This window comes from Pan paniscus, chromosome 21 (assembly GCF_029289425.2).
Source record: "Pan paniscus chromosome 21, NHGRI_mPanPan1-v2.0_pri, whole genome shotgun sequence".
Classification (NCBI taxonomy): domain Eukaryota; kingdom Metazoa; phylum Chordata; class Mammalia; order Primates; family Hominidae; genus Pan; species Pan paniscus.
The window spans coordinates 39,914,561-40,036,456 of NC_073270.2; the positions used below are offsets into that span (position 1 = coordinate 39,914,561).

Here is a 121,896-nt window from a genome sequence, read left to right on the forward strand (position 1 = left end):
AACCCCCTCTCTGCTAAAAAGTTAGCTGGGTGTGGTGGCACGTGCCTGTAATCCCAGCTACTCAGGAGGCTGAGGCAGGAGAATTGTTGGAACCTGGGAGGTGGAGGTTGCAGTGAGCCGAGATTGTGCCACTGCACTCCAGCCTGGGCAACAGAGAGAGATTCCATCTCAAATAATAATAATAATAAAAGAATAAGTGTACGAAATAATACTCTGGTATGATTTGACATACACAGAAATAAAGAATTTTTTAAAAAATCAATCAGGTTGTGAGGCGAACTCAACATGGAAATAAAAAGGAACAAATGAACTTAACTTTATTACAAATGAATAATATTATCACACTGAGGTGGATGGAAAAGAAAAGAACTAACAGAAGAAATTTTGGAAAACAGTATTTTGACTATAATCTAGAAGGTTAAAGATGAAAAATTGTATGTAAATACTGTACTCATTAGTAAATTTATTCCTTACATTGGTACAGGTTAGCATTCTTAAATTACTTTTATGTACATATTAAGATTGAACAAATAACTAAATATATTCAATAAGGAGAACCAGGTTTATCATGTAGGAGAAAGAAGTTATAAAGACAAGGGGCAGGCCAGAATGAATTCTGTGGGGTTAGATTGGAACTGGAGGTATCGGTATGATGTCATGTTTTTAATATATACGTAAGTTGATAGATACAGAAGATAAATATAGATGTGTATATAGCTGTGTTTTAGTACACACAGACATATACACACATACACATACCCTGATATCAGGGTGTCATTGCTTTCAGTCATTTCAGAAGATTGAAGAGTGTGTGTTGTGTGTGCGCGCGCACGTGTGTGTGTTGTGTATAGTTTAAAAAACTACCAGAAAAAGATATCTCTACTCCTTGATGATTTCATAGTTCATAGAATGTATTATTCCACTTTTATGACATCTTCAAAAAGATAAAACTATAGTACAAAACCATAGTGATAGAGACAAAATGAGTGCTTGCCAGGGGTTAGTTAGGGATGAGGGTGAAGACATGGAATATGACTACAAAAGGATAGACAAGGCCAGGTACGGTGGCTCATGCCTGTAATCTCAGCACTTTGGGAGGCTAAGGCAGGTGGATCACCTGAGGTCAGGAGTTCAAGACCAGCCTGGCCAACATGATGAAACTCCATCTCTACTAAAAATACAAAACTTAGCGGGCATGGTGGCAGGTGCCTGTAGTCCCAGCTACCCAAGAGGCTGAGACAGGGGAATTGCTTGAACCCGGGAGGCGGAGGTTGCAGTGAGCCGAGATTGTGCTACTGCACTCCAGCCTGGATGACAAAGTGAGACTCCATCTCAAATGAATAAATAAACAAATAAAAAGACAAGATAACTTTTTGTGGGGATGGAACGGTTCTATATCCTGTTTGTGGTGGTGGTGGTGTGAATCTAGACCTGTATTAAAATGAGCTGTACACCGTAAAATTCCATTTTACTATATGTTTGCTTTTCTTTAATTTTTTTTATTTTTTATTTTTTGAGATGGAGTCTTGCTCTGTCACCCAGGCTGGAGTCCAGTTGCATGATCTTGGCTCACTGCAACCTCTGCCTCCCAGGTTCAAGTGATTCTCATGCCTCAACCTCCTGAGTAGCTGGGATTAAAGGCGTGCACCACCATGCCCAGCTAATTTTTGTAGAAACGGGGTTTCACCACGTTGGCCAGGCTGATCTTAAACTGACCTCAAGTGATCTGCCCACCTCGGCCTCCCAAAGTGCTGGGATTACAGGCATGAGCCACCGTGCCCGGCCTAAAAAATTATTCATGGAACCAGGACTCCTTAGAGAAATGGTTAACTCAATGAACTGATTGAACATCCCAAATCCAAAAGCCAAAATGCTCCAGTGAGCTTTTCCTTTGAGCTTCATGTCAGCACTTACAAAGCATCAGCTTTTGGAACATTTCAGATTTTCAGATTAGTGATTCTCAACTTGTATCAATCACTTGATCTTCCTAGTCCTTTGGTAAACAAGCCAAAGGTCCCATATAGGATGTCTCTGAATTTCGCCGAAAAACTGGGTTGCCAATGTTGATGGAAATGTGAAAAGTGAATGGGACTTTCCAACATATAGAAGTATATAATAGCCTGATATATTGGAAAGAGCACTGGGAAAGACATCAAAAGACACCCAACTATACTTCACAGTTCTGCCACTAACTAATCACTTAATTGCTTTAGGCTAAATTTGTTTTGGTTTTTTAAAAATATGTAAAATAAAAGTTATATACTGTATTATCTCCAAGAACTTTTTTTTTTTTTTAAACAAAGTCTGTCTCTGTCACCCAGGCTGGAGTGCAGTGGCATGATCATGGCTCACTGCAGCTTTGACTTACTGGGCTCAAGCAATTCTCCCCACCTCAGCCTCCAGACTAGCTGGGACCACAAGCATGTGCCACCACTTCTGGCTAATTTATTTATTAATTGTAGAGGCAGGTCTCATTATGTTGCCCAGGCTGGTCTCAAAGTCATGGCCTCAAGTAATTCTCCCACCTTGGCCTCCCAAAGTGCTCAAATTATAGGTGTGAGCCACTGAGCCCTATCAGAGCTCTTCTAATAATAAAGTTCTGTGAAGTAGAAATGGAGATAAAATTGGAAATGTTTTGCCTAGCCAAAGTCCCTATGCCCAACATGGTCATATGTGCTCAAGGATAGACAATAAAAAGTATTTAGAGTGCTTATCTATCTTATTTATCCATAGAGAGTGAACAAAGCCTCCCTGGCTTAGGAATATCTCCTCTGGTGTCTGGAGAGCTCCTGGAGCTATGAAGGAAATGGCACCAGGAGCTCCAGAAGACTCAGGAAAGCTTTCAAATCCAATGGGATGGCTATACAGGTCAGTAAAAGAAAAAGTACAGAGGAAAGAAAATTCTTTTGTGTGTATCACATTCTGTGCTAATTACTTTATATAACTATCTCATTTACTCTTTGCTTATGATGTAGGTTTACTGTTCCCATTTTAAAAACACTTTTTGCATCAATGAGAAACTGAGGCTCTCAGAGTTTAAATGATTTGGAAGTCTGTGCACTGTCCATATTCCATTCCATCTCTGTACAGAGAGTCAAATTCTTTCATGAAATATTTCTACCCCTTCTGCAGAACCTTCTCTGACCATTCTGGCCCACAATGACTTCTTCTTCTGAGCTTCTCTAGTGCTTATTACCTGTACCACCAATTTCACAGCTGTAACTCTTTGGAATGTTGCTTATATTTGACTTATATATCAATCAGTAAGCATTTATTGAACCACCACCATAGACCCCCTAGGCAGTGGGGATACACAGGTGAATAAGACACAGCCCTTGAACTCAGGAGTTAAAATCTAATAGAGGAAACAACACCACTGGTAGTGAATAAACACCCTGGGCTGGGCACAGTGGCTCACGCCTGTAATCCCAGCACTTTGGGAGGCCAAGGCAGGCAGATCACCTGAGGTCAGCAGTTGGAGAGCAGCCTCGCCAATATGGTGAAACCCCGTTTCTACTAAAAATAAAAAAATTAGCCAGATGTGGTGGCGGGTGCCTGGAATCCCAGCTACTTGGGGTGCTGAGGCATGAGAATCGCTTGAACCCGGGAGGCTGAGGTTGCAGTGAGCCGAGATCATGCTATTGTACTCCAGCCTAGGCGACAATAGCTAAACTCTGTCTCAAACAACAACAACAACAAAAAACAGTTTATAAACACCCCAATCCATTCTAAGAATAAATCACTTTCTCTACTTCTCTCTCCCCTAGTTTGGAACACTTACATTTCAGCTCTCATTATCATACCAATAAGCCTGAAAGTAGCAAAACCAAGCCTTCAGGGAAAAGGAAAAGGAGAATTTTAACTAATGAACTACTGCAGCAAATACCCCATAAGCCCCAAGGACAAAACACAGCAGAGGTAACAACTGACTTAAAACTTAAATTCTCCTAAGGGATAGTGCTTTTCCCAGGCAGAGCAGGCAGACGGGTTTCCGCCAAAGTCTCAGCCCTGTGGCAATATACAATGGCGGGTGGGGCCAGGCATGGTTGGGGGACAGAGGCAGGAAGAGGATTACTTGAGGCCAGAAGTTCAAAGACCAGTCTGGGCAACAAAGTGAGACCCCATCTCTACTAAAAAAATGAAGAGAAAAAGAAAATAATGGCTGGTGGCACACTGTTGTCTTAACCCACTCCATGGAGGGAATCAGTGAGGAAGAGTCTCACTTTCTGGTAACTAGGGATGGCTTTAGGAATAAAACTATCTATTCCAGCCCTTATTCTAACCAGCTATCCTACTAACAACACATTCCTAAGCTAGTCTTCCAATGCAATGATAACTTTCTAAAAGATAATGAAAGTCCATAGATAAAAGTTATATGAACAAAGCCCGGTATATAGAAAAGATAGTGCTCAGCTTTGGTTTCTTCTCGGTTCTTTTGGTCAGTCTGGATCTTGCTCATCAACAATTTTAAGTTCCATTTTTTCCTTCAGTTTCATGTCCTTTGATACTGAATCAATTCAATTTGATTTAATGAACAACTTCAACATGCAAAGCAATATGTACTTAAGAGAATAAACGTGAAGAAGAGACGATTCCTGCTTCAAAAGTTGATAGTCACGTAAATTATTATCCATAATATAGATCTGGAAATGTCATGTTCTTGTGACAACTACTTATGCTCTTAAGAGCCATATATAAAAGCCATGTATATATGTGGCTGAGCTTATTCCACCCCATACTGTAAGATTAAAATCATTGCCATCTTCAAGGTTCTGGGCTGGGCTATGTTAACAAGGAGTTCTGGTCGTGCCTACTGAGAAACTTGTCCCAGAAATGAACATTGCAAGCATTCTTGAAGTCAAAGAATCACTTGGTCTTATCATTACAACCTAGGATTTGAGGAAGAGAAACACCAATCCCTGTGACTATCTACAGTATCCACCCCACGTCCTTTCTAGACTTGCCCGAGTAATATATTCTTCAACCCAAGCCTCATCCTGTCTACTAAGCAAGAGGTAAGGCAGGTAAACAGATTTCCTCTAAAATGTAGAGGGTAGAATTAAGGGAAGTGAAATTCATTGAGCATCTACCATGTACTATACATATCGTAGCTTGTTTAAAGCTCACATTAGCACTGTAGAGTAAGTCTCATTGCCCGCATTTTACATCTTAGGAAAGTGAGGCCAAAAGAGGTTAAATAACTTGTCTGAGGTCACGGCTAGTAAGTGGCAAAGCCATGATTCAGGCTTGGAGAATGGTAGCAGATGGAGTTCTAGTTCAGAAAATTTGTTGGATGCTGGCTCTACCAGAGCTTTAATATGGCTAAAAGACATTTCAGATTATCAAAGTGCTCCAAAGCCATGGGCAGGAGGCCCCCACACAGCAAGCTCTACTCCAGGGAACTTCAGACTCTGCCTGAAATTCAGTTGCACCAAATGCCTTTAGTCTCCACAATTTAATTTTTGCACCGTAATTTCAGGCTGCTCCTGATTAGAAATGTGATAGCTCAGGTGCCATAAGCAAAAGAACTCACACCAAGGAAACCCTTGCTGAGTTGTCAGCACCCTGGGTGGTAGGAGTCCTGAGACAGAGAAGGTCATGGAGCAGGAAAATATAGAGTCCTCTTAGACATGAAAGCACTGAAGATCTGGGAGGCCAGGCAGAGTGGTCAGAGGGATCGCCCCACAGCTGGAAGTCATTAATAGTCCGGGGTTGCATAAAAAGCAATGCGAAGGGAGTGAACAGCTTTGGTCAGGCTACCAAAGTCACTGAACAAAAGCCTGGACCCTGAGTTCACCGATCCTTCCTACTCAGTAATATCTACAGGTAAGTCCAAAGGGAAATTGCTTTGGGAATCTGACAATTTAACTCTGCTCTGCTGATACAAGGATGTCATCACCAAAGCTGGAAAGAAAATGGGCCACTGATGGTGACATGATTTAATAATGAGGCCAGTTCTCATTTTTCTATTGGGAGTTTGGTAAGAATTCTCTAGACAGTAGACAATCCACAATTCACTTATATTTGACTTTGGAATTTGGGGTAGCTTTGGCAGCAGTAGGTTGTTTTTGTTTTGTTTTGTTTTGTTTTTGTTTTTGAGATGGAGTCTCGCTCTGTTGCCAGGCTGGAGTGCAGTGGTGCGATCTTGGCTCACTGCAACCTTCACCTCCTGGGTTCAAGCGATTCTCCTGCCTCAGCCTCCTGAGTAGCTGGGATTACAGGCACCCACCACCACACCCGGCTAATTTTTGTATTTTTAGTAGAGACGGGGTTTCACCATGTTACCCAGGATGGTCTCGATCTCCTGACCTCATGATCCGAAGCAGTAGGATTTAACTTCCTGATTATGTTTAACTTGGGTTGAAAACTGAAATAATTAGTAGTCTTTGGGAATGCCCTGATTGATCAATGAGGTACAAAGGAGAACCAATCAATCAGTCACTTAGAACTTGCCATCAGTGATCCACAAAGGGGTGTGAGAGTCATAAATAAATAATTCTGGTGGTAGTCCTAAATTGGTTCTTTTTTCTGTATTTGGTCATAGCACTAAACTAGGCTGGGAAGAAAGATTCTCGGGCCAGAATTCTGAAATCTTTGCCTTAGCTGTGTAACTGTTCAGAGAGGAATTTCTTTTCAACTTGTCTTTTCCTTTGGCCTCTAAAGTTCTTCTCAGAGAAAAAATCAATCCCCTGCTCCAGGCTAGGGCCAAGTGTGTAAGGTTTGTCAGTTTAATCTCTGTCCACAAGCCCAATCACTTTAAGCTGGCCTGTCCTGGGGCTGAGAATCTACTGATGGTGTTTTCGTCTTTCTCTTAGGAGGATCCTGAATTTCCTAAACTGCCTTTGAGAGACTCAGATATTTTATTTTATAAATGGCAGTGACAGATGTTATGTATCCATTGCTAATGTTATCTGTACAAAATCAAGAAGATATATTACAGTGGATACAAACCTAGAGTGCCTTTTGGATATGGCAGGTGAGGAGTGTTCCTTGATGGTTTGTTTTCAGTTCAGTGCAAGACACTCCTGAAGCACATCACTTACTGTAAATGACCTTTAAGAGGGAAAGATACTTTGGAGTTACTCTATCACTTGAAAATGGGGCAGGACCATTACAAGAGTAAATATAGTTATTTATGAAAAGCCAGATCTCCAAGTCCAAAAGGAGAGAAATAACTATTATTCATATAGTTCAGTCCTTAGAACCAATTCTCCTCTGCTGTGTATGGCATTTCCACATCTTGTTTAGACTTCAGGCTGAGCCTGTTATTGTTTGGCTGTGGGAGATGAGGGAGTGTATTTCAGAAAACCCATCTTCCCCTCGCACTTCCAGGGTCCTATTCGGATCGACTTGTTCTGCTACCATTTTACCCATACCCAGCATCCCGATATTTATTGAGCATATTTATGTGTGCCATTCTATCCTAGTTCCCAAAGGGGATACAAAGACGAAATTATACACAAGATGGTAGAGCATTTACACAAAATCGTAAAGGAGGTGAAGTTGGCCAGTTTAGTTTTTTCAGTTTACTTGGGGAACTCATTAGCCTGCTTTCAGCCCTTTTGTCTCCGAAAGCTTAGAACATGTACTGCTGGTGGTATGTGAGATGGTTTAAGTTAAACAGAAGATGACTTTAGGCGGTAGATGGACAAGCATAAGATTATCACATCATGGAAAAGTAATTTCCTTTTTAATTTGCCTTCAAGCCTGGATTCATCTAGAAGAAAGTCTCAGTGGGGGTTGATGTGTCATTAACGTATTCCAAAACTTATTCCCTTTTAACATATTCCTTTTTAATCAAGAAAATAGACCTCAGGCCTGGAGTGTTCTCCTGGTAACAGTAGTTATTTAGAATTTATTGACATTGTATTATTAATTTTTTCTAGGATTATATTCTGTTTATGAAAAATGACAGTAACATGCTATAAATTTTCCAATTTACACGAATGTATTTAAGCTTTGAAAAAGTTATTAGTTGATTTAAAGAAAAATATTGAGTAAATAATAATATAGCTGGGTTGGGGATATGGTTGAAATCCTGACGTTGCTATTCAAATGACTGAAGTTTGGGAGACACTTCTTTCCCCCACCCGGAGCCCAAACAAAATTACTATTTGTGACCCATTCCTGCCCTCTACTTTACCTAAACCAATTCAGGATCATGATAATGACCAATAATATAATAAGAACCATACTTCTCCCTATAAGCATTATGATAGGGCTCTGAGATCTTTAACCTAAAGAGTCATTTTAATGGTGGAAATTTCTAAAAAGACAGGATAATATATTTGTAGTAGATGAAACTGTCACAATAATGACGCTATCGAGTGCTGTCATTTAGACTTTTTGAGTATTCTCTAATTCTCACAACGACCATGAGGCATTTTTCAGATGAGAAAACTGAGGTTCAGGGAGGTTAAACAAAACCTCAAGCAATAAGGAGCAGAGCCACGGTCCGGTGCCTAGAACCTCTGGCCATGTGGGTAGCTTAACTGCTCCCCCTAAGGTTTGTTTTCTTTTTTTTGAGATGGAGTTTTGCTCTTGTTGCCCAGGCTGGAGTGCAGTGGTGCGATCTTGGCTCACCGCAACCTCTGCCTCCCGGGTTCAAGTGATTCTCCTGCCTCAGCCTCCTGAGTAGCTGGGATTATAGGCATGCACCACCACGCCCGGCTAATTTTGTATTTTTAGTAGAGACGGGGTTTCTCCATGTCGGTCAGGCTGGTCTCAAACTCCCGACCTCAGGAGATCCGCCCACCTCGGCCGCCCAAAGTGCTGGGATTACAGGCATGAGCCACCACATCTGGCCCTGCTCCCCCTAAGTATTAGGCAAACCCTGGAGAAGCCACACGGATGAACAGCCTGAGGAACTCAAGGGAGCATGTGAATAGGTGCACAATAACACATTATAACACAGGGAAACTCTGAAATACTATGGGAGGAAGTACGTTCAGAGTAGGTGAGACCAATTGAAGGAAGTGGGGACTCTACCAAAGGAGTCACCTCATTGCATTTATCTCTGCCTTGCATTCTACCCCTCTGCCTTACAGACCTCCTTGTAGGGTCAGGTCAGCCTTCATGTCTCCCACCAACCCCAGTCACTCAGAAAGGAGCAAGTACTCTGGCTGCCATATTTCTGTCTCTGAAAAGGATGCCTGTCTTCCCAGTTGGGAAGACCATTCCTCAGCTCGGTCCGGTGGACTGCTGCCTGTAGGACACGCAGAGGCAGGCAGGCTGCATCTGCTTCTGGAGATAAGCTCCCGCTGCAGAGCTTTTGTCAGGTCGGCCACTGTCCCGCAACAGCCTTTCTAACCCAGCGCCATGGACCAGCTATGCTCTTCACCAATAGCCTAGGCAAGAGCTTCAAGTGCTCTTAGGAGTCATTCTGTGTGATGCTAACCTGGGGCTTCAAGCCTACCATTGGGAATCACTATCCCTTGTGACACTGTGTCCAGGCCCCACCTCCTGCCTGTCCGATAGATTGGATTTCTTGCAGTGTTGGCATCATCCCAGTCACACCTCGTTTTACCAGGTATTTTACAGAACCTCCCAGATGAGAATTAAGATAATGAGTATGAAAGATAATGAGTATGATAATGAGTTGAGAAATTCCAAAGCCCCAGAAAAATACATAAGATGATATCACCAAACCTTTCCGCCCACTCTAGAGTGTAGTCCTTGGAACTCAGCCCTTGTCTCTATTCCCATTTTCCCTGGGTGATCTCATCTGTTCCCCTGGTTTTAATTACTACGTATATGATAATAACACTCCTATCTGCGTGTCTAGTTTAGATCTCTCTCCTGACCTTTAGATTTTTATTTTGACAGATTCCTAGATATCTATATTTCAGTGTATTCCACAGATACTTCAGAGTAAACAGAACTCACCCCCTTCCTCACTAAGGCTTCCTCTTCCTTCGGAATTCTGTATCTCATCAAGGTTTCTAATGAGTCTCCAAAGAGCTCCAGCTGGAAGAAACACACACATCCCATGCAGTCTTTTCTCCATACCAAGTGCAGAGCTGAGCTCTGGTGTGGCCACCGGGAGGCAGCGCAGACTTGAGGATGTGTTTCGCAGCAAGGCTTCGGGAGCCCCAATCCTGATCAATCCCAGTCCTGCATGCAACTTCTGCCCAGCTTCCTTTCCTCTCTTTTTCAGGGAATGTCTTTGTCTGAGTCCACCATTGACTCAGGCTCCTATTGAATTGGTAAGGGAGGGACTGGAATGGGGCCCAAGTGCAAAGCTCCTTCACAGAGCAGCATGCACCCCCATATGCACATATCCTGGAACACTGCCTGCCTTCAGCTCCTGAGAGGCACAGTTCAACAAATCAAGCTGGAGGCTTCTTTGAGCCAGGAAACCTAAAAGACTTTAAAGGAAAGTGTGGAGCCTGGTGTTAAACAGGTATTACTTTGTTCCCTGACATACAGGTGGTGGAAATGTCACATTTCTTTAATTTTCTAAATTAAATACCCTTGGCTTCCATCCAACAATGAGTAGCAAATCCAATCTTGGTCCTTTATCAGGAGCTTACACATATTGGGGGGAAGATGTCTCTTAGTTGAGGGTGCCTGTCACCCCTGGCGCTCTTTGCCCAAAACAATTCTACGACCCTTTCTCCAGGTGTCTCTATGGCATGAAGACCTCTGCTGAGGCTCGGGATCAGCAGTGCCTTTGCTTACCTCCCTGAGCACACTGTCATCCCCATTGAAGGCCCTCTGGTCCCAGCGGTCTGTGGGAGGCCTGGAGCAGGACCTGGCCACAAAAGGAGGCTGCAGTGCTCCTCAGCACCATGCCTCAAAGCCAGGCTCAGGAAATTCTCCTCTGCCCTCTTCTAATCCTACAAATCCTTCCTCCTCTCAGACAAAACAGTTTTATTGCCTCTAAGACTGGGTTAATTTTTTAAAACAAAAGCTTGTTGATTTCTTTCTTCGCTTTCTTTCCTTCCCTCCCTTCCTTCCCTCCCTCTTTCTTTCCTTCCTTCCTCTCTCTTTTTTTTTTTTTTTTTTTTTTTTGACAGAGTTTCACTCTTGCTATCCAGGCTGGAGAGCAATGGCACAATCTCAGCTCACTGCAACCTCTGCCTCCCAGGTTCAAGCGATTCTCCTGCTTCAGCCTCCTGAGTAGCTGGGATTACAGGTGCCCACCACCATGCCCAGCTAATTTTTTCTATTTTTAGTAGAGACGGGGTTTCACCATGTTGGCCAGGCTGGTCTCAAATCCCTGACCTCAGGTAATCCACCTGCCTCGGCCTCCCAGAGTGTTGGGATTACAGGCGTGAGCCACTGTGCCTGGCCTGATTTCTTTCTTTTTTTTTCTTTTTTGGAGATGGAGTTTCGCTCTTGTTGCCCATGGTGCAATGGCCCGATCTCGGCTCACCACAACCTCTGCCTCCCAGATTCAAGTGATTCTTCTGCCTCAGCCTCCCAAGTTGCTGGGATTACAGGCATGAGCCACCAAGCCCAGGTAATTTTGTATTTTTAGTAGAGACGGAGTTTCTCCATGTTGGCTGGTCTCAAGCCCCCGACCTTAGGTGATCCACCCACCTTGGCCTCCCAAAGTGCTGGGATTACAGGCATGAGCCACTGCTCCTGGCCTCTTTCTTTTTTGAAACAGCGTCTCGCTCTCTTGCCGAAGCTGGAGTGCAGTGGTGTGATCATAGCTCACTCCTAGGCTCAAGTGCTCCTCCTGCCTCAATCTCCTGAGATTATAGACATGAGCCACCACACGCAGCTCAATTTCTTTTCTTTGTTTCTTTCTCTTTTTCCTTTCCTTTTTTTTTCTTCTTCTTTTTTTTTTTTTTTTTTCCTGAGATGAGAGAAAGCCTGATCTCCAGAACAAAAAGCCCTGGTTACCCTTTGGGATTGGGAGTGTGGAGGAAGATAGGAATGGTCTATTCTTTTGTGAAGAACAGAAATGGCAGACACTACAGAAAATCAGCCAATTTCTCAACCAGGTTACCCTCCCTGCACTAAAGTGGTGCTTACCTCATACCTTGTTGCCAAAGTTTGGGGCCTGCCTCAGATTGGTGATGCATCAGGTTGGAAGTAAGCAGCAAACTTGGATCCCCCAAGCTTTAAAACATTAAAAAAAATTTTATGGATACATAATAGTTGTACATTTTATAAGGTGCATGTGATATTTTGATACATGCATAAAATATATAATGATCAACTCAGGGTAATTGGGATATCCATCACCTCAAGCGTTTATCATTGTGTTAGGAATACTCCAATTCTACGCTTTTATTTTGAAATATGTAATAAATTATTGTTAACTATAGTTGCCCTTTTGTGCTACCCAACACTAGATCTTATTCCTTGTATCTAACTGTATTTTTGTACCCATTAACCAACCCCTGTCTTTATCTGTCTGTATAGTCGACAACTTCCAGCTTCTCCAGAAGTGGCAAATAACTTTCCAACTGGGTATCCACACAGAAATATGTGAGCATGCTTACATGGCATGTGCTGCCCCACCTCCCCCTATGAGGAGCTTGGTTACAGCTACAGCATTTCTACAACCTCTTTAAACCAACTTTGTAGTATCCGGCAGCAAAGTATCATTCCCTGACATTCGAGTCATTGAGTCTCTGAAGTCTTGGAAAAGGGATAATAAGCCAAATCATTCAGGAACCAGGGGGTCCCAGAGAGGTATATAATAAATTTCATCCAGATGTTGGAATTGGCCTTTTTTTCTTCCATCTTTTTTTTTTTCCAGTTACATTAAAAACCAAACACATTGTTGTTATCTTATCAAGCAAGGTGGGAAGAACATTTTTTCCTTTATTTCTAGGTAAGCCTGCACAAAGAATTGAAAGGGCTAACAGCATATGGGTAATACAGGATCTGCATTATTGGACATCTGAATTATTGGAGAGTACTTTGTACATGACAGAATTATCCAGATAGGTAAATGGTGTTGCAAACACTTCACCAAAATCCAACTAGAGACCTCTAAGTTCATTTTAATGTACAGCTTCCAAACTGTTTATCTGCAGTGTAGGCAGCCCAGTCTGTTTTAAAATCCTTCTAGGAAACTATGGCCGTGCAAATCAGTCCAACAAATAGCCAAATGTGCATGTTACTCTGTTAGAAAGGGAAAAGTAGATGCAGGCATAAGTGCAAATTTTTATCTCATGGCAACCGAGGAACCTAAATGTCTGGACAGTTTTGTTGTGCCATGTGGCCGACAACCAGGTTATTAGATAACTCACAAAACTCTTCTCCAGCAGCCCAGAGTTTCCTGAGGTTAACTCTTCCCATGGGACTAGAATGAAGAAAAAAGAAAAACAGATCTCCCCAAGCTGCAGCCACATTTAATGTCCCCTTTACCCCACAATTGAACTCCTGCTCCCTGGAGGAAAACCCTAAATAAATATACCAGTGGCAGCAGAGAGGGATTATTTTTGATAGTGGCTGCTCCTGACTCCAAGCTGTGGGCACTGAACTAGAAAGCAGTGCTGAGAGAGAGAACCAGGAATAAATGACACTGGGAAATGGGAAACCCAGAGAAGAAAAAAATCTTACTTTCTTCCCCTGAAAAAGATGCACTTTGCAAGGTTCATCTTTTCATCTTTTAATCTGGTGAGTCTCGAAATTTTTAGTCTTTAGACTACTTAAGCAGAACAAGAGTCTCACCTATTTACTAGATTAAATAAACAAGCAAGCAAACAAAAAACACCTTTGAGGTGTTTTTGCTGAATCCCTTGTGATTATTTATAGCTCCTTTCAAAAATATTTGCTTTGGTGCATTTAAATTTTACTTCAAATCTGCAGTGGAAAATATGTTTCAAAGGAAAAAAAAAAAAAAAGGAAAGAACCACCCAACACGCTTGCATTTCGACTCAGCCCACTGAACGACTGGAAGGAATTTTGCAGACCCACCAGAGACCCCCAGATTCCACTTGTAAAACCATTGATCTAAAAACTACGTCTTGACTTCAGAACACTTCTTTTGATCTAGAATTATCTATTATTGACCACAGAGGGCAGCCACTGATGATTTCCTGGAACAGGGCCCTGTATAGAGAGAGGTGAGCTCCAGGGAGGGAAGAAGAAATTTCTTTCACTTTCTGAGCGGGTGCTTTGGTACAGTACAATATCTATGCTACAGTGATATATCTATGGGCTTGACTTCTCCTTCTCCTCTTTTTCCTCTTTCTCCATCCCCCTCCTTCCTCATCTCCTTATTTTTTTTGTTTATTTGCTTCTTCTATAGTAAAACTTTCTGAAAGCCAATGTGCCTGGATGATTTTTGCCTGGTACATTCTGCTAATTGGAGTTTCAGAATCACAGTTTCTTGCTTGGGTGCAGAATTTTCAAAAGTGTTTAAGTGCCTAAATTATTGTTGTAGTTGCTGGCCACTGCCCATGCCTTGTAGACAGGCAGCTGAGAAGGTACCAGAAAAAAAAAAAAAAAGGCTGCAGGTCTGTACCCTTCACTGTGCCAGAATGCAGAGCCCTACTGAGCTGTAGGAATGCAGAACCCTACAGAGCTGCTCCTCATGGAAGGAGCAGCCATGTTGTACTGAGCTGACAACACGGGCAATGGAAAGAGCAAACCCAGGGCGTAAATGGAACCAGGCCCTGGAAGCGTTTGGCTGGGAGTCTCCCAACTGAGCTGAGCCCTGAGAATAAGATGGTTCCTTTGGCCAAGTGGCTCTGTGAAAATGAGGAAGAATCTGATCCACGATGAAGGTAAGGAGTGCATCTGTGTCTCCTCTCCTCAAGCCACAGGGATCTCATTAAGGATCAGGGCACTTACGCTGATGGCTTCACTTTAGGCACAACCCTCAGCAGGATGGCCCCATGCAAAGATAATTACCAGGAATGGTGGGCCCATTACAGCCCTTTGATTTGGTCACTCCAACATACTGTTAGACAGATGTAAGAAAGCTGACCGACATTTACCTAAAAGTGACAAATTGCAGGTTGAAGGATTTGGTTTCAGCCTCTGTCAGGTTGGGGCTTTGAAAAAACAGAATATACCAGACTCTGTTGCTTTGGAGCTCTTGCAAATTCAAGTACATAAGGACAGGTATAGCCAAAATTGAGACAATTACCTTTTTTTGTTGTTTTTTTGTTTTTTTTGCTGGAGTAGCTCGAGTGAGGAACAATTACTTTTAATAGTCTATTTTACTGTCCAGCGCAGTAACCCCCATAACCCCCATATATTGTAACTGGCTCTGGGTTGGAAGGCAGTCTGGGAAAGGGCCTGTTTCTGCTTCTTTGAGACAGCCTGCAGGAAACTTCAAAGTTAAAATAACATAAAACTTGCCATATCTTGGTTCCACTATGAGTGTTTCTCTTCCAAGCACTTCTGCCTATGGGTAAGCATTCTAGCAAAGATGCCATTACAGTCCGGCACGGAGAAATAAAAGGAGCCAAGAGTTGGGCAAAAGAGATAAGGAACCAGAGCCAGAACTCTCATTGAAAAGGGAGATTTCTCTTTTCCGCGCTACCTGCAAAGGGGTCCATACGGCGTTGTTCTGGATTCCCGTCGTAACTTAAAGGGAAACTTTCACAATGTCCGGAGCCCTTGATGTCCTGCAAATGAAGGAGGAGGATGTCCTTAAGTTCCTTGCAGCAGGAACCCACTTAGGTGGCACCAATCTTGACTTCCAGATGGAACAGTACATCTATAAAAGGAAAAGTGATGGCATCTATATCATAAATCTGAAGAGGACCTGGGAAAAGCTTCTGCTGGCAGCTCGTGCTATTGTTGCCATTGAAAACCCTGCTGATGTCAGTGTTATATCCTCCAGGAATACTGGCCAGAGGGCTGTGCTGAAGTTTGCTGCTGCCACTGGAGCCACTCCAATTGCTGGCCGCTTCACTCCTGGAACCTTCACTAACCAGATCCAGGCAGCCTTCTGGGAGCCACGGCTTCTTGTGGTTACCGACCCCAGGGCTGACCACCAGCCTCTCACGGAGGCATCTTATGTTAACCTACCTACCATTGCGCTGTGTAACACAGATTCTCCTCTGCGCTATGTGGACATTGCCATCCCATGCAACAACAAGGGAGCTCACTCAGTGGGTTTGATGTGGTGGATGCTGGCTCGGGAAGTTCTGCGCATGCGTGGCACCATTTCCCGTGAACACCCATGGGAGGTCATGCCTGATCTGTACTTCTACAGAGATCCTGAAGAGATTGAGAAAGAAGAGCAGGCTGCTGCTGAGAAGGCAGTGACCAAGGAGGAATTTCAGGGTGAATGGACTGCTCCAGCTCCTGAGTTCACTGCTACTCAGCCTGAGGTTGCAGACTGGTCTGAAGGTGTACAGGTGCCCTCTGTGCCTATTCAGCAATTCCCTACTGAAGACTGGAGCGCTCAGCCTGCCACGGAAGACTGGTCTGCAGCTCCCACTGCTCAGGCCACTGAATGGGTAGGAGCAACCACTGACTGGTCTTAAGCTGTTCTTGCATAGGCTCTTAAGCAGCATGGAAAAATGGTTGATGGAAAATAAACATCAGTTTCTAAAAAAAAAAAAAAAAAAAAAAAAAGAAAAGGGAGATTTCTTTCTTTTTTTTTTTTTTTTTTTTTTTTGAGACGGAATCCCGCTGTGTCGCCCAGGCTGGAGTGCAGTGACGTGATCTCGGCTCACTGCAAGCTCCGCCCCCCGGGTTCACGCCATTCTCCTGCCTCAGCCTCCCGAGTAGCTACAGGCGCCCACCACCACGCCCAGCTAATTTTTTGTATTTTTAGTAGAGAAGGGGTTTCACTGTGTTAGCCAGGATGGTCTCGATCTCCTGACCTCATGATCCACCCTCCTCGGCCTCCCAAAGTGCTGGGATTACAGGCGTGAGCCACCGCGCCCGGCTGAAAAGGAAGATTTCTTATAGAAAATAGGAAACAAATAGTTCAGATGTCTGGGAGGAGATGCGGGCGGGACGTCATCTTTGAAATAAAAAAGAGTACGATTCATAGGGGAAATGTACACAAAGAGACTGTGAGTTGAGAGAAACCTGACTTTGGTTGTGTTGGGGAGATTTATTCAGATTTTGGGAAGAAATTGGAAAGAACTATAAAGCTAGAGTCTGTAATTAGTTCCCATACCTGCGTAGCCGGTTCTGAGGGGTGAAGTACTCCCTAGAGCCCTTAGAGGTCTGCATTTTGCTCACAGGGCAGCTGTCTTGAGGAAAAAGATGAAGAATGGGAGTGTTATGGAGGGCATACGCCCCTCTGATCATCACCACAAAGGTAGGATCCAGCTATAAATTGCCTGCTAGAGAGTCACCAGTTCCGTCTCCATCTGTTCCCCAAACTTGTGCTTATGGATTTGACATTCAGGTATTTTTCAGAAGAATCAGCTTGAAGCAAAAATACTGAACTTAAACATTCTTTTTTTTTTTTTTTTAATTCAAACCCACAATTTGAATCTTGTTTAAAAGATGGAAGGATGAGAAGTGTGATTCTCTTGGCTTGTTTAGAAATAGCCATAGCAGGTCAGGTGCAGTGGCTCACGCCTATAATCCCAACACTTTGGGGGGCTAAGGCAGGTGGATCACGAGGTCAAGAGTTTGAGACCAGCCTGGCCAACATGGTGAAACCCTGTCTCTACTAAAAATACAAAACTTAGCCAGGTGTGATGGCGGGTGCCTACTCTAGAGGCTGAGGCAGGAGAATTGCTGGAACTCAGGAGGTGGGGGTTGCGGTGAGCAGAGATCGTGCCACTGCACTCTAGCCTGGGCAGCAGAGCAAGACTCCGTCTCAAAAATAGAAAAAAAGAAGTAGCTGTACTAGACGGGATCCCAGGTGTTACGCATTTTCACTCTTCCTTCGGGTTAGCCTCCTCTCAAGTGCCTTCAGGACTTGTTCAATACAGTCAGTAATTGGGCTTTTAGAAAGAGGAAAAGTATTTATGTAAAATTGCCTCCTTATGTCCTGTAGCAACACCCCGTGTGCATCCAGGGAAGTGTACGCAGTGACCACTGAGTGGGTATCTGCTTATTTCATGGTAGAACTGACTTAAAGCAGATACCTAGTCCTTGGCATTTCTATAAGTTAGGGACAAATTTCTCATCCTCAGCATTATTATAAATTAGGGACACAGAGAAAAACTTGCTGGCTCCTAGTGAAGGCATTCATTGCTTGGAACCCAGACTCCGCAAGGTCATGCAGCCTGACAACTGGCTGTAGTGCACCAAGCTCATAATCAGGAATTAAGAGACCAGAGTCAGGCTTGCATCTGCGTATAACTACCTGTGAGACTTTAATCTACATATTGACCGCCTCAGGGGTTCCATCTTCCTATGAATCAAATGGGAAAACAAAGACTCGCCTCCTCTACTAGCAAGAATTCTTGTAGATACCATGACAGGTTAAAAGTATTTGCCATAGCTGGGGAAGAGAGAATGGGGTCAGACCCTTGATGTTGTGGTAGCTAACTTTTTTACTTGATTGCTTAATTTTTTTTTTTTTTTTGAGACGGAGTCTCACTCTGCCACTCAGGCTGGAGTGCAGTGGCGTGATCTCAACTCACCGCAACCTCCGCCTCCAGGATCTGCTTCTGCATTTCCTCAATGGTAAATAAATTAAAGCGATTCTCATGCCTCAGTCTCCCAAGTAGCTGGGACTACAGCTACATGCCACCACACCCAGCTAATTTTTGTATTTTTAGTAGAGACGGGGTTTCACCATGTTGGCCAGGCTGGGCTTGAACTCCTGACCTCAGGTGATCTGCCGACATCGGGCTCCCAAACTGCTAGGATTACAGGCGTGAGCCACCGAGCCCGGTCATTGCTTAACGTTTTAAATCCTCATCTTCCATTTTCCTAGGCTCCTAAATGGCCTGGATACACTTTTATTTTCTTTTTTATGTATGTATGTATGTATGTATGTATGTATTTTTCAGAGACAGGATCTCCCTCTGTCACCTAGGCTGCAGTGCAGTGGTGTGATCATCGTTCACTGCAGCCTTGAACTCCTGGGCTCAAGTGATCCTCCCCCTCAGGTTCCCAAGTAGCTAGGATTACAGGCACACACCACCATGCCCAGCTAATTTTTAAATTTTTTGTAGAGATAGGGTCTTGCTGTGTTGCCCAGGCTGGTCTCTAACTTCAAGTGAACCTCCCACCTCAACCTCCCAAAGTGCTGGGATTACAGGTCTGAGCCACCATGCCTAGCCCCTTATTTTCTTGTAAGTTTTTATTGATTTAAAATACAGTTACAGAAAAGTGTTCATATCGATGAATTTTCACTATGTGAACACGCCCAGAAAACTAGAATCTAGATCTAGAAACAGAGCATTACCAGCACCCAGAAGCCTCCTCATTCCCCCTTCATGTCCCTTTTTCTTACCAAAGTTAGTCACTAACCTGACTTCTAACACCATACATTAAATTTTGCCTGTTTGGGGGCTTTATATGTGTGTGTAGGTGTTTTTATGTGTGGCTTCTTTCGCTTAATATTAAGTTTGTGAGATTCATTTATGTTGTATATGGTAATATTTTATTTGTTCTCATTATTGTGTGGTATTACATGAATTAATACAATTTGTTTATCTATTTGTTTATCCACAATTTATTTATCTACAATTTACATGGATAAATGCCACAGTTTATTTATCCATTGTCTTATTGATGGACACATGGAGTGTTTGCAGTTGGGGGCTATTACTGAACAGAAGCATTAGGAACATCTGTGAATACTTTTTTTTTTTAAAGAACATATGAGTGCATTTCTATCTAGAAGTAGAATTGCTGAATCATAGGACATGTGTGTTCCGCTTTTACAGATATTGTCAGTTTTCCAAAATGATTGTATCATTTTACACTCCCACCAGCAATGTCTGAGATTTGTTTTTTCTTACATCCTCATCAGTGGTTGGTATTGTCTGTCTTTTACATTTAGCCATTTTGATGGGTGTATAGTGGAATGCTTCTTTATTTTAATTTTTATTCCTTGAAGACTAATGACGTTTAGCATCTTTTTACATATTTATTGGCCTTTTGACTATCCTGTTTTGAGAAATATCTGTTCAGATTTTGAACCCATTTCTCTACTAGGTTGTCTGACATTTTTATTGACCTATAAGAGTTCTTTAAATATAGATATGAGCCCTTTGTTGTGTACATGTTGCAAATGTCATCTCCCACAAGGCTATGTCGAGTCACACTGGAGCTTCAGGCAAAAGAAAAAATAAAAATCCTGATTCCTGTCTTTATTTTAGATTTTGATATTTTGTTCACCATGGATTTTTTTGCATTAAATTTGATTTTTTAAAATATTGCATCAAATGTTTATTTCTCCTGATTACTGAGTTTTTTGTCACCCCCTTAAAGAACTGTATCCAAGGCAAGAGCCTCACTTGCCTCACCCCAATCCTGGCCCATCCCATTCTGTGTCTTGCATTGTCATGCTCTTTAATATATATTGTTATTTGTTGAAAAGCAGTTTCTAATCTAATGAAGTCCAAATGTTCAAGCTTTTAAGATTAGTGCCTTTTCATTTGGATCACATTTATACAGTTATAAAAATAAAGATTTGATTTTGGTTATTCTTCAGATGTTTGGCTCTGAATGACTTAAGCTGAAGTAACTGGTTCCTTTTTTTAAATGTTGTGCCATCATTTCACCTGATGAGCATTTCTTGGAGCCTGCTAGATAGTGTTAGGTCCTCAGGCTGTAAAGAGGTCTTCAACAGGATGTAAAGCAAACTTAATTGTAATTACTTTATTCTGCCGATTAAGAAATACAGTACTAAAGGTTTATCTCTAGTCCCTCAAATTGGCATCCCTCAAATTGGCATCTGGTAATGTACATTGTGGGGTAGACTGATAATCAAATGACAGTGCAACATCTTACCAAGAAGTAAATATGATCTGAGTGTCCTATAAATAATGTAAGAGCAGGTTTTGAAACTTGGAGAGCTGTTTTCTCATTTCATGTACACTTGCCCCAAATTGTAGTTTTTGAAGTCATGTACATTGCACGTTGGATAAGCCAGGGAAATTATTACATTAACAAGCATTTTGTGTGTATGTAGTAGTTACTTTGTACTGAGAGAACTTGCTTTGGGGTGCAATTAAACAATAAACTGATTTTATTTGGGAGAAACAGGGAAGGGTGCACTTACTAGCAACCTAAGAATAATTTTTCAGCTTTTGCCCTTAAGGTTTAAATTACAATTCCAAAATGTTAGACATACTGTATCTTTTCGTTCAGTGTGGCTTTAATTTCCCCCCCTGTGGTTTGTTCTTTAATGCCTTTTACATTTGGACACCTAGTTTATGCTTTTTAGATTTTGGTTGCTATCTTGCCAACATAAGTGTTAGCTGTGTTTCAAACTTGATTTTCTTTCTTTCTTTCTTTCTTTTTTCCTCCAGAATGTCTTATTTAAAAAGAAAGCTAAAAGTATACTTCTAAGTTAGAGCCTCTATTTTGGTATAACACTTGGGATATTTTTTACTTCACATTGAATATAGACAGGCACCCAAGAAGTCTGATGGCCACCGGAGTGCGGGTGACAAGGACCTGACAGAGCCCACGCAGGGCTTTAGATTTGGACATACAAGAGTTGATAACTTCCTTATGAACTCCTTGCCTGATCTAAACTCAATATGGATTCTGACTGTGTTTGAGTAAAGGTTAAACCTGTTGGCAGTTACGGCTTTTCACAAAGTGCACAGTGGAAATCGAGAATTGATAGGGTTAATTTTGGAGCAGTGGCTTATACCATTCACCTCGTTTTTTTGTGACTTATCTCACAGATAATGAGACCTTAATAACAAACAGGCATAAAAAAATTTCACATTGAAATGATACAAACATTTGACGTAATAAAACCTTGTTGGCTTGATATTTTAAGGAACTGAAATCTAGCAATCTTACTAGAGAGACAAGAATTGGTCTCCAGCTGCCTTTGATAGATTCGGGTGCGAGTGGAGCTGGAGCCATATACCTGGAGGGAATGTGGTTTGTCACACCAAAGAGGATTTTTTTTCTTCAAACCCGCATGTTGCCTAGGTTTCAAATTCTTTGCCTCAAGGCTGATTTGCTTTCACTAACTGGAATTTTATAGGAGATACTGGTGACCTAAGCTAAGTTGCATTCAACATACTCAGTGTCAAGCTAATGAGGTTCTGTTATAAAGCTTCTACTTTTAATCTGAGAGAAAACATGTTCAGGGCTTCTAGAACACTAAAAATTTTGACTTAGAACAGTGTTCAGTCTGGTGCCAAACTTCCAATGGAATTCAAATTCACATAATCTGAACTTGGTTCACAGGTTATCCTAATAGAGTAATTCTTCATTTTGTTCTATTGAACTGTCTTAAGGATTTGTTTCAAACAGCTAAGTTACTTGTTTAAAATAATGATAAAATTGTAAAAACAAAATAAATATTAGTGCCTTTTTAAAATCCCTTATAACAAATTTTGTTTTACCCAGTCTTAAAGATATTCTATCTTATATCTTCTAGAACAGCAAGCACTGTCCACTTGAACTTTCTGCAATAATGGAAATATTTGATACCTGCATTGTCCAACATGTAGCCACTGAATGGCTATTGAGCGCTTGAAATAGCACTAGCCACATATGGCTATTGAGCAATTGAAATACTACATATGGTCTACGGCCATACCACCCTGAAATATTTTACAGATATTGTCAGTTTTCCAAAATAATTGTGTCAATCTTGTCTGAAATAGTACATACGATGAAATGAATTTTAAATTTTATTTACTTTTAATTAATTTAGATGAATTGTGGTGAATGGCAATGTAGTTCTGGCAATGTTGTTCCACCTGGAATTGATTTTCAGGTATGATGTGAGGTCAAGTTTCCCTTTTTTTTCTGTATGGATATTCAATCAATCCAGCATCATGTACCGAAAACACTATTATGTTCCCACTTTTATTATTAATCCATTGTCTATCTAATATGTGTGTGTTGTTCTGGAATCTCCATTCTTTTCCATTTGTCCATTAGTCTGTCTTTCTGCCACTTGCACCCTGTTTCCATTTCCTGTAACTTTGCAATAAGTTTTGATATTTGGTAGAATAAGTCTTTCATGCCTCTCATCTTCCCCAAGATTGCCTTGGCTATTCTTTTTTTTTTTTTTTTTTTTTTTGAGATGGAGTCTTGCTCTGTCGCCCAGGCTGGAGTGCAGCGGTGTGATCTCGGCTCACTGCAAGCTCCGCCTCCCAGGTTCACGCCATTCTCCTGCCTCAGCCTCCCGAGTAGCTGGGACCACAGGCGCCCACCACTACACCCGGCTAATTTTTTGTATTTTTAGTAGCGACGGGGTTTCACCGCATTAGCCAGGATGGTCTCAATCTCCTGACCTCGTGATCTGCCTGCCTCGGCCTCCCAAAGTGCTGGGATTACAGGCGTGAGCCTTGGCTATTCTTGAACTTCTATATTTCCACATAAACTTTAGGATAACTTTATAAATTCCACCAAAAAAAACCCTGCTGGAATTTTTACTGGGATTACATTAAATCTGTCCATCAATTAATATGAAAGTCTTTATAATATTAAATTTTTTGGTCCATGAATATGGTATATCCCTTCACTAGTTGAAGTCTTATTAAAATTTTTTGATGTTTTATAGTTTTCTATGTAGAAACCTGGTATATCATTCATTGGATTTATTCCTAATTATTTTCTATTTATTTTATAAGTGGCATATATATGTATATTATATATATATTTTTTGAGACACCATTTCACTCTGTCACTCAGGCTGGAGTGCAGTGGCATGATTTTGGCACACTGCAACCTCTGCCTCCTGGGTTCAAGTGATTCTCATGCCTCAGCCTCCCAAGGAGCTGGGATTACAGGCACCTGCCACCACACGTGGCTAATCTTTGCATTATTGTAGAGACAGGGTTTCGCCATGTTGGCCCGGCTGGTCTCGAACGCCTAACTTCAAGTGATCCTCCCACCTCGGCCTCCCAAAGTGCTGGGATTACAGGCATGAGCCAATGCACCCAGCCTTATAAGTGGCGTATTTTAATTTTAATTTTTATTTATTTATTTATTTTTTGAGATGGAGTTTCGCTCTTTTTTGCCCAGGCTGGAGGGCAATGGCACGATCCTGCCTCACTGCAACCTCTGCCTCCTAGGTTCAAGCAATTTTCCTGCCTCAGCCTCCCAAGTAGCTGGGATTACAGGCACATGCCACCATACCCGGCTAATTTTGTATTTTTAGTAGAGACGGGGTTGTTTCACCATGTTGGCCAGGCTGGTCTCGACCTCCTGACCTCAGGTGATCCACCTGCCTTGGCCTCAAAGTTCTGGGATTACAGGCGTGAGCCACCACGCCCGGCTATAAATGGTATATTTTAATGTTCATTTTTAGTTGTTTGATGCTGGCATATTGACATAATAATTAACATTTTGTATTTATACTTGCATACAGCAACCCTGCTTAATTAACTTAATAATTCTTATAGTTTATTTATAGATTCACAATCATGTAGTATGTGTAGTGTGTGTAGTGATTTCTTTCAGATAGTTATTTTTTAAATTCTTTTTTTTTTTTTGAGACGGAGTTTTGCACTTGTTGTCCAGGCTGGAGTGCAATGGTGCAATCTCGGCTCGCCGCAACCTCCGCCTCCTGGGTTAAAGCGATTCTCCTGCCTCAGCCTTCCGAGTAGCTGGGATTATAGGCACACATCACCATGCCGGCTAATTTTGTATTTTTAGTAAAAATGGGGTTTCTCCATGTTGGTTAGGCTGATCTTGAACTCCTGACCTCAGGTGATCTACCCACTTTGGCCTCCCAAAGTGCTGGGATTACAGGTGTGAGCCACTGCTCCTGGCCCGTTTTTTAACTTCTTTTTCTTGAATTATTGGACTGGGTAAAACCTTAAGAACAATGCTGAATAAAAGTGAAAATAGCAGGCATCCTTATCTTAGTTCTGATAGAAAGAAAGCACTCAATAATTTCAGTTAAATATGATGGTTGCTGAAGTTTACTTTTTGTAGTTACTCTTTATCAGATTGAGGAATTTTTCTTCTAATTCTAGTTTGATATAATTTTTAAACATTAACAGATGGTGAATTTTATGAAATGTATTTTTCTCATCAGTTAAAATGAGCCTGTGATTTTTACACTTTATTCATTTTATTTATTTTCTATTTTTATGGATAGGTAATAGTTGTACAATATATGTGGTACATGTGATACTTTGATACAAGCATACAATGTGTAATGATCAAATCAGGATAATGGAATATCCATCACCTTAAGCATTTATCATTTATTTGTGTTGGGAACATTCTAAATCTACTCTTCTAGTTATTTTGAAAGGTACAATAAATTATACTTAATTATACTCACCCTATTGTGCTACCAAGTACAAGTGTGACTGGAATTGGTGGGTTCTTGGTCTCGCTGACTTCAAGAATGAAGCCATGGACCCTCACGGTGAGTGTTACAGTTCTTAAAGATGGTGTGTCCGGAGTTTGTTCCTTCAGATGTTCAGATGTGTCCGGAGTTTCTTCCTTCTGGTGGGTTCGTGGTCTTGCTGACTTCAGGAGTGAAGCTGCAGACCTTCACAGTGAGTGTTACAGCTCTTAAAGGCATCACGTCCAGAGCTGTTCATTCCTCCCAGTGGGTTTGTGGTCTCACTGGCTTCAGGAGTGAAGCTGCAGACCTTCGTGGTGAGTGTTACAGCTTATAAAGGTAGTGCAGACCCAAAGGGTGAGCAGCAGCAAGATTTATTGCGAAGAGCGAAAGAACAAAGCTTCCACAGCGTGGAAGGGGACCCAAACGGGTTGCCGCTACTGGCTCTGGTTGCCTGCTTTTATTCCCTTATTTGGCCCCACCCACATCCTGTTGCTTGGTCTATTTTACAGAGCGCTGATTTCTGCGTTTTACAGAGTGCTGATTGGTGCTTTTACAATCCTTTAGCTAGACACAGAGTGTTGATTGGTGCATTTACAATACTTTAGCTAGACAAAAAAGTTCTCTAAGTCCCCACCTCATTAGCTAGACACAGAGCACTGATTGGTGCATTTACAAACCTTTAGCTAGACACAGAGTGCTGATTGGTGCATTTACAATCCTTTAGCTAGACAGAAAAGTTCTCCAAGTCCCCACCCAACCCAGAAGCCCAGCCAGCTTCACCTCTCACAAGGTCTTATTTCTTCTATTCTAATTGTATTTTGTTTTGTTTTGATTTTTGAGACAGAGTCTTGCTCTGTCACGCAGGCTGGAGTGCAGTGGCACCATCTCGCCTCACTGCCACCTCTGCCTCCCAGGTTCAAGCAATTCTCCTGCCTCAGTCTCCCAAGTAGCTGGGACTACAGGTGCCCGCCTCTATACCAAGATAATTTTTTTTTTGTATTTTTAGTAGAGACGGGGTTTCACTATGTTGGCCGGACTGGTCTTGAACTCCTGGCCTCAAGTGATCTGCCTGCCTCAGCCTCCCAAAGTCTGGGATTGCAGGCATGAGCTTCCACGCCCGGCCTGGAATTGTATTTTTGTATTCAGTAACCAACCCTACTTTATATCTTCCTCCCTACTACCCTTCCCACCTTCTCAAAAACACCATTCCATTCACTACCTTTCTGATATCGATTTTTTTAACTCCACGTGAGTAAGAATATGTGACATTTATCTTTCTGTGTTTGCCTTATCTAACTTAACGATGACCTCCAGTTCCATCTATATTGTTGCAAATGACAGAATTTCATTCTTTTTTATGGCAGAATAATATTCCACTGTGTACATATACCACTTTTTTGTTTTTGTTTTTGTTTTTGTTTTTTTTCGAGACGACGTCTCGCTCTGTCACCTAGGCTGGAGTGCAGTGGTGCAATCTTGGCTCACTGCAATCTCCGCCTCCCGGGTTCAAGCAATTCTTTTGCCTCAGCCTCAAGAGTAGCTGGGACTACAGGCGCAAGCCACCACGCCTGGCTAATTTTTGTATCTTTAGTAAACACAGGATTTCACTACATTGGCCAGGCTGGTCTCAAACTTCTCCTGACCTCGTGATCCACCTGCCTCGACCTCACAAAGTGCTAGGATTAGCCACCATGCCTGGCCCATATACCACATTTTTTAAATCCATTCATTTGTTGATGGACAGTTGGGTTGATTTCATATCTTCGTTATTGTGAATAGGGCTGCAATAAACATGGGAGTGCAGATATTTTTTTGATACACTGAATTCCTTTCTTTTGGAAATATACCTATCAGTGAGATTGCCGGATCATATGGTAGTTTTATTTTTAGTTTTTTGAGGAATCTCTATATTGTTTTCCATAGTGACTGTATTAATTTATATTCCCATTAACGGAATACAAGCATCCCCCTTTCTCTGCATCCTTACCAGCATTTGTTATTTTTTTTAATTTCTTTTCCTTCTTCCCAAACATTACTGCTGATATTTTCTGTCTTTTTGATAATAGCCATTTTAACTGGAGATGAGATGAAATCTCACTGTGGTTTTGATTTGTATTTCCCTGATGATTAGTGATATTGACTATTTATTCATATGCCTGTTGGCCCTTTGTATGCCTTCTTTTGAGAAATGCCTGTTCATTTTTAAATTGGATTTTTTTTAACCAGTGAGTTGAGTTCCTTACATATTCTGGTTATTAATCCCTTGTCAGTTGACTAGTGTGTATTAATATTTTCCCATTCTGTAGGTTATCGCTTCACTTTATGGATTGTTTCCTTTGCTGTGCAGGTTTTTGCCTTGATATTATTGCATTTGTCCATTTTTGCTTTGGTTGCTTGTGCGTTTGAGGTCTTACTCAAGAAATCTTTGCCCAGACCAACATCCTCAAGCATTTCCACAATGTTTTCTTCTAGTGGTTTCATAGTTTCAGTTCTTACACTTAAGTCTTTAATCCATTTTGATTTGATTTTTGTATATGGTGAGAAATGGGGGTATAGTTTAATTCTTCTTCATATGGATATCCAGTTTTTCCAGCACCATTTATTTATTTATTTATTTATTTATTTATTTATTTGAGATGGAGTCTCACTCTGTCGCCCAGGCTGGAGTGCAGTGGCATGATCTGGGCTCACTGCAAGCTCCGCCTTCCAGGTTCATGCCATTCTCCTGCCTCAGCCTCCCGAGTAGCTGGGACTACAGGCACCCACCACCACGCCTGGCTGATTTTTTGTATTTTTAATAGAGACCGGGTTTCACCATGGTCTCGATCTCCTGACCTCGTGATCCACCCGCCTCGGCTTTCCAAAGTGCTGAGATTACAGGTGTGAGCCACCACACCCGGCCTCCAGCACCATTTATTAAAGAGTTGACTGTAAATGTATAGATTTGTTTCCGGGTTTTCTATTCTGTTCCATTGGTCTATGTATCTGTTTTTATGCTAGTGCCATGCTGTTTGGGTTACTATAGCTTTGTAGTATAATTTGAAATCAGGTTTGTGATGCCTATGGCTTTTTTCTGTTTGATCAGGATAGCTTTGGCTATTCTGGGTCTTTTGCTGTTCCATATAAATTTTAGGACTTTTAAAAATATTTTTGTGAAGAATGTCATTGGTATTTTTTTGTTTGTTTTGTTTTGTTTTTGAGACACAGTCTCCCTCTGTTACCCAGGCTGGAGTGCAGTGGTGTGATCTCGGCTCACTGAAGCCTCTACCTCCTGGGCCCAATTAATCCTTCTGCCTCAGCCTCCTGAGTAGCTGGGATTACAGGTGTGCACCACTACTCCTGGTTAATTTTTTTATTTTTTGAAGAGACAGGGTCTTACTGTGTGCCTCGGTTGACTCAAACTCCTGGGCTCAAGTGATCCTCCCACCTTGGCCTCTCAAAGTGCTAGGATTATACACATGAGCAATACACAGCACCTGGCCTTCACTGGTGTGTAGATAAGGACTGCATTGAATCTGTAAATCACTTTAAGTAGTATGGACATTTTAACAATATTGATTCTTCCAATCTATGAACATGAGATGGCTTTCCATTTTTTGGTGACCTCTTCAATTTCTTGAATCAATGTTTTATAGTTTTCATTGTAGAGATCTTTCACTTCTTTGGTCGTTTATGCCTAAGTATTTTTTTCTGTAGCTATCGTAAATGAGACTGCTTTGTGTTCTTTCTCAAATTGTTCACTGTTGAAATATAGAAATTCTATAATACTAATTTTTGTATGTTGATTGTGTATCCTGCTACTTAATTTGTTTATCAGTTCCAATAGGGTTTTGGTGGAGTCTTTAGCTTTTCTAAACATAAGATCATAGTGTCTGCAACCAAGGACAGTTTGGACAGTTTCCTTTCCAATTTGGATGCCCTTTGTTTCTTTCTTTTGTATAGTTGCTCTGGCTAGGACTTGTAGTACTGATGATAGCAGTGGTCCATCTGGAGCAGCTGCTGCCATCACTCCAGCTGCACATTGCACAGAGCTGGTGGGAGCTGGCAACAAGTGGGAGCCCTACCCCTTCCAAGTTGGTGGGGTGGGAGCTCTCCGGGTGCAGCTACAGCTGCCTAAGTCATGGCTGCAGACTCAGGCCTCCCACTCCACGGAGCAGGCAGGAGGCCTACCCTCACGGGTGCAGCTACAGCTGCCCAAGTTGTAGCTACTGACCTGGGCCTTCCTGTGCTCTTGGGTGGTCCAGGAGCAGGCAGGAGCCCCACCCTCCTGGATGCAGCTACAGCCACCCAAGCCACAGCTGCAGAGCCAGGCATCTCTGCACTCTTGGCAGCCTGGGAAGACCCCCCTGTACCCCCAACCAGGCTCAGAGAAGTCTGCTCCCACTGCCTGGCCTCTCCCTGCTCCCAGCACCCACTCCAGTCTTGGAGTAAGGTTGGGGCTGGGCCCAGGCACTGTCACAACCCAGCCGTGTGTGCATACACTTGGGGCAGTGTTGACATGACAGTCCCTTGCTGCCTTGGGCCCCTCTGGATTTGGGGCACCAACGAGAATGGGAGGGAAGCTAAGGAGGGGCCGAGGGAAGCTTGGCATTGGCCTGCAGGTGTCCCTTGGCATGATAACCTGGGTGCCATGGACAGCAGTGGGAGGCAGACAGGCTCCTGGGTGGAAGGGAGGGCCTGAAGGCTGGGAGCCTGGCTGCCAGTCCCACAGACCAGAATGGGAAATAGTGGTGCCTTTCCCAGCCCACCCATGGCTGCCCATGGACCAATCAGTGTGCACTTCCTCCCTTTTGAAGCCCATAAGAGCCCCCATTTCAGCCAGAGCTGAGCAGATTTTGGGACAACCAGCTGCAGAGAGATGCTGCCCACTCCAGGGCCTCCTCTGAGCCATTTTGTCACTCAGTAAAGCTTCTCTTCACCTTGCTCACCCTCCATTTTTCTGCACACCTCATTCTTCCTGGATGCAAGACAAGAACTCGGGACCTACCAAATGGTGGGACTAAAAGAGGTGTAACACAAACAGGGCTGAAACGCCCCTTGCTCACCATGTTGAGGATGAAGAGAAGGATAGAAGAGCTGTGGCCCTTTGGGGAGCCCAGACCTGGGAGCTCCCTGAGCCAGGGCTATGACTCCGTCTTTGGGGCCCTGTGACTCCTGGAGTCTCCAAGCTTCTGGGAGCCACCACATTCCCCAGTGGCAGGTGTGGAAGCTGCTTGCAGTGTGCCTGGTCCAGTTGCAGCCTCACAGAGAGTCAGCACCCACGTCAGCACCTGGAGCTGCCTGCCCCACAGCAGCTGACATGCTTGACTGTGCGCAGTGGCCAGACCCCCATGCTTGCTCACTCACACACCTGTTGCCACTCCATGCCAGGCTTGCCTTTGGCAGGCATGGGATCCAGGCCAGTAGTGTGGACCAAGCACAACCTGCCAGGCTGAGTGGGCAGAATAAAACCAGCGGGCCTGAGTAAAACTCAGGCAAAGGTGCCGCCAGCCACAGAGGTTTCCAGCCAGAAAAGTGACACCCCGAGGATCCTGCAACAGTACTAGGTTGAATAAAAGCGGTGAAAGCAGTCATCCTTATCTTGTTCCAGATGTTAGATGAAAGGCTTTCAGTTTTTCCCCATTTAGCATGCTGTTAGCTGTGGGGACCTTATTCATTTTATGATGAACCACAGTGACTGATTTTTTTGAATGATAACTTAATCTTGTATTCCTGGAATAAACCCAATTTGGTCATGGAGTATTAGTCCTTTTATATATTTCTAGTTTGGGTACACTAATATTTTGGTTAAGATTTTTACATGTATATTATTTTTAAAATTTGATACGTAATTTTTCTCTTGTAGTGTTCTCTCTCTTTTTTAAAGAGACAGGTCTTGCTCTGTCATCCAGGCTGGAGTATAGTAGCTTAGTGGCTTGATTATAGCTCACTGCAACCTTGAACTCCTGAACTTAAGCAATCCTGCTGCCTCTGCCTCCCAGGTACCTAGGACTGCAGGAGCATGCCACCATGCCTGGCTCGATTTTTATTTAATGTTTTATAGAGACAGGGTCTCACTGTTGTTGCCCAGGCTGATCTCAAACTCCTGATCTCAAATGATCCTCCCAGTTTGGCCTTCCTCAAATGATCCTTCCACTTCGGCCTCCCAAAGTGCCAGAATTATAGGCATGAGCCACCGTGCCCGGCCTCATTGCCATATATTTTAATTTTATATATACTTTAAATTCTACAAAATGTTGTTGTTATTGTTGTCAGTGCTGTTGTTTTATACAATTGGCATTTGTTAAGATTTACCCACTGTTGTTAACTTAATGTTGTTCTATATTTCTTCTTTCAGTTTTGTGCTTCCATTGAGATTACTTTCTTTCTGCCTGAAAAATACCATTTAGAATGTCTTTTAATATGGGTCTACGGGTGACAAATTTTTCTCAGGTATTATTTGTCTGAAATTGTCTTTATTTCCACCTTCATTTATGAAAAAATGTTTTTGCTGAATGTAGAATCCCAACTTAGTTATTTTCTTTCATTTTGAAGATATCATTCCATTGTTTTCTGAGTTATGTTGTTTCCTTTGAGAAATTAGCAGTCAGTCTTACTTTTTGATCTTTTGCAAGTAAACTGACTTTTTTCTTGTGCTACTTCTAAGATTTTTCTCTGGGTCGTTAGCTTTTTATAGATGTACAGTCACATGCCTAGGTGTACATTTATGCTGCTTGGGCTTTGTGGCATTTCTTGAATCTGTAACCAGATAAAGATATCAAGTATATAAAGCTTTGGTACATTCTCAGTAATTATCTTCTCAAATATTGCTTGTGTCCCATTTTCTCTCTCTTATCCTTCTAAGATTATAACTGCTTACTATGTCGTATATGACTTTTACATTCTTTTCTGTATTTTTCATCATTTTGTAACTCCATGTTTTAGTCTGTGTATTTTCTTCTGAATTTTCTTTCATTTCACCAATTCTGCTTTAAGCTGAGTCTAATTTATTATTAAACTCACCTAATAGATTATTCTTTAAACTTTTATTTGTAAATAATTTCATAAAGAAAAGTTACAAGACTAGTAAGAAAAATTGCAACAACTCCCATACACCCAATCTCTGATTGTTAATACTTTGTCTCATTTGCTTTATTATTTTGTGCCTGTGTGTTCACTCTCTTTCTTCAAATGTGCACACACATTCATGCACACACACATTTTTTTACACATAAAATTTGAGAGTAAATTTCATACATATACATTATGACCCTTTTCTACTAAATATTTCATTGTGAATTTCCAAAGAATAAGAATATTTTCTTAAGTAACCATGGTACAGTTATCACTTCTATAAACTTATTTAGTATATTTTAATATTGATGCAATACATTATCTACTGTCTATTTTACAATTTTAACAATTGACCCAATAATGTCTTATATAGTATCTATTTTCCTTCAGTACAATCTCCTTTAATCTGGAGCAGTTCCTCAGCCATTCTTTGTCTTTTATGACATTGACATTTTTGAGGAAAAAAAATTCTTCTTTTGTGTGATAGAATTATTTTAATTTTGAGTTTATCTGATGTTTTCCCACCTGCCCTTGTTAATTTTGATCACTCCATTGAGATATTTCCATTCTTTACCCTTATAACTAATAAGCAATCTGTAGGGGAAATACTTTAAGAACGTGCATATATCTTGCATCTATTGATGATTCTTACTTGAATCAATTCTTACTATGATGGTTGCAAAATTAAGATTTTCCAACTCCAGCACTGCTTTTGAGTGACTGTAGGACTTACCAGTCAGCACTTGACATACTACTATAAGCCAGAATCCTCCTAGAATGTTTATCCCTCCAAAAGTCACTTTAAACTTAGTTGCCATTGTAACAGTATCAACAGGTGAGACTTCTAAGAGGTGATTAGGCCATGAGGACTCCACGCTTGTGAATAGACCTAATGCTGCTATCATTATTGCAAGGGTGGGTTCACCCTTCTTGCTCCTTCTCCTCCATCCTTTCTTTATCCTTCTGCCATGTGATGCCTTCTACCATGTTATGACACAGCAAAAAAGGCCCTCACCAGATGCCAGCCCTTCTATCTCGGACTTGCCAGCCTCCAGAACTGTGAACCAATAACTTTCTTTTCGTTATAAATTACCCAGTCTGTGGTATGCTTTTATAGCAGCACAAAACAGTCTAAGACAGAAAGTTAATGCCAGAGAGTGGAGTGTTGCTATAACCAACACCTGAAAAATGTGAAAGTGGCTTTGGAGTTGAGTCATAGGTAGAGACTGGGACAGTTTTGAAGTGAACACTGAAAAAGTCTGTCTCTAAAGCAGCAGACTGGTCATTTTCTTCTGCGGGCCAGAGCAGCACTTCAAAAATTGCATGAAGCAGGGGCATGAACATCTGTTGTAAAAACGGGGATACTTGTACCTTGAATTTGGCCGTAATCTGGTTGATAAGAGGAATGAACTCCTGGAGGTCTTTTGCTTCACGATCTTTGAGTATATGTTCTGAAGCAGATGGGATGAACGGAAAAACTTCTTCCTGCAGGCAAATAATCATTCGATGAAGGAAAGTACAGACTCCACTTCTGAGAATACCCTTTTGTAAGGGACAACTGAGGGCCAGCAAGAATGTCTGTAAACAGTCCAGATAAACTTCGGAACAGCCACATTGTTTCACAGTCTGCTTGTTGCTGAAAGCTTTACTAGTTCGACTTGCAAATCCAACAGCATGGTTGAGACAGTCTGCTAGAGAGGCTTGCCTTTCTTCATCTGGTGCCAGCACCAAATTTTCTAACAGAATTTTAAACTTCTCCATTAGTGGAGTCAACAGATTCCTCATTAAGGCTTCTTTCCTTTCTGCCGCGTATTCACTATTAACAATCATCACTCCAACTGTCTCATAAATAAAATTTGATCATCGCTGCTCAGGAAGGACTGGTGGCCATTCTCAGGTGGAGAAAGCTTTAATAAATCTTGTATTCTATTCAAAATATCCTCAATGAAAGGATTCATTTGCTTATTGAGAGATTTGAGAAATCTAGAAAACAGGTAAGCCATCTTGCTCTGAACTTTTGCACTGGAATGACACAGACCTCTGTGATCTAAGAAAGCCATTAGTACACATGGAACGTGCTGAGGTTCAACTGTGAAAAACTTTTCATATCTAACAACAGTTTCGAAGAACTCCAACGTCACAGATGTATGCTCATAGGAACTGACTCCTGATGTTACCAGAGTTCGCATCATACCCTGCAAAGCACTAGCTTTTGAAACATCACCTGAGAAGTGAGCACCATGAGATAGATACTGGAAGAGCTTCTGCCAACATATACAGCAATCTTATTGCTACTTCAACTTCCATGAACCGTGTGGTCTGCCAATTCTGCAGTGTAGAACTAAAAACTCTGCGAACAGAGGCCAGTAGTAACTCTGGTGAAACTTAAGCAAGCCTGTCCAACACTAACTTCAGTTGTTTTCTATATTCTACAAACATGGCTTTATCTTGACCCTCATTTTCAAAGTTATATTCTTCATCATAAGTCAATTTTTCATAATGGCCAACATGATTGCCTCCACATTAGCTTTTTGCTGATCCGAGAGCACTGTAAGCTGTTTCAAAATATGAAGATAATCATAACAAAATCCAATATTAGAAGAAATATCATCATCCTCATGAATTAGTAGCTGCAACATCAGTGCCACTTTTGTTTCAATAGCTTGTAGTGCCTCTTGAGCATTCTTAATATTCCCATTCTTAATTAATTTACTCCAACTAACTATCCATGACTGTCCCATTCCGTTTACCGGCTTAGAAAACCTGGCCAACATCTTCTTCCTGGTCAATGCTGAAAAGAAGTCAACATCTTCTTCCTGGTCAATGCTGAAAAAGCCAGCAGACTGTAATACTTGACACAAAGATTCTACTAGTTTCATTTTATCAACAGGGTCCATTCCTTTATTTACAACTTCAAATAAACTGTCACATGCTTCTTCCCGTAGAACTTCTATTGACATATGACCTAGCAGCATATTTATAAACCTATCATTGGCTAAAAGGGATAAGTCAATCCAAGAGACATAAGCCCCAACTACTTCAAGGCACTGACACATCACTTCAGAATTAGTATACTGAAAATTTTGTGATATTTGGTACCATGATTCCACCAGATTTGGAATGCACTGTTCCCTCATGGTATCTTTTATGAGAGTATTCCTATGAGCCTCCTCTGATGTATGCACCACATCACGATCCACCAACTCTGAATTGATAGCCATGAGGATTCGCAGGTACAGATCTACTCCCCTTGGATTTAGGCCCACTACTGAGAGAATGTCAAAAAAAAAACTTGGGCCACTTAGTGAGATATTCTGCAACAAAAAGCAAGGCGAGGACTTGGGCGGCTTTATTTGGTATAAAGGTCTTCTCTGGTTGGGGATTCAGCATCTGAGCTTGCAGCCATGATATGAGCGTCTCCCTAATTAGTTGTTGTTGAACAGTGGTTAGTTCTGAATATTTGTATTTAACTTGATGTTCCAGTACTTGAAAGCAGAAAAACTTTACATGATCATCACTATATGTCCTCTGGGCTAGAGCTTCTGCACACACCTGCCAGGCATCTGGGGAAATCTTTAACTGCTCAAAATAGGCCAGGGCCCTTAGTCTAAAGTCTGAATCAGCATTTGGATTTAGCCCTAATAGAGCCTGTTTATCCATCCTTGCTTCTATACTTGGAGTTTTCTGGTTATAATAGGCGTGCCCTCTGATCCCACAGAAGAATTTATAAACATCTTCCCTATCACTCCAGCCCGCCTCCCAGCCTGCACTCCATGGTCAGCCAGCGGAACGGAGCCTAGCGGCGCAGCTCGCAGAGAGCTGGGACAGCGGCCCTCGTCCTTGTCGCCGTAGTCCTCTGCCACGACCGCAGCGCCAACGCCAGAGACGGAGTTGGCCGGGACTGCACGCCTCTCGTCGCTCCGCGTCCCCTGGCACCTTCTCTTGAGTGGCAGGCAAGCAAGCAAGCAAGCGGGCGGGGTCAGCGCCCCAAGAAGGGAAAGAGCGCGAGGGCCAGCTAATGCCGCCGCCGCCGCCGCCGCCGCCGAGTCAGCGCGAAGCGCCCTCTCCGCGCAGGTGCCGCGCGGGCGGGCGCTGGCGCCAGCAGTCTCATGGAGAGTGCGGGCGGCAGCCCGCGGGCTGGGGCCGTCTCCTGTCTATTTCTTATTTATTCCTTTCAAAATGGCGTCTTATGATAAGCAAAAAAATAAATTTTCTTGAAGTCCAATATAAGAGCTGGAGAAACTGAGGAGGTCTTCAAGCAGAATGTGGGACTTGAAGAATTTGTGGAATATAAAAAGAGGATGTTGAAAGGGAAACAAATGGCAGGGCCAGGCGCGATGGCTCACGCCTGTAATCCCAGCTTTTTGGGAGGCTGAGGCGGGTGGATCACGAGGTCAGGAGATCGAGACCATCCTGGCTAACACGGTGAAACCCCATCTCTACTAAAAATACAGAAAATTAGCCGGGCGTGGTGGCTGGTGCCTGTAGTCCCAGCTACTGGGGAGGCTGAGGCAGGAGAATGGCGTGAACCTGGGAGGCGGAGCTTACGGTGAGCCGAGATCGCGCCACTGCACTCCAGCCTGGGCGACAGAGCGAGACTCTGTCTCAAAAAAAGAAAAAAAAAGAAAAAGAAAGGGAAACAAATGGCAAATGTTGACTCAGTCAGCTTGCATTTATTGGGCCCTACCCTGCCTCTTTTTATCATGTTCCAGGGACACTGAGATGAATCTGATCCATGGGTTGAAATCAGCAGGATACGTATGTGGGCAATAAATGGAAAGCATATGTAGCATAGTTAGAAGTAAAGTCTAATAAGCAAAATGGGATAGGTTATAAAGGGCCTGGAAAACAGACACATTTAGACTTCATGTGGATGATACCAGGAGTCCTTTTAGGTTTTTGAGCAGAAAGTAGGTGGAAAAGATTTTAGAAAAAGAAAACTGGAACCATACAGACTAAGAAGGTGTGTGTGAGCCTAATTCTGGCAGTGAAGGTCTCTAGGGCATAGCGGAAGGAATAGAAAGAAAAGAGCAAAGGACACTGTAATGAAGAGATTAGGCCAGGCACAGTGGCTCACACCTGTAATCCCAGCACTTTGGGAGGCCGAGGTGGTGGACTGCTTGAGCTCAGGAGTTCAAGACCAGTCTGGGCAACACGGCAAAACCTTGTCCCTACAAATAATACAAAAATTAGCCAGGTGCGGTGGCATGTGCCTGTAGTCCCAGCCACTTGGGAGGCTGAAGTGGGAGGATTGCTTGATCCTGGGAGGTAGAGGCTGCAGTGAGCCATAATTGTGCCACTGCACTCCAGCCTGGGCAACAGAGTGAGACCCTATCTCAAAAATAAATAAATAAATAAATATAAAGAAAAGATTGACCAGGCATGTGGCTATAAAGAATCTTTAGCTGTAGGATACCAGTTTTTGCCATAGAAAATACCCAGTTACAGCTCATAGAACCTAAAAGAATTTGAGTTGGCAATGGTAGGCTACAGGGAGGAAGGATAATTTTTTAAAAAAGGCTACAGATGGAGGAGGATGAGGCTGTAACTGCTATGATCTACAGCAAATAAGTAGCCCAGGCCTTAGGTGTTTTCGTTTGTGGTTTAGGGCTCCAGAGCTTCTTTTGAATAACCAGTAAGGACCCATGACTCAGAATCATTGCTTCGAGGGCCGTATTGAGCAACTCTGAAACTAGATGCAGAACAGATGTCGTTGTAGAAGCCTAACATGCAGAGAAACTTGTAAAATATATATTTTTTTCAGGCCTTAGATTCTAAGATCCTGCTTTGCAGATCTGAAGTGGGACCCAGGAATCTTTAACAAGCTCTAAGGTAATGGTAATGCAAAAGTTACTCAGGAGACCCTTTTAGAAATACTTAGGGAAAGATAAGCTGTCTCCTTGGGATGACTGGGCTGGTGTCTGTGCATATGCCTTCTCTGGATCCAAGTGACTTTACCACACCAAGCCTTAAGACTGCCAGACTGTTCTCTCCATTGAAAGCCATTCTGCACCACTGGCCATACAGAAGGAATCTCATATTCCAGGAGACTGGCCCAAACAGGACTGTTGAGTGGCTCTAAGGCTTTTAGACGTCAAAAGGGTTTATAAGGATAATCATCATAATATAGTAATGAATCAGAAACATGCATACATTTTCTTAAATGACCCTGTGGGGACTGGAGTTAAAAAGGGAGGAGTACCCAGATTCAGGCGTCTAGCAGAATGGACTTGCTTGAGAATATCAAGCAAGACAGCCAAAGAGGACTCCTAGGATTGTCTCACCAGGACTTCTGAGGCGACTCTAATGAAATGACTTAAAAGTGTGGTGGAGTGGCTTCTGTGGCTCCCACACCTGCCTAATCCTGGTTGATATTGCACAACCAGGGTGCACTGACAATCTCTGGGAAAAAAGCAAGGTCTAATATTCAAAGCTTGGCAAACATGACCAAGACTTTTTCTCTTTCCTTTGAATTATTTTAGTTCCCTAATTTTTTGTCCCATATGCCACTTAATTCTTTTTATTTTGTATTAAAAGTTGTGCTCCTGTCTCAACCTTCTTTCTAGATTGGATCCTGCGTGTTTTTTTTATCATTATACTTTTGGCAGCCCTACCACTAGGCTTCCTGAAATATAGCACCTTTGTTTTTGTTTGTTTGTTTGTTTGTTTTGAGACCGAGTTTCGCTCTGTCACCCAGGCTGGAGTGCAATGGCACAATCTCAGCTCACTGCAACCTCTGCCTCCTGGGTTCAAGTGATTCTCCTGCCTCAGCTTCCTGAGTAGCTGGGATTACAGGTGCGTGCCACCACCCCCGGCTAATTTTTGTGTTTTTATTGAGACGGGGTTTCACCATGTTGGTCAGACTGGTCTCAAACTCCTGATCCCATGATCTGCCTGCCTAGGCCTCCCAAAATGCTGGGATTATAGGTGTGAGCCACTGCGCCCTGCCTGCACCTTTGTTATATAGAAAATTCTTATCAACATTATTGTCTACTTTTAGACTTTATTTTGTTCTATTGAACTATTCTGGTTCTAGTACCATACATTAAAATTATAGCTTTATAATACTTTTTAACATCTGACAGGATGTGCTCCCCTCATCATCCTTCTTTTTCAATATTTTATCATTCTCACAGTTTTTCTCAGATCAACTTCACATGTAATTTACAAAAGAAATTAAAATTACATTGGTATTTAGGTGGAAATTATGTTAAATTTATGTTCTAATCTGGAGAAGTCTTGTTTTGTAATAATAATTCTTACCATGAAGGAAAATAGCTTCTCTCTCCGCTGATTCATGTTTTTTCTCATGTCTCTCAGTAGAGTTTATAGCTTTTTTTGTATAAGTTCTCATAATTGCTTGAATATATTCCTAATTATTTTATTTTTGTTGTTTTGGGTGTGAACGAGATTTGTTTTTGTTCATTTTTAATGGGTTCTTGTTGGCATATACAAAAACCACTGATTTTAAAATACTTATGTAACAACTAGATGTGCACCTACTTTTTTTTTTTCTTTTTTTGAAACGGAGTCTTGCTGTGTCGCCCAGGCTGGAGTGTAGTGGCGCAGTCTTGGCTCACTGCAGCTTCCACCTCCCAGGTTCAAGCGATTCTCCTGCCTCAGCCTCCTGAGTAGCTGGGATCCCAGGCATGTGCCACCACACCCGGCTAATTTTTGTATTTTTAGTAGAGACGGGGTTTCACCATGTTGGGCAGGCTATTCTTGAACTCCTGACCTCAGGTAAGGAGGTCACCCACCTTGGCTTCCCAAAGTGCTGGAATTACAGGCGTGAGCCACACGCTCAGCTGACGTGTACCTCTTTAGAGGTGTCTCTTATGTCAGCTTACCATTATTGTCCATGTAATTTGCCATTTTAACAGACTAAAAAAGAAAAGCTATATGACATTTTCAATAAATACATTTAAAAAGTTGAGAAAATTCAACATTTATTCTGATTTTTTTTTTAACTTTTTTATTTTGAGATGGAGTCTCGCTGTGTCACCCAGGCTGGAGTGCAGTGGCACGACTTTGGCTCACTGCAACTTCTGCCTCCTGGGTTCAAGCGATTCTCCTGCCTCAGCCTCCCGGGTAGCTGGGACTACAGGTGCACACCACAAGGCCCGGCTAATTTTTATGTTTTTTAGTAGAGACAGGGTTTTGCCATGTTGGCCAGACTGGTCTCAAACTCCTGACCTCAGGTGATCCACCCGCCTCAGCCTCCTAAAGTGCTAGGATTACAGGAATGAGCCACTGCACTCAGCCTGATTTTTTAAAAAGTCTTAACAAACTAATAATAGAAAAGAACTTCCTCAGTCTGATAAAGCTCATCTACAAAAAATCTACAGCTAACTTACATACTTAATTTTTTTTTATGTTTTATAGAGATGGGGTCTTGCTATGTTGACCAGGCTGGTCTTGAACTCCTGGCCTCAAGTGATCCTCCCATCTTGGCCTCCCCAAAATGCTTGGATTGCAGGTGTGAGCCACCGCACCTGGCCCCATACTTGATTAAAGACCAAATGTTTTCTTCTACAATAAGGAACAAGGCAAGGATGTCTGCTCTCACATCTTCTATTGAACTCTCTACTGGACATTCCAGTTAATTCAGTAAGGCAAGAACAAGGAATAAAAAACAATAAGCTTGGAAATGAAACAGTAAAACTATTTATTTGCAAAAGACATGATTGTTTATGTAAAAAATCCAATGAAGTCCTTAAAAATTCTGCTAGAACTAATAAATGAGTTTAGCAAGTTTGAAGCATACAAGATTAATATACAGAAACTAGTTTATTTCTATATTGTAGCAAAGACAATACAAATTGACGTGTTAAAAAATGCCATTTATAATAGTACCAAAAATATTAAATTTTTAATGATAAATCTGTGCAAGACTCATATACTGAAACCATAAGACATTAATGAGAGAAATTAATACTTAAATAAGGGCCGGGCGCGGTGGCTCACGCCTGTAATCCCAGCACTTTGGGAGGCCGAGGCGGGCGGATCACGAGGTCAGGAGATCGAGACCATCCTGGCTAACACGGTGAAACCCCGTCTCTACTAAAAATACAAAAAATTAGCCGGGCGTGGTAGCGGGCGCCTGTAGTCCCAGCTACTCGGGAGGCTGAGGCAGGAGAATGGCGTGAACCCGGGAGGCGGAGCTTACAGTGAGCCGAGATCGCGCCACTGCACTCCAGCCTGGGTGACAGAGCGAGACTCCGTCTCAAAAAAAAAAAAAAAAAAAACTTAAATAAGTAAAGAGATATACCAGGCTGGGCACAGTGGCTCACACCTGTAATCCCAGTACTTAGGGAAGCCGAGTCAGGCGGATCACGAGGTCAAGAGATCGAGACCATCCTGGCCAACATGGTGAAACCCCATCTCTACTAAAAATACAAAAATTAGCTGGGCATGATGGTGCACACCTGCAGTCCCAGCTACTCGGGAGGCTAAGGCAGGAGAATCACTTGAACCCAGGAGGTGGAGGTTGCAGTGAGCCGAGATTGTGCCACTGCACTCCAGCGTGGTGACAGAGTGAGACTCCATCTCAAAAAAAAAAAAAAGAGATATACCATATTCGTGGATCAGAGGACTCAATATTGTTCTGATGTCAGTTCTCCCCATGTTTATCAATAGATTCAACACAACTCCAATCAAAATCCCAGTAGGTTTTAGTAGAAGTTGACAAGTTTATTCTAAAATTCATGTGGAAATACAAAGTACTTAGAGTAATCACAACTTCAAAAAAGAACAGTTTGAAGACTTCACTCTCCCTGACTTCCAGACTTGGAGAATAATCAACACAGTGTAGTATTGCTATAAAGATAGACAAGTCAGTAGTTCAGAATAGAGAGTCTAGGAATAGACTCACACATGTATGGTCAAGTGATTTCCCACAAGGTACAAAATATAATCTTTTCAACAAATGGTACTGGAACAGTTAGCCATATGCAATAAAATGAACTTCAATTCTTAACTTCACACCATATAAAAATTAATTCAAAATGGACTGTAGACATAAATGTAAAATCTAACACTACAGAACTTTTAAAAGAAAACATAGAAGAAATCTTTTGTGACTTTGAGTTAAGGAAAGATTTCTTAAATATGACAAGAAAAGCACAATCAATAACAGAAACATTAAATTGGGCTTTGTCAAAATTAATAACTTCTATCAAAGGACACTGTTAAGAACAATGAAAATTCAATCCTCTGACTGGGAGAAAATATATACAAATAACTTATCTGACAAAGAACTTGTATCCAGAATATAGTTTTAAAAATAAGAAACACTACCCAGTTTTTTTAATGAACAAAAGATTTGAACAGATACTCTACCAAAAAATATGCAAATTGAAATAAGCTCATACAGATGGAAATAAGCTCATTAGGGAAATACAAATTATCACTGCAATGAGATACTACTATGTACCTATTAGAATTTCTCAAATTAAAACGACTGACCATAACAAGTGTTGGCAAGGACATTGAGTAATGGAACTCTCATATATGTCAGGGGTAGGATTTGACTTTACCCTACTTATAAGCCAGTAAGTTAGCTTGTTGTTTCATGAATTCTAACAGAAGATATGAGACTCAGGTCAGAGACAATGAACTTTATTATTCACCATACAGCAAGCAGCATGAGCATTAACTTTTGCATCAGCTCTTGCTCCCTGAGTCCAACAGGGACAACACAAAGGCCCAGATGAAGGTCTACACATGTGGTAAATGTGTTACATGACAATAGCACTGAGTTTGGGGAACCCACGTTTTATAGAAAGCAGTAAGTGAGCTTGCTTTTTAACCCAGGGAGATATTACTTCACAGCTCAAAGTTGCTTGCTGCAAAGACAATCCTGAGAAATGGCCTGGCTAAAGAGAAGTCAATACCTTACATTCTTGGTATACTCTATAAGATGAGGAGGAGCATAAGAGACTCATGGCAGAATGTCTCTCAACAGCATCCACCGTCTGTTCTACATCATCTTGGCTTCTTGAGAGATTTTCACTTGAGCATGCCATTCTGTAGGCCACTTTGATTAATCTGATTAGTAGAGGTTGGAACCAAATCCGTCCAATTTATCTCATACAGCATAGACCACTGTCAATAAATCCCCAAGCAGCAAGATGAGACAAACCTGCAGTATTGACCTCAGAGTACCAGATTCAACCATCTGTGAATAAGTCTCAGGAGGATCTGTAGGTCTTATTTGAGACATCCAGTATATAGTTTAAGGCCAGTCGTAATCACCATACATAGCATAACCAAGGCCACTCAGGCATCAGGAGAAGCACATGATTTTGTATGAGTCAGCTTAAAACATAGTTGTGCCAGTCTGTGTTTGTACATGTATGTAGATGTATGTCCACCTTTGACAGCACCAGGCACAGAAGGCATAGTGTCAGGCCATGTCCACATGAGTTTCTCTGTTTTAATAGCACATGGACTGGTTTGACAAACCCAGCAGCAGATGAGATTGGCAGCCTGATGACAGTGTGCCTCAAACAAACCATGTAACTATTTGCCAGGTTGCAGCGCTGGATCTAAGGGACATAGAGAACATTAACTGTTCCCTACCTCTCCACACTTCCTGGAGTTTAACGTGTTCTCCCTCCAGGTACTGGGATCGTTGTTCTCCTTCCACAGCTACAAAGTCAGTGTGTCCCAACCCAGTAGCTGTAACTTCACCTTTCCTCCAATTCTTCCCCACTCACACCAACATTTTTCATCTGGAAGAGTCAACTGTGAATGGGACAAGAGCTTTTTTTTTTTTTTTTTTTTTGATACAGAGTCTCGCTCTGTTGCCCAGGCTGGAGCACAATGGTGTGATCTCAGCTCACTGAAAGCTCTGCCTCCTGGGTTCACGCCATTCTCCTGCCTCAGCCTCCCAAGTAGCTGGGACTACAGGCACCCACCACCATGCCCGGCTAATTTTTTGTATTTTTAGTAGAGATGGGGTTTCACTATGTTAGCCAGGATGGTCTTGATCTCCTGACCTCATGATCTGCCCACCTCGGCCTCCCACAGTGCTGGGATTACAGGTGTGAGCCACCGCGCCCGGCCCACATGGATAAACTTTGAAAACATTTTGCTAAGTGAAAGAAGCCAGCCACAAAGACTACATACTGTAGGATGGTTGCACAACTCTGTGAATAAACTAAAAACCTTCCAAAGGGTGAATTTTATGATCTGTGAATTACATCTCAATTAAGCTGTTTTTTAATTAAAAGTTTATTCCATCTCTCAATGGTACCACCAGTCTGAAGATAATGAATTGGCTACCAAATACTTTGACTATAAGCCCATTGTTGATGAGTTTTTGCACTAAAAAATGCAGTATTATCACCATCCAGAAAGCCAAAATCATGACACAGATTAGTTTCAAGGGCCACAATGGTGTGGCCACAGTTGGCTGATCAGACTAGAACAGCAAAACCATTACCTGAGAAAAAGTCAACAGGGATGAGATACCAGTGGAATAGCTTGGAAGAGGTGAAAGGTCTGATGTCACCAATTTACCAGGAGCCAGTCAACACTCTGCAGCCAGTCAACACTCAGTGCAATATGGCCTCTTTCACCATGAGACAAATAGGCTAACTTTTGGCAGAGGTCACAAATCTGGCATGTAGTGGTAGCTTCTGATTCAGAAACACAGAGTCCCTTACTTTGTGCCCAGTTGATGATGGTGTCACCATGTCCAATGTTATGATGGATCTAGGTGGCAACTGTGGCCATCTGAGTGGCACAAGCTTGATCAAAAGCTTGATTCTAGTTGGTCTCATCAGAGAATGAGCCCTTACCATGTACACCACAACAGTGATCCAGACTGTTTGGTGGCTACAATTTGTCTCCAGGGCTCATGACCCACAGAGAAGTGCCTTTAATCTGCCAGTCTGTAATCTTCTAAGTAGCAGACAAGACCACTAGTGCCTAAGAATCAGTAAAAATATAGCATAACTAGTGAGTCCTAAGGGAAAGGTGGTAGCTTTTGTTTTAGACCATTGTGCTAATTGACCCTTAATGCAGTAGGTCTTCCAGAGTTGTGGTTGAGGCCAGGCATCCAGTGGGCGCTATCAGCTTTCTTTCTTTCTTTTTCCTTTTCTCTTTTCTTTTCTTTTCTCCTTCCTTCCTTCCTTTCTTTCCTTTCTTTCTTCCTCACTCTGTTGCCCAAGTGTATATGACGGACTGCATATATGACAGTGGTCCTATAAACCAGCCTGACCAACATGGCGAAACCCCATCTCTACTAAAAATACAAAAATTCACCGGGCGTGGTGGCAGGCGCCTATAATCCCAGCTACTCGGGAGGCTGAGGCTGAGGCTGAGCCAGGAGAATCATTTGAACCCAGGAGGCAGAGGTTGCAGTGAGCCGAGATTGCGCCACTGTACTCCAGCCTGGGTGACAGAGCGAGACTCAGAAAAACAACAACAACAACAAACAGTTTACTGTAAAACAGTATGTCATGTTATACCCACAGTATCCTCATATATTTCATGTTTACCGCATCTCTTGTTTGCACATTATTTTCTCTCGCATTTGATTTAATCTTGTGTTGTTTTTTTCATCATAGCTCCTAAGCGTACAAAATCCATGGCTAATGTTGCCAGTAAGAGGCCACATCAAGTGATTGACCTGGAAATGAAATTTAAAGTAATTAAGAGCTACAAAGGTAGAAAGTCAGTGATGATTATTGCTCACCAGTCAGGCATATCCCATTCCACCATAGCTACCATCTTGAAGAGCAAGAGCAAAGTGACCGAAGCTGTTAAATAATCTGCTTCAGCCGGGCGCAGTGGCTCACGCCTGTAATCCCAGCACTTTGAGAGGCCGAGGTGGGCAGATCATGAAGTCAGGAGTTTGAGACCAGCCTGATCAACATTGTGAAACCCCGTCTCTACTAAAAATACAAAAATTAGCCAGGCGAGGTGGCAGGCACCTGTAATCCCAGCTACTTGGGAGGCTGAGGCAGGACAATCGCTTGAAGCAGGGAAGCGGAGGTTGCAGTGAGCCAAGATCATGCCATTGCACTCCAGCCTGGGTGACACAGTGAGACTCCATCTCAAAAACAAAGAAAAAAGAAGAATCTGCTTCACTGAAGGCAATGAGACTAACAAAAGTTCATGAAGGTTCTATATGGGATATGGAGAAACTTCTAATGACCTAGATTGAAGACCAGGCAACAGAAGTATATCTTTCTTAGCACGATAACAATCATGGCCAAAACAAAAAGTTTGTTTGTGATGTTGAAAGAAAAGTCTGGCTGGGCATGGTAGCGCATGCCTGTGGCCCCTACTACTCAGGAGGCAGAGGTGGGAAGATTGCTAGAGCCCAGGACGTCGTGGCTGAAGTGGGCTCATGATAATGCCACTGCACTCCAGCCTGTGTGACAGAGTGAGACTCTGAGAAAGAAGAAAGAAAGAAAGAAAGAAAGAAAGAAAGAAAGAAAGAAAGAAAGAAAGAAAGAAAGAAAGAAAGGAAGGAAGGAAGGAAGGAAGGAAGGAAGGAAGGAAGGAAGGGGGAGGGAGGGAGGGAAGAAGGAAGGAAGGAGGAGGGAGGGAGGGAAGAATGAAGGAAGGAAGGAGGAGGGAGGGAGGGAAGAATGAAGGAGGAGGGAGGGAGGGAAGAAGGAAGGAAGGAAAGAAGGAAGGAAGGAGAAAGAGAGAAAAGAGAGAGAGAGAAGAAGAAAGAGAAAGAAACAGAAAAGGAAGGAAGGAGAGAGAGAAAGAAAGAGAAAGAGAAGGAAGGAAGGAGAAAGGAAAGGAAAGAAGTGGAAAGGAAAGGAGAGGAAAGGAGAAAGGAGGGAGGGAGGGAGGGAGGGAAAAGAAAGAAAGAAAGAAAGAAAAGGCTAAACCTGACTATGATATTGAATTTACTGCTAGCTCTAGGTGGTTTAAATGATTCAAGAATCATGGCCATGGCTGGGCGCAGTGGCTCACGCCTATAATCCCAGCACTTTGGGAGGCCGAAGCGGGCAGATAACCTGAGGTCAGGAGTTTGAGACCAGCCTGGCCAACATGGTGAAACCCTGTCTCTACTAAAAATACACAAAAAAATTAGCCAGACATGGTGGTGCGTGTCTGTAATCCCAGCTACTTGGGAGGTTGAGGCAGAAGAATCGCTTGAACCCGGGAGGTGGACGTTGCAGTGAGCTGAGATTGCACCACTGCACTCCAGCCTGGGCAACAAGAGTGAAAACTCTGTCTCAAAAAAAAAAAAAAAGAATCATTATTCAGCCTGGCACAGTGGCTCACGCCTGTAATCCTAACACTTTGGGAGTCTGGGGTGGGAGAATTGCCTGAGCCCAGGAGTTTGAAACCAGCCTAGGCAAGATGGTGAGACCCCCATCTTAAAAATAAGTCATTATGCATTATATAATGTGAATGTGAGAGAGCAATATGCAAGTGCTGATACGAAGGCAGCTGAAGAATTTTGGGAAACTCTAGATAAGGTGATTGTATTTGCCTGGGAAAATCTTCTTGAGTTTTATAGTTTCAGGTCTTATTAATACATTTAGGTCTATGATTCATTCTGGGTAAGTTTTTGTATATGGTGTTAGGTAACAGTCTAACTTCATTGTTTTGCATGTAGATATCCAGTTTTCCTAGTACCATTTGTTGAAAAAAACTCTTCTTTCCCCCATTAAATGGCCTTGGCACCTTTGTCAAAAATCATTTGACCACACATGTAAAGGTTTATTTCTGGGCTCTCTATTCTATTCCATTTTTCTACACATTTGTCTTTATGCAAGTACCACACTGTTTTGATTACTGTGGCTTTGTAGTAAGTTTTGAAATCAAGAAGTGTGAGTCCTCCAGCTTTATTCTTTTTCAAGATTATTTTGGCTATTTGGGGTCCTTTGAGATTCCATACAAATTTTAGAATGGGTTTTTTTTTCTATTTCTGCCAAAAAAACCTCCTAGAGATTTTGTTAGGAATTGTATTGAATCTGTAGATTGCTTATATTTATGTCTTATTTAATTTCTTTCAGCAATGTTCTATAGTTGTCATTGTACACATCTTTCACCCCCTTAGCTATGTTAATTCCTAATTCTTTTGATGCTTTTGTAGATTGAATCATTTTCTTAATTTCCTTTTCAGATTGTTCATTGTTAATATATAGAAATGTAACTGATATAACTTTGTATCCTGCTACTTTGCTAAACTGATTTATTAGTTCTAACAGTGTTTTGTGGAATCTTTAGGCTTTTCTACATTTAAGATCATATTATCTGTGAACAGAGATCATTTTACTCCTTCCTTTTTAATGTGGATGCCTTTGCTTTCTTTTTCTTGCCTAATTGTTCTAGGTAGAACTTCCAGTACTATTTTGAGTAGAGGTGGTGAAAGCAGGCATCTTTGTCTTGTTCTTGATGTTGGAGGAAAATCTTTCATTCTTTCATCATTGTGTATGATGTTGGCTGTGGGTTTTTCATATATGGCTTTTATTATGTTGAAGCAGTCCTCCTATTCCTAGTTTGTTGAGTGTTTTTTTTTTTATTATGAAATTATGTTAGAGTTTGTCAAATGCTTTTCCTGCATCAATTGAGATAATCTGATATAGGATTCTTGGTTGACAGTTTTTTCTTTCAGAACTTTGAATTTGTCAGCCCACAGCCTCTGGCCTCCAAAGTTTCTGATAAGAAATCTGCTAATGATTTTATTGAGGATTTATTGTATGTGATGAGTCGCATCTCTCTTGCTGTTTCCAAGATTTTATCTTTGGTTTTGGCTTTCAAAAGTTTGATTATACCGTATCTTTGTGTGGATCTCTTTGAGTTCATCTTACTTGGAGTTCATTGAGCTTCTTGGATGTTTATATTCATATCTTTAATCAAACTTTGGAAGTCTTAATCAATGTTTCTTCAAATATTCTGGGTTTTTTTCTCTCTTCTCCTTCTGGGATGGCTAGACTTCTGAGAGAATGCATATGTTTTTCTGCTTGATGGTGTCCCACATGTCCCTTAGGCAGTGTTTACTTTTCTCCAATCTTATTTATGTTCCTCAGACTCAGTAATTTTCATGGTTCTATCTTCAAGTTCATTGAGTCTCTCTTCTGTCTAATCAAATCTGCCTTTGAATCCCTCTAGTGCATTTTTAAATTTTGGTTATTGTACTAATCAATACTACAAAAAGTTCTTGTACTTTCTGGTTTCTTTTTAGGTTTTCCGTATCTCTATTGATATTCCCCTTTTGCTTGTACTTGTTTTTTTCACTCTCCACATCTTCTTTTAGTTCTCTGAGCATCTCTAAGACAATTGTTTTAATATATTTGTCTAGTAGGTCTGCCATGAGGACTTTCAGAGTTTCTGTTGACTTTTTTCCTTTGAATGTGCCATATTTTTTCTTTTCTTTGTATGCCTTGTGACTTTTTGGTTGAAAACTAGACATTTTAGTTTAATAATGTGATAACTCTAGAAACCAGGTTCTCCCCTTCCCTCAGGGTTTACTTTATTTTGTTACTGTTTTTTGTTATTGTTGCTGTTTCTTTTTTATTGTTATAGGCTATCTCTGTGCCAAGGACACTTTGCCATCCAAGCCTTCACCTAGAAGTTGCAAGCCTTCAATAGACTCCATGGCTTTAAAATAGTTACAGATTCTGCCAGTACAAGTTTTGGTTAGGAAAGGAAACAGAATCCTAGAGCTTCCTACTCTGCCATCTTCCCAGAATACTTTCCTGGCTAATTATTTCTAAGGGAATAATTTAAGCCCCCAAAGACACCTGGGCCAAGTCTTTCTCTAGAAACTTGATATCTTTTCTGCTTTCTTTCCCTGCTTTTTCTTTTCCACTTAGTTCCACTCCCATCCCCCATCTCACCACCTAATATCCATCAGACTCAGTATGTTCCTCTTCTCCTCCCAACCCCATGTTCAAATACTTTTTTTTTTTTTGAGACGGGCCCAGGCTGGAGTGCAGTGGCACAATCTTGGCTCACCGCAACCTCTGCCTCCCAGGTTCAAGCGATTCTCCTGCCTCAGCCTCCCAAGTAGCTGGGACTACAGGCACCTGCCACCACACCTGGCTATTTTTTGTATTTTTAGTAGAGACGGGATATCACCATGTTGGCCAGGCTCTTCTCGAACTCCTGACCTCAGGTGATCCACCCACCTCGGCCTCCCAATCAAATTCTTTATCCAAAGCCTTACTTGGTGGGTCATATAATGAACTAAAATTTGGAAAACATTCACATTTGTGGAATGCTTCAGAGTTTTCAAGGCATCTACATTATCTCATTGGATCCTCTTTTCAGCCCAGTGTGGTTGGTAGATGAGATAGCAGTGTTCAGACAGTTTATGTGACTTGTCCAAGATCAGAGAGAAAGTAACAAAGCCTAAACTGGAATCCAGATCTCCTGACTCCCTATTCACTTATCTTTCCAGTTGCCCTTGTCTCTACAAATCACCAAAAGAAATTGGTTCCTAGAAATAAGGATAATGTAGGGGTGTGCCATCCCCTATCCCACTCTTCTGCACCCATCACCACGAAAACAGACAATGTTTATTGCAGGGCCCCATATTAACCTACTTTCTTCTGCAGAGCCTCTAAGCTCCACATTATCCAGGAAGCAATACATTGTGACTGTTGAAGTCAAAATAAAACATAGCGATGAATCTCTAACTTTAAAGCATTATATTTTGGAAGCAAGGATTGCAGTTTGAGGCATACACACTAACCAGGTGGTCTTCAGTGTGTCTGAGGAACAGAAAGAAGGTTGGGAGTTTTATTAGAGAAATGTTCTATACTGTTTTGAAAGAAAGCTCATTGGCACTAAAGAATCATTTGGAAAGAAGGGAAAAAAAGAGAAAAAAGAAGCATTTAGGAGCTGGCAAACTCTGATTGGTGAGTGACGGTGGTAGGCAAAACTATTCTTAAAGTCATGTTTCAGCAGCTACTAAACTAGTCTTGGGGTTACAGCAGGCCATTTTAGCAGCTGGGCTTGTGAAAAATTTAATTCATGGAGCAGGTGCTGTGCCCCAAGTGCTTCTTCCCTCCTGGTCCCTAGACTGTGATTTAGTTGGGTATGACAAGAATGACCCAGTTTGTGTGATCAGCTTTCACATAACCTTGTAAATTCTAGTTGGTCCAAGGAAAACCAGCTAAGTAAGGAGAAGAAAAGAACTGCAGCGTCATAGTTTTTGAGTCCGTGTAAGTACAGCCCTTTGACTGAAATCTGAAAATTATGAGACCAATATTCCTGCAAAAAAAGGTCCCAAAGAGATTTTACTAATAAGGTGGGCTCGGCCTCAGCAATCTGCCCATCAAGAGTTTAGCTTCTCCACCAACTACTCCTTAACTCACCCGGAATTTCTGAAACAAGCTGAATTAGACCCTTCTTTGGCAGGACTTGTTTTTCTAGGTTAACTCAATTAGACTGTTTTATTCCTTCTCTTGGGATCCATTCTGAATTAAATTTTCATTAAACTCTGCCCTTGGAGTATCCTTGATGCAACCACTTCCCTTCCAATCCCTTGTAACCTCAATGTCAACATCAATTCCAATTCTAAAGAATGGGGAGAAATATGGGAAGAACAGACCACAAGACTTCTGGCAACCAGAATGAGTATGAAGGCATGACGTTTGCTTGGCTGAAAGCAAAGAGATGAGGTGGGGAAGCCAGCTCTGGGAGATCCTGGGATCTTTAAAAAATCTCAGAGCAACACGCCTTGCCTCTGCTATCCAAGGACAGGAAAGACGCTCTGCTTTGGCTACCCTTAGAGGGGCTAATAGAGGCACAGTCACTTGCACTGTAAGTAGGAGGAAACAATTTTCTTTTCTTCTGCCGCCTATAGAGATTCTATTTTCTTCTCTAAGTTTAACTTTTATGTGAACTGGGTTGCTAGAGAGCTCCTCTGTAAAATAAAGGATACCCTTTACTTTTTGCTTCTTTTGTAAAACCTCTCTTGATCTGCTTGCAGCTGCCTTTCAGCTGATGAAACATTTCCTATTTTCACTGTGGATCTGAAAGAACCTTCCTGCCTGCGAGATGTGGTGAAGTTTGAAATAATTTTGTAGTATGATTGGTTGTTTTCTTGTTCTTGTCTTTGAAGTTATAGATGAGCAAGCAGCAAATCTCCACAGCTGCAAGGTGAAAAAGGAAGTTCCTTGGCCTGGGCTCTTTGCGGGAAAGGATGTGAGTTTAGATGGCAACTTTAATCTGCTTTCAGGAGTGAAGCTGCTGCTACTTTGGAAAGTTGAAAGGACTTAACAGTTATCCCTCCTTTCTTGGAAAGTTAAACAGATTTTTTTGATTCACTTTTGTGGGTCAGAGTAGTTAAGAGGAGTTCAGTGTGAAGAAAGCAGTTGATCTTTTGCTAACTAGTGGCTTCTTCTTTCTCTTTACTCTGTGCCTTTTCCATTGCCTAGCAGTAAACGAATAAATAAATATATCTATATGTATATCTAAGAAAGAAGTACTCCTAAATATCGACCCTGACCCCAAAGTCACACTTTAGTGCTTCTTTAAATGTCTTCAGAAAGTTGCTTGTGGTTTCAGGTTTCTAATAACTCTTACAGAGCAGAATTTAGGATTTAGGGATCAGTCTGCACGTGTAGCATTTGTTCATTTCATATTTATTAGAGATGAAACAGATGACGAAAATTCCATTTATTGCAGACTCTCCTTTTCCTTTGTAAATGTTTGACTTTTCTGAATGGATATCCATATTCACACATTTTAATGCCCATTAAAGGAAGATCAGGTTAATGTTTTCAATTGTAGGTGAGTTCACTCTGCTTCAGTGATATGGAACATTTTGTTCTGCTGTTTCCATTGGAGGAGATTAAAGAGGCTAAATGGGATGGCATAGTGAAGTCATTTTTGGTTTCCTTTTTAAATTTTTTATTTTATTTTATTTTATTTTATTTTTTATTTTATTTTATTTATTTATTTATTTTTGAGACGGAGTCTCACTGTCACCCAGGCTAGAGTGCAATGGCACGATCTTGGCTCACTGCAACCTCTGCCTCCTGAGTTCAAACGATTCTCCCACCTCAGGCTCCTGAGTAGCTGGGACAACAGGCACACACCACCACGCCTGGCTAATTTTTGTATTTTTAGTAGAGACACGGTTCCACTGTGTTGGCCAGGCTAGTCTCAAACTCCTGGCCTCAGGTGATCTGCCCACCTCAGCCTCCCAAAGTGCTGGGATTACAGGCGTGAGCCACAGCACCCAGCCAGTCATTTTGGGTTTTCTTTGGTTATTTTGGATGCCTTACTGGGACCCACTCAAAAAACAAACAAACAACAAAACAAAACAAATGAAAAACACTTTCATAAATGTCTGTCTCAAAACCTTTTCTACTTTCTCCAAATAGAACTAATGCATACATATTCTTAAGATTTGCTCAGCTATATCTCCTTGGTTCTGACTTAATCCTCTTCTGCAGAAAATTTCATCTCACATCAAAGCCTCTTCCCTCCTTCTGCTGTAAAGTTGTTGAGAGATGTCACAGACTATCAGCTCAGCTTCAGCTATGCTTAATGAGTGCTGGTGCAGAATGCACCCCAGGTAAAGGAACTCAGAAATCAAAAGACATGATTACTGAGAAGGAGAAAAGGCAGAGAAGTGATTTCTGGAGAGCATAAACAAAACCAATATAGTACCCACTAAGGTCTTTGTTGAGTAATGATAGATAAAACAGCCTAAAGGGAATGATGTCAGGAGATCTAAAACAATCATTTAGCATCACTTATCAGCATTGTATTCCTTGTACACTGTGGGAATGAACATCTGGGAAGCCTGGACTCTGACCCCTGTTTCAGTGGAACAGGGAGACAGATTTCACACTGACAAACAGCTGCCTGAAGGAGTCTTGTCCTTTTGTCCCTTGAGAAGGGACACAGCCTCAAGTCTTCTCTCAAGTTCTAACTCAGGACCCCTCAGGCAGTCTGGGCCTGCCATATGGTTCTTGGTCTCAAAGAAGAGTTCTGAAGCAGGTTGTCTACAGAAGATTCAAACCACCCATTAAAATATTATTCAATTTGGCATCTGTTAGGCATAACAATTAGACTAGCCAATTCAGTCACAATAGTGAAATCGGTACGTGTATGTAGATACAGCCCAAGAGATCAAATAATTTTAGTGTTGTTGAGAAAAAATTATTCTGAATTTTTTTTTTACACAAGGACAATTTTAGTCCTGCATTTTCCTGTGGTAACATCCACTGCTGGCTAGCTATGGATTGAAACTGCATTTGCTAAGAACTGTGGAGCACATGTTGATACAGGCACACAGACATCTGCCAGCACCAACAGAATACATATGTAACACATACCAGATAGTCTCGATGGATAAATTTGCTCCACCAGTAATTCTATTTAGTAGAATTCACAGTTAATGCAGAATTTCATTTTTTAATTTTACATCTTTCTAATACTTTACATTTTTCTAATACTGTATTAAAAAAAAAAAAAAAAAAAAACTCTCTCGCCGGGCGCGGTGGCTCACGCCTGTAATCCCAGCACTTTGGAAGGCCGAGACGGGTGGATCATGAAGTCAGGAGATCGAGACCATCCTGGCTAACACGATGAAACCCCGTCTCTACTAAAAATACAAAAAAGTTAACCGGGCGTGGTGGCGGGCGCCTGTAGTCCCAGCTACTCTGGAGGCTGAGGCAGGAGAATGGCGTGAACCCGGCAAGCGGAGCTTGCAGTGAGCCGAGATTGCGCCACTGCACTCCAGCCTGGGCGACAGAGTGAGACTCCGTCTCAAAACAAACAAACAAACAAAAAAACTCTCATTCAAGATCGTAATTTGCATGACAATAAACAATGGTTTTGTGGGCTCTAAGTTTCTTAGAAGTGTCCGCAGCAATTTAGAACAAACACCGCAAGTCTTCCTTCCAATTTGCAGCATCTGATTTAAAGTTTAAATTCATCTAATGCATCATTAAAACTGTCATTTTTACTTCTCTTGTCATTAAAACTTCTCTTGTGAGAAGACATGTTTCAATTGCTATTTCCAGGACTATATCTTGAGCATGGGTGTACAGTATTTTTCATTGGTTAGCGGAATTTTACTCACATAATTTATAGCCAGAATAAGAACCTCTAGCCTCTCTGAATGGCCTTCCACTCAGAACAGTGATGATGATTAATGTCTAAAATGTGTCTGAGGTGCCCACCTTTGACATTACCAAAATGTTTCCAAGTAATCTTAGAAAATATGATTCTTTAAACATATGCATAATATTCTACCACACAATGTGCCATCACTTGTTTAATCATTTTCCAATTGTTCATTTGTAACATTTGCAATTTTTCATTATAAATAATATTGTGATGAATACTTTCATCCATAAGTTTTACGCAAGGCTGGTTATTTCTTCTAATGTCTTCTAATGTCAAAGAAGTGGCTTACTGTTTCAAACAGTGCACATTCATGGTTTTAAGGCTTTTAGCATACTTTATCAAATAATCTCCAGAATAGCTCGAACAACTCCTACCAACAGTATGTTATTGTGCCCGTAGGGTGGACTTTGTAACAACAAAGCAAATTCAACCACAAATTTATTAGATTCACACCCATCTCAAAACTGTCACGTCAATGAAGCAAGGAGACGTATTACTGGTTAGGAAGCCAAATTCAAATTATTTTAAAAAATCACTCAGCTTTAGATCAGTAAAATAATCAACAAAAATGCTCCACATAAAAAGTCTACCGGGTTTTTCAAAAAATAAAGTTAAAAAGACAGAAAGAGAGAGTCAGGCCGGGCACAGTGGCTCATGCCTGTAATCCCAGCACTTTGGGAGGCCAAGGTGGGCAAATCACGAGGTCAGGAGTTCGAGACCAGCCTGGCAAACATGATGAAACCCCGTCGCTACTAAAAATACAAAAATTAGCTGGGCGTGGTGGCGGGCGCCTGTAATCCCAGCTACTCAGGAGACTGAGGCAGGAGAATCGCTTGAACCTGGGAGGCGGAGGTGGCAGTGAGCTGAGATCACGCCATTGCACTCGAGCCTGGGCGACAGTGCGAGACTCTGTCTCAAAAAAAAAAAAAGAGAGAGAGACAAAGAGAAAGTCAGTACCAAATGACCAAATTTTATTTTATTTTTTTAGACAGAGTCTCACTCTGTCACCCAGGTTGGAGTGCAATGGCAGATCTTGGCTCACTGCAACCTCCACCTCCCGGGTTCCAGCGATTCTCAGGCCTCAGCCTCCTGAGTAGCTGGGACTACAGGTGTGCGCCACCGTGCCTGGCTAAATTTTGTATTTTTTTTGGTAGAGACGGGGTTTCACCATATTGGCCAGGCTGGTCTCGAACTCCTGACCTCATGATCCGCCCGCCTTGGCCTCCCAAAGTGCTGGGATTACAGGCGTGAGCCACCACGCCCAGCAAATGACCAAAATTTTTTATTTGACTAAATTCTATTCATGCATGAGCATGACAGTCTCCCTGTTTATTTGACTTTGGCAATTAAAAAAACAAGCAACCTTGTACAGAACAGTGAAAATGCCAAGGACGAGGGCAGTCTACAGTTTTACTGTAGAATATATATATATTCTACAGTAAATATATATATATGTATATATAAAGGCCTCTCTCCCTTTGGCCATATCAACTCTCAGTTCAGGCCATTAAATGCAGACAGATTTTCAAATTCACTTCTTTACTTCTCCAAGATCTTCGATGCTGTCATCATCTACTTCTGGCCATTTTTCTGAATGACATGAATTATGTCATCTGTAAAGTCTCCCCGAATAATTTCATCCTCCCCATTACTGAGGCAGCACAGGAGAATTTTTGAGCAAAAATCTTTGTGCTTCTTTAAGATCAATTTCAAAAGTTGCAAGGCCACACACTCTTGTCACATATTTCTTCTTTGCTCTAGGAATTTTGGCCTTAGTAACCTTTTGTGGTATGGTCTTCTTTTTTTGTTTTATTTGGCCTCTTCCACCTCTCTTCTGTTTTTTCTTCTCCTCTTCTTCCCCTGCTGTTCCTTGACCCTCACGAATTCCAGCTTCTTGTTTGGGTGAATTTTCTACAGTAAATTTTGCAAGTTCATTTAGAAAATTCTTCTCTAACCATTGTCTACAATGAGCAACATCAGGCATATATTCACAGTACTCTGTTGGTAATGAACAGACTCCACAATAAAGGACTCGAAGTGGGTAATTGGCATCTAACTTGGCACTGTTCCTTGGGTCTCCTTTGCAATCAGCCCCACTGGATTCAGAAATCTCAGCTCACTGCAACCTCTGCCTCCGGGCTCAAGCAATCCTCCCACCTCAGCCTCCTAGGACCACAGGCACATGCCACCATGCCTGACTAATTTTTTGTATTTTTGGTAGAGATGGGGTTTCGCCATGTTGCCCAGGCTGGTCTTGAACTCCTGACCTCAAGTGATCTGCCCACCTCAGCCTCCCAAAGTGCTGGGATTACAGGCGTGAGCCCCTGTGCCGGGCCTTCATCTTTTATATTTTTTAAAATTGCAGATAAACTTGAAGCTCCCTTTACTGATTAAGTCCAATTCCCACAACTCTTCTATTTATTTCTTTTCCTCTGTACTTTTCTCCTCTCTCCTTTCCTTTTCTGCCTGTTTTATACTCCTCCCTTTAATTTAAAAATCTAGTGAGTTTAACATTTTATGTTTTTAGTTTTTTTTGTTTTAGTTGTCGTTGTTGTTGGTTTTTGTTTGTTTTTTGTTTTTTGTTTTTTGTTTTAGACAGGGTCTCACTCTGTCACCCAGGCTGGAGTGCAGTGGCATGATCATGGCTCACCACAGCCTCAACCTCCCAGGCTTAGGTGATCCACCTGCCTCATGCTTTCAAGTAGCTGGGACTACAGGCATAAGCCAATGTAGCCCCTTGTGTTTAACATTGTATATGCCTCTCTCCTAAATAGCTATTTTTAGAAAAGACTGATTTAAATTGATATTTGCCTCACATGGTCCTCAATTGAAACAGGTTTCCATCTTATTACGAAAGCTATGATTATTACATTACATAATGCTGTTTTTTTTTTTTTTTTTTGAGACAGAGTCTCCTTCTGTTGCCCAGGCTGGAGTGCAATGGTGTGATCTCGGCTCACTGCAACCTCCGCCTCCCGGGTTCAAGCGATTCTCCTGCCTCAGCCTCCCGAGTAGCTGGGATTACAGGCACATGCCACCACGCCCAGCTAATTTTTGTATTTTTGTAGAGACGAGGTTTCATCATGTTAGTCAGGCTGTCTTGAACTCCTGACCTCGTGATCCACCCACCTCAGCCTCCCGAAGTGCTAGGACTACAGGCATGAGTCACTGTACCCTGCCGATGCTTTTTCTTATATGACTTTTTTTTTGAGACATGGTCTCACTCTGTTCCCCAAACTGGAATGCAGTGGCACAAACACAGCTCACTGCAGCCTTGATTTCCTAGACTCAAGTGATCCTCCTGCCTCAGCCTCCCAAGATAGCTGAAACTACCATGCCCAGCTAATTTTTTAAATTTTTGTGGAGATGAGGTCTTGCCGTGTTGCCCAGGCTGGTCTCAAACTCCTGGTCTCAAGCAATCTTCCTGACTCCACCTGCCAAAGTGCTGGGATTACAGGCATGAGCCATGGTGCCCTGTCTTGTATGACTTTTAAATTGCCCCTGAAGGCCGGGCGCAGTGGCACATGTGTGTAATCCCAGCACTTTGGAAGGCCAAGGAGGGCAGATCGCCTGAGATCAAGAGTTCGAGACCAGCCTGGCCAACATGGTGAAACACTGTCGCTACTAAAAATAGAAAAATTAGCCTGGCATGGTGATGGGCGCCTGTAATCCCAGCTACTCAGGAGGCTGAGGCAGAAGAATCGCTTGAACCCGGGAGGTGAAGGTTGCAGTGAGCCAAGATCGCACCACTGCACTCCAGCCTGGTGACAGAGCAAGACTCCATCTAAAAAAAAAAAAATTGCCTCTGAAGGTATGTCTAGAATTCAAAGATATTTTAAGCTACTTGCAGCATTAGAATGAACTTATGACATCTCAATCTTACAACTTTGGGGAAAAACATTCTACTGACTGTCTCAATTCTGGTTATATTAGCTAAAAACTAAAACCACTTTTAAGTTATAAAAATCCCATTACTTAGGCCACAGCTCATTTTCAGTCAAAAACATTATTATTCTTACCAGAGTTAGCTGGAAATCATTGTCTATTTTCAGAGGTCAGATTTATTCTCAGAGGGCAAATCCTCACCATAAAAGAAATATTCAGGTCAGGCACAATGGCTCACGCTTGTAATTCCAGCACTTTGGGAGGCCGAGGAAGCAGTGTCTCTTGAGCCCAGGAGTTTGAGACCAGCCTGGGCAACATTGTGAGACCTCACCTCTACTAAAAAAATAATTGGCCTGGCGTGGTGGCTCACACCTGTAGTCTCAGCTCCTTGGGAGGCTGATGTGGGAGGATTGCTTGAGCCCAGGAGGTCAAGGCTGCAGTGAGCTATGGTCTTGCCATTGCCTTCCAGCCTGGGTGACAGAGCAAGGCCCTATCTATAAAAACAGAAAGAAAGAAATATTCAGCAGAATATGTTGTAGCCTCTCTGAAGGGGATGCCACTCATTTGGAATAACAGCAAGTCAACGTTAGAAGAGAACTTAAAAATCTAATAATTCATCAGCCTGGGCAACATGGTAAAACCCCATCTCTACCAAAAATACAAAAAAAAAAAAAAAATTAGCCAGGTGTGGTGGCACATGCCTGTAGTCCCAGCTACTAGGGAGGCTGAGGTGGGAGAATTGCTTGAACCCTGAAGGCAGAGGTTACAATGAGCTGAGATGGCACCACTGCACTCCAGCCTGGGTGACAGAGTGAGACCCTGTCTCGAAAAAAAAAAATCTAATAATGCAAATTTTTTCTCATACAGGTGAAGAAAAAGTTATCCATAGAGAGAAAGTAACTTGCCAGAAGTCACACAGGGAGCTAGTGGCAGGGCTGGGACCAGAACCCAGGTTTTTACATGCTGTTTCATTCTTTGACTCCCCAAACGCATTCCCATCCCCCGCCCCCAATCCCCTATCTCCTCGCCTCCACTGAGATATCCGATGCCCAGAGCCCTGGTTAGACAGCTGAAGGTGATGTCTATAAGCAGTCTCATTATTATATGACTTACTGCTGAAACTTTACTGAGTGTAATGTAGTGTTTCCCCTAATCCGCAAACTTCTTCATAACCACTGTGTCATATGATCAGTGTCAACTTTCTCAATCTTGTAACCACAGCTGGCTTCATGAGCATGCAGCTTGTATAGCTGCACCAGGCCTCGTGCTTAAAGGGCCAATGGCTTGGTTTAATGCTCTCCTGTCACCATCTCTTAATTTTTTAACAAGGGGTCCTACATTTCATTTTTCACAGGGCCTGGCAAATTGTGCCTCAACTCTAACACTTCCCCCTCCTCCTTTTGTTAGTTACTTGTCTCTCTTCCCTGAAGCACTGAAAGCCATTTAAAGGTAGGGCATCCGTTATTCACATATGCAGAACATAAAGCAACTTGATTCAGTTTTTCAGGGCCAGAGAACCCATTATGGACCCAGAGAAAGCTACGGACCCTCTCCCCTGAAAAATCACATATGCACAGTGTTTCACAGACGATTTCAAGGTCAAGAATTCCCTCTTGCTCTATCATTTCCCTTTCTTCCCAAGTATATGCTTTTTTCCAAAAGCCTGATCAAAGGAAAGCCTGCCTTCATCTTAACTAACCTGAATGAGTCTGCTGAAGTCTGCAGTTGCTCCTCCATGCTGGGGTCCAGCTGATACTTCTTGATCTGTGTTCACTGTCCTTCACAGGGATGAGCTTCACACAGAACCCCCAGGTCTCTGGCCATTGGTGCTTGGCAGGGCTGGTGGAAGCCACTATTATGACTAACTGAGCCCAGTCACCTCCCCTCCAATGCCAGCTTGCTGGCTACCCAGACACTCTGGCTGCCTTGACTAGTGCCACTAGCAAAGCCCAGGGCAGGCTGTCAGAGTTGTGCCTCATGAACACCTAGTATGGTCAGCAGCTGACACTGTTCACTGTCTTCAAGAAGACTACTTAAACAAACAAACAAAAAATACTAAAACAATGCTAAAATAAAAATTAAAAGGGGAGCCAGGTGCAGTGGTGCCCCTATAGTCCCAGCTACTTGAGTGGCTGAGGCAGGAGGATCACCTAAGGCCAGGAGTTTCAGGCCAGCCTGGGCAACACAGTGAGACCACATCTCAAAAAAATTAAAAAGGCCGAGCGCGGTGGCTCACGCCTGTAATCCCAGCACTTTGGGAGGCTGAGGCGGGCGGATCACCTGAGATCAGGAGTTTGAGACCAGCCTGGTCAACATGGTGAAATCCGATCTCTACTAAAAGTACAAAATTAGCCGGGCGTAGTGGTGCATGCCTGTAATCCCAGCTACTCAGGAGGCTGAGATGGGAGAATCGCTTGAACCTGGGAGGTGGAGGTGCCTTTGCCTCTTCTTCCATTCTCATCTCTCATTACACCTCTGTCTCAGTAGGTACTTAGCCATGCCACATGACTGGGAGACTGTAGTCCTTTCCTTTGCTGTGGGGAACAAGGCCTTATCCCTGAAGGATTAAGATACAATACTCTCCCCAGTGCTGTCGCTAAGGGGATGCCCTCAGTGCACACTCAGGACGCTGAGTGTACCCTACTCAGGGATGATCTCAACACTGTTGTCTCTTATATTCCCTCAAGCAGAGATCTTGCACATTAGCATACATGTGTGCACGCACGTCAACAAGACTCCTGGGTTACATCAACCAATTGCACTGGACCTGTACAAACCCTCATTGCTGTTACTACTCATGAGGAACACACTCACTGCTATTAATACAATTGCAGTGGGCTTGTACAAACTTTCCATGACTTTCCATGCCCTCTTTTCCACAACTTAGTCAGATTCAGTCACACTTATGCATTTGTAAATTCTTCAGCTCTTAAGGAAGCATAATAAGTGACCCTTATAAATCTTTCTCTGTGTAACTTTTTTTTTTTTGAGACAGAGTCTCGCTCTGTCGCCCAGGCTGGAGTGCAGTGGCGTGATGTCGGCTCACTGCAACCTCCACCTCCCCGGTTCACACCATTCTCCTGCCTCAGCCTCCCAGGTAGCTGGGACTACAGGTGCCCGCCACCACGCCCGGCTGATTTTTTTTTGTATTTTTTAATAGAGACGGGGTTTTACCGTGTTAGCCAGGATGGTCTTGATCTCCTGACCTCGTGATCCATCCGCCTCGGCCTCCCAAAGTGCTGGGATTACAGGCATGAGCCACTGCGCCTGACCTTCTCTGTGTAACTATTTAAGCTGCCCAGTGGCACAATGACAGGGAGGCAAGAATTGGAAATGAGGAATTTGCTATGTTCTGAATGTTTATGCCCTCTCAGATTCAGATGTTGAAATCCTCACTGCCAAGGTGATAGTGTAAGGAGGTGGGGCCTTTTGGAGGTGACTAGGTCATGGTGGCAGAGCCCTCATGAATGAGACTAGTGCCTTTACAAAAGAGGCCCAAGGGAAAGCCCTTCCACCTTGTGAGATTAGAGAGATAATGGTTGTCTATGAAGAAATAGGCCCTCACTAGATATCGAATCTGCCTGCACATTGATCTTGGACTTCCCAGCCTCCAGAACTGTGAGAAATAAATTTCCGTTGTTTAGAAACCACCCAGTCTATGATATTTTGTTATAGTCACCTAAACAGACTAAGACAGGATTCATAGAATTTAAGGATAGAAGGTAGATTCTTTCATTCATATAACAAATTTTTGTCAAGTTTCCACTCTGTGCCTCAGACTCTATAGTGAGTCATATAGTCCTATCCTCTTATGAAGGGGGCCTGCCCCTCCACACCTGTGGGTATTTCTCGTCAGGTGGGACGAGAGACTGAGAAAAGAAATAAGACACAGAGACAAAGTATAGAGAAAGAACAGTGGGCCCAGGAGACCGGCACTCAGTATACAGAGGACCCGCACTGGTGCCGGTCTCTGAGTTCCCTCAGTATTTATTGATTATTATTTTTACTATTTTAGTGAGGGGAGTGTAGCAGGGCAACAGGTGGGGAGAAGGTCAGCAGGGAAACATGTGAGCAAAGGAATTAGTATCATGAGTAAGTTCAAGGAAAGGTACTGTGCCTGGATGTGCACGTAGGCTAGATTTATGTTTTTCTTTACCCAAACATCTCAGTGTAGCAAAGAGTAACAGAGCAGTATTGTTGTCAGTATATCTCCCCTCTAGCCACAGGGCGGTTTTCTCCTATCTTAGAATAAAATGAATGGGAATGGTCGGCTGTACACTGAGACATTCCATTCCCAGGGAGGAGCAGGAGACAGATGCCTTCCTCTTATCTCAACTGCAAAGAGGCCTCCCTCTTTCACTACTCCCCCTCAGCACAGACCCTTTATGGGTGTCGGGTTGGGGGACGGTAAGGTCTTTCCTTTCCCACGAGGCCATATTTCAGGCTGTCTCAGTGGGGGGAAACCTTGGACAATACCCAGGCTTTCTTGGGCAGAGGTCCCTGCGGACATTGTGTCCAGTGCATTGTGTCCCTGGTTAATCGAGAATGGAGAATGGCGATGACTTTTACCAGGCATACTGCCTGCAAACATGTTAACAAGGCACATCCTGCACAGCCCTAAATCCATTAAACTTTGATTCAATACAGCACATGTTTCTGTGAGCACAGGGTTGGGACTAAAGTTACAGGTTAACAGCATCTCAAAGCAGAAACAATTTTTCTTAGTACAGATCAAAATGGAGTTTTTTATGTCTTCCTTTTCTACATAGACACAGTAACAACCTGATCTCTCTTTTTTTTTTTTTTTTTAGATGAAGTCTCGCTCTGTTGCCCAGGCTGGAGTGCAGTGGCTCACTCAGCTCACTGCAAGCTCTGCCTCTTGGGTTCACACCATTCTCCTGCCTCAGCCTCCCGAGTAGCTGGGACTACAGGTGTCTGCCACCACGCCCGCCTAATTTTTTTGTATTTTTAGTAGAGACGGGGTTTCACCATGTTAGCCAGGATGGTCTTGATCTCCTGACCTCGTGATCCGCCTGCCTCAGCCTCCCAAAGTGCTGGGATTACAGGCGTGAGCCACCGCGCCCAGCCTGATCTCTCTTTCTTTTCCCTACGCTCTTATTTTTATTTTATTTATTTATTTATTTTTTTTTTAGAGACAGAGTCTTGCTCCGTTGCCCAGGCCGGAGTGCAATGGCACAATCTCAGCTCACTGCAACCTCCGCCTCCCGGTTCAAGCGATTCTTCTGCTTCAGCCTCCCAAGTAGCTGGGATTATAGGCATGCACCACCAAGCCTGGCTAATTTTTGTATTTTTAGTAGAGACGGGTTTCACCATGTTGGCCACGCTGGTCTCAAACTCCTGGCCTCAAGTGATGCACCCACCTCAGCCTCCCAAAGTGCTGGGCTTATAGGCGTGAGTGCCGGGCCCTTAAAACTGAGAAAGCTGAGACCCAGGTGGACCTAGGGTCAGGCAGCCATTTAAATGACAGGTTCATCCAAGTGATCTGACTCGTGTGTCTGGATCCTTCTTTTTATCCACCATGCTGAAGAGAAACTCATCTTAAGTCCTAAATACAGATGATGAATTTAAAAGGAGAACTGTCATCAGAGATATCACACATCAAATAACAGTCTTCATCACTGCAGAGTGGAGAGACAGTTGAGAAACCCAGTTACACAGCTACTCATTGCTGTCAGCATTATTGTCCTGTTTTTTTGTTTTGTTTTGTTTCGTTGTTTTTTTTTTTTGAGACAGAGTCTTACTCTGTCACCCAGCCTGCAGTGCAGTGGCACAATCTTTGCTCACTGCAACCTCTGCCTCCTGGATTCAAGTGATGCTTCTACCTCAGCCTCCCAAGTAGTTGGGATTACAGGCATGCGCCACCACGCCCAGCTAATTTTTGTATTTTTAGTAGAGACGAGCTATCACCATGTTGGTCAGGCTGGTCTCGAACTCCTGACCTCAGGTGATCCACCTGCCTCGGCCTCCCAAAGTGCTGGGATTATAGGCGTGAGCCACAGGGCCTGGCCTAGCATTATTGTCCTGTATTAATAGCAGGGAGTGTGTTTCTCTAATGAGTAATAACAGCAACAAGGTCTGTACAGATCCAAAAACCTTTACCTGTAATTGCAAAATCCCAACAACCTGAAAAGTATAAGGTTTTGTTCCCCCTTTGGCAACTCATTTGGCAGCAAAATCTGAACTTACCTGAAGACATTTGGCAACAAAACCCGTCCCGAATTGATGTGAATCAATTCATAGTCTGTATTCATCCTGCCTATTATGAAGATCCATGCCTTTTTGCTAAAGAAGCATTAATATTTTCATTATAGGGTTCTCCCAGACCCATTATATGTGGTTTAACATAATATATGGATGATACTATTTTTCTAATGTTCACAAAGTTCTGAATTCTAAAAAACATCTGACCCCAAGAATCCTAATACAACTAAACATTATGGACCTGTATTACATTTAGAATATACATATCCCTCCAGAATTGAGGTAAGGAATACTGGTCTTTAACTCTCTCCCTATTATACCCAAATAAGATTTACTCCACTGAGACTTTACCAATCCAAGACTCAGTCCAATTGTATGGTTCTACCAGGAGAACTGTTTTGCCGGGGGTTGGTCTGTTTGTCTTAAACTAACCCCCAGGATTCACTTGTCCTGAGTTAGGCTGGGGATTTGACCTGGTGAGATCTCTTGCCTACCCATTGTGCAGTGACTAGTGTTTACATTAGGCTTGTGGCTGCTCTGATGGTGAACTGAGCTTGTACCTACATTATGAAGTGTTCAGAGCAAGTGATCATTGTGGACTTTGGCCAGTCCACGGACATCCAGTCCCATGGATATTGGCCTCTGGTCATGAGCTGTCCCACTACCCCTTGGATTTGTGAATATTGAACTGGACTGTTGACTCAGCCCCCTCGTTCTCAATCCTGTTCCTGGGTCTAAGTTAATCTTCCCCAAACTCCTGCCACCTTTTTCTTTCTTCCTTTCTTTTCTTTTTTGGTATGATCACAGCTCACTGGAGCCTCAACCTCCCAGGTTCAAGCAATCCTCCCTCCCACCTCACCCTCCCAAGAGGCTGGGACCACAGGTGTGTACTATCACACATGTGGGCGGCAAGCCACGCAGGTGCCAAGGCAAGAGACCGAGGGCACAAGCTGCTCCAGTATAATAAAGAAAATATATAGAATAAGAATAGTTACACTAGAAATAGATTATAGATGTGATTATATATGAATATCATTAATCATTAGTTTGTAGCATTACTCTTTATTCCAATATTATAATAATCTTTGTTCTACAATTATAACCTAGGAAAAACCAGGCCATACAGAGATAGGAGCTGAAGGGACACGGTGAGAAAGTGACCAGAAGACAAGAGTGTGAGCCCTCTGTTACGCCCGGACAGGGCCACTAGAGGGCTTCCTGGCCTAGCAGTAATGCCAGCACCTGGGAAGGCACCCATTACCTAGTGGACCTTGGTCTAGTGGTAGCATCAGTGCCGGGGAAGGCACCGGTTACTTAGCAGACCGAGAAAGGGAGTCTCCCTTTCCCAGGGGGAGTTAGAGAAGACTGCTCCACCACCTCTTGTGGAAGGCCTGACATCAGTCAGGCCCACCCGCAGCCTCCGGAGGCCTGACCATCTCCCTGTGATGCTGTGCTTCAGCGGTCACGCTCCCGGTCCGCTTTCATGTTCCACCCCGTACACGTGGCTCCGCCTTCTAGAGAGTGGTAGCAGAATTAGTAAAAGTACTAAAGTCTTTGAAATGCATAGAAGAAATAATGGCATAAGCTGTCCTCTCCCTCCGCCTCGGCTGCCAAACAGGGAAGGGCCTCCTGTCTGGTGGACACGTGACTTGTGTAACCTTATCTATCACTGGAGATGGCTCACACTCCTTACCCTGCCCCCTTGTCTTGTATCCAATAAATAACAGCACAGCCAGGCATTCGGGGCCATTACTGGTCTCTGTGCCTTGGTGGTAGTGGTCCCCCGGACCCAGCTGTATTTTATTCTGTCTCTTTGTCTTGTGTCTTTATTTCTACGATCTCTCGTCTCCACACGAGGAGAAAAAACCCACAGACCCAGTAGGGCTGGACCCTATAACACCCAGCTAATTTTTTAAAAATTTTTTGTAGAGATGAGGTCTCTCTATGTTGCCAGGCTGGTCTCAAATTCCTAAGATCAAGGAATCCTCCCCCTGTGGCTTCCTCCAGTGCTGGGATTATAGGCGTGAGCCACCATGCCTGGCCTCTTTTTCTAACTCAGATTTTCCGGCCACTCTCACTTCTTTGTAGAAATTCCCATTACAGTTTTTGGCCCATGAGTATATTATTTATGGTAAGGAAAACCCAAAGACACAAAATAACTACACGTACCGCCTCCTAATTTATAACATGCCTCTTGTAACTTGCCTTAATCGAGCTCATTTGTTTTTGTTTTTGAGATAGAGTCTCACTCTGTTGCCCAGGCTGGGTAACAGTGCAGTGGTACAATCACAGCTCACTGTAGCCTCAACTTCCTGGGGTCAGGTGATTCTCCCACCTCAGCCACCCGAGTAGCAGAGAACACAGTCTTGTGCCGCCACTCCCTGCTAAGAGCCTTTTGTTAATCAGAGCTTCCCACCACATTCCACCACATCTCCATCCTTTACTTTCCTTGTTTTTTTTTTTTTTCCAAGGCAGAAGAATTTTTCTTAGTACAGAACAAAATGAAAAGTCTCCCATGTCTACCTCTTTCTACACAGACACGGCAACCATCCGATTTCTCAATCTTTTCCCCACCTTTCCCCCCTTTCTATTCCACAAAACCGCCATTGTCTTCATGGCCCGTTCTCAATGAGCTGTTGGGTACGCCTCCCAGATGGGGTGGTGGCCGGGCAGAGGAGCTCCTCACTTCCCAGTAGGGGCGGCCGGGCAGAAGCGCCCCTCACCTCCCGGACGGGGCGGCTGGCCGGGTGGGGGGCTGACCCCCCCCACCTCCCTCCCGGACGGGGCGGCTGACCGGGCGGGGCGCTGACCCCCCACCTCCCTCCCGGACAGGGCGGCTGGCCGGGTAGAGGGGCTCCTCACTTCCCAGTAGGGGCGGCCAGGCAGAGGCGCCCCTCACCTCCCGGACGGGGCGGCTGGCCGGGTGGGGGGCTGACCCCCTCACCTCCCTCCCGGACGGGGCGGCTGGCTGGGCAGAGGGGCTCCTCACTTCCCGGTAGGGGCGGCCGGGCAGAGGCGCCCCTCACCTCCCGGACAGGGCGGCTGGCCAGGCGGGGGGCTGACCCCCCCACCTCCCTCCCGGACGGGGCGGCTGGCCGGGCGGGGGGCTGACCCCCCAACCTCCCTCCCGGACGGGGCGGCTGGCCGGGCGGGGGGCTGACCCCCCCACCTCCCTCCCGGACGGGGCGGCTGGCCGGGCGGGGGGCTGACCCCCCCCCACGTCCCTCCCAGACGGGGCGGCTGGCCGGGCAGAGGGGCTCCTCACTTCCCGGTAGGGGCGGCTGGGCAGAGGCGCCCCTCACCTCCCGGACAGGGCGGCTGGCCGGGCGGGGGGCTGACCCCCCCACCTCCCTCCCGGACGGGGTGGCTGGCCGGACGGGGGGCTGATCCCCCCACCTCCCTCCCGGACGGGGCAGCTGGCCGGGCAGAGGGGCTCCTCACTTCCCGGTAGGGGCGGCCAGGCAGAGGTGCCCCTCACCTCCTGGACGGGGCGGCTGGCCAGGCGGGGGGCTGACCCCCCCACCTCCCTCCCAGACGGAGCGGCTGGCCGGGCAGAGGGGCTCCTCATTTCCCAGTAGGGGCGGCCGGGCAGAGGCGCCCCTCACCTCCCGGACAGGGCGGCTGGCCGGGTGGGGGGCTGATCCCCCCACCTCCCTCCCGGACGGGGCAGCTGGCCGGGCAGAGGGGCTCCTCATTTCCCAGTAGGGGCGGCCGGGCAGAGGCGCCCCTCACCTCCCGGACAGGGCGGCTGGCCGGGTGGGGGGCTGATCCCCCCACCTCCCTCCCAGACGGAGCGGCTGGCCGGGCAGAGGGGCTCCTCATTTCCCAGTAGGGGCAGCCGGGCAGAGGCACCCCTCACCTCCCGGACAGGGCGGCTGGCCGGCGGGGGGCTGATCCCCCCACCTCCCTCCCGGACGAGGAGAGAGGACGCTCCTCACTTCTCAGACGGGGTGGCTGCCGGGCGGAGGGGCTCCTCACTTCTCAGACGGGGTGGTTGCCAGGCAGAGGGTCTCCTCACTTCTCAGACGGGGCGGCCGGGCAGAGACGCTCCTCACATCCCGGACGGGGCTGCAGGGCAGAGGTGCTCCCCACATCTCAGACGATGGGCGGCCAGGCAGAGACACTCCTCACTTCCCAGATGTGATGGCGGCCGGGAAGAGGCGCTCCTCACTTCCTAGATGGGATGGCGGCCGGGCAGAGATGCTCCTCACTTTCCAGACTGGGCAGCCAGGCAGAGGGGCTCCTCACATCCCAGACGATGGGCGGTCAGGCGGAGACGCTCCTCACTTCTCAGATGGGGTGGCGGCCGGGCAGAGGCTGCAATCTTGGCACTTAGGGAGGCCAAGGCAGGTGGCTGGGAGGTGGTTGTATCGAGCGAAGATCACGCCACTGCACTCCAGCCTGGGCGCCATTGAGCACTGAGTTAACGAGACTCCGTCTGCAATCCCGGCACCTCGGGAGGCCGAGGCTGGCAGATCACTCGCGGTTAGGAGCTGGAGACCAGCCGGGCCGACACATCGAAACCCCGTCTCCACCAAAAAAATACGAAAACCAGTCAGGCGTGGCGGCACGCGCCTGCAATCGCAGGCACTCGGCAGGCTGAGGCAGGAGAATCCGGCAGGGAGGTTGCAGTGAGCTGAGATGGCAGCAGTACCGTCCAGCTTCGGCTCGGCATCAGAGGGAGACCGTGGAAAGAGAGGGAGAGGGAGACCGTGGGGAGGGGGAGAGGGAGAGGGAGAGGGAGAGGGAGAGGGGGTTCTATTTCTTAACTTAGGTAGTGGCTACTACTTTCCTTGTTTTTTAAAGTTAAATTTCTTTCTTTCTTTTTCTTTCTTTCTCTCTCTTTTTTTTTTTTTTTTTTTGTTTTTTTTTTTGTTTTTTGAGACAGTTTCCCTCTTTCACCCAGGCTGGAGTGAAGTGATACGATCTCAGCTCACTGCAACTTCCTCCCCCTGGGTTCAGGCGATTCTCCTGCCTCAGCCTCCTGAGTAGGTGGATTTATAGGCACCTACTCAGGAGGCCACCACCTGGTTAATTTTTGTATTTTTAGTAGAAACGGGGTTTCGCCATGTTGGCCAGGTCGAACTCCTGACCCCAGGTGATCCATTCGCTTCAGCCTCCCAAAGTGCTGGGATTATAGGCGTGAGCAGCCGGCCCAGCCGGGTTGAATTTATTTCTAATTTGCCTTCCTAATTAATGCCCATTAAAGCTAGATGCTGTTATTTGAAAAATGGTCTTTTTAGCAACAATCAGAAGCTAAAAATTAAAAACAATATTGCTTTTGGAAGAGATCAATGATACAGAATAAAAATTTTAAATATATATTTAATTTTATGTAACTAAAATATTATCTAGTTTACAAATATTTCATATTTCTATTCCAAATGTTACTATATTGAATCTTTATGAATTCTAGACAGCATGATATAATAATAAGTTTCAAAACATTATGATAACTATTCATGATGTAATTTTTCCTCTGCCTCCACAATCCAAGTTTACCAGTCCTAGCTCTTGTCTCATTAGGACCCAGTCCTGTACTAAAACAAATCTGAAGTCTGATAAATTAATGAGAAATATTATTGGCACATTAGCCTTTTAATAAAGGTCATCAATATCTTTACCTGAAGAAATAGTTGGACTGGGTGCGGTGGCTCACACCTGTAACCCCAGCACTTTGGGAAGCCAAGGCGGGCAGATCACTTGAGGTCAGGAGTTTGAGATCAGCTTGGCCAACATGTTGAAACCTTGTCTCTACAAAAAATACAAAAATTAGCTGGGCGTGGTGGCAAGCACCTGTAGTCCCAGCTACTCGGGAGGCTGAGGCAGGAGAATTGCTTGAATCTGGGAGGCAGAGGTTGCAGTAAGCCAAGATCACACCACTGCACTCCATCCTGGGCAACAGAGTGAGATTCCATCTTAAAAAAAAAAAAAGAGAGAAAGAAAGAAAAGAAATAGTTAAGTGCTCTATCGGTTAATAGATATTGATGGAGCAAACATGATGTTCTTGTTCCAATCCATCATGATTCTTACAATCTAGACGGAGTTGGCAAACTTTTTCTGTAAAAGGCCAGATAGTAAATATTTTATGCTTTGTGGAACACACAGGGTCTCCGTTGGATATTCTTTTTTTTTTTAATAGAATCATTTAAAAATGTAAAAACCATTCTTATCTCCAGACTGGATAAATGCCATATGAAATGTGAGAAGGGCAAATAAGTACTGTAGTCACTCATTTGGGCTTTGATGACCATTAACAAATGATAAGTAAATAAATGTTTGTATAGCAAGCTAAGCACTGCGATCAGTGGGCAAGGACAAGCATCATATGGGGACCAGGAAGTAGCCAAGCTTGGTTGGAATTTATTACTTCCTGTGAGAAAATATAAAGCTGGAAATGATGGTGGAGAGCCCCTCTCATTGAGGAGTTAATGTCTTAGAAGGGGGATGCTATATATATATATATATGTATATATATATATATACTCTATATATATACTCTATATATATACTCTATATATATATACTATATATATGATATATATAGTATTACATATATAGTGTGTATATATAATATATGATATATAATACTATATATATAGTATTATATATATAGTGTATATATATATATACACACATACACACAAATGAACAAATATGGCTGAGTGGTGGCTCACTTTGGGAGGCTTAGGTGGGAGGATCACTTGAGCCCAGGAGTTCAAGACCAACCTGGGTAATAGAGTGAGCCTTCATCTCTACAAAAAAAAAAATTTTTTTTAAATTAGCCAGGTGTGTTTGCACATGCCTGTAGTGCCAGCTACTCAGGAGGATGAGGTGGGAGGATGGCTTGAGCCTGGGAGGTTGAGACTGCAGTGGCCCAAGATTGTGCCACTGCACTCCAGCCTGGGTGACAGAGTGAGACTCTGTCTCAAAACAAACAATGACAACAGAAAAAAACTATATGAGCTTGAGTTAGAAAATATAGGCCAGGTGCAGTGGCAGTGGCTGGCGGATCACTTGAGGACAAGAGTTCGAGACCAGCCTGGCCAACATGGTGAAATCCCGTCTTTACTAAAAATACAAAAATTAGCCAGGTGTGGTGGTGGGCACCTGTAATCCCAGCTACTCTGGAGGCTGAGGCACGAGAATCTCTTGAACCTGGGAAGAGGAGGTTGCAGAGAGCCAAGATCGTGCCACTGCACTCCAGCCTAGCTGACAGAGCAAGACTCTGTCTCAGAAAAAATAAAAAGAGTTAGAAAATATAAAATGCTTAGTCTGGCCAATGTGGTAAAATCCTGTCTCTACAAAAAATACAAAAATTAGCCTGGCATAGTGATGGGCACCTGTAGCCCTAGCTACTGAGGCAGGAGACTGAGGCAGGAGAATCACTTGTACCTGGGAGGTGGAGGTTGCAGTGAGCCGAGATTGTGCCACTGCACTCCAGCCTGGGCAACAAGAGAGAGACTCCATCTAAAAAAAAAAAAAATCCAGCTAGCAAATAAATAAATACATAAATCCAGGGGGCCTATGTCAACAGGTCCATCCTCCTGACACAAACTATACCTGCATTCGTTCTCTCTGGGTTTGGGAATCTAGGATATGAGCCAACATATATGCTTGTCTGAAGGAGCCACTTACCTCTTCATCTTTCTCACTGAGACTTAATTTATTAGCCTTATTCTGTGCATCTTAATAAAATCTCTGCTACTGTGAGGCCCTACTGGGGGCCTTTCAACAACTCTGCCCAGGCCTGGGGTCTCCTGGGGCCACAGACATTAAAAAAACACACAGAAGCAGCCAACACACCACCCTCTGGACAGCAGAGACCAGTGCAATGCATTGCTTTTTCTCTTTGCTCCAATCTCCTTCTGTTCCTTGTCTTTCTCTCTTCCTCTTCCCATCTCTCTTCTCTCTTCTTCCCTCATCAATTCCCCTTCCCCATCCTAAGCCTTGCTAATCCTCCAGCTCCACCAGGACACTTGCCTAACAGGGTCAAAACACCAGCCCAAAGAAGCACAAAGAAAGCAGGAAGGCCTCTTACCATACCCCTGACCCACCCACCTGACCACCTTCTCTGTCCCACTCAGGCCTCCTGGGATGGATGTCACCCGCCTACTCCTGGCCACCCTGCTGGTCTTCCTCTGCTTCTTCACTGCCAACAGCCACCTGCCACCTGAGGAGAAGCTCCGAGATGACAGGAGCCTGAGAAGCAACTCCTCTGTGAACCTACTGGATTTCCCTTCTGTCTCTATTGTGGGTAAGTCACCTAGCCTCTGGGCTCTGGCCCAGGAGAGGGGCTGCAGGAGATCAAGCATGCTTCCCAGGGTGCTACCAGGATCCACCGCCATGGTCACGGCTCCTTCTTGCTCGTTCCAGGAAATAATCCTGGGAGAATAAGGTGGCCCTTGACTCATTTGGTTTGGGAAAGCTCTGCATGCCACCAGTCTAATATGCAGCTTAGCATATGGTAGAGGCTCTGAAAGGCCTGAAGTTAAGACACTTGGTGAACTTTGTTTAATTTAGCATTTCTGAAACTTAATGAATCACAGAACTCCTATCAACAGTAACAAACTTCAGGAAATGCTCCAGAACATATGCAAGTCTGGGATGGACCAGTCCTGTCATGTCAGGGTTGGGAATGAAGGCTCAGGGGAAAATATGAGGGGCACTGGAGCCTGGCATTGGAGATCTGGTTTGACTTCACCTGATAATAATCATAGACATACCGTGTGGTAGGCACTGTGAGGTGAGTATGGTCTTTATTCATATTTCACAGTTGAGGAACTTGAGGCTTAGGAGAATTAAGTAACTAGCACGGATCACACAGTTTTTAACTGGCAAAGCCAGAATTCAAAATCAGGTACTTAACTCCAGAACCTAAGCTCAAAACTAATATCCCTTACTACCTCGGCTTTTGCTAGGAAACGAGGATATTTGAGGCTGGGTGAGGTGACTCACACCTGTAATCCCAGCACTTTGGGAAGCTGGAGGCATGAGGATTGTTTGAGCCTAGGAGTTCAAGACCAGACTGAGCGACATAGGGAGACCCCGTCTCAACAGAAAAATTTAAAAACTAGCAAGGCACGTGGCATGCACCTGTAATCCCAGCACTTTCGTAGGCTGAGGCGGGCAGATCTCTTGAGCTCAGGTGTTCAAGACCAGCCTGGTCAACAGGGTGAAACCCCGTCCCTATTAAAAATACAAAAATTAACCAGGCATGGTAGCATGCACCTGTAGTCCTAGCTACTTGGGAGGCTGAGGCAGGAGGATCACTTGAGCCCAGGAGTTTGAGCCTGCAATGAGCCATGATTGTGCCACTGCACTCCAGCCTGGGTGACAGAGTGAGATCCTGTCTCAAAAACAAACAAACAAAAACTAGCCGGGAATGGTGGTGCATGCCTATGGTTCCAGCTATTTGGGAGGCTGAGGCAGGAGGATTGCTTGAGCCCAGGAGGTCGATGCTGCAGTGAGCTATGATCACACCATTGCACTCCAGCCTGGGTGACAGACAGACCCTGACTCAAAAAAGAAATTTTTTAATAAATAAATAATCGGCCAGGCGCAGTGGCTCACACCTCGAATCCCAGCACTTTGGGAGGCCAAGGTGGGCAGATCACCTGAGGTCAAGAGTTCGAGACCAGCCTGGCCAACATGGCAAAACCCCATCTCTACTAAAAATACAAAAATTAGCCAGGTGTGGTGGTACATGCCTGTAATCCCAGCTACTTGGGAGGCTGAGACAGGAAAATCACTTGAACCCAGGAGGCAGAAGTCACAGTGAGCCGAGATCGCACCACTGTATTCCAGCCTGGGCAACAGAGTGAGACTCTGTCTCAAAAGAAAAAAAAAGAAGAAGAAGAAAGAAAGAAAAGAGGATATTCTACACATATCAGACAGGGAAGTGGAGGAACATCAACATTTATTGATCTTCAGTGTAACAGACTTTTCACTTTATAAACAGACTTCATTTATCCTCAAGACAATACTGCAAGGCAGATATTATGGAACCTTTTTTGCAGATGAAAAAACTGAGTCTCATGGAGGATAAGTAAGTTACCCACAGCCACATAGTCATTATATTGGCAGAGTCAGGATTCAAATCAGGTCCTCCTGGCTCCAGAGCTCTCAGGAATGGAAAATAGGAAACACAGGTGCATCTGCGTACAAAGACAGGAGTCCATTTTCTGGGTATCACAATGTTCCTGTGCCTGCCACAATGGAGATGAAGGAAGGGGCACCTGGGGTGGCTCTGAGTGGCCCAAGCTCACCTAGGTCGAGGGACCAGGCCCCACAAGAGCGTCACAGGCAGATCCCAGTGCCTGCTTGGATTTCCCATTTGCCTTCCCTCAGAGGACACATTGCTATCAGTGCCTGGCTCCAGATCAGCAGCCGGGCTAACAAGAACCTACTGGCTTGAGTCCTACAGTGTGACTCATCCAGCACGCTTCTTCTCCTCTCCCTGACCTTGTGACTTCCCAAGCCCCCTCTGCCCCTCTCACTTCACTGCAGCTCAACGTCCCCAGAAACATCTGACTTTGCTCCTTTTGTCTCTCTTTGAAGCGCTGAACAAGAAATCCAAACAGATCGGCAGAAAAGAAGCTGAAAAGAAAAGATCTTCTAAGGTAAGGGCAGGGAAGTTCTGGGAGTTCTCATTGTTGGGGTGAGACTGGACTTAAAGAAGGAGGACCCCCAGGCTCTGGCTAGGAACTAAATGAAAGATTTTTCAGGCCTATATTAACAAAAGAAACTGAAAGCAACTAAAGACTTCCTGGCTTGAGCTCTGAGCCAGACACCCACAGAAGCCCAGGGAGCTGAAGTCCACTGAGCAAAATAGGTTACGAAAAGCAACTTCCTCTACTAGTTAGCCCCTGCCTGAAATTTCACCATCACTCATACTTTTGGATGAATGTGGTGTTTCCCAAATCTCAGTCATTTCAGAACCACATTTATAACTTTGCCATATCTGAGTTCCACCTATTTATTTAACATTATTTGTTTAAAATTAAAACTTAGGCCGGATGCGGTGGCTCACGCCTGTAATCCTAGCACTTTGGGAGGCCAAGGTGGGTGAATCACCTGAGGTCAGGAGTTCGAGACTAGCCTGGCCAACATGGTGAAACCCTGTCTCTACTAAAAATACAAAAATTAGCCAGGCGTGGTGGTGGGCGCCTGTAATCCCAGCTACTTGGGAGGCTGAGGCAGGAGAATTGCTTGTACCCGGGAGGTGGAGGTTGCAGTGAGCTTGAGCCATTGCACTCCAGCCTGGTGACAAGAGTGAAACTCTGTCTCAAAACAACAACAACAAAAAATTAAAACTTAAAAAATGCAGTTGACTCTTGAACACATGTGTTTGAGCTCATGGGTCCACTTATACATCGGTTATTTTATGTCTTTTTTTTTTTTTCTTTTTTTTTGAGATGGAGTTTTCACTCTCGTTGCCCAGGCCAGAGTTCAGTGGCGTGATCTTGGCTCACTGCAACCTTCACCTGGCGAGTTCAAGCGATTCTCATGCCTCAGCCTCCCGAGTAGCTGGAATTACAGGCACATGCCACCATGCCCAGCTAATGTTTTTGTATTTTTATTAGAGATGGGGTTTCGCCAAGTTTGTCAGGCTGGTCTCGAACTCCTGACCTCAGGTGATCCACCTGCCTCAGCCTACCAAAGTGCTGGGATTACAGGGGTGAGCCACCTTGCCCAGCTGACTTTTTAAATTGGAAAATATTTTTGAAGATTGACAATTAGAAAAAACAGGTGAATCTTGTTACCTAGAAATATTTTAAAAATGAAAAAAAAGTATGTCATTAATGCATAAAATATATGTAGATACTAGTCTATTTTATCACTTGCTACCATACAATATACATAAATCTATTATAAAAAATTAAAATTTCCCAAAACATATGTACACACAGACAGTACATACCATTCAAAATAGAAAGAAAATAACCAAATGTAAAGATGTAGTACTAAATCATAACTGTGTAAACAACTGCAGTACATACTGTACTACCATCATAATTGTGAAGATAACTCCTGTTGCCATTGCGGCGTGCTCAGGTGTTGCGAGTACGTGCTTACAACGATCTGTGAGCTAATCATCTCTGCACAAGGAGTCTCACCAGGAAATCACATATTGCAGTAAAATGTGGTCCCTCAAGGTTCTCGTGTATTTTTCAATGTGTTTAATGCAATATTGTAAACCTTGAGTAGTACCAAGGGACCCATACTAGGTGCTACTAGTGATTCTGGAAGTGTTCCCAAGAAGCAAAGAAGAGTCATGACATTACAAGAAAAAGTTGCTTGAATTACTTGATTGATACTATAGGTTGAGGTCTGCAGCTTTGGTTGCTATTTCAGACAGACAATACATCTTGTAAACAGATGAAGTAAACTTACGGTATCAATAAATACAGTACAGTACTGTAAATGTATTTTCACTTCCTTATATTTTCTTTCTTATAATCGATCTCTACTTATCCAATAATTTTAATAATATTTTATTTTCCCTAGTTTACTTGATTTTTTTTTTTTTTTTTTTTTTTTTTTAGAGATGGGGTGTCGCTCTGTCACTCAGGCTGGAGTGCAGTGGCACCATCTCGGCTCATTGCAGCCTCAACCTCCCAGGCTCAAGTGATCCTCCTGCCTCAGCCCCACAAGCAGCTAGGACTACGGGTGTGCACCACCATGCCTGGCAGATTTTTGTATTTTTAGTAGAGATGAGGTTTTGCGGTGTTGCCCGGGCTGGTCTCAAACTCCGAGTTCGGGCAATCCACTGCTTCTGTCTCCTAAACTGCTGGGATTACCTGCATTAGCCACCATGCCCAGCCAGTTTACTTGATTATAAGAGTACAGTATATAATACATATAACATAAAAAGATGTTAATCCACAGTTTATGTTATCAGTAAGGCTTCCTTCTGGCCAACAGTAGGCTATTAGTAGTTAAGTTTTTGAGGAGTCAAAAATAATATGAGGGCCAGGCACGGTGGCTCACACCTATAATCCCAGCACTTTGGGAGGTTGAGGTTGGCAGATCACTTGAGTCCAGGAATTCAAGACCAGCCTGAGCAACATGATGAAACCTCATCTCTACAAAAAATTTAAAAAATTAACTGGGTATGGTGGTGTGCTCCTGTAGTCCCAGATACTCAGGAGGCTGAGGTAGGAGAATCGCTTGAGCCTGGGATATCGAGGCTACAGTGACTTGTGATCATACCACTGCACTCCAGCCTGGGCAACAGAATAAGACCCTGTCTCAAAGAAAAAAAGGATTTTTGACTGTGTGTAAAGAGTTTGTGCCCCTAACCCCTGCATTGTTCAAGGGTCAACTGTATATAATTATGATAGAAAACTAGTATCACTTACCATAAATAGAAGGTAACTATAAAAATAAGTAAAGTTGGCCGGGCACAGTGGCTCACACCTGTAATCCCAGCACTTTGGGAGGCCAAGGAGGGTGGATCACCTCAGGTCAGGAATTTAAGACCAGTCTGACCAACATGGTGAAACCCCATCTCTACTAAAAATACAAAAATTAGCTGGGTATGGTGCTGCACGCCTGTAATCCCAGCTACTCAGGAGGCTGAGGCAGGAGAATCACTTGAACCTGGGAGGCAGAGGTTGCAGTGAGCCAAGATCACACCACTGCACCCTAGCCTGGGCGACAGAGCAAGACTGTCTCAAAAAAAACAAAAGCGGAGGGGGGGAAGTTAAAACATTGTTAGTGAATTCTGGGTGAATGGATGGTATTGCCTACCAAAGGCTCTAAATTTGAGGCCTAAATCTCTGTGTTAAAAGGCATAATGGCCAGACGCGGTGGCTCACGCCTATAATCCCAGCACTTTGGGAGGCTGAGGTGGGTGGACCACAAGGTCAGGAGATCAAGACCATCCTGGCTAACACGGAGAAACCCCGTCTCTACTAAAAATACAAAAATTAGCCGGACATGGTGGCGGGCGCCTGTAGTCCCAGCTACTTGGGAGGCTGAGGCAGGAGAATGGCGTGAACCCGGGAGGCAGAGTACAGCGAGCCGAGACCGTGCCACTACACTCCAGCCTGGGTGACAGAGCGAGACTCCGTCTCAAAAATAATATAAAATAAAACAAAAAATAAAAGGCAGATTAGGCCAGGCACGGTGGCTCATAACTGTAATCCCAGCACTTCGGGAGGCTGAGGCAGGCAGATCACCTGAGGTTAAGAGTTAGAGACCAGTCTGGCCAACATGGTGAAACCCCGTCTCTACTAAAAATACAAAAATTAGCTGGGCGTGGTGGTGAACGCCTGTAATCCCAGCTACCTGGGAGACTGAGGCAGGAGAATCACTGGAACCCGGGAGATGAAGGTTGCAGTGAGCCGAGATGGCACCACTACACTCCAGCCTGGGTGACACAGCAAGACTCCATCTCAAAAACAAACAAACAAACAAAAAAGGCAGATTAGACAGTGTTAGAAAGGCACTAACGACACGTTAGCACCAAACTGACCCTTTCAAGTTGAAAAAGATTGAAAAAAGAATCCTTTTTTATTGTATAATTCAGGATCATTTAACATTCACGTACCACCTAAAATCATACCACCATTAACACAGGTTCCCACTTTGGGAAATACTGGACTGAGGCATTGCTGAAATGCACACCTTATTCCTGTCTTAGTGTGCCTCAGTTTATCATATCAACTGTAACCAAAGCAAGGAGCACTGGATTAGGTATTAGGAGGTAGGATCTGGCACTGTGTGATCTTGAAAGTCCCTGCTCTTTTCTAGGCCTATTTTGTTGTAAAGTGACAGATAAAAACATATAACTGACAAATATATATTTATATGCTAAGCACTGGGAACATAGCAGTGAATAAGAAAGATATATCTTATCCTTGGTCTCATGGAGTTTACATTCTTGTGGAGAAAACAGGTGAACAGCAAGTAAATCAATAAATAGGTAAATAAATTCAGATGTTAAAGAGTGCAAAGAAATTACAGCACGGTAATGAGACTGAAGGGAAGAGTGGTCTGGGAAGGCCTCTGTAAGGAAGTAGCATTTAAATAGAGTGAAAAACTCAGTAACCTAGAGCAGCAGCGTCCAATAGAAATACAATGTGAGGCCAGGCGCGGTGGCTCACATCTGTAATCTCAGCACTTTGGGAGGGCGACAAGAGTGAAACTGGCTCTCAAAAAAAAAAAAAAAAAAAAAAAAGAACTGTGATGTGAGCTACATAGTTTTAAATTTGCTTATGGCCACTTTTTTTTTTTTTTTTTTTTTTTTTTTTTGAGACAGAGTTGTGCTCTTGTTGCCCAGGCTGGAGTGCAATGGCGCAATCTCTACTCACAGCAACCTCCACCTCCCCGGTTCAAACAATTCTCCTGCCTCAGCCTCCCGGGAGTAGCTGGGATTACAGATGTGCCACCATGCTGGGCTAATTTTTGTATTTTTAGTAGAGACGGGTTTCTCCATGTCGGTCGGGCTGGTCTCAAACTCCCGACCTCAGGTGATCCGCCTGCCTAGGCCTCCCAAAGTGCTGGGATTACAGGCATGAGCCACCACACCCAGTTGATAACCATATTTTTTAAAAAAAAGGTGCAATTAATTGTAATATTTTATTTAACCTAGTGTATTCAAAATGTTAACATTTCAATATGTGATTAATTTAAAAAGTTATTGAAATAATTTATTATTTTTGTTGTGCTAAATCTTTGAAATCTGGTGCATAGTTTACAGCACATCTCATTCCAATGCTCAGTTTTGACAAGCATAAAATGTAGTTCTAACTAAAAAGTTGTGTTTAAGAGGAAGAATATTTTTATATTGCTTCAGTTTTACATTTTAAATTTAAATTAATTAAAATTAAATTTGAAAATTCAGTTTCTAGGTTGCACTAGACACATTTCACGTACTCAGTAGCCACAGATGACCAGTGGCTACCTGTATCGAAGGTACAAAAACCAGTGGCTATTTCCTTCCCAGGAAAAGCAGCAGCAAGCTGTGGCAGCAGTGTCCAAGACAGCTCCTGCTGGGTTCCTGCAGCAGGAACTCACCTGCTGCGTTCCGTGCACAGCGGGGCAGCCAAGTTAACAGGGGTCGGAGAGGCAAGCAAAGGCCAAATCTCAAAGGCCAAAAGAAAGTTCATGTTTCATTTTAAGTTCAAAGAGAAACCACTTAGGCCGGGCGTGGTGGCTCACGCCTGTAATGTAAACCCAGCACTTTGGGAGGCCGAGGCAGGCAGATCACTTTAGCTCAAGAGTTTGAGACCAACCTGGACAATAAGTGAGACCCCGTCTATAAAAAAATAGAAAATAAAATAAAAATAAATTTAGCCAAGCGTGGTGGTGCGCACATGTGGTCCCAGCTACTTGGGAGGCTGAAGTGGCAGAATCGCCTGAGCCCGAGATCGAGATTGCAGTGAGCCGAGATCGCGCCACTGCAGTCCAGCCTGGCTGACAGAGTGAAACCCTGTCTAAAAAAAAAAACAAAAAACAAACAAACAAAAAAAAACACAAACTAGGGAGAAGACGACCAGGGCCAGGCAAGAGCCAGGTAAGTCTGGATGGGGATGGAGGTGAGGGAATCTGACTGGGGGAGCGGGCGGTGGGCGGTGGGCAAGCCAGCGGGGAAACCTCTGGTCCGGGATCTCCCTAGCCCGAGGAGCTCCCAGGCAGAGGTGAGGACCGGAGGGGTGGGCGTGGCCGGCTCATAAAGCCCCGGCGTTTCCCACGCAGAAGGAGGCTTCGATGAAGAAAGTGGCGCGGCCCCGGACCCCCCTATCTGCGCCCTGCGTGGCCACCCGCAACAGCTGCAAGCCGCCGGCACCCGCCTGCTGCGACCCGTGCGCCTCCTGCCAGTGCCGCTTCTTCCGCAGCGCCTGCTCCTGCCGCGTGCTCAGCCTCAACTGCTGAGCGCCCCCACTCCCGGCCGCGAGCGGGCAGGGCTTCGGGGACGCGGGGCGCTTCTCGGGCGGGTGATCCCTAACAGGGCGGCTTCCCAGGGCTGCAGGCGGGCGGAGGTTCCAGGAGATGGGACTTCAGGGAGACCTGGCTTGGGCTAAAATCGAAATACAATATATATACGCTGCTCGAAGGTGTGCGGCTGTTTCTGTAAAGGTCCCGAAAGTTCTCGGTCCCTTCGCCACGGAGTCCCGCGCTGCTCTCCCGGGGCTCAGGAAACCCGGGCGTCCCAGCCTCACAGCTGCACTCCCAGTCACCGCTGCTGCCGACCTGGGGGTTAGGAACGAGGCTATCCCCTGCCTTTAAACCTGGGAACACCCGAGGCTGCCTCCAAAACCAGGAAATTCAGACCAGCCAGGAAGAAAGGAACAGCCTTTCAGTCTCACACATTTCCTCCTAGGTGCTCCCCTCTCCCCAGGGGGAAAAAAAAACGGAAAGAAAGAAAGAGGCCAGGCGCGGTGGCTCACGCCTGTAATCCCAGCACTTTGGGAGGCCGAGGCGGGCGGATCTCCTGAGGTCTGGAGATCGAGACCATCCTGACCAATATGGAGAAACCCCGTCTCTACAAAAAATATAAAATTATTTGGGTGTGGTGGCGCATGCGGTAAATCTCAGCTACTTGGGAGGCTGAGGCAGGAGAATCGCTTGAACCCGGGAGGCGGAGGTTGCAGTGAGCTGAGATCACGCCGTTGCACTCCAGTCTGGGCAACAAGAGCGAAACGCTGTCTAAAAAAAAAAAAAAAAAAAAAAAAAAACAAGAAAAAAGAAAGAAATCCGAGGCTGGACGATCACTTGAGGCCAGAAGTTCAAGACCAGCCTGGGCTACATAGTGAGAGACTCCCCGCCACCCCACCGGTCTGTACAAAAAATTTTAAAAATTAGCCGGGTGTGGTGGCGTGCACCGGTAGTCCCAGCTACTCAGGCAGCTAAGTCAGGAGAATCACTTGAGCCCTGGAGTTGGAGGCTGCAGTGAGCTATGATCACACCACTGCACTCCAGACTTGGCCACAGAGTGAAACTCTGGTTAAAAAAAAAAAAAAAGGAAATAATCATTCCTGTTCTTGTTATAAATCCAAGGTAGTGTCCTGTTCCCTCTCTGTTCCTTAACACAAGAAACAAACACACACACCCCCACACAGGAAAGCTGCCAGATGCTTGTTTTGTTTTCTGTTATTTAGGTTGCAGTCCTACAGGGCAAGAACCTTTTGTTCCTTGTACCACAGTTGCTGCTGAGTAAATGTCATATTGGGAAGATACCGCAGTCACTCCTCGTACCACAGTTGCTGCTGAGTAAATGTCATATTGGGAAGATACCGCAGTCACTCCTCGTGTTTTCCAGACACTGTTCACCAAGCAGGCACCATTTGGCCCCCAGGGGTGAGGCCAGGATGCAAAGCTAAAGACTCAGTCGATTAGTAACAAAGCCACTTGGCTGCTGGGTCCAGACAACCACGTGGAAGACCAACCCATTCATTCATTCATTCAGCAAATGTGTATTGAGCACCTAGTGTGTGCCAGGTGCTGTGGACATAGTGGTGAAGAAGTCCAATATGGATCCTCTCCTTACAGAGCTTATGGGCCAGTGACCCATGGCCATTGTCTCTTGTTAGAGGTTAGAACCGTTGTTAGCATATGTGGTCTATTCCCTCAGACTATCAGTTTTGGTTTTTCTTTAGAGATGGGGTCTTGCTATGTTGCTCAAGCTGGTCTCAAACTCCTGGCCTCAAGCAATCCTCCTGCCTCAACCTCCCAAAGTGCTGAGATTACAGACATGAGCCACTGGGCCCAGCCAGTTCTTGCTTTTGTTTGTTTGTTTGTTTTGAGAAAGAGTCTCACTCTGTCACTCAGGTGGGAGTGCAGTGGTGCAATCTTGCCTCACTGGAGCCTCCAACTCCCAGGCTCAAGCTATCCCCCAACCTCAGCCTCCCAAGTAGCTAATTTTTGTATTTTTAGTAGAGACAGGGTTTCGCCATGATGGCCAGGCTGGTCTCAAACTCCTGGCTTCAAGTGAACCACCCACCTCAGCCTCCCAAAGTGCTGGGATTACAGGTATGAGCCACCACGCCCCACCTCCTTCTCCTTTTCAGAATTCCTCCTCAAGCCTAAAGTGCTAAGAGCATGGTCCTGGGCCTCTCAAAACTCTGCTGGTCTAATGACCAGAACTGAAACTCACATTTGTGACTCAGAGTTATGGTTTGATTGTTGTGAGAATCTGGGACCGCCGTCTCCAACACCATTATTCATTCTATTTCTGTCTCACACACATAGGGTGAACTTGACCTAGGAAGATTTGCCCTACCTTTGTGGCCACTGATTGATTCAGGATCATTTCTTCCTGAAGGGCATAGCCTTAAACTTGTGCCCAAAGTTCTCATAGTGTGGCCTTGAACAAGCCTTTTTTTTTTTTTTTTTTTTTGAGACGGAATCTTGCTCTGTCACCCAGGCTGTAGTGTAGTGGCGCAATATGGGTTCACCACAGCCTCTGCCTCCCAGGTTCGAGTGATTCTCCTGCCTCAGCCTCCCGAGTAGCTCGGATTACAGGCATGCGCCAACACACCAGCTAATTTTTGTATTTTTAGTAGAGACAGGGTTTCACCATGTTGGCCAGGCTGGTCTCAAAATCCTGACCTCAAACTATCTGCCCACCTCAGCCTCCCAAAGTTCTGGGATTACAGGCTATGAGCCACCACACCCAGCCTGAACAAGTCACTTTTGATGCTACCATTTCCACGTTTACAAAGTGAGAAGTAAATCAGTCAGAGTATTTTAGGTGCAAACAACAGTAAGAACTCTAGCTAGCCTAAGAGAAAAAAAAGGTAGAGGGTTAGTCTCCTGGAGAGATTTGGGGACCTCAAAGGAAAGATTATACAACGTGCCTCCAAAAAAAAAAAAAAAAAAAAAGCCCCTGAGGGGTGCTAGAGGAGCCAAGTGGACAATGTCTTCCAAGCAAAGCCACAGGAATGTCAGCTCCAACCTCTTCAGTCCTTGCACTGGACCATTCAAAGTAATTCCCAGGAGAGGCTGATTCACCTGATGTGGGGCCAAGAAAGGGTGGTCCACCTTGACTGACAGTCCCATTGTTCAGGAAAAAATTCTCAAACCATGTTTCCCTCTGCTTTCACACCACCACAACAGTCATCAACACACAACAGACTTGTGTGACCCCAAAATGAGAGGGGATTTCCCCCCACCAGCAGGCAAACAATCAGTTCTGCAGTGGACACCAGCTAGGTGTCCTCCAATTCAATTCCAACACTATCTACTTGGAGATGGCATCAGATCCCACAGTCTGAGGGCTCAGTCCCCAAGACTGCCCTCACTTCAGACACCAGTCAAAAGTGGAGCCTCTAGAACTTTTGACAACTGGCTTTAAGTTGGGGTTTCCACAACCCTCTTTGGGCTCAATTAATTTGTTGGAGAGGCTCACAGAACACAGGGAAGCAAGGCCAGGTGCAGTAGCTCATACCTGTAATCCCAGCACTTTGGGAAGCCGAGGTGGGAGGATCGTTTAAGCCCAGGAGTTCAAGACCAGCTTGGTCAACAGAGTGAGACCCCATCTCTATAAATAATAAAATTAGCCAGGCATGGTGGCACAAGCCTCTAGTCCCAGCTACTCAAGAGGCTGAGGCAGGAGGATCGCTTGAGCCCAGGAGGTCGAGGCTGCAGTGATTCATGATCACACCACTGCATTCCAGGCTGTGTCTCAAAAATTAAAAAACCAAAAAGAATTCAGGGAAACACACCAGTTTATTATAAAGGCTATTACAAAGGCTGCAGATGAAGAGATGCATAGGGTGAGGTATGGGAAGGGGTGCAGAGCTTCTGCGTCCTCCCTGGGCCTGCCACCTTCTAGGAACCCCAGCATGTCTGGCTATCAGGAAGTTCTCTGAAGCCTGTCCTCTTGGGTTTTTATGGAGGCTTCATTACGTAGGCATGATTGATTAAACCATTGGCCATTGGTGATCAACTTGACCTTCAGTCCCTCTCTCCTCCCCAGAGGTTGGGGGATGGGGCTGAAAGTCCCAACTCCATTAAATCATGCATTTGCCCTTGTGGTGACCCTTTTTTTTTTTTGGAGGCACATTGTATAATCTTTCCTTTGAGGTCCCCAAATCTCTCCAGGAGACTAACCCTCTACCTTTTTTTTCTCTCAGGCTAGCTAGAGTTGTTTCTGTTGTTTGCAACTAATATACTCTGACTGATTTACTTCTCACTTTGTAAACGTGGAAATGGTAGCATCAAAAGTGACTTGTTCAGGCTGGGTGTGGTGGCTCATAGCCTGTAATCCCAGAACGGTGATCAAATGATCCACCCACCTCGGCTTCCCAGAGTGCTGGGATAACAGGCGTGAGCCGCTGCAGCCAGCCCCTCCATCTTTCTGAGCAACCACAGATCTAACATCACCAGCCATTGTTGAGAAATTACCCCAGTCATACAGTAGGAACTTTAGAAAGAAATTTAACTCCAAGGGCCAATTCCCATTTGCGAAGAGGACAGGATAGGCAAGAAAAGAATTTAATTTGAACTGAATTAGCCAAACCATCTGTAGTCAATTTAAGATGAGTCTAGAGTAGACGAGTTACCCTTTCTTCTTCCATGTACCAAGAGTAGAAGGTGTGTATGTTGGGAGGGGGTATTGGGTTCAGGAAGGAGGAAAAGGAATGACTTTTGTTTAATTGGTAAAATCCTTTAAAACTGTCAAATGCTTTCATGTTCATTACAGAAAGGAGGTTTCTATTAATTGATTGCCTGCAGAGAAATAGAAGCTCTCCCAGCTGGATATACGAGTTGTAGAGTCTGGGAGGTGGCACTTTCTAATGGTGAGAATGATGATGTTGACAATTATTATGCCTTCTTGTTGCCTGGGGAGCCCAGCAAATAGCTTCGTTGGAGTCCAGAGGCTTTCACACTTTCCAGAGCTCCTCTTTAGAATTCGTGGACTCTATGGCTGTATAGACTACCAGAGCAATAGTAAATATTGGGCTGCTGCTCACTGCTCGAGGCCTGTGTGGTCTGCAGTTATCATAGTGCCATACTAACAGTGATTATTTATTGACCAGCTACTTCATGCCAGGCATGACACCAAGACTATCAAATTAACGTCTTGACCTAAGTATCACTGTAAATAAGAGAACTGGGGCTCAAAGATGTTAAGCAATGTGTCTAGATAGACCTCACACCTCAGCATGGGGATTCAGATCCAGCCCATGTCATTCCAGAGCCTAGGCCCTTAAACACCAGGCCACTGAAAACCAGGCAGAGGGGACTCTGCCTGCGTAGAGCCAACACCTTGCAAGAGACTCGGCCCAAGAGGTGTACCCAACAGACTCCCCATGTGACTCCCCAGCTCTCTGAGACCTTGTCAACACCACCCCAGGGAGTAGTCTCACTAGTGGAGCTTCTGGAGAGAAGCAGCTGCATCTTCTTTTCTTGGGTCAGTACTTACTCAAGAGGCCATGAGAGGTACAGGATAGGGCATTGATAAAGAATCAAGAGGGGCTGGGGTATGGTGGCTCACTCCTGTAATTCCAGCACTTTGGGAGGCCGAGGCAGGAGGATTGCTTAAGCCCAGGAGTTTGAGACCAGCCTGGGCAACATGGCGAGCCCCCATCTCTACAAAAAAAAAATTTTTAATTAAATTAGCCAGGTGTGGTGGCACGCGCCTGTAGTCTGAGCTATTTGGGAGGCTGAGGCAGGAGGATCGCTTGAGCTCGGGAGTTCAAGGCTGCAGTGAGCCATGAATGTGACTATACTCCAGCCTGGATGACAAAATGAGACTTTGTCTCTTTAAAAGAGTCAGGTGGTACAAATTCCTGTTCCAGCACTGCCCCTCACTGCTGTATGACCTTGGGCAAAATTCCCTCCCAGCTGCACCGTGAAGGGATTGGACAAGGCAGTCTTGGGGGCGAATCCAGTCCCTTCGTGGTGCAGCTGGGAGGGGACCTGGCCCAAGTTCTCTATTTTCTTTTTCTTTTTTTTTTTGAGATGGAGTCTCGCTCTGTCACCCAGGCTGGAGTGCAGTGGCTTGATCTCCGCTCACTGCAACCTCCGCCTCACGGGTTCAAGCGATTCTCCTACCTTACCCTCCCAAGTAGCTGGGATTACAGGTGTGCTCCACCATGCCAGGCTAATTTTGTATTTTTAGTAGAGACGGGGTTTCACCACGTTGGCCAGGCTGGTCTCGAACTCCTGACCTCAGGTGATCTGCCTGCCTCGGCCTCCCAAAGTGCTGGGATTACAGGCATGAGTCACCACACCCAGCCCTCTATCTTCTTTTCTCTGTTGTTTTTCTATAACCTGGTGTCTTCAATGTCTTCTCCACTACAGCGAGACTCAGAATTGTCAGACAGCAACCTATTGAGATGGGTTTAGGGAAAGAAGGTAACTTTCTGGGGGGTTCATTTCACTAAAAAGGGGCTAGATCCAGTTAGTGTAAAACATGTCCAGATTCAGCTACTCAAATATTCTCTGGAATGTGTCACTCTCTCTCAATTGTGTTGGCTTTATACCTTTTTTTTTTGAGATGAGGCTTTGCTCTGTCCCCCAGACTGGAGTGCAGTGTGTGATCTCAACTCACTCTAACTGCCACCTCCCAGTTCAAGTGATTTTCCTGTCTCAGCCTCCTGAGTAGCTGGGATTACAGGCGTGCATCACCATGCCCGGCTAATTTTTTTTTTATTCTATTTTTTTTTAGTAGAGCTAGGGTTTCATTATGTTGGCCAGGCTGGTCTCAAACTCCTGACCTCAGGTGATCTGCCCGCCTTGGCCTCCCAAAGTGCTGGGATTACAGGTGTGAGCTGCTGCACCCGGTCTGTGTTGGCTTCATCCTAAGGCAAGCTGGCCTTCGTGGGGGCAAAGGAGCAGCTACAGGCTCACATTCCTTCCAATCCTGGCAGCCCCACTGAAGACAGTACCTTTTCTGTTTTTAGGATAGCTGGGTCTCTTTTACAGTTGCCACCTCCACCTACTGTGCAACAGGCACAGAGGCAAATTCTACACTTGGTGTGCACCAGCAGCATTGGGAAACACTGGGGAAGTTGTTAAAATGCACACTATAAGGCCTCACCCCAGACCTACAGAATCAGGACTGGGGATAAGCCCTCCAGGTGTTTCTGAGGTTTGCTCAAGTCTAAGAACCACACTGGGTTACGGAACAGGCTTTAGGGGAATAAATACAAGCCAGCAGTTAGTAGGAAAAGCAGGTGCAGGTCCCCACGAGAGACAGGTTGAGGAGGGGCATTCAGGACACAGTGTGGGTGGATACTCTAGGGAGGCACCCACCTCTCTATTTCTCTCCCTGGTAATAGGGCAAGTATGAGAACACTGAGCAGGGTTGATCAGACTATTACGATGCTAAGCAGTGTGAATTTAGGTTCCAATAACTTATGGAAGTTGTCAGGAAAAGCCCACCACCCAGCACCCGGGGGTCTTTAGAACCCTTGCAAGGTTGTAACTCCTCCCACCAGGGAGAAGCAGCCTCTAGTCCTGGGGGAGTCTGAGTCCAAGCAGCCCACAGAGTGAATCCTGGAGTCGCTCCTGCACCACACCAGATTTCTAGCAAAAGTCCTAAAGTCCCAGGATTGAGTCCAGACCAACTTGAGCCACATGCCTGTCTTGGAGCCAGTTTGGAGAAGCAACCAACCTGGAACTGATCGAAGCCCGCCCGGACCACTGCACACCCCTGGCTGCCTCTACCACCTCAAGCAGGTTTCCTAGCTCGGTCCCCTGGGCTAGTCCTGAGTAGGTCTCAGGGATGAGAATCTGGATTCCTGGGGTTTCCTGGAACCTCAGACTCCCAAAGCAGGGCTGTCCCAACAGCGGCTTCCTGGAGTCCTCACTGGCATCAACAGTCCCCGTGATCCGGCTTCCTGGAGTCCTCACTGGCATCAACAGTCCCCGTGGATCCTTCCTGGGTTTTAGTCCATGCTACTTCCAGACACTCTAAGCTCATTATTTCTGGACTGAAAAGGGATCCCAGCACCTCTAGCCTAGGAGGCCCCTCCCACCACAGCCAGTCACACAGAGGTGGGCATGGGGCTTGGTGTGCAGAAAGAGCCCTGACATGGACTCGGGTGGGACACCCAGACCTGCAGAGTGACCCGGATAAGTCACAACTTCTCTGGGCCTCCGTTTCTCCACATACAAATGCTGGGTTCTGCTCCACAGGACTCTAAGGTTCTCCCTTAGTTCCAAGATCCTATGACTTCTCTAATTTTCTAATTTCCTAAGTATCCTAAATTCCCTGCTCTCAAAACAGCTCCCTCCCACCACCTGGTGTCTCATACAGCCCTTAAAACTCAGCATAAAGGCCGGGCACAGTGGCTCATGCCTGTAATCCCAGCACTTTGGGAGGCCAAAGCAGGCAGATCACGAGGTCAGGAGATCGAGACCACGGTGAAACCCCATCTCTACTAAAAATATAAAAAATTAGCCGGACACGGTGGCGGGCGCCTGTAGTCTCAGCTACTCGGGAGGCTGAGGCAGGAGAATGGCGTGAACCTGGGAGGCGGAGCTTGCAGTGAGCCAAGATCGCGCCACTGCACTCCAGCCTGGGCGACAGAGCAAGACTCCGTCTCAAAAAAAAAAAAAAAACAAAAAACAAAAAAAAAAAAACTCAGCATAAAAACTCCTCACTAATGTTCTATCATTCGAGCGTCAAGACAGCCATCTGAAGTAGGTATTTCTGTCCCTGCGGGGAACACAGTGAGTCAGCAGCAGACCCAGGGCTCCTCTTTCCAAAGTTCAGTCCACTGCTCCATAAACAGCCACTTTCCACCAACCACAGGCCTCATCTTCTCATCTCTTTCCTGGAAAAAACCCAACCAGGGCTAGGCCTGGATACTGCAGGACCCTTGACCAATTCCTTCTTTCTCCGTGAAGCTTTGATGGGGGCAGCCCGGATATCAGGAGTGGAGTATTGGGGTATTGGGGGTGGAGCAGGAGACACATCATCTTTCATTGTGGGTACCCGGTCAGTGTCACACATGTGACAGATTAGCAGACCTGAAATCAGAGGTAAGTCTGAGACCAGATGTGAAAAGAGGGGCTGTGTTTTCTGAAACAAAAGGTTCTGGGAACTGACAGGACACCTCCGAACAGGAAAGGAAGAGGCTGGCATAACAGAAACCAGAACTCCTGGAAGAAGGGAGGTGGGGGGCTACATGGGATCTGGCAGGAGGAAGCATTCTGACAGCATTTCCCACATCCGGGAGGAGACACGCTAGAGGGAAGGGAGCATGCGCACACACAGGCAGCGGCTGTGCAGCAGAAGGCGTTCAACCTCTCTGGCTTAGAAGAACAGCAGCCTCTCCTTTTTTCTACTGTGAAGTCATCGTCCCAGCAGCCACCCCAGTAGAAGAACTGAGGCAGGGCTCTGGGTAGCCCTCTGGTTTACAGTTCCAGAGTTCCTGATCTAATGTTGGGAAATCTGAATCCAGGCTCCCTTCCTAAACCTGACCTTGCTGGTGTGGAAGGGGCTTGGATTTTGGTCTAAGTCCTACCACATACAAAAGTCAGCTCATGCTTATGGCTCCTCTCAGAGCCTCAGACACGGGAATTCAAGTCTCTATGAGGAATAAATAAGACCATACCTTTTTACATATGATGTAAAGATACATCATATCTTTAGAACTTAATGTGAGTCCCCACTTAGTGCACTAAGGCCAGGCATGGTGGCTCATGCCTGTAATCCCAGCACTTTGGGAGGCTGAGGTGGGCAGATCACCTGAGGTTAGGAGTTCAAGACCAGCCTGGCCAACATGGTGAAACCCTGTCTCTACTACAAATACAAAAATTAGCCAGGTGTGGTGATGAGCATCTGTAATCCCAGCTACTTGGGAGGCTGAGGCAGGAGAATTGCTTGAACTCATGAGGCAGAGGTTGCAGTGAGCTGAGATTGTGCCACTGCACTCTAGCCTGGGCGACGAGAGTGAGACTCTGTCTCAAAAAAAAAAAAAAAAAAAAGGCCAGGCACGGTGGCTCACGCTTCTAATCCCAGCACTTTGGGTGGCCGAGGCGGGTGGATCACGAGGTCAGGAGATCGAGACCATCCTGGCTAACATGGTGAAACCCCATCTCTACTAAAAAAAAATACAAAAAAAAATTTGCCGGGCGTGGTGGCGGGTGCCTGTAGTCCCAGCTACTCGGGAGGTTGAGGCAGAAGAATGGCATGAACCTGGGAGGTGGAGCTTGCAGTGAGCTGAGATAGCACCACTGCACTCTGTTGCCTGGGCAACAGAGCGAGACTGTCTAGAAAAAAAAAAAAACAACAACTCTAAAAGATGCTTGCACCATGCCTGTCACCCAAGTGTGCAAGATCTCAGCCTGTTTTGACCACTTGTGTTGTGGTCAGTTGGGAGTGGGTGCCCTGTCATTTGGTACTAATAATAGTTGAAGTACCAAAGTCTGTACACTATTTACAGCAGAGTCACATCACATACACACGTAACTTATGCAACTTAAACTATGTGCACTCAGGGAAAAAGAAAAGGTAAGAATTAATTGTCAGGCAGGACACACTGATGAGCATCTAAGCCAGAGTGAGCAGTTTTCAGCCCCTCATGCCTCACTGATCATGGGCCATTGAGTGTGACTTAAGGGTTTTACTTGACATTGTATCTTTAGAACTTAATGTGAGTCCCCACTTAGTGCACTTTTAAAAATACTGCAAACAGCCGGGCACAGTGGCTCACGCCTATAATCCCAGGCAGATCACTTGAGGTCAGGAGTTCAAGATCAGCCTGGCTAACATGGTAAAACCCCGTCTCTACTAAAAATACCCAAAAAAAATTAACTGGGTGTGATCTCAGCTACTCAGGAGGCTGAGGCAGGAGGATCGCTTGAACCCAGGAGGCGAAGGTTGCATCGAGCCGAGATTGCATCACTGCACTCCAGCCTGGGTGACGGAGCGAGACTCTGTCTCAAAAAAAAACGAAAGAGTTCCCTCTTCACTTTACCCATTCTTTCAAGCCTAAGGACCACAGACAGCCGTTCCACTGCAGAGTACCCCGTGAATGCTTCATCAGCACGACTATAACCCCCTATTCATGGCATACATTGTTGGCAGAGGATTATCTATAAAATAAAGGCTCAAAATTCTTCCAGGCACCAAGATTTTTATTTACCCACCTTCCTGCTTTCTTTTAACATTATAGACCAAATTATTCTCTTTTTGACCCAGGGTTGTGAAAGGAACCATCTGGTTATAAAGTGGTGGCAGATTTCACGAAATCTGCCTGCATTCATGTTTTTCTGGCCCCTCTCAACCCCTAGCTGTCACTTCTCTGTTCTTTCTCAGTTGCCCCTTAACAGTCTATTCTAACCCCTGTAAAACAGGGACTAAAAGTACTAACCTCATTGTAATGAGGTTTAAGAGAAGGCCCAGCACTAAGCCAGGCTCTCAGGAAAATTCAAACAACAGTTCCTCTTTGCCCTTCAATATAGCCCCTTCTCATCTGTCATGGGCTGAAGAACCACTGGACCTGTAAACCAAGCACACAGGTATAAGTCCACAGACCAGGTGAAGGCCTAGATGGCAAAACACATGGGCTTTGTGACTCCACTACTGACTTCCAGGCTAAGGAAGGACTGACTTAGTGAGCTGTTCCAAGACCACTGAGCTCATGGTTCCCTGTGGCTGGGACCTCCATCATGACTGGGGCTTGAGGAGGGGCCTCTGTTCCCGCTGCCACATTTGGAACAGTATGACGGCTGCAGCAGAGGCCAAAAACTAAGTGATCAGCCCCAGAGAGTCGATGGGGGACACTGACAAACCAATCACAAAGTTGGTGCCATTAGCTCTTAGGGAGGAGAGGTGGGGCCTGGGCAAGGACAGCAGCTGGAGGGTGAAACGCAGACCTGGCTCTCAGTAGCGGTAGTGATCCGGCTTGAAGGGGCCATCACAGGACATGCCCAGGTACTGGGCTTGCTTCTCAGTTAGCTTGGTCAACTTCACATTCAGCTTGCCCAGGTGGGCTTCAGCCACTGCCTCATCCAGCTGGGGAGAAACAAAGGAAGACCGGGAATCAGTGCCATTTTCTGGGACCCCTACACGCGTCTGGCTGCCAATAGAGGCAGAAGTGTTCCGTTAGGGTTTCTGCCATGTGTGGTACTCATGTTAACTCTTTCTATCCTCACACCCAGCCTCAGTTAATGTGTTGTTTTGGCTGCCCAGCCCCCCTCAAAAGGGAACCATGCCACACCCTCCCCTCCATGTGGCTTGACAGGACCATCAATCACATCTCCTTCCTCATTCTTCAACTCAAGCAGCTAACCAAAACGCTTCTCTGGAATTGATCTATGCACAGGACATATTTTCCATGACAGGCAGAGACAAGGTGCTCCAACCCCACTGGGATTCCTAAACAGGGAAGGGTATCTATCAATCTCAGCTCACCAGTTCCAAGTCTATTTTACAAGTGAAATGAAGATAGATCCGAGAGACAGAAGGACAGAGCCATGATGACACGGAATCCTAGGTTTCCAGTGTTTGGATCCGAGAATAAAGTTCTTTTTTTTGTGACAAAGTCTCATTCGGACACCCACGCTGGAGTGCAGTGGCGCGATCTCGGCTCACTGCAACTTCTACATCCCAGGTTCAAGTGATTCTCCTGCCTCAGCCTCCCGAGGAGCTGGGATTACAGGCGTGCACCACCACGTCCAGCTAACTTTCTGTTTTTAGTAGAGATGGGGTTTCACCATGTTGGTAAGGCTGTTCTTGAACTCCTGACCTCAGGTGATCTGCCTGCCTCAGCCTCCCAAAGTGCTGGGATTACAGGCGTGAGCCACCGCGCCTGGCAGATTCGAGAATAAAGTTCTTTTTTGGATTAAACTGGTTGCTTTTTTTGATTAAAATGTATCTATAAATTCTTTGATACTCCTTTAAGAATTAGAGCCTAATCCCCACCGCCTCCCCCCACCCCACCGAGTGATTCCTTTCTAATGAATAAAAGAAAGCAGAAGTGATGGTGTGTGACTTTGGACACAAGTTCATAGAGACCCTGTGGCTTCCTCCTTGCTCTCCTCTGGATGACTTACTCTGGGGGAAGCCAGATGCCATCTCCTGAGGATGCATAAGCAGCCCTCTGGAGAGGCCCATGCATGAGGAATTGAGACCTCCTGTCAACAGCGATGTGAAGAGGATCTTCCAGACCCAGTCAAACCTTCAGATGATTGCAGCCCTGGCAGAAATCTTGACCGCAACCTCATGAAAGAGCCTGAGTCAGAAGCAGCCAACTAAGCTGATCTCAAATTCTTGACCCACAGAAACTGAAATAATAAATATTTATTATTTGAAGCCAGTAAGTCTAGGGGTTAGATTGTTACGCAGCAAGATAACTGATACACTGGTTTGAATAGTGTTTCTATCACTTGTGACCAAAAGGATTCTAATCCACTGCCATCCTCCTTTTATAAAATGAGGAAATCAAGGTTCAGAAACGTGAAATGACGTGTCCACGGTCACCAAGCTAGTGAATGACAGAGCTAGGATTTGAACCCAGGTCTATCTGGCTTCAAAGCCCCAAAATGTGTCTCAAGCATCCCAGCTTATGGCCTCTAGAGCAGCTTTGAAGAGATTATGCAGAAACCGAAGAGGACAGAGGCAAGAGTTAAATACAAGCAAGCCTCTAACTCTCTCATGAGGTAGGCCTCTCCCTACCCCTAAGGGACCCCATCCTGTCCCATGATGGCATGGCGGCCTCTGACCACAGCTCAGCCCACAGCTTTTACATTCCCAAGTGGTTTCACATCTACTGTTTCATTAGAGCCTCCCAAACACCCTTAAGAAGTAGGATGGGTGCGGTTTATCCTTGTATCTTCAGATGAAGCAAAGAGCCTGCAGAAGGTGATGTGCTCAGCAGAGAGGCGGGCAACAGTAGGACCAGGGCCCAGCCTAGAACTGAGTCCACGTCAGTTCCAGAAGTAGAACGATGGCCTCCAACCCCCACAGTACACATTGAAATCAACCTTCTGCTTGGCCTGGACTAGCCCAGAACTTTTCCTTCTCCCAGCACCCTGAACCAGAAGGTGTGTGTCACGTCCTAAGGTCAACACCTTGGACAGACAGAGCTAGGTTCTATTCCTGGCCTGATACTTAACATCTGTGAGAGCAAGTCGGTCTCTACACCTGACTTTCCCCATTCGCAGGATGGATGGATCACTCATCTCTCAAGGCTGTTACAAAGATCAGTGCTACTCAGAGTCATTCGTGCAGTAGGTGACTTAATAAATGGTGGCTGCCTTCTCTGTCATTGTTGACCAAGGTACCTAGTCCCTTGCCTGCATACAGCATGTGAGGCATGATGCCAAGAGTGTCCTGTCCCCAAGCCACATGTTAGCAATGATGAAGAAAAGTGGTAAGGACAGGGTCAGGTGCTGAGGCGGGAGCTTTGCCTCTTTCACTTCCAACCCTGCCCTCATTTCAAAGGCCTGACCAATTTCTCACCAAACTCACAGCCATATTTCTCCCAACTGGGATTAGATAGGGATCAAGTGAGAATCTTTCAACCCCACAACCAGCTGCACAGAACAAGGTACGCCTTGAGATCCTTATGGGTAAAATGTTTGGTCCAGCAAGACATTGCTCCAGGGAGATTAGTTGTTGGCTGGCCCTGGAGGCAGATGCCCCAGGCCTCTTCCTGCGTCTTCCTCAATTGGTAGAACCAGCCTTTCAAAAGATGAAGGGATGGTATGTAGACCCCATCACAGCTTCTCCAGCAGCAAAAGGCTGGAAGAGCAAGAGCTACTCTTACCATTTAGCTCATAAGGAGACTGAGGATTGGACAGGGTAAGGGACAAAGCAAAGTTCACCTGTAAAACTGCCAAGAAGAGCCAGGACTAAAACATCTGTCCTGACCCCAGGGAAGGGTGGACTGCATGGGGTGTTAGGGTGAGCACTGGATTTCATGTCAGAGGACTTCATCTTCATGATTATGCAGACCATACAACCATAGTGAGATGCCATGCTTAGGGATGTATCATTTTTTTTTTGAGACAGGGTCTCACTCTGTTGCCAGGCTGGAGTGCAGTGGCACAATCTCGTCTCACTGCAACCTCCACCTCCTGGGTTCAAGCAATTCTCCTGCCTCAGCTTCCCAAGTACCTGGGACTACAGGCATGCGCCACCATGCCCAGCTCATTTTTTTGTATTTTTAGTAGAGATGGGGTTTCACCATGTTGGCCAGGCTGGTCTCCAACTTCTGACCTCAAATGATCTGCCCACCTCGGCCTCCCAAAGTGCTGGGATTACAGGTGTGAGCCACCGCGCCTGGCCAGGGATGTATCATCTTATTACAAGGCCACAACATGCAGCCTGCAGACTGCACTCAGCTTATACACATGTCCAAGTTAACCCACCCAGTTATTTTTTAAATTATAATGAGGCCAGGTACAGTGGCTGAGGCGGGTGGATCACTTGAAATCAGGAGTTCGAGACCAGTCTGGCCAATATGGCAAAACCCCGTCTCTACTAAAAATACAAAAAAATTAGCCAAGTGTGGTGGCATCTGCCTGTAATCCTAGCTACTCAAGAGGCTGAGGTGGGAGGATTGCTTGAACCCGGCAGGTGGAGGTTGCAGTAAGCCGAGATCATGTCACTGCACTCTAGCCTGGGCAACAGAGTGAGACTCTATCTCAAAAAAATCAAAATCAAAATAAAATTTTAAGGAGTTGCCTGTATTTGAAAATCATTTTGTATAGAGATCTTGGTATCTCTGGCTCTCCTGAAAGGTTAGAAGCCCTGGTCAGACGGACCTGGGTTCCTAGGTGGCAACCAGCCCTTTACCCCTTCAGCTCTTCCAGTCCTTGTTCAGCTGGCATCACTCATTTACCTGCCTAGCCCCTGTGGGTGTGTGGGTTCATGATCTCAGGAAATCCTTACAATCCTGAAGGGGGTTGCTATTACCTTCATTTCACAGATGAGAAAATGAAGACACAGAGAAAGAATTTGCCTGGATTACACAGCCTGTAAGTGGTGGGGCTGAGATTCAAAATGGGGTGTGTCCCGCTCCAAGGCCCAGGCTCTCCTCACCACCTGGTCCTGCCACTCTGCTGTGCTCCAGGGAGCCACTCCCCACTGTGGGTCTCAGTTTCTTCTTCTGTCAATGGGGAGAATGACTTCTGCACTGTAGAGGACCCCATGAGGGCCTCTAAGAGGGCAGACAGGCAAGCACTTTATAAACTCTGGCAAGCCCTGTGTGGGGATCCCAGGATTAGACACGTGACCCTTGGCTTGAGGTAGAAGAATAAACCCACCTTCTTGGGCAGGAAATGAACCCCAACGGGGTACTTGTCTGGATGGGTCCACAGCTCGATCTGCGCCATCACCTGGTTGGTGAAGGAGTTACTCATCACGAAGCTGGGGTGGCCCATGGCACAACCCAGGTTGACCAGCCGACCCTCGGCCAGCAGGATGATGCGGCGCCCATTCTTCAACCGATACCGGTCCACCTACACGCAGGCAGGGCAACAGTGAGGGCAGGCAGGGCCCCGCTCCCACAGCCCACCCTCTGATCTGGCAGGCCTCTCTGCCTCCAACAGTGCCCATGAGGCGTCCGAACTGCTCCAAAACAACCTCCAGCACATGGCTTAGCACAAAAATAACAGCCAATATTTATTAAGAAATGTTGAGCTGGCCGGGGCACGGTGGCTCACGCCTGTAATCCCAGCACTTTGGAAGGCCGAGGCAGGCGGATCATGAGGTCAGGAGATCAAGATTATCTTGGCCAACACAGTGAAAGCCCGTCTCTACTAAAAAAAAAATACAAAAAATTAGCCGGGCGTGGTAGCAGGCGCCTGTGGTCCCAGCCACTCGGGAGGCTGAGGCAGGAGAATGGCGTGAACCTGGGAGGTGGAGTTTGCAGTGAGCCGAGATCGCACCACTGCACTGCAGCCTGGGCGACGGAGCGAGACTCTGTCTCAAAAAACAAAAAACAAAACAAAAAAAAACAACAAAGAAATGCTGAGCTGCAGACTGCACAGTTCTGCTGTGAGAACTTCATGTGCTCACACTTGCTTGGCGCATATGAGGCACTCAGTAAGCAGCAGCTAATGTTATCGTTATGATCACTGTCATGTGCCCTGTACTAAGTCCTTTACAGGTAACTACCACATTTCATCCCAGAAACAACCCTGTGATTTCAGTACTGCTGTCATCCCCATTTCAGATTCAGAAACTGAAGTTTACAAGGGTTAGGTCACTTGTCCAGAGCCACACACTAAGAGGAGGCTACAATTTGAGTCTGGACGGTCTGAGGACAGATGCCATGTTCTCAATAACCATGAAATAGTTTTGAATGCAGCTTAGTAAAAGCTGAATGCCGTGGCACTCACATTGGAATCACCTCAGAAGCTTTAAAAAATGAGGATACCCAGGCCACACACGGTGGCTCATGCCTGTAATCCCAGCACTTTGGGAGGCCAAGGCGGGGGGAATCACCTGAGGTCGGGAGTTCGGGACCAGCCTGAACAACATGGAGAAACCCTGTCTCTACTAAAAACACAAAATTAGCCAGGCATGGTGGCACATGCCTGTAATCCCAGCTACTCAGGAAGGCTGAGCCAGGCGAATCGCTTGAACCTGGGAAGCGGAGGTTGTGGTGAGCCAAGATCGCGCCATTGCACTCCAGCCTGGGCAACAAGAGCGAAACTCCGTCTCAAAAAAAAAAAAAAAAAAAAGATACCTTGGCCTCATTCCCAGAGACTCCTATTCCTGTGGCCCACAGTGTGGCTCCCAGGTGACTGCCAAGGTTGAGAACTCCTGGTTTAGTGAGTGAACGTGACATGGAAATCCCCAGCCTCAGTGCCCCAGTCCTCCGTCTGTCCCAGCTGTCTGAACACACAAACTTGCTTTCTCCCCACTCCCAGCTCTTCCCTTGCCATCCCTCCACCCTCAGGCAGCCTCCCAAACATTTCCCCAAAAGCCCAGGTTCCAAGCTGCTCCAGAGGCCTAGTACCGATCCAAGAAAAGGTCTCTGATGACCATCAGGCATTGATTGATGCTTCAATCAATAAGCACTCACTGATACCCATCTAAGCCCCTTGCAGGGACACATCAACCTGGACTCTACCCTCCTGGTACAACAGTGGGGTCAGAGACCAAAGCCAGTGATGGATGCTGCACTAGGGGTCTGTACTAAGAGTGTGGGCATTGCCTCTGCCAGAGGAGCTGGCCATGAAGGGGGTCTCTTTTTTATTTTATTAATTTTTTTTTTTTTTTTTTTTCCTGAGACGGAGTCTTACTCTGTCATCCAGGCTGGAGTACAGTGGTGTGATCTCAGCTCACTGCAACCTCCACCTCCTGGGTTCAAGCGATTCTCCTGCCTCAGCCTCCAGAGTAGCTGGGACTATACGCATGAGCCACCATGCCCAGCTAATTTTTTGTATTTTTAGTAGAGACAGGGTTTGACCATGTTGGCCAGGCTGGTCTCAAACTCCTGACCTCAAGTGATCCGCCTGCCTCGGCCTCCCAAAGTGCTGGAATTACAGGTGTGTGCCACCACGCCTGGCCGGAAGGGGGTCTCTTGAGCTGGGCTGAGAAGATGAACAAGGAGAAGGGCATGTGTTCTGTTCCAAACAAATGCAGCTGTCTGGACAGATGAGCAGAAGTAGGAGCTGCAGTGGGTATTCAGGGAGTGGTCAATTATGGCCTGAGTACAGAGGCCCTTGAGAGGACGGACAAGAGATAATGTTGGGCAGAAGGTTGGCAAGACTGTCAAGGATGTTGAGGGTGGGCATAGAGTCCAGCTTTGGAGGGCAGCTTGGCAGAAAGGTGCCCATCACCCCAATGTAGCAGGTTTCACCTGTGATGCCTTTGCAAAAGGAGGTCTAGACAGATGGCTGTCAGGGGTGTGGCTGCCACAGAAGCACACCCTGGCCACCCCCACACTGTGATGAGTGCCAGGCCTTCTAGGCAGAGATGGAGGTGCCCTCTGCCTAGCCGGGAACTGACACCCTAGACTAGCGCAGGACCTAGCCAAGGAGAACTCCCACGCAGGAGCAGAGCACCCAAGAGGAGCAGTGTAGGGGATGTGGGTTCATAGAGCTGCCTGTCTGCCTCTCTGGGACTTGGGCTTCTGGTGTGGCTGTGACTGGGTGGGTGTCAGGGCTTTGGCCAACTCTGTGTCTGTATCTTCCTTATCATATCTCAAACACGGCACAGCACCAACTCAAAGAACCTCACATAAGTGGGCTTTTCTCCCTTTAAAAAATGTGGTGGACCTGGTATGGCAGCTCACGCCTATAATCCCAGCACTTTGGGAGATAACTTAAGCTCAGGAGTTTGAGACCAGCCTGGGGAACACAGCAAGGCCTCGTCTCTACAAAAAATAAAAAGTTAGCCAGGTGTAGTAGTGCACATCTGTAGTCCCAGGTACTTGGGAGGCTGAGGCAGGAGGATCAGCTCCTTCAGCCCAGGAGGTCAAGGCTGCAGTGTGCCATGATCATGCCACTGCCCTCTAGCTTGGTTAACAGAGTGAGCCCATCTCAAAAAAAGAAAAAAAAAATGATGAACATCTCTACATACATATTTAATTATCCTAAGGACCAATTATAGGAGAGATTGCCCAGTCAAAGAGGTTGCTTAACTTTAAAGCTGTTGATATCCAAAGCCAAAATGTCTTCCAGAAACATACTACTTTTATAATCAGAGAAAAAAATAAACTCATAATAATTGCAACTCAAGTAAAACTTCACACCCCCTATAAGAACTCATCTTCCAGTTTCAGTGCCCCAATGCCCAATGCAAACCTGTTCTTTCCCAGCTCAGTGCGTGGGCCTGCTCCTCACACAGCGATTCAAGCTGTGTCCCTTTTTGTTTTTTGTTTTTTTGTTTTTAGTTTTGTTTTTGAGATGGAGTCTCGCTCTGTTGCCCAGGCTGGAGTGCAATGGCGCAATCTCGGCTCACTGCAACCTCTGCCTACCACGTTTAAGCGATTCTCATGCCTCAGCCTCCCGAGTAGCAGGGATTACAGGCACCCACCACCATGCCCAGCTCATTTTTTTGTTTGTTTGTTTTTGAGACAGAGTCTCGCACTGTCACCCAGGCTGGAGTGCAGTGGAACAATCTCGGCTCACTACAACCTCCATCTCCCGGGTTCATGTGATTCTCCTGCCTCAGCCTCCCAAGTAGCTGGGACTGCAGGTGCACATCACCACACCCGGCTAACTTCTTGTATTTTTAGTAGAGACGGGGTTTCACTATGTTGGCCAGACTGGTCTCAAACTCCTGACCTCGTGATCTGCCCACCTAGGCCTCCCAAAGTGCTGGGATTACAGGCATGAGCCACTGTACCTGGCCTTTTTTTTTTTTTTTTTTTTTTTTGAGATGGAGTCTCGCTCTTATTAACCAGGCAGGAATGCGAGGGTGCGATCTCGGCTCACTGCAACCTCCGCCTCCCAGCTTCAAGCAATTCTCTCCTGCCTCAGCCTCCCAAATAGCTGGGATTACAGGTGCCCGCCACCACACCCGGCTAATTTTTCTATTTTTAGTAGAGATGGGGTTTCATCATATTGGTCAGGCTGGTCTCGAACCCCTGACCTCATGTGATCCGCCCGCCTCGACCTCCCAAAGTGCTGGGATTACAGGCATGAGCTACCGCACCCGGCCCAGCTAATTTTTTTGTATTTTTAGTAGAGACGGGGTTTCAACCATGTTGGCCAGGCTAGTCTCGAACTCCTGGCCTCAGGTGATCCGCCCATCTCGGCCTTCCAAAGTGCTGGGATTACAGGTGTGAGCCACCATGCCCGGCCAAAGCTGTGTCCTTTGTTACTCTGCCTTCATCCTGACCCCACATGCCGTCCATCCACCCCAGCACTCCCTAAGCCGAGGCGGCCATCATCCCCTGCAGGGATTCTACGCGCCTCCTCTAAAAGCCTCTCTCCCCACCACCCGCCATTGTTGCTTTTATTCTGCACACAGTAGCTAGAGTGATCTTTCTAAAACTACAGCCTCACCACATACAGCTCACCTGCCTGATACCTTCAGGGATGCCGGCTGCCCGCAGGATAAGGTTGCCATGTCTGGCTGGCTCTGATGCTAGGCCCTCTTCTCCCCATCCCCCTGCACAGGTTGCCACCATCTCCTCAGCTCTCCTCCCTGGCAGCCAGCACTCCTCTGCACTCCCATCTGCCCAGCCCACTGGCAAGGCGGGAGCTTCTCACCTGCGGCTTGATGTTCACCTTCTCCACAGCATTCTCGTTGAGCCACTTGACATCGATCTCCACGTCAAAGTGTCCAATGTTACACACAATGGCATCATCCTTCATCTGCTCAAAGTGCCTGTCAGGCAGCCCAAGACCGTGGGAGATTGTCAGGGACAGAAAGCTGTCCCAACTCTGCCCTCCTCCCTCACTCCCCGGGACCCCCCATCTGGCACCTACCGGCCAAGGATGATGTCAATACAGCCTGTGGTGGTGACAAAGATGTTGCCCTCCTGACAGGCCTCATCCATGGTGGTCACCTCATAGCCTGTGCAGAGACAGTGGCTGTGGGTCATCTACGGTGGCCTGGCCCCTCCCTCTGGCCCCAGTGGCTGACAACCAACCCTTGCCCTATCCTACCCTCCATGGCAGCCTGCAGTGCGTTGATGGGGTCAATCTCGGTGATGATGACGCGGGCTCCGAAACCCCGCAGGGCCTGGGCACAGCCCTTGCCCACATCACCATAGCCTGCTACCACCGCTACCTTGCCGGCAATCATCACATCTGTGGCCCGCTTGATGCCATCTATGAGGGACTCCCGGCAGCCATAGAGGTTGTCAAACTTGCTCTGAAAGGAAAGGGGGTAAGGAGACAATAGGGGCAGGCAAGGCCCTGGGGCCAGGACAACTTGGCCTCAGAGTATTCTGAAGAGCCCAGGCATCATGGGCCCACCAAGCATCCCGGCCTGGGCTGAACCCCTCCAGCACCCAATGCCCCCACAAGCCCTTCACCCCGATCGGCTCAAAGAGCTTCTCTCTAATCTTTCTCTGCCAGTGTGGAGCCTTCCTAGGCATCAGTTACTAGGAGAGATTGCCCGGTCAAAGACCTTGCTTAACTTGAAAGCTCTTCTTCCCAAAGCCATAAAGCTCCTAACACCCAGCTCTGACACCCCTTTTAAACGCACTCATTAGCCTGTCTAGAACCGCTTTTGCCCCCTCAAATGAGGGCTTCATGTCCCTAACCTCAGCCTTCCTGGGCACTCTTCTTCAGAGGCCTCGTCCTGAGCTGCAGCCACTGTAGCGGGAGCTGTCACTGCCCCTCGGCTCACCTTGGTGACGGAGTCATTGACATTGATGGCAGGCACCTTGAGGATCCCATTGGCCATCATCTTGTAGAGGTTGTGGACCCCAGTCGTGGTCTCCTCAGAGATGCCTCGGATGCCTAAACAAGAGGGGACAGGACAAGCCTCAGAGATGCCACACCTGTGCTCATGCAAATTCCTCATCTTTACCCCCTAAAGCCATTCCTCTCTCTGGGTTCCCATCTCTGTGACTGATCCCACAGGCCCCCCAATCACCCAGACCCGCGTGAGGGAGGAGTCCCCAACGCCCTCCTACAGGGAAGCCACCACCAGGCCTAGTGACTCTGCCTCCGAACAACTCCCAGCTTCTCTATTCTCACTGCCGCTGCTCTAGTCCGTGACCCTGTCGCTTCTTCCCAGTCTCCCTACCACAACCCATCCTCCATGCAGCAGCCATTTCTAACATGTATCTTCTCAGAGAAATCTTCTCAACGCCCTCCAGTTATTTCCCCTTGCTCTGCAAATCAGGTCAAACACTTTTCTATTGGCCTATTAGGCCCTGACACATCTGGTCTTCACGAAGTTCACACCATACCCCCAGTGAAGGCTCCCTTTGCTCACTGCTATCCTGCGGGCCTCTTTTCTGTTTCCTGAACACTCCAGCCATTCCTGCCTCAGGGCCTCTGCACTCTGCGTACCTGCTTTGAACAAAGCTGGCTCTCTCCCAGCTATTCCCAACCATGGCCCTGTCTGTGCCTGCCCTTGGGCCATCAGCTCAGCTGCCCTAGCCTCACACCCTCAGAAGTCAGGAGGCCCCAGCATGAATGCCAGAGCCTGCCATCCTCCCATCTTCCAGATCCTGCTGCTTGAGGTGATGGGAGTCCTGCCAGGCCTGCGGCCATCATGTGGGCAAACAGGCCCCACCCAGGCCACCAGCACCCAGCCCACATGCCCCGCCCTGCTCACCTGGCAGAAGCTGCGGGTACTTGGTGTGGATGAGGTTGGTGAGGTCGCCCCCATCGTCCAGAATCATGTTGAGGGGCCCGTCCTTGAAGTACAGGGTCTGCTCAATGCACCACAGGTACTCCTCGTCCGTTTCGCCCTTCCAGGCATACACTGGAGGGTGAGTGGCACATCAGGGCCTGCACTTCCCAACTGGTACCTGCTCCAGGGAACAACCCTGGCAGAGCCAAAACTACCTCCTTCCCAACTCCCATCCCCAGCCACCTCCAGCCCCTCTGAAAACTCAGCAGTGGTCAGGACACAACTTGGAGCCAGATAGATCTGAGTTCAAACCCTGGCTCTGCCACTTGCCAGCTGTGTGACCTTGGGCAAATCACTTCACCTCTCTGAGCCTCAGTCTTCTCCTCTGTAAATAGGGCTCACAATAGTATGGATTAAGTGAGACAGAAGCCATGTACAGCCCCCCGCCCCAGATATAGATATCAGGAAATCATTCTTTCCTTTCCCATCCCCTTCTGCCTGGGCGCCAAGGACTGAGGCATCAACCCTGAGTGACCAGGGCTTGATGCCCCACAACGCCTCCCCCTCAGCAGGATCCACAAGGCAGGATCCAGGGTTTGCTCTGCACTGAAAGGACTGGAGCACTAGCAGCCTCTGTGTGGGGGAATCTCAGGCAAAGTCTGGCCAAAAAATGACTACGAGCAGCTACCATGTGTGGGGTACTTGCTTTCTGCCAGACATGACTCTAAATCCTCCATACCCCATCTCATTCTTCCTCATAGAAACCCTGTGAGGCAGCCATGACCATTATCATCACTTACAGATGCCCAGAGAGGAGCTAAGACGCACTTAGGCCACTCTACATGAAATTCCAGAATAGACACCAGAACTAAGGGCTACTGACCACCAGCCCACACTCCTCCCATGTGGCATGACTAGGGCACAGGTGTGGGGTTCCCAGGAGCCTCTTGTGAGCAAAGGACGCTGGCCAAGCAGAGCCAGCTGCTTCTACCCACAACTGGAGCAGACAATAGTCTTAAGAATTGCAGTGAGCCAAGATCGCACCACTGCACTCCAGTATGGGCAACGGGGCAAGACTCTGTCTCAAAAAGAAAAAAAAAAGAAGAAAGCCACGGTGCCAAGGCTGAGGAATGGGGATCATGCCCATTCAGTCCTGGTCAGTCTGTGAAGGAGTGCTGTGCCACCCCCTCCTGTCCACCTGTGGTTGGTTAGAAGCAATCTTGAATGTCCTAATCACTGGGTCAGATCTAACCACTCCCCTCCCCAAGTCCAAGCAGACATGTGCCCAGCCTGTGAAAACTCCATTCTCGTTAGTCTTGGTCCTTCCTCAGTCCTTTAGACCGCCATACCCTAGGCAGTGAACCTCTTTTTCTGTCCCGTAGCCCTCCCCAGTTCTTTGGAAAGAGATCCACATCCTTCCTTTAATGAACTTCCCCTCCGCTTCATCATGTAGTTCCCAATCATAAGATCTTGCTCTTCCTGGTTACACGGCTTGACCTGGGTCAATAAACAACTTCCACAGGATTTTAGATGATGATGGGACAAAGCAGCTCTTTCCTGTGGAGTCGCTGGGCTAGGATTTTGTGGCGGTGACTCCTCTCCCTTTCTGATATGTAAGGAAGTCTGTTGCTCTAGCAGTCAGTGAAGCAAAGAGGGCAGAATCCCTTCACAAATTCCACATGTCTCAGAAGCAAGCAGGACTTACCCGGAATGCCAGCCTTGGCAATGGCAGCCGCCGCATGGTCCTGGGTGGAGAAGATGTTGCAGCTGGACCACTGCACCTAGAAGAGCCATCAAAACAAGGCTGTTGGTCACTGATGGCTCAAAAGCACCAGGGACGCTGGGCGAGGAAAAGGGAGAGCTTCGGGTAGTGGGAAGAGGCTTGGGATCTAGGCACAGCAAGCTCTAGGATCACAGGCTGGGGATGCTGGGTGGGCAGATGGGAGCCAGAGCAGGGGCGAGATCCAACTCAGGTTTTAAAACCTCACTCCAGTGCTGTGTGGAAGGGAAAGGGTAGAAGCAAGGGGACAACTGCAGAGACTGTTGGAGAAGACTCCAGACAAGAAATATGACAGTAGCAGTGGAGATGATGAGAAGTTGTCACATCCTGGGTCTACTCCGAAGGCTGCACTGACAGGATTTGCGGAGGGATGACTTGTTGGAGTAAAGGGAGTTGGGAGTGGGGAGGAAAGGGAGGGGAGGAGATGACTCCCAGATTCGTGAATTGAGAGAACCCAGAAGGCTGGAACAGAGGTTCCATTTACTCAGGTGGGGAAGGCTTTGGGAAGAAGAGGGGGCAGAAAATCCTGAGTCTGTTTGAACGCGTTCTGCCTGAGATGAGTACTAGACCTCCAGGGAGCGTCAACGCCCCCGCTCCTGGATATGCCAGTCTTGAGTTCCAGGAGAAGTCCAGGCTAGTACAAAAATATGACAGTCATCACCAGTTAGTGTCTAAAGCTATAAAATCAGACCACCAAGAGTGAATGCTGAAAAGAAAAAAGAGGTCCAAGGACTCAGCCCTGAGCCCCTCTGTGGATTTTGGCTCCATTGCCCTACCCTGCTTTGGGAAACCAGCTTGCTTCTTGACTCTCTGAGACCTTAGGAGAGCTGTTAATCATTGGCACACATGACCCAGGCTGAACCAATCAGAGCTGCCATCATCCAGCAGCCATGATGGGTCCAGGGTAGGCCTGTGACCCCCGAAGGGCCAAGGCAAGCTGGCCCTTACGAGACTAAGTAGGACATGGGTGTTGAATTTTTCCTGCCAGAGCATCCATCAGGAGGATGCCTTGAGGGTAGCCAACAGTGACCTTCCCAGCCAGGGAGAAAATCTGCAGAACACTCACCACAAGGGGTGGCAGCACTGGGAAACGGAGGAAACCGAGTGAGAGGGAGGAGCCCCTCCAGGCCCGCGGTCAGCTCCACACTTGGAAGGTCCCCACCCTGGCACAGTCGTCTTCTTCCCTGGCTGAACCCAGGGAGGGCAAGGACTCTGGGGTGATACAGCTGTGGGCCTCACCTCAGCACCCAGGGTGACGAGGGTCTCAATGAGGACGGCCGTCTCCACGGTCATGTGCAGGCAGCCAGCGATGCGGGCGCCCTTCAGTGGCTTGGAGGCCGAGTACCGCTCCCGCATACGCATCAAGCCCGGCATCTCGTTCTCAGCAATGTCCAGGGCCTTGCGTCCCCAGGCAGCCAGGCCGATGTCGGCTACGGGAGGAAACAGGTGGGAGTTCCGTGAGTCCCCTCATCCCACCAACCAAGAGGGGCGGTCACTGCATGGACCCCAATCCACGTGTGGACTCAACACACTAGGGCTTAGCACTCTGTCACCGCATTCTCTCACTCATGCAACAAGTATTTATGAAGCCAGAGTACTCAAGAAAGACATGGTCCCTGCCTACCTGCACCTTTCTGACTTGTGGGAGAACACATTTAATCACACAGGGACACAAAAATTACAACATAAAGAAGCGTCCCTTTGAAAAATAGCTCACATGATACTTCCCACTACCCTGCCTTTCTGCTGACACCTACCAACCTCCAGGCCACTCCTCACTCCCTAAAGACTCCCTAAAGATGTTAGCTGCTGGTTCTCCATCTTCCTCTCTCAGTCATCACTCTCGGTGATTCAACACTTATAAATACTATCTAACATTTTGGATTTGACAGTTCCTTGATCTCCTTTTAGATGTAAAAATGCTTCCCCACTCCTGATGTTTCTTTCCACCTGGAGGAACTCATCCGTATAACGAATGCTCTTGGCCTCTCTGCCCCAGGGGAGGTGGGGTGAGCTTGTCTGACCAGTAAAACGGAGAGGAAAAAATGGTGTGCTCAGCTTAGCTCTCCCTTCTTTTTGCAAGCAAGCACTCACCTGCCCACTTGCAGGAAGCTGGTGTTCTCTGCTTTTCCAGAGACCAACCTACCCTGGCCCACCTTGCCTGCAACTGATTGGGTAACTGCTGAATCTGGGGGTTCAATAAGCAGGATCATTTGGATTTCATATTAATCTATATCCTCTGGTTTTGAGGTTATTAGTAATAAAAGGTAATATTTCAGGTGTTGCCACCTAAAATACTAATCTACATCCTCTGGCTTCGTGGTTACTAGTAACAAAAAGTATTTCAGGTGCTATCTGCCACCTAAAATGTCTCGAATTTGTTCAAATTCTCAGGCAGGAAAGAAGGATATTATTATGAGCTAACTCACTATCTCAATACTCTTCCCTCTGATCATCTCACCCTCCTCTCTCCCCTACCACACTGGTCCATTTCCAAGGTCATACCCTAGGTCAGTCCCTAGGTCAAAGTTTGCAGACTTCCCCGATAAGGGATGTTCCTCTGGCATGCTTGTAAATCTCCCCTGGAAAATCTGATTCAGCAGGTCTAAGACTCCTGGTGATTTTTATCTTTAGGGAAGCTGAGATCCTGCCAAACACCCAAAGAGGTAGGCGGTGGGAGGCAAAGGACTCTGTAGAGAATTTAATAATCTAAGAATTTAATAATCAATAAAATTGTCTGTCAGTCAGCTTCCTACAGTGCATTTTAACAATTTCAGAGATGAAACACGCCTCCCTCATGAGAGACCACTCCGGCTGTGCCTCAACTCAAGCCACCCACCCCAGCCCTCCTACCCTAGTAGGCCATCACCAGTGATAGCTCTCCTTGGAAATCTGGACTTCAAGCACCCAACTCTAGCCACGCCTCATCTTTCTGGTTTTCTCCTTCCAGAGGCCAAGCTCCAACAAGGCTGTGGCCTGTCAGGTGAGAACTTCTATTCAATTCATCCTACCAATTTCTAGTGTCCCTTCTACCCCCTTTCCCTTTGAGAACTCACTTGGCAAAACTCTCAGCCCAATTAAACCCGACCCTCCACTGCACCGGACCCACTGAACCCAGCAGGAGGACAATCACAACCCCACCAAGACATCATATTTAATTAATTAATTAATAATTTTGGAGACATAGTCTGGCTCTGTAGACCAGGCTGGGGTGCAGTGGCGCGATCTCGGCCCACTGCAACCTCCACCTCTCAGGTCCCGGTTCAAGCAATTCTCCTGCCTCAGCCTCCCCAATAGCTGGGATTACAGGAACTCGCCACCATGCCCAGCTAATTTTTGTATTTTTAGAGGAGACGGGGTTTCACCATGTTGGCCAGGCTGATCTTGAACTCCTGGCCTCGTGATCCACCTGCTTCAGCCTCCCAAAGTACTGGGATTACAGGTGTGAGCCACCACACCTGGCCAAGATATCACATTTATTAAGACCATAAAAGACACATAGCACATTGCAGCAATCCTATGACATTTTCCTAGTAAATTTACTCCCATTTTCTACTCTCCTCAACCCTCCAACACCTTTCCCCATTGAATGACAATCTCACTTCCCAATTCACTGAGATGAATTCAGAACCAGGCCACTTTTCCCCTATGGAATCCACTAGTCACCTATAGCAGTCATCTACAGCTTCAGACCAGGCACTCTTTCCTGTTACCACAGATGAGTTGGCTGGGCGCGGTGGCTCACACCTGTAATCCCAACACTTTGGGAGGCCAAGGTGGGCAGATCACTTGAGGTCAGGAATTCAAGACCAGCCTGACCAACATGGTGAAACCCCGTCTCTACTAAAAATACAAAAATTAGCCGGGTGTGGTGGTGGGTGCCTGTAATCCCAGCTACTCAGGAGGCTGAGGCAGGAGAATCACTTGAACCTGGGAGGCAGAGGCTGCAATGAGCCAAGATCATGCCACTGCACTCCAGCCTGGGTGACAGAGTGAGACTCGGTCTCAAAAAAATAAAATAAAATAGATGAGCTGTCCTGTGGGCGCCAGGCACCGAGGCAAGAGACAGAGGACACGAGCTGTTCCAGTATAATAAAATATAAAACAAGAATAGTTATACTAGATATAGATCTTATATATGATTATATATGAATATCATTAATCATTAGTTTGTAGCAATTACTTTTTATTCCAATATTATGATAATCCTCGCTCTATAATCATAGCCTAGGAAAAACCAGGCCATACAGAGATAGGAGCTGAGGGGACATAGTGAGGTGTGACCAGAAGACAAGAGTGCGAGCCTTCTGTTATGCCCAGACAGGGCCACCAGAGGGCTCCTTGGTCTAGCGGTGACGCCAGCGTCTGGGAAGACGCCCGTTACCAGGCGGATCGTGGTCCAGCGGTAGCAAAAGGTGTCAAGGAACAACACCCGCTACTTAGCAGACTGGGAAGTGGCGGCGGGGGGGGGGGGGGTCTCCCTTTCCCCGGGGGAGTTTAGAAAAGACTCTACTCCTCCACCTCTTGTGGAGGGCCTGACATCAGTCAGGCTCGCCCGCAGTTATCCGGAGGCCTAACCGTCTCCCTGTGATGCTGTGCTTCAGTGGTCACACTCCTAGTCTGCCTTCATGTTCCATCCTGTACACCTGGCTATGCCTTCTAGATAGCAGTAGTAAATTAGTAAAAATACTAGTAGTCCCTGATATGCAGAAATAATGGCGTAAGCTGTCTTTCTCTCTGTCTCCTCTCCCTCCCTGCCTCGGCTGCCAGGCAGGGAAGGGCCCCCTGTCCAGTGGACACGTGACCCACATGACCTTACCTATCATTGGAGGTGACTCACATTCTTTACCCTGCCCCTTCTGCCTTGTATCCAATAAATAACAGCGCAGCCCAACATTCGGGGCCACTACCGGTCTCCGCGCATTGGTGGTAGTGGTCCCCCGGGCCCAGCTGCCTTTTCTCTTGTCTCTTTGTCTTGTATCTTTATTTCTACACTCTCTCGTCGCCGCACACAGGGAGAGACCCACCAACCCTGTGGGGCTGGTCACTACACTGTCCCTGCTCCATGGGGCCTGATTCCATATCCCCTCTCCTCCTTAAGGACTTCCATACTCCACTAAAACGCTCTTTCGTCCAAAGACCAGCCTGATCTCCATACCTGATGCAAAATTACCTAAGACCATGTTTCTACCAGCAGCACAGATTGCATGAATGACTTGCCCTCCTTCCTGAAACCCTTTCTTTACTTGGCTTCTGTGACTGTCCTGTGCTTTTCCACCTACCTTCCTGGTTCCTCTTTAGCTAACAGACTTTAGGGTTTGGGGGCCCTCAGGGCTCCATCATCTCCCAGTTCTCTTATGTTTACCAATTAAGCTCATCCAGTCTTATGGCTTTACATACCTTCTCTACGTGGATGACTCCCACGTATTTATCTCCAGCCCAAACTACTCCCCTGAACTTGAGACTCGATGTGATCCAACTGCCTCCACAGCACCTCCACTTGGATGTCCAGTTGGATCTATTATGTGTCATGTTGGAGTCCTCATGGCTCCTTTGCCCCCAGTACTGGTTATTCTCCCAATCTTCCCATTTTAGGAAATGAAACCACCATTCAACCAGCTACTCTGCCCAAAAACTTAAGATTTGATTCCTCTTTTCCTCTTTCACCTCAATCAGCACGTTTTTGGCTCAACAAGTGAAATATATAAGCAATCCAATTGCATCTCACCACCTTCATCTAAACTGTCACTTCTCAGGCTGGGCGCAGTGGCTCACAGCCTGTAATCCCAGCACTTTGGGAGGCCAAGGCGGGCGGATCACCCGAGGTCAGAAGTTCGAGAGCAGCCTGGCCAACATGGCGAAATCCCATCTCTACTAAAAATACAAAAATTAGTTGGGCGTGGTGGTGGGCACTTATAATCCCAGCTACTCAGGAGGCTGAGGCAGGAGAATTGCTTGAACCTGGGAGGCGGAGGTGGCAGTGAGCTAAAATAGCACCACTGCACTCCAACCTGGGTGAAAGGGAGACTCTGTCTCCAAAAAAAACAATAAAGAAATAAATACACTGCCACTTCTCAGTTGGACACTGCCACACTCTCTTCACTGGTCCCATGCTCTAACATGCCATTCTCCCCACAGCAGCCAGAAGAGGGAGGCTCTTAAAAATTTAAGTTACATCACCTCCATTACTCTACTAAAGTAAACAAAACTAAACAAGCAAACCCTCCAATGGCTTCCCTCAATCTTCGGGCCCTATCTGCATGACTGCCTGCCCCTCCTCCATCTCTCCACTTTCCCCCATCACTAGCTGTTCAACACACAGGCTTCCTGACTGACTTCAGGCAAGCTCCACTCATTTCCACCTCAGGGCTTTAACCCAAGCAGTTCTCGGCCTGGAAGGCTCCTCTCAAGCACCTAATACAGTACCTGGCACACAGTAGGTGCTGAAAAAAACCTGGAAACAGAAAGAACCTACTATATCCCTGCTAGAGGAACCAAGAGTGCACCAGGGTGACTCAAATAGAGGCGTAAGATGAGTTGGGACTTCAGTCCCAGTGAAGTGGGGAACCTACAGTTTTCAGGGACCAGCATTCAGAGACCAGATTTGTCTTTTGAAAAGACCCCATTGGCTGCTGTGTGGATCTGTGGAGCAAGAGATCCAGGGAGACCTGCAAGGAGAGAGACCAGACTGGGGTGGTGACCGTGGAGACAGACAAGTGGCAGATCTGCTCACATAAAATGGAGACAATACTACTTTATCTGTATGCATGTCTGTGCCACCCCTGTCTCTGGGTCACCTTTGTGTCTCCAGCACGACCTGGCTCAGAGAAGGGGTCAGCAACTGTTTACTGACCATATCTGTCGTCAGAACTGAATGAAAGATCCATGAGAGGGGCTGGCACATGACAAGGGTGGCAAAGAAAAACAACACAAATCTGAACCTAGTCTGAGTCCCAGCATTTACTAATGACCCAGAGAGGACCCAGAGAGGAGTTTGCTGCAGGTTCCATAGCCAATTAACCGCAGAACCAGAACTGGCAGCCAGGCAGGGCTAGAGCAGAGGCCCCTCTCAAGGCCCCTCCTGGGAGGGGCCCGGCTGTATGGGACAATGGGTTATGCCCTGTGCTGCTAAGCTCCACCCCTCCACCACCACATGTCCCTCCAGCTAAAAATAACTCCTTCAGTGCCCTCGAGGACACTGTGCCAGCCCCACAGTTTTCCCTGGGACCCTCAACTCCAAAGGCACAGGAGAGGCTAGATGCTGCAATCTCTGGAGCTAAGGACTTGCAAAAGTCACAGGAACACCTGTCCCCAGGACAAGCCAAGAGGAACAGCAAGAGCCCCTGTAAACATCAGTTTCTTCATCTGTAAAGTGTGGATAATCATCCCTAGCTTGCTATGCGCCTTAAGTAAAGATAATGCCATATGATCAAGATCTGGCATACAGCAGGGCCTCCTTCCTCCAGCCCCACCCAGCTAAGCTCCCCATTTCCCAAATCCAGCTTTATCTCCACCCACACAACCCAATGGCCCCAATCCTGACCCACTAATCTCTCCACAGTATGACAAGCCCCCATTCCAGCTCTACTATTGATGTGACCTTCACATAACCTTTCTGGGTTCAGTTTCAGCATCCACACAATGGAGACAGTCTACTCTGGTAGCAACTTGATGAACTACTTCAACAGAATCTTTGCAAGTCACCTCCCAAGGGCCTCAGTTTCATGCTCTATATAACGGGATTACGTCCACCTCTATGAAGATTATTGTGTAAACACACGTAAATCACCAGATATACAGCAAGTGTTTCCATAAATGTGGATGGCATTCTCCAGACTTAATAGTGTCTTTTTTTGTTTGTTTTTTTTTTGGGACAGGGTCTTGCTCTGTTGCCCAGGTTGGAGTGTGGTGGTGCAATCTTGGCTCACTGCAACCTCCGTCTCCCCGGCTCAAACAGTCCTCCTGCCTCAGCCTCCCGAGTAGCTGGGAATGAAGGCGCCCGCCACCACGCCCAGCTAGTTTTTGTATTTTTGGTAGAGATAGCGTTTCACCACGTTGGCCAGGCTGGTCTCAAACTCTTGACCTCAAGTGATTCGCCCACCTCGGCCTCTCAAAGTGCTGGGACTACAGGGGTGAGCCACCACACCCAGTCCAATAGTGTCAAAGTTACTTGAAAAGCTACCAGCCAAACTGAACTGGTTTTTGCTGAAAATTCACTAGGATTGTTCCGCGTGTATTCGCTTGCACACAGTGGTGAAAGGGTGCGCTCAGAGATCTAGATGGCCTGCGTTCCAATGTTGCTCCATCACCACCAGCTGTAAGACTGAGGGCAAGTTACCTCTGCCTCAGGATTCTCATCATAAAATGAGAAGTTTCCCTACAGAGCCATGAGACTAGAATAAAGCTAGAAGGCAGTGCCGATCCCACAGGAAACACTAAGTAAACGTTAACTATCCCTGTATTACACTTCAATCGGTGGGACAGCAGGATTTTTCAAACCACTCCAAATTTTCTTCGAGATTTCTGCAAGGCTGCCCCTGCTGGCGGGGTGGGGGACCCCACAGGTTGGGTAACTGGCCCAAAGTCCCAGGGGAGAGGAGGACCCGAGCCGGCCTGGGGCTCGCTTTCCAGGCCTCTCCTCATACACCCTCCGGGGTGCCCTCGCCGTCCCTGTAGGAGGCCCAGAGAGGGGTGGACGCTCGTCGGGGCCGCCCAGCTGGACAGGGTCCGGTCCAGGCCTAGGAGGCCGGGCGCAGGCCCCCCGAGCAGGGTCCGGCAGGTGCCAGCCGTCCCAGGCCGTGGCCAGGTGTGCTCTCCCGCGGAGCACGCCGCCAGTTTGCGGCTCGCAGACCGCGCGGCGGCACCGGCGTCGCGGGGCATGCTGGGACTTGTAGTCCACGGCCACCCGGAACGGCCCGCTCATGGCCGCGCGAGAACTCCAACTTCCAGGTGGCTTCGCGCGGCCAGAAACGCGCCGAGGCTGCGATTCCAGGGGGTCCAGAGCGCCCCGAGTCGGCCCTGCAGCCCCCGCCACGAACAAGCCCCGGGCGGGTGCCGGGCGGCCGCAACCGGCTGCAGGTCCTGGGACTCACCGACTTTGTAGGGCAGTTTGTCAGACATGCTGGCGGCACTCGTGATGGAAACGGGCGAAGGGGGCTGGGCCTCAGTCTGGGAACAGGAACTGGGCGGGCAGCGCCGGGCAGGGATATGCGCGTGGCGCCGACGCCTTTAAATATCTTCCTCGCACTTGCATATTCATGACACGCTGGGGCGGGGCCCAACGCGCAGGGCGGAGCCGGGAGGGGATTTCGATCCCTGAAAAGAAGCCTCAGAATTTCACAAGGCGTGGCCCCAGGAGTCTCACTCACCGGTCCGGAAGGGAGCGCCGGGGGAGGCCTGAGAGCCAGCCGGGCCGTCCTCTCGCTGGTTCAGCCAGTTGATTCAGTGTCAAAACCCAGCGGAACTGAAATTCCGCCAGTTCACTTCCCTGTGCCTCAATTTCCTCATCTATAAAATGGGCCAAATGACATCTGCCACACAGATTATTATAAGTAAAGTTGCAGGCCAGGCGCGGTGGCTCACACCTGTAATCCCAGCACTTTGGGAGGCCAAGGCGGGAGGATCGCTTGAGCCCAGGAGTTCAAGACCATCCTGGGCAACACAGTGAGACCTCAACTCTACAAAAAAAAATTAAAAATTAGCCGGGCGTGGTGGCGCGCGCTTGTGGTCCCAGCTACTTGGGACGCTGAGGCGGGAGGGAGGATCTTTTGAGCCTGGAGATCGAGGCTGCAGTGAGCTATCATCCCACCACAGCACTTGAGCCTGGGCGAAAGGGCAAGACCCTATCTCAAAAAAACCAAAACAAAGTTAAGTTGCCATTTGTCAGGTACCTACTGACATCCCAAACATTCGCCTTACTCCAAGTAACCACCACCCTGAATTTAAGTAAGTTTGCATACATTTCTTATACTTTTACTGCATCCGTATATCATTAAATAGTTCTTTCTGTGTTTAGCACCTTTATATATCAACCGTATTTACCCTTCTGCAACTTGCTTTTTTCTGTGAGCATTATATTTATGAGACTCATGCATATAGCTTGAGTATATTCATTTTTGCTGCTGTATAATTCAGTCATCCTAGGCATGGGAAGGGGGAATTGGTTTCAGGACCTCTGTGGACTCCAAAACCCTTCTATGCTCAAGTCCCTCATATAAAATGAGGCAGTATTGGCATATAACCTATGCACATTCCTCCGTACACTTTAATCATCTCTAGATTACTTATAACTAATATAATGTAAATGCTATGTAAATAGTTGTTTTGTAATTTGTATTATTTTTATAGTTATGTTTTTTTAATTGCTTTTTTTCCCCTGAATTTTTTTTTTTTTTAATGGAGTCTCACTCTGTCGCCCACACTGGAGTGCAGTGGCACCATCTAGGCTCGCTGCAACCTCCACCTCCCGGGTTCAAGCAATTCTCCTGCCTCAGCCTCCCGAGTAGCTTGGATTACAGGCACGCACCACCACACCTGGCTAATTTTGTTTTTTCTTTTTTTGAGACAGAGTTTGGCGCTTGTTGCCCAGGCTGGAGTGCAATGGCATGATCTTGGCTCACTCCAACCTCTGCCTCCCGGATTCAAGCGATTCTCTTGCCTCAGCCTCCCGAGTAGCTGGGATTACAGGCATAAGCCACCACGCCTGGCTAATTTTGTATTTTTAGTAGAGACGGGGTTTCTCCATATTGGTCAGGCTAATCTCGAATTCCCGACCTCAGGTGATCCGCCAGCCTCTGCCTCCCAAAGTGCTGGGATTACTGGCGTGAGCCACCGTGCCCGGCCTCTACTCATTTTTTAACCTAAAAATGAGAAAAGAATTAAACTCTTCTGGCCGGGCGCGTGGCTCACGCCTGTAATCCCAGCACATTGGGAGGCCGAGGCGGGCGGATCACGGGGTCAGGAAATCGAGACCATCCTGGCTAACAGGGTAAAACCCCATCTCTACTAAAAATACACAAAAAAAAAAAATTAGCTGGGCGTGGTGTCGGGAGCCTGTAGTCCCAGCTACTCGCGAGGCTGAGGCAGGAGAATGGCGTGAACCCGGGAGGCCGAGCTTGCAGTGAGCCGAGATCGCACCACTGCACTCCGGCCTGGGCGACGGAGGGAGACTCTTGTCTCAAAAAATAAAAAATAAAAATAAGAATTAAGGTCTTCTATGACATAGTAAATGTATTGGTCTCACTTGATCTGTACATCTGATCTCTGTCTGAGAGTCATGAGGGCCGATGTCAAGCAGAGACTTCCTGAGGGAACGAGGGTCCACGCCTGGGAGGTGGGCAGCAGGGTCCTCACGCATCCCTTTCAGCATTCTGCAGTGCATTGCAGTGTGTAGTGAGTCGTGTCAGTCTAACTAAACGTAGGATCATGTTACTAGGTTGTCCTACGAGAACAGAAAAATGGCTTCAAAATATTCCTGCAAAGAAATGGCAAGTTCCAGATACTGTGAAAATTACCAGCACAGCAAACAAGTAGAAAAGGACACAGCTGACAGGTCTCTTTCTGGTATGAATGCTGGTCTTTATCAGCCATGTTGTAAGGAATGTAATAAAATTTGAAAAAACAATGAAAAAGACACTTTGAAATATGAATTTACAGACCAGGCGCAGTGACTCACACCTGTAATCCCAGCACTTTGGAAGCCGGGGCGAGTGGATCACTTGGGGTCAGGAGTTCCAGACCAGCCTGGCCAACATAGTGAAACCCTGTATCTACTAAAAATACAAAAATTAGCCGGGCGTGATGGTGCACGTCTGTAAACTCAGCTACTCAGGAGGCTGAGGGACAAGAATTGTTTGAACCCAGGAGGCGGATGTTGCATTGAGCCAAGATTGCGCCACCGCACTCCAGCCTGGGTGACAGAACAAGACTGCCTCAAAAAAAAAAAAAAAGAAAAGAAATGTGAATTTACATGCCCTCTCATTAATTAATGATGACTCTCATCCTCACTGTATATCGTGCTTTGAGATATCAGCTAATGAGATATTTGCTAATATTTGTACCGTTAAGTTCATATGAACAAAACTTTGGAGACTGCTGGTCTCAGGAGAAGGTCCAAGCACCTTAGTCTGGCCTTATGCAACCTCTCTAGCAGCAGAATGTTCTAGCCTATGGATATATTGCAATTGATATAGCCAATTTCCTATTATTTCAGCTTCTTTTTTTTTTTTTTTGAGAAAGAGTGTCGCTCTGTTGCCCAGGCTGGAGTGCAATGGTGTGATCTCGGCTCACTGCAATCTCTGTCTCCCAGGTTCAAAGTGATTCTCGTACCTTAGCCTCCCAAGTAGCTGGGATTACAGGCACACGCTCCCACACCCGGATAATTTTTGTATTTTTAATAGAGACGGGGTTTCACCATGTTGGCCAGACTGGTCTTGAACTTCTGACATCAAGTGATCCTCCCGCCTTGGCCTTCCAAAGTGCTGGGATTACAGGTGTAAGCCACCACGCCCAGCCAGGTTCTTTTAATGGATGAACAGTTAAACAAATTGGTACAGCCATACCATGAAATAATACTCAGCAATAAAAAGGAATAACCTTTGATAAATGCAGCAACCTGGATGAATCCTTAGAGAATTATGCTGAGTGACAAAAACCAATTCCAATATATTACATAGTATATTATTTCATTTCTATAATATTCTTGAAATGACCAAATTATAGAAATGAACCACAGATTAGTGGTTGCCAGGTATTAGGTAGGGGACGGGAGCAAGAGAGAGGTAAATGTGGCTGTAAAAGGGCAACATGAGGAAACTTTGTGGTGATGGAATGTTCTGGATTTTGCTTTATCATTGTCAGTATCCTAGTTGAGATGTTTTATTATGGTTTTGCAAGATGTCACCATTGGGAGAAAGCGAGCAAAGGGCATTGGGATTTCTCTGTGTTTTCTTTGTTTCTTTTTTCTTTTTCTTTTTTTTTTTTTTGAGACAGGGTCTGCTATCTAGGCTCACCGCAACCTCCACCTCTGCCAGGCTCAAGCCATTCTCCTGCCTCAGCCTCCTGAGTAGCTGGGATTACAGGTGCATGTCGCTACCACGCGGCTAATATTTATATTTTTAGTAGAGATGGGCTTTCGCCATGTTGGCCAGGCTGGTCTTGAACCTCTAACCTCAAATGATCCACCTGCTTCAGCCTCCCAACATGCTGAGGTTTTTTTGTTTTTTGTTTTTTTTGATGGAGTTTCGCTCTTGTTGCCCAGGCTGGAATGCAATGGCAAAATCTTGGCCCACTGCAACCTCCTCCTCCCGAGTTCAAGCAATTCTCATGCCTCAGCCTCCTGAGCAGCTGGGATTACAGGCACGTGCCACCGTGTCCAGCTAATTTTGTATTTTTAGTAGAGATGGGGTTTCTCCATGTTGGTCAGGCTGGTCTCGAACTCCTGACCTCAGGTGATCCGCCCGCCCTGGCTTCCCAAAGTATTGGGATTACAGGCGTGAGCCACCGTGCCCAGCCCCCTGTGTTTTCTTACAACTGCACATGAATCTACAATTATCTCAAAATAAAAGGTTTAATTAAAAATGATAATGTTCATTGTTGGTGAGTGTATGGCAAAGTTTTGTCACCCATTAAATTAAAAAATTTTTTTAACTTTTATTTTAGTTCAGGGGTACCTGTGCCAGTTTGGTACATAGGTAAACTGGTGACTTGGGGGTTTGGTGTACAGATTATTTCATCACCTGGGTACGAAGCACAGCACCTAAGTTTTTTTTTTTTCTAAACCTCTCCCTTTTCTCACCCTCATCCCTCAAATAGGGGCCATGTCCATTGTTCCCTCTCTCTGTTGATGTGTTTTCATTATTTAGCTTCCACTTATAAGTGAGAACATGCTGTATTTGGTTTTCTGTTCCTGGGTTAGTTTGTTAAGGATAATGGCCTCCAGTTGCATCTATGTTCCTGCAAAGGACATGATCTTGTTCTTTTTTATGCATGCATAGTATTCCATGGTGTATATGTACCACGTTTTCTTTATCCAGTCTACCATTAATGGGTATTTAGGTTGACTCTATGTCTTTGCTATTGTGAATAGTACCTGTTAAATTTTAAAAGATTTGGCCAGGTGTGGTGGCTCAGGCCTATAGTCCCAGCACTTTGGGAGGCCAAGGCAGGTGGATCACTTGAGGTCAGGAGTTCAAGGCCAGCCTGGCCAACATGGCAAAACCCCATCTCTACTAAAAATACAAAATTAGCCGGGCATGGTGGCATGCACCTGTAATCCCAGTTACTTGTGAGGCTGAGGCAGGACAGTTGATTGAATCTGGGAGGTGGAGGTTGCAGTGAGCCAAGATTATGCCACTGCACTCCAGACTTGGTGACAGAGAGAGACTCTGTCTAAAGAAAAAGAAAATCTTTTTTAAGTATTTGAAATCCATAATTATACCCAATTTTGGAGAGTAT

At 45.7% G+C, this 121,896-nt stretch overlaps 4 protein-coding genes and 2 pseudogenes across 9 annotated transcripts; 3 read left to right on the top strand and 3 right to left on the bottom strand.

Annotated features, from left to right (window-relative positions):
- Positions 1-15,433: 15,433 nt before the first annotated feature.
- Positions 15,434-16,508, top strand: LOC129394932 (small ribosomal subunit protein uS2B). Its single transcript, XM_055104972.2, has one exon. It carries the CDS (start codon positions 15,525-15,527, stop codon positions 16,410-16,412), a length of 888 nt encoding a protein of 295 aa, XP_054960947.1. The 5' UTR covers positions 15,434-15,524; the 3' UTR covers positions 16,413-16,508.
- Positions 16,509-33,481: 16,973 nt separating this feature from the next.
- Positions 33,482-37,515, bottom strand: LOC103783898 (exportin-T-like; annotated as a pseudogene).
- A 19,366-nt stretch (positions 37,516-56,881) lies between these two features.
- Positions 56,882-57,539, bottom strand: LOC103783899 (density-regulated protein-like; annotated as a pseudogene).
- Positions 57,533-66,443, top strand: LOC134729675 (protein GVQW1-like). The gene is made up of 2 exons (XM_063600879.1): positions 57,533-58,434; positions 65,157-66,443. Exons 1-2 carry the CDS (start codon positions 58,302-58,304, stop codon positions 65,357-65,359), a joined length of 336 nt encoding a protein of 111 aa, XP_063456949.1. The 5' UTR covers positions 57,533-58,301; the 3' UTR covers positions 65,360-66,443.
- A 141-nt stretch (positions 66,444-66,584) lies between these two features.
- On the bottom strand, positions 66,585-116,695 carry AHCY (adenosylhomocysteinase). Of its 6 annotated transcripts, none has more exons than XM_063600877.1 (11): positions 116,535-116,695; positions 108,682-108,872; positions 107,368-107,443; positions 105,645-105,794; positions 104,706-104,818; positions 104,018-104,225; positions 103,838-103,925; positions 103,619-103,736; positions 98,714-98,908; positions 94,319-94,457; positions 66,585-67,044 (listed from the first exon to the last, which is right to left on the bottom strand). In XM_063600877.1, exons 1-10 carry the CDS (start codon positions 116,560-116,562, stop codon positions 94,326-94,328), a joined length of 1,299 nt encoding a protein of 432 aa, XP_063456947.1. In that variant the 5' UTR covers positions 116,563-116,695; the 3' UTR covers positions 66,585-67,044; positions 94,319-94,325. The 6 variants fall into 6 exon arrangements, with proteins under 6 accessions (XP_063456947.1, XP_054960948.1, XP_063456948.1 ...); XM_055104973.1 differs by lacking the exon at positions 66,585-67,044 and adding an exon at positions 72,931-73,000; XM_063600878.1 differs by lacking the exon at positions 66,585-67,044 and adding an exon at positions 86,191-91,465.
- Positions 73,009-83,235, top strand: ASIP (agouti signaling protein). The gene is made up of 3 exons (XM_008957196.3): positions 73,009-73,787; positions 76,091-76,152; positions 82,238-83,235. Exons 1-3 carry the CDS (start codon positions 73,628-73,630, stop codon positions 82,412-82,414), a joined length of 399 nt encoding a protein of 132 aa, XP_008955444.1. The 5' UTR covers positions 73,009-73,627; the 3' UTR covers positions 82,415-83,235.
- Positions 116,696-121,896: the final 5,201 nt, after the last annotated feature.

Coding starts and splice junctions, on each gene's coding strand:
- LOC129394932 (XM_055104972.2), top strand. CDS start 15,525: ATGTCCGGAGCCCTTGATGTCCTGCAAATGAAGGAGGAGGATGTCCTT.
- AHCY (XM_063600877.1), bottom strand. CDS start 116,562: ATGTCTGACAAACTGCCCTACAAAGTCG. Junction 105,795..107,367: donor TGCCAAGGCTGGCATTCCGG/GTAAGTCCTGCT, acceptor CTCACCCTCCAG/TGTATGCCTGGAAGGGCGAA. Junction 103,737..103,837: donor ATTGACATCATCCTTGGCCG/GTAGGTGCCAGA, acceptor GCTGCCTGACAG/GCACTTTGAGCAGATGAAGG.
- LOC134729675 (XM_063600879.1), top strand. CDS start 58,302: ATGCTGTTTTTTTTTTTTTTTTTTGAGACAGAGTCTCCTTCTGTTGCC. Junction 58,435..65,156: donor CTCCTGCCTCAGCCTCCCGA/GTAGCTGGGATT, acceptor CTTCTACCTCAG/CCTCCCAAGTAGTTGGGATT.
- ASIP (XM_008957196.3), top strand. CDS start 73,628: ATGGATGTCACCCGCCTACTCCTGGCCACCCTGCTGGTCTTCCTCTGC. Junction 73,788..76,090: donor CCCTTCTGTCTCTATTGTGG/GTAAGTCACCTA, acceptor CTCTCTTTGAAG/CGCTGAACAAGAAATCCAAA. Junction 76,153..82,237: donor AAAAGAAAAGATCTTCTAAG/GTAAGGGCAGGG, acceptor TTTCCCACGCAG/AAGGAGGCTTCGATGAAGAA.